Below are 137,736 nucleotides of genomic sequence, written 5' to 3' on the forward strand. Positions count from 1 at the left end.
CGATCAACTTGATGACAGAAATTTCAGCAAATCAGGTGTTTCTGGGTGTATGCTTGTAAAGAAATCATTTCACCTTAATAAAACATGTAACACCCTGATGATCCAGCATACTTGGACTAACACAAGGAAATTTTCATTTTATCCTGTAGAAAATCTCCTCTTTTTTGTAAACCACTGCCTTGCAAACATAGAATATTGCTTTCTTTGTTATTCTCCTGAGACATGTGGGGATTATTGGTCCACAGGAACAGGCAAGCATATGCTTCTTTATCCATGTGAGTGAAAGAATCTCGATGGTTGATTGGCAAAAGGTCCATACAGTCATTGGTGAATAACAACTTACATCTTCAACATAAATCCATTTTCCAGCTGAAGTCAGATATAGGAACCTCAGCTATATTATATTCCTGCTGTCACTCCCATCCAACCCCCGCCCCCTTTTATAACTTCAAAACAATTTTTTTCTGATGTAATGATCCAACTTCAAAAAGTCATTTTTACCTTGCTTATAAAGCAAATGACAAAGCTTATTCTTATTTAGAAATATATGCCTAAAGAGTTTATTTAAAAGTCAAAAGAATTTAACTCATGCTAAAATATCCACATTATTATTATTATTATTATTATTACTACTACTACTATAGTAATTTGGACCTTAATAATGTCGTATAATACTCTGATCTAGGAAATACATATATTTTTCATATCTTTGTAAACAGCCACAATGAATATTTTTCAGTCATTTATGTTGCAAACACATATGTAGCGAATAACAGTTTTTTCTTTTTAAATAAAATGCCTCCTGTTTCCTTCATAACTTGGACTTGCATCCTGAGAAAGTGTGGAATATCTTGGTCAGCCATTTCAGAAGGCCATTATGATGCTTTCTCATGGGCATTTTGTTCAGATTGCTCCTCTTCTTCAGAGCTACTTTCTACATCACTTCTCTCATCTTTAGATACCTAGCCATAAAGAAAATCACATTTTAGATTTCAACCAAAAGGCTTTCATGAATGTTTTTCTGGTGATTTAGACATGAGTGCTTTAAAATAAGCAATTTATCACTTATCACTTATCGATATTCTGAAGTACCTTCATAGATCTTTATGTACTGTTTTTATACTTTTGCGGTAGACCTTGAATGCATCAAGGAAAAGTGGCAGTGGCACATTGCCACCATGAGCAGGTAAGTAGCAAACAAATCAAATAGGAATGCTCTGTTGCAGGGTTAAAAATAAATAAGGAGAATGGAAATAGGACTGATGGAATTGCTCTGTAGGGAGCTGGCAGGGATCTGTGGGCTTAACAGCCTCCTGTGTTATGATAAGCAACCATAGAGATACCATAGGACCAATGAGCAAGGAGCTAAAAGGCATTGACACATTCAAGAGCTTTGTACAGGAAGGATGAGGTTAGAGCTGGAGAGAATCTGCCCAGGCTTTGAAAATTAAAAATATATATGGATGCTGGAAATCAGAAAAACAGAAAATGATTACAACACTGCACTGGTTCTTGGAGATAAGAAATATGGAGGAGATTATTTAAACATATTAAGATCTTAAGGGCGCTTGATCAGGTAAATGTTGAGATGCTTTCAAAGTTCAAAGTAAATTTATTATCAAAGTACATATGTCGCTCCGAAGATGAAATAATTGGTTACTTGGGGAAAGAAATAAATATATATATCCTAAAGTTATTATGAACTCCATGGAACATGTGGGGATCTTCCGATATCCAGGCACTCTTTCCTTCTTTCTTCCTTTCTTTCTTTCTTTTTTATATAGGGATGTTAGGGGGGAGGGGTTAAGGGGAGGGGGGGTAGGGTATATATATTTTTTTCATGTATTTTCTTTTATTTCTGTAATTATTTGAAAACTCAATAAAAAAAGTTTATTAAAAAAAGTACATATGTCACCATTTTCTTTTTTATTTTCTTGTGGGCATTCATCATAAATAAAAAGAAACACAATAGAATCAGTGTAAAACCGCACACCACAGAGTCGGTCAAACAATCAATGTGCAAGTACAAAGAGAAAAGAAAATAATAATAAAAAATAAATAAGCAATAAATAACAAGAAAATGAGTTGTAGAGTCCTTAAAAGTGAATCCACACTGTAGGTTGTGGAATCAGTTAAGTGTTGGGTGAGTGAAGTTATCCCCTCTGGTTCAAGAGCCCAATGGGTGAGGGGTAATAACTGTTCCTGAGCCTGGTGGTGTGAGACTTGAAGCTCCTGCATCTCCTTCCCAATGGCAGCAATGAGAAGAAAGCATGGCCAGGGTGGTGGGTGCCCTTGATAATGGATACTGCCTTCCTGTAACAGCACTCTGCAGGTGTGATCAATGATGGGAAGGGCTTCATCGGTGATGGACTGGGCCGTATCCACTCGTTATTGTAGTTTTCTTTTCCATTCAAGAGCATTAATACTCCCACACCAGGTCGTAATGCAACCAGTTAGTTGTATTCATGAGTCACAAACAAGGGAACATAGCTACAAAATAAGGGCTAGTCATTTAATAGTGAAGAATTAGAAATTTATTCTCTTGGAGGTGATGAACCATAGACCATACAATACAGAAACAGGCACTTCGGCCTCTCTAGTCTATGTCAAACTGCTTTTCTGCCTGGTCCCATCAACCTGCACCTAGACCATAGCCCTCCATAACCTCTTTTCTCAATATACATATCTAAATTTCTTATATGTTGAAATTGAACCTGCATCTGCCAGTTCCTCTAGCAGCTCGTTCCACACTCACACCGTCCTCTGAGAGAAGAGGTTCTCCTTAAATATTTCACCTTTCATCCTTAACCTATGACCGCTAGTTCTAGTTTCTCCCAACCTTCGTGGAAAAAGGCTGCTTGCATTAACCCTGTCTATACCCTTCATAGTTTTGTATACCTCTATTAAGTTTCTCCATATTCTCCTATGCTTGAATCTCTGGAATTCTCTAACCCAGAGGTAGGTGGAAGCCAGGTCATTAGGTATATTTAAGATGGAGATAGTTAAGTATTTGAAAGATTGGTGAAGTCAGAGATATAATGAAATGGCACAGAGATTTAGGCCAGCATGGATCAGCTATGATCACATTGAATAGCAAGGCAGACTTGAGGGGCCTGATGGCCTTGCCTGCCTTTATTTTCCTGTGTTCCTGTCTTCTTATGGCAACATCTATGGAAAGGGACATTCCATTCCAAGGTCACCACATCAAAACCATTCTGATGCAAGCTTCCGGACGTCTCAGAGCAGACTCGATAGGTCAAATGGTTTCACACTGCTCCTATGTCTTATGGTAATATTAACTGCTTTACATTGCATAGATGATGCCTGATCTGCTGAATGCCTCCAGAAATTTGGTTTTATCTAAAGATTCTGAATTAAGATAGATTGTCTGTTAATTAGGAAGCTGAGGACTCGTTACCTTCAACTTCCTGTGGACAGTTATGATGGAGAAAGATGAATCACAATGTCAAATGACATTGGATCTGAAACTGGAATGAAGGACTTCACTAATAATGTGTTAAGAATCTCAACTATATTGTCCTCTGAAATGATTGAGAACTACTGGCAGAACAATGGGTTTGCGATGACCCTCCAACAGCTCCAAAGATGAGGTTGAAGCACTGGCCAGGAAGAGCAAAGGGTATCATTTTTAAATCCAGAGAGAAGAATAAATACAAAGTCTTCCCCAATGCAGATACACCTTTCCATTATCAGTGGATGTGTTTACTCTGCTTTACAAATGTATAATGACAACTCAGTGTAATGAAGTTCATGTCTGATTTTTCATTTTCACACCTGTCCATAAAGGTAATCCATTAAAAATTATAAACTCATCAGTATCCAGCCAAGATAAGTTACCTTTCCTTTATGAAATGCTTTAAGCACCATACGGATGATTAGGTATGACCAGTAGATGTGCATAATCAGCAGTGTGATAAGAAGAAGATTTATAAAGCCCCAGATTTTAAATGGTCCAATGATCTCCCAGCTTTCAAAAAATACAGATCTGATGCTCCTGTAAAACAAAACACACCTTTAATTTTGAAACAGTTCAGATATGCAGGAAAAATTAAGTCAAAATTAGACAATGGGTGGATTTTGATTCTTAGTAATCTCCCTGAAAAGATCTTTTGTTCATTTCATAAATTTATTGAAATGTGTGAAATGACAATCAGACACATTCTGTAAAGCTAGGGAAATCTACCCTTCCAGGTTACTGCACATGCAGTGACAACAATTTATGCCAATTATTTGCTTCTCCCTATTAGTTAATTGAAATGAGCATAGGTAAAATGCCATTTCCTATCAAAATGAGAGTCCCATCCCTGAATGAGGCACAGTGACAATTTAAAAATAGAACAGGGGGCACAGCCTCAGAATACAAGGTCATCCCTTTAGAACAGTAGCCAGAGAGTGGTGATTATGTGGAATTCATTGCCAAAGACAGCTGTGGACACCAAGTCATTGGATATATTTAAAGCGGTTTGAGAAATGGCAGAGCAGACTCGATGGGCAGAATGACCTAATTCTGCTCCTGTGTCTTAAAGTATTACATAAAGTTATTTAAAATAACTTTAATGCATGCTATATTTTTGCTACAATTAAGGCTGTAGCAGAAATCATTGGGCTTTTGAGATAAAGGGGTATTTTCAATTCCTAAAGAATGCTTATGCTCTTAAAGTGGAAGGACAGATTCTCATCATTCCCTTTTCACCTCAGTTGCTGACAACATGGAAAAAAGGGTCACAGGCATTCTTGCAACAGTTGTTCAGAGGCATGTAACCTAAGGAATGACATACAGAGCTAATATGATACATGAGCTGTTTTTCAGGGATGAGATCTTGTGAATTTCATTATGAACAAGATATGTATATTACAAGCTATCTCTAAATTTGTGGAAAATTTTGAAATTCACTTATTTTTCTCATTGAGAATAATTTATGTCATTCCATTTGCGAGCAATTTGAGGTGGCTATTTAGATCAATGTGGGAACTACAGACTCTTCCACTGACAGATAGGTAATAGCCAAGAGGACCAGTGAATGGGGAGCTTGCGAGGTGGTCCACTCCTGCCATTCATACAGAGCTTCTGGGTGCTCTTAATGTAAGGCATCTAAATTGTCATATCATCTTGAATGCTCTTTCTTCACTTTGAGCAGTTGTAGCTCAGAAGCATCCAGGAATCAGTGGAGACATTACACTTTTTCAGGGTAACCATGTTCTCTTTCCTCCTGGTTATCTCTTCTCATGACAGAGCTTAGAATGGAATAACTGTCCATTTCATCTCAGTGGATGGTAGAACTCCTAAACTTCTTTCTCTTTATCATTTTGGGGGAAAAGGCACCATTGAGCACTCTTCCTCCTACTTCTGACTGATATGTAATCCTCTGTGGCTGGCTTAGTTATTAAAGGAGATAATTATCTCTTATAATCATCTTTAATGAAACTTTAATCATGATCTAAAACAGCTATGTGAAGAAACATGTTCCAGTACGAGTCACACATTTTTATTATGCTATTCCCAACCTAATTTACTTGGATTAACCTGACAAATAATATCTGAATTGTAATATGATTAAAAAGAGGACATGCCCAAATTATTTATGAACTTCAACTTCACTGAAACAAATTTTGCAAACTATTCAAAATATTTTTTTCAATTTCAGGTAGCATTCAAATATTTTATTTCAAAAAATTTATTCATAAGGTTTGCAGAAATGTGCTTCAGTAATTGTCATGTTCACAAAGTGCAAAAGAGACCATCTTAGTCAACCACTATAATAACTTTGGCTCTAATATTAGTCTGCAGACGCTACTGAATTTATCTTAACCTGTGTCTTTGACATTGCTCTTTCAAGCATTATTTATTACAAGTGCAATGAGAGAAACATCTTTTGAATTAATCCATCTTACTTTCAAGTTCAAAAACTGAATGTTTAAAGTAAATATTTTACATTATGAACATCTCAAATTTAATCCAATTTCATGCAATGAAGATCTGTTACAATAGAAATATATCCTGTTCAAATACAATAAATTGCCCTTGTTCGCATGTACCAGGTTCAATTGTACAAAATTTCAGAAGCTGCATGACTGTTAGAATGACACTTTTCACATATGATAAATTTCTATCTCATTGCCTTATGTGGTATTTTATGCCAGTTCTGCATCTGTTTGGTCTGTAGAACTGGCATAGAACTTGGGCTATAGAAAATGACTGTCCCAACTTTTCATTGAGTATGTGCTGAAGTAGCTAATTTCAGCCTTAGCTAGTGTGGGAAAAAGAAAGCACTTTGCTTTGAGCTTTGATCACTGAAAACTCAAAGTGTGCCTATACTGAGTGAGGTAATGATTAGGCCCAGTTTGCCGTCATGGTCAAATAACCTAACAATATTCCAACTCACACATGAAGGCTGAACAGTAGCAAGAGTCTATGAAACCATATGGAAAGCATGTTTGACAGAGGAAGCTGAGAATGAAAATTACATTGTCAGGAAAAAATGACATCCTGTATAAATTAATGATCTTACTTCCCTACAATTAATATAAATACAGCTGTGAAAAGGTAAGAAGATATTACTCACGTGATTGGATATATTACCAGACGGGTCACAATGAAGACAACAGCAAACATCAAGAAGAAGATGTTGCAGAGTTTTTGCCATTTAGCATAGTTTGCCATTTTAGCAAGCTAGATTTAAAGAAAAAATATAATTGGTATCATGAACCTATCAACAAATTTGAAAGAAACAGGTCCATATCCATGTGCAAAAGCATACAATTAGTAAGAATTAGTTATCCTTGGAATAAATCATTCAAATCATAATCTGAGATGAATGGTTCTGATTGCCATATTACAGGAAGTATATAATTGCATTGGAGACAAGTTTCACAAGTATACTGCTTTAGAAGGAGAGACTGAATAGGTTTGATTTGATTTCCAAAGGGTAGATAAGGGACTGCTGGAGATAAACAAAATTATGAAGAGAATAGATATAATAAGAAACTTCTCTCCACAGCAAAGATATCTACAATTAGAGGGCATTAATTTAGGGTGAGCAATAACAGGCTTAGAAAAGAACCAAGTTAGAACTTTTTGGTTGGAATCTGAATGTACTGCCTGAGTTGATGGCGGACGCACATATTCTCACAATATTTAAAACATAACCAGACAAGGCTTTAACTACAAAAGCATGCAAGAGTATGGACTAAGTGCAGGTGAATGGTTGAAGAACAGATGACTACTTAGTCGGTATACACTTGGTGGACTGAAGGGCCCATATACATGCTCTATGATGCTCTATGCATGGTCTTTCAGTAACCAGGTGCCTTTGGAGATTTTGGACAGATGACATTCCTCGTGTACTTAAACCCAGGGTGCAATTAAGATTCTGGTGGAGCGGCTTTCAATTTTGTCCATTTATGGTGACAGAACTCAACACTACAGCCTGCTTTTACTTTAGGTGTTTGTGAGGCAGCTAATTTATTTCATTATGTTAAATAACTGTCTTATGGAGGAACAAGCAAGAGAAAGATGATAGAGCTTAGGAAGTAAGTTCTAAAGCTCAGGTATTTGGCTGTTTACAGTGTTGTAATTGAATTCAAGGACAATCAACAAGCCAGCTTTTGAAACTGCTATAAAACTGACTGCCATTTGGTAAAGTTTGTATTGAAAATTAATTAGCATTACTACTTTATCTCAAGTAGGATACTGTTTTCCCCATTGACAATATGTTCAGATTCAGCATTCAATCAAAGCCAAAGATCGAAGTGTCCTGAAGGTAAATTGGCCAAAACTATCTAACAATTAATTTCATCCTTTTTTTAAAGATCCTTTCAAAGTGTTGGATAAGGAAGTATCCATTGGTCAAGAAACTAGCTGGTTTGCCTGGAATAAAGCGACTCTCACACAAGGCTAATTAATTAGAAAAAATATCAGATAAAACAATAGATCAAAATAAAAGAAATTTATCAGGCATTGAAGAATAAAATACTTAAATACATCCTATAATGAAAAATCTACCAAAGACACAAGTTAAGATCAAGACTGAAATTCACCAAGAAAAATACAATTGGTACATAGAAGGATAATAGAAAAAAATAAGTTTAGAACTATGAGGAAAATTAGAAAATCTAACAGAATATGAAAAGATGGACAATCCACAAAAATACCAAGTGCTTTTATGAACTGATAAATAAACAATGTGAAAGAAGAACAGACCCTTCTTAGAGATGAAAGGGTCCTAATCAATTTGTGTCATGGAATGTCATAAATATTTAACAAGCATTTTGTCCTGCTCCTTAGCTTTTGCAACTCCTTTTGAAAAAGGAAAACCAATTGGAAGTTCAAATATCTGAGAAAAGGTAGAAACTATAAATGGACATAAATATGTAAGCAATCCAAGCTTAATCAAAATGCCTTTAAAATATTGAGGAAGACTGAGGAATATGGCAGCAGAATCAGCTAAACATTTTTCACTAGTCTTTAGAAAATGGAAATCAAAATTTTTGGACAGCAGCAAATAATACATCTACGTACACAAAAAATGATAGAGGCCAGACAGAAAATTATAAAAGTTACGCTAACTACAGGTGTGTGTGGTAACCTTCAAGGGCAGATCTTGACTTCCTACAGAAGTGCAAAACGATTTATAGCACGTTCATGGCCTATTTATATCCTTCACAGTTCTCATGACTTCAATAGAGAACCAATTATGTAATCTGGTTTGCAATCACCCTATCTATGTTATAGCATCTGCTGGAGGAACTCAGTGGGTTCAGCAACATATGATGTAGAATCACAGCCCATTGCCCCACAACAGATGCTGCTCAACCAGTTGAATTCTTCCAGCAATTTTTGGCTTCAAATTACAGCATCTGCTGACTCTTGTTTCTCCACCCTACTGTAGCTTTGCTTGAAGACTGGATTAATACTACTGTTCATAATATAAGATGAAAGTGATGAAGATTTATATGACCATCTGGGGAAAGTCAAGAATGGGGACACAGCAAGTGTCCAATGTATTAATTTTGCCCCAACAAGAATCTAAAGCATCAGCTCTGTGATCTCTGCTGCTCCATGACCCCACACTCACCAAGCTTCACTACCACAGCCACGTGTCTTTTCTGGATATTTGTCTCTACTGCCATGTTGTCCCACTCGGCTTCCAGCTCCATTTCCAGCAAGGATCCAAGGAATTTTCCTATCAATTTCCAAAAACTTCAGCCCTTTATTTTTGTCTATTAAATCCCAGCTTCTGATTCCCACTCATCCCCCTCACCCCATCAGTCTATCACCCCTCCCTCACCTGAATCCAACTGCCAGTTCGTGCTCCATGCCTCCCTTCCACCTTTTCATACTGGCTATCTCCCTTCTATCTTCTATCTTTCAGTTCAGGTGAAGGGTCTCGACCTGAAATGTCAATTGTCCATTCCCCTCCATAGATGCTGCCTGACCCACTGAGTTCCTCCAGCACTATGTGTGCAACTACAGTCACCAATGGTCTGTAAAAACAAAACTTTTATAAGATACCTCAGCTGAATCATAAACACAAGAGATTTTGCATATCCTAGAAACCCAGGGCAACACATACAAAATGCTGGTGCGAACAGCAAAATATTGGGAAAAAAAATCCTGTAGGATTTAGTATGATGCCTATAAAATAGCCAAACATTAGTAATGGATATTATACAAACATATTTTATTTTCCTTCTTTCAATTATTTAATGATTGTATACAAAGTCCACTGTTACAGGAGAGTTTGGCCCACTGGGCCTATTCTGCCCCATGCTTTTCTATCATTTAACTTGACCTGCAACATGTCCCATTCGCAAGGTGTCCCTTATTAGCTGGCAACCATAGAGGGTAAATAGAAAAGCCTATAATAGGTTAAATGAAAGGACTGAACATAAATACTTTTTTCTCCACAACTTCTTTTAGAATATATTTTGCTTCACTACAGCTGGCTTTCTGACAGGATTGTTACTGTTTAACAAAGTTGGTTAGATAAGAATCTGAAAAGAGATGGACAACAGAGAGAAGGGTTAGGGTATCCATTTAAATATGAAATAAAGAAACATGTGCAGGAGTCGATGACCTTCTATAACACTATATCTATTCTTTTAAGTATCTTAAAAAGGATGTATCATCTTCAGTTTGGTTGAATGATAACAACACCGAGAACAAGTTAGAGTAATTTAACAATTCAGATGGATGCAGTGTGTCTGCTATTTTAAACAATGGTTTTGAAGAACTGCTTTCATCACTCTTTTAAACTGTAAGTGATATATATATAAAAGTGGATGTAATGTACACCCCTGTGGGAGTATCTGTAGTGCATTAATGGAAAAGAGCCTGAGGGGAAATGATATTAACTGAATACAAAATCTGGCTAATTGATGCCCATTCTTACACTTACCTCTAGAAAAATATCAGCAGCATCATGCAAGAGGAGGATAATTGTTCCTACACGTGTCATATTAGCAATGTAGGCAATTGTCAGCAGCAGAATGGTGACATGATGATGGATGCACATAACAACAAAATCCTAAAAAGAAGCAAGAGAAAGTTACCCAAGATCATTTGGACCTTCGATCACTTTGTGAAGATCTTGAGCTTGATACCATTTCTACAGCTCTTGGTTCAGATTGATATGAGCCACAAAATGAAAGTTGAATTGCAGCATGTATGTTGCCTGTCCAGTGAGGTACTGAAGGAATGCAGGATCCACTGAAAATTTCCTTAAAATTCCACTAAAATTTTAAACAGTTAAAGCAAACCTATTCACCCTACTGATACTATTCAATTAACTACACTATCTGATCCACAGTATACAATATATCAAGCAAATAGTGATAAAGGGTGCAGCAACACTGTAGTTAAATTGTTGAATTAATAATTCAGAGGCTTGAACTAATGTTCCCAAGTCTCAGCAGTAGCAGAATTTAAGCTCAATTAAATCTGCCATAAAAAGTAATGTCACCACAGTAACCCTGACTCTACTGAGCCTACCTTGTTCAAAAATTTCCTCTTAGGAAAGAAATATGCCTTCCTTAACTGTTCTGTACTATCCGTGATCTTGACCCACCGTGATGTGGTTTGCTCTTAACCCACTGAAATGTATAATGACAATTAATTATGCATTCATTCATTGGATGTGAGCAAGAAATTAGAACTATAGGGTATCTATGTAAACAGAGGCTGTTAAAAAGGAGATGGAAGAAAAAACATCAAGATTAAAATACAGAATTGGTTTTTAAAATTCCAAAGATTTTATGATATTCCATTGATAGTTGATTCACATTTTATAAAACTTCTTTTTTCAAATTATATCCTTTCTTACAACATATCCTTTCTTTCCATCTCACCCAACCCCAATATCAGCACCTCCATCTTGCCACTTACCCACTGCCAACTCCAACACCTCCTGCAGGCAATGATGTGGTAGGGGATGCTCAATTTAGTCAATTTGGAACCAGTTTAGTGAAGCCTCTATTTTTTACAATTGGCCCATAGAATCTTAAAGTCTTGAGATCTTGCTATTCAGTCCACATAAGCCCTACAAATAACTTGAAGCATTTTTTCCTTTGAATGTTTACAAAAGGCATACATTTATGTGGGGCAGATGCAATTTACATCCCAAGGCACTGAAAGAGAAAATATCTATATTCTTGGAAGATTGCGAAACTGAGGATTATGTGGAACTGACATAGAACAGGAGCCATGATCATATTGAATGGTGGGACACATTTAAGAAGTTGGATGGCCTACTTCTGCTCCTATGTACTTGTGTTCTTATGCCAGCTCCAGATGGAATGTTGTCATTGTCAGCCTATCACATGTACAGAGGAACTTTATACTTGCAAGCTACATGTACGCTTTGCTATGAAAATCTTGTGTATGTCATTTGATTTTTCAGCAAAAAGAATGCTTTATTATCCAGTGATGACTTTTACTTCACATATTTATTCTTTTGTTCAATTCTATAGTGTCTACTTTTTTGTTCCCTGAAAAGGAAAGCATGGTAAACCAATGAAGCATGGCTCTGCTTTCGATCCAAAATAACATAAACAACTTTCATTACTAGTAAAGGCAGGACATTTAGAGTGATAACAACCATAATAAGAATCAGAGTCAGGCAAGTACTTGGAATCAAAATAAATCCCCTGAGTAAAATACATGAAGCAACAGACAATGTTTTTTTAAAATAAATGTCAGAAGCAATAGTGACCCTATATCCATCATCATAATTAAGATTTGAGGGTGGGAAATGAAGAATTACAAGAAATGCATTTCACTTGCAAGTGAAATAGCCATATTGAATGGGCAGGTTATATTATAACTCACTAAAAGAAAGGACTAAATTATACTCCATCACATTAGTGTTCATTATTTATTTATATTCACAGTTTTGATATAATTGTTATACACTCTCAAAACCAACTGGATAGGATACACCATTAAATTTCAGTCTGGTAGATGAATAAATATTGCATTATATTCCAAAGGCACAGACTCGTGTTTCATCTACTACGTGTTTTCCCTACTAAAATATACTAACTGCTTTAGATATTAACTGTTTAATGAGTGACTCAATGATCTTGATACCAAGCTTGCCCCAAACTCAGTCAACAAAAAGTTGCCTTACATGATCTGGACTAAGCATCCTATTGAGTAACTCTGCTGATAAGTACTGGAAAAACCCAGCCCAAGACACTAGAAATGAAAGCTATTTGAATAATACACACTTATAATATCATCAGAGATACCAAAATAATGTGAGTCTTACCTTTCTTTTAACATCAAAAAACTGTGAAAATATCAGAGACCCATAAAAAGCGAATTCCATCATGAAATGTATATAGACTTCAAATGAAAGTTCCTTTGAACAAAAAGATACAGAATTTAACTTTGCTTTTATAAGGAATGCTAATACTTACTTAAAATGGGGACTTAAAAAGACAAGAAAAATACCACATATCCTTTCTAACTGTGTAGAAAGTCACACCAATTGATAGTATTAGACACTATATAAGCAGTGACCTTGCATTCCACTCTGCTTTTGAAATATTGCTCCATTGACTTCAATGAAACTAAATTTTGTAAGTAGTATAGAATATGAAGGCACGACCTCATAACCTACCAGAAATAAGACAGAATTAAAACCAGGGTTTCTGACCATAGTAAAAGGTTAATCACCCAAATGTTAAGCAAACAGTCGGTCAATAATCGGCTAGCATCCTATTCCGTTTTTATTTAGTTACAAGTTAAATTAATATATTTTGGCAGAAAAAAAAGTTCCTTATCTGCAAAGGTTCAGAGATGACTGGAAGGATGTTTTCTTTTTTTCTAATTTTATCCTCAAATGGACTGCCCCATCTTTCTTTCTTTCTTTTTTTGTTTTAGGTTAGTTTAGCGGGGTTTTTTTTTCTCTTTAAAATTTCCAATCTTTGTTTTCTTTACGATTTGTCAAGAGGAGTTGTAGTTTCTTGTTTATATACAACAGCTTAACATTATATTTAATTGACCTTGACAGTATATTGTTTTTTGTTGTTTCTACATTTTTTGTATTATGTGTTTGCTAAAACTTCTCTGATTTGTATTTTTTTCTTTGTTGGAAAATTAATTTAAAAAAGATTGAAAATGAAACATGAATATATTTCAAAATTAGACCAAATCTTTTTTTTTCCATTTTGTATCACTTTTTAAAATATAGCATTTTTTTCATTTACTGAATGCAACATTAGCATTAAATACAAATTCCATGGCATGCATGTCATTTGTTCCATAGTAAACAAAGTTCTCTATGCTAAAGTTCCACAATATGCACTGTCCTACAATGTTTAGTGGTTGGAATGAATACCTTCAAGCCATAAATTGTGGAATTAAGTAATACAATTTGGAGGATTCAAGCCTAAAATTAAAATGAGGACTTCAGAGCAATTCTGACAAAGTGTTAATCCATGTTTTATCTATCTTTGCAAGTAACATGCCAATTCAAAAAATATAGGATGCCTGGGCCAGTATTCATGCTTCAACTAACACTAACAAACAGATTACATGGTTTACCTTAACTATGCTTACTGGAATTTTGTGTCTAAATTAGCTCTTGGTTTGATTTTATAACAACTGACAACACTGCAAAATGATTTTATTTTGCATGTGAAGTATTTTGGGGTGTACTAATTACATGATTGTTTTTTAAAAATTTAAACTCAGGCAAATATACTTTTTTCAATACATGTCCTCCCAGAGGTTATGACAGTCTGACTTACCTACAGCCCTTGGGAGACCGATGGGATGGATTTGTTAGCTGCTGTGAGGCTGCAGATGTCTTTTGCCACCTTGGAACCTGCTTCACAGCTGCATTTCTGACTTGTGAACTGTCCAGTTACAAACAGTTCACTTGAATGGTACCATACCATTAACTGGGGATAATTTGTATACATGCCAACTCTTTTTGCCATATAAGAATGGTTCTGTGTTGTTACCTTGCACTCACCATAATGTAAGAAATGATCCAAGATTGCTTCCTGTTGCTACATCAGTTGGACACAACCATTTTGAAAAAAGCACAAGATCATTTTGTTCTTTCTACATCTGATCAAAGTAAACAAAGCTGGATATATGGAGTTTTCACCAATTCCATGTCCAGTGTGCATGTGCATTATCCAATACTTATGCCAATATGCATATTTATTCAACATTATACTTTTGGACAACAACATCAAACCCTATCTTCTATTTGCCTAAGTTTTTGTCACATTTCATGTTTTACATAAATAATCTGGTACTGCAAACTCTAAAGATGTCCTGCAGAAATAAAATGTAACAAACATTCATCTTAAAAGGCAATTTATAGATTTGTATACACAGTTGGGTGGGGTTCGAACAAGACAACTCAGTAGCAGCCCACTTGCTGCATACTTGAAGTGAAAGAATGTGGCTTGACTTGAAAAAAAAATATTGGAAGGTTGGAGCTGGTAAGATTTGCTAGAAGGGTACTCATCACAATAAATTCAAAAATTATTGAGTTCCTACAGTTGCAAATCATTTACGCAAGGAAATACATAGAGGATGAGAATACTCATTTAGGAAACAAGTGCCACGTAAAACTAAAATAACAGGCTTAAGTGTATCAGAGGGACAATCAACAAATTATCACTAAATATGGAAAAGTTATTTTGACAATACACTATACAGGTACAAGCCCTCTCCGAGTTATGAATGCTGAACTTATGAACATCCATACGTAAGCATAAGCTCCCATGAATATTTGTTAATTCAAATGAGAATCAGAGGGATCATCTAACAAGGTCATTTGGGTAGAACTCAGAAACAAAAAGGGGATGGTCACCTTAGAAGGGCTATATTATACATCCCAAAATAGTCAGTGGGAATTTGAGCAGCAGGTGTGTCAAGAAATTGCACATAGTTTTGAGAATAGTAGGGTAGTGCTAGAAGGAGATTTCAATTTTCCTAGTATTGACAGGGCCACCCAAAGTGCAATGGAGCTGGATGGAGTGGAATATATGCAATGCATTCAAGACAGTGCCCTCATGCAATATACAGAGGAACCAACTTGGGAAGCAGCAATACTAGACCCCCTCTGAGGTAGCAAGACAGACCAAGTAACAGAAATGGCGGCAGAGGAGAACTTTAGGTTTAGTGACCCCAAATCAATTATTTTAAAAATTGTTATGGAAAAAGAGAGAACAGGTCCACAGGTCATAGTCCTGAAGTAACATATGGGAAAGGAATTTTTAGCAGTGGGAGGTTTTTAAAGGGGTCATGTCAGGAGTCCAGATGTAGCATGTTCTTGTTAGGGTGAAGGGCAGACATACCAAGATAAGTGAACCCTGGCTGATGAGAGATATCGAGGTTCCAGTCAGGAAAAAGAAAGAGCACTCATTGCTTTTAGGGAGCTGAGTATGAATGAATCCCTCGCTGATTATAACAAGTTTAAAAGCAGGCTTGAGAGGACAAAAAAAGGGTATGGATGGATTTGGCAGGCAGAGTTAAAGATAAGCCCAGGAGTACATTCACAGTAAAAGAGTGACTAGGGAGAGATTTCATCCTCTTAAAGACCATCATGGTCATCTACGTATGGAACTAAAGCAAATGGGCAAGGTTTTTAATATCTATTTCTCCTCTGTGTTTGCTGAGAACAATATAATGAATACCGAAGAAATTAGTGTAAAAAGCAGTGAGGTCTTGGGAAATATGACTATTACAAGGAAGGAGGTACTTACAGTCTTGAAGTGCATTAAGGTGAGCAAATCCACAGGGGCAAGTGCAGCCCTGAACCTTATGTAAAGCCAGGGAATAAATTGTAGAGGCCCTTATAGAGATATTTGCATCATCGTTAGCACCTGGTAATTTCCAGAAGATTGGAGGGTGGCTAATCTTGTCCTATTGTTCAAGGGTAGCAAGGACGGGCCAGGTAACTACAGGCTGGAGAGCCTGACTTCAGTTGTAGAGAAGTTACAGTAAGGAATTCTGAGGGACAAGATTTACCATCACTGGATAATCACAATGATGATAGATCTTGTCCCTCAGAACCCCTGATCAGGAATATTCAGCCTGGTTTTGTGCATGGGATGTCATGTCTGATTAATCTTTTGGAGTTTCTTAAAGAGGTAACTAAGGGGATAGATGAAGGTAGACAGTGAATGTTGTCTATATGGACTTTAGTAATGTCTTTGGCTAGGTTCCATGTGGCAGGCTGATCTGGAAGATTAGGTCACATGGGATTCAGGGGGAAATAGTGAGGTGGATTCAGAATTGACTTGATGATAAGAGGCAAAGAGTGATGGTTGATGGTCAATTCTATGATTAGTGGGGTGCCTCAGGGGTCAGTGTGGGACTTCTTTTATTCATTATTTATATAAATGATTTGGATGTGAAAATACATGGCAGGATTAGCAAATTTGTTGATGATTATAAATTATGGGTCTTGATCGTGAAGCAGGTTACAACAAATTATAAAAGGTTCTGGATCATTTAGGGAGATGGGCTGAGAAATCGTAGATGGATTTCAAAAACACAAAAAATTCTGCAGGTGCTGGAAATCCAAAGCAACACATACAAAATGCTGTGGAAACTCAGCAGGTCAGGCAACATCTGTGAAAATGAATAAATAGTCGAAGTTTCGAGCCAAGTTCCTTCTTCAGCACTGGAAAGGAAGGGGGAAGTTGCCAGAATAAAAAGGTGGGGGGAGGGGAAGGAGGATGGCTTGAAGGTGATAGGTGAAGCCAGGTGGGTAGGAAAGGTAAAGAGATGGAGAGGAAGTAATCTGATAGGAGAGGAGAGTGGACCATAGGAGAAAGAGAAGTAGGAGGGGACCCAGGCAGAGGTGATAGGCAAGCGAGGAGAGGTAAAAGGCCAGAATGGGGAATAGAAGAAGAGAGGAAATGGAAGGAATTTTTTTTACTGGAAGGAGAAATCGATATTCATCCCATCAGGTTGGAGGCTACCCAGATGGAATATAAGGTGATGCTCCTCTACCCTTAGAGTGGCCTCATCATGGCACAAAAGGAGCCCATAGACCGACAAGTCAGAATGGAAATGGGAATGGGAACTAAAATGTTGGGCCACCGGAAAGTTCTGCTTTTGGCGGATGGAGTGGAGGTGCTCAATGAAGCAATCCCCTAATGTACAGCAGGTCTCACCACTGTAGAGGAGGTCGCATCAGAATAGACACAATAGACAACCCCAGCAGTTTCATAAATGAAGTGTTGCTTCACCTAGAAGAACTGTTTGGGGCCCTGAATGGAGGTGAGGGAGGTGATTGGGCAGGTGTAGCACTTCGGCTGCTTGCAGGGATAAGTACCGGGAATGAGATTCATGGGGAGGGACGAATAGACAAAGGAATTACAAAGGGAGTGATCCCTGCAGAAAGCGGAAAGAGAGGGAAGGTAAAGATATGTTTGGTGGTAGGATCCCTTTGAAGATTACAGAAGTTGTGGAGAATGATGTGTTGGATGCAGAGGCTCATGGGACCTGGGCTCTGCTACTTTAATACACTCTTGGGCCTGAGCCCAGCACTTAAATCGATTAAACCTTCTTCACTCTCTGGCCCAGACCCTGTTGCCTTGACTCTGCCTCTTGGGCCTGAGCCCAGCACTTAAATCGATTAAACCTTCTTCACTCTCTGGCCCAGACCCTGTTGCCTTGACTCTGCCCTGCCTCAGTTCTGCTGCATTGAATTGTCTCCAAGTCCACTCCAGCATTGGCTCATTCCCCTCTCTGAGACCGAGGGCCCACCACTTCAATTCAGCCCGTATGTGCCACACTGCAACCATCTTACACCTTCGAGACTTCAGGTCCCACTGCAAAATTGCCATGTCGTACAAGCAGTTCAAAAGCTCAACTCCAAAAGGAAAATTGCAGACTATTGATCACGGTGACCGTTTACCAGAAAAAGTGTGATTAATAAAGTAGTTAGTAGATTTGTTTGCTACCAGCAAGTAGGTGCTGTGCTTCACCAGGGCCATCTTAAACCAGAAGTGGGCATCAATCAGTTTCAGTCTGTGGAGGCTTATTCACAGACACACACTGCTCATTACTATGCTGTAGTGGTATGGTTACCACATCAAGTGATTTGTGTATTTTCCAAACTGTTGACAAAATCATCTTGTAAGCGTCTGTAAAAACAGAACCCAGGGATGACCAGTAAATGGAAAAAAACAATTCCAATCTGTTTGGGTTGAGCTGGAAATGATTATTTATTAAACTTTAATGAACGTGCAGAGTTGACTACTATGATTAATAAAATACAATTTGCACATTGGACTAAAGCTGGATTTAAGCTACAATAAGTAAAACCAGATCACAAATATGATAACAGCTCCAACTATTTGTTTTAGAAACCAGCTCAATAGGGCAACAACTCTCCTCAATTCTACAGCTCTTGTCTAAGTGGAATTTGCAGCTCTGAATCATCCTTTCCAGGTGCAAGAGAATGGTGAATTTCCTCATTAATTCTTTTAATAGGAGCTTATTTTTATCATGTATCATAGGGTGCAGAAGGCTTTCTTTTACTCATAAGTTAATTATTACATAACAAAACAATTCTTACATGAAAGGGATAGTTGTACCAGCATTCTCTGCTATCCCACAGCCAGGGACTCTAAAAAAAGTACATAATAAATACAAATTAAAATTCCATCGCATTTTAAAGGGCAAAGTACTTCTGCTTAAACTAATCTTTTTCTAAATGTATCTGTGAAATCAGACAGGAATAAGGTGGATCAAAAAGAGCAAATCCAGGTACTAACTTTAAAACTAATCACAAGACCAGTGATTAAAGTGAACAAAGAAACTGAGCTGCACTTTATACATTGACTAAGACCATATGGAGATTTTAAAATCCTATTAATGCACTATCAAGACATAAATCACTGCGACAAAATAATCCTTCAGACTGCCAGTGAGCTGCTTCCTTCCTGCATGTCATGACCAGTGTTTGTACTGGAGTTGCAGATTGCAGAGTGATTATAAATTAACCAATCTGTAAATTTGTGTAATTGCTCTCAGCAGATAATAGTTGAGCTTTCAAAATCAAAGATTCTAGGGGAATTTATCTACAGTTTACTGAACCACGTAGCCCATAAAATTCCAAAGTTGATCCCTGTTCTGTATTGAGTTGGCAGATAGATGGTAAATAGAAAACAGCAAGGCTACTACCTAGCTTCAACCTGTTATACTGTGATAGGCAAGGAAGAAAAAAATCCAGGGTTCCTAATGACTTCCAACAACTGCTGATGAATATGAAGTATGAATGAAACATGATCATATTCTGAGATGGTACCCCTGGCCATAAAACAGCTTGCTTTCAATCACTAGTGAGGTTTTGCCTTCAATAATGATCACTTAAGTCAGATATCAAATCACACGAACAAGAATCCAGCAAAGAATAAACATTTTCAAGATAGGAAAAGTCAAGAGCAAAGAAAAACCATCAGTGACAAATTTAAAATTACAGAATGTAATTACATCACACTGAATTGTCTATTTCCACAAAATTACAATCCACTGCCCCTACATGTTCCAACATAAATATTAGGAACCAAAGTAATGCTTGCTTACCTTTGACAGGTAGTAAAAACTGAACGTGAAGGCCCATAGGTAGAAACTGAACTTCCACCTACAAGCAGAAAATTAAAGCTTTACTGACACTAAAACATTTGTAATTAGAGAAATATTTTCCTTTAGATGCCTCCTTTTGTGCTTATGTATAAATTGAACTGCTCTTCATTGCTTATCATATGCTGTTGGGCAATTGCATCCCATTAAATGGTTTTTCTAAAATAAAAATTTGAAACTGTGTTTCATTCCACAGTTTCTCAGCAATTTTCAGTCTTAGTGAGGCCTGCTTCTGGTTCAAAGTGGTCAGATGCTGGGCTGGTAGACCAGAAAGAATGAGGGCTGGTGGTCCTCCTAGGTCAGCAAGTCATCAACAGGTTCCAGGATCAAAGTTCTGTGTGGGCAGGAGGCATAAGGGCTAATGACCCGCTAGGTGTGCAAATTGGCAAGACTGGAGTTCAACCCCTAATGTTCATGGTCCGGTCATCAGTGAGCCCAGAGTTCGATACCTAGTGTTTGGGATCTTCATTTGTCAACATTAGTGAGTCCGAGGGTCAATACTGCAGATCAAAGTCCAATGGTTGATTGATAGTCTGGAAGTCTGTGGAAACCTAGATCTACAGATCTCCATGAGTCTGCTGGGGAAGATGAAGACGAATGTCTGTGAATCCACGAGTCCGCTGGAGGCCAAAGATAGCCTGTCCAGGGGTTAGAGGACTGTGGTTGGTTTTGTTGCTTGGTGTGTTCTGTGTTGTTCTGCCTAGCGCTGTCGGCATTCTATGCTGACACCAGAATGTGTGGTGACATTTACGGGCTTCCCCCAGTACATTATTAAGTTGTGTTAGTTGTTCATGCATACGATGCGTTTCACTGTATGTTTTGTCATTCATGTGATAAATAAATGAATCTGAAAATTCAAAGTAAATGTATTCTCAAAGTATGTGCTGTATATGTTACCAAAAGATTCATTTTCTTGTAGGCATTTACAGGAAAAAAAAGTCAAAGTTTATGGTGCATGCCAAATCTATGCAGACCTCTAAGAAAGTAGAGGTGTTGTCGTGCCTTCTTTGTGATGACACTTATAGATTAGTCTCAGGACATATCATTTGATATGTTAATGTTAACAAATCTTAAGCTACTGACTGTCTCGGTCTTGGTTCCCCTAATGAGGACTGGCTCATGGACACATAACTGAAGGCTTTATCATATCTCCTGCCTCCAACAACTCCATCCCTCAGTTATTCATCAGCCACCATCTCCTCATGTGAAACAGCTATCTTTAGGACTATTCATGCCCATTTCATTATCCTTGATTGTCAAACAAACATTTCCCTAATAAGTCCTGGTGAAGGATCTCAACCCAAAACATCAGCTATCCATTTCCTTCCATTGATGCTGTCTGACTCGCCAAGTTCCTCCAGACTTTTGTTCGTTGCTCCAGAGTTCCAGAATCTGTAGTTTATTTTTTTTTCATCAAACCATAAGACCATAAGATATAGGAGCAGAATTGGACCATTTGGACCACAAGTCTGCTCCATTTCCAGTTTCCTATATTTAATATCACCACTTCTAAACAAAAAAAAAACACCCATGATAATTTAAAAACCACCATTTTTAGCACTTCTCTGGGAAATAAAGACTATAAGACACAAGAGCTGAATTAGGCCATTCATCCAATTGAATCTGCTCCGCTATTCAATCATAGCTAATTTATACTCCCTCTGAATCTCGTTACTTGCCTTCTCCCCGTAACCTTTGTGATGACATTACTAATCAAGAACCCATCAACTTCTGCTTTAAATATACCCAATAGCTTGGCCTTCTACTTCTATCTGTGGCAATGAATTCCACACATGAGGGAGACTTTGTTGAACCCATCGGCACTGAATCTGTGTCCACTGCAAAAATAACATGAGGAGATGGTGGCTGATGAATAACAGAGGGATGGAGCAGTTGGAGGCAGGAGATATGATAAAGCATTCAGTTATGTGTCCCTGAGCCAGTCCACATTAGGGGAACCAAGACCGAGACAGTCAGTAGCTTAAAATTTGTTAACATTAACATATCAGACGATATGTCCTGAGACTAATCTATAAGTGTCATCACAAAGAAGGCAAAACAACACCTCTACTTTCTTAGAAGTTTGCGTAGATTTGGCATGCACCATAAACTTTGACCTTTTTTCCTGTAAATGCCTACAAGAAAATGATTCTCCTAAATAAATTCATCCTTATCTTTGTTCTAAAGGGACATCCTTGTATTCTGAAGTTGTGTCTTCTGGCCCTAGACACTCCCATGAAGGGAAACATCCTCTCCACATCCAATCTATTCATGCCTTTCAATGTTTGGTAGCTTTCAATAAGAGTCCCCCCTCCTCATTCATCTACAAACGTAAAATCCAGTAAGTACAGGCCCAGAGCCATCAAATGCTCCTCATACCTTAACCCTTCCATTCCCAGAATAATTCCTGTAAACCTCCTCTGAACCCTCTCCAATGCAGCACATCATTTCTTAATACGGGCTCAAAAACTGCTCGCAATACTTCAAGTGTCATCTGATCAATGTCTTACAAAGCCTCAGTTTGTTTTCAGCTGAGCCTCAGGCAAGTCTCAGCTTGTTTGCTTCAGGATGCTTGCTGTCATGTCCTGAAGATACCAGTGCAATACTGGGAGAGTTGACAGCCTCAATCTTAGTGGCAGTTAAGCTGCCTACAACTGAGAAAGTAATTCTAGTGAATTGCCTGGTTGGCTCTTGATTAAAGTCAGTACAGACTCAACAGGCAAAAGAGCCCCTTTCCATGCCATAACCATTCAGGTTCTGTGATCTTTAGTCAGCTGAGAAGATCATCGGGGTCTCTCTTTCCGCCATTATGGACATTTACACTACACGCTGTATCTGCAAAGTAAACAGCATTATGAAGGACCCCACGCACCCCTCATACAAACTCTTCTCCCTCCTGCTGTCTGGGGAAAAGCACCGAAGCATTCGGGCTCTCACAACCAGACTATGTAACAGTTTCTTCCCCCAAGCTATCAGACTCCTCAATACCCAGGGCCTGGACTGACACCTTACTGCCTTATTGTCTTGTTTATTATTTATTGTAATGCCTGCACTATTTTGTGCACTTTATGCAGTCCTGGGTAGGTCCATAGTCTAGTGTAGTTTTTTTCTGTGTTGTTTTTTTATGTAGTTCAGTCTAGTTTTTGTATTGTATCATGTAACACCATGGTCCTGAAAATGTGTTGTCTCATTTTTACTATGTACTGTACCAGCAGTTATGGTCAAAATGACAATAAAAGTGACTTGACTTGACTTGACTTGAACATTATTAAAACTTATTAGCTGTCATTATCTTAATGCTATTTGCATTAGCTTACTTTACACAAACCAGGAACTACATTTTTTATATTGGATTACTTCAGGGAAACCTCATTGGTTGGAGTGTCTTTGAAAGGAACTCTATATATTTCTTTATATACTAATGTACATAATTACATCCAATTTCAGCAATATTTTCACATTTAAGAATGAAAATTTTAATTTTCCATTCTTAAAGCCTTTTACAAAAGATTACCTTTTTTAAAATGTTATAGATTTATCTTACTAATTATCTCATTTACTTCCAGACCCAAAATTTTACTTTCAAGTTCACCTTCTTAAGCACTGGTAAACTGATGTAAGAAATACTAAGATCACTTGTGACTATTGCATGGAAAATTTTAATTTTAATTTTTAATTTAGAGATACAGTACCATAACAGGCCCTTCTGGCCCAACAAGCCTGTACTACTCAATGGTACCCATATGACCAATTAAGCTTCTAACCCGTACATCTTTGGAATGTGGGAGGAAGCTGGAGCACCTGAAGGAAACACATGCAGTCATGGGGAGAATGTACAAACTCCTTACAGACAGCGTCAGGAAAACCTCCTCAATTTCCTTACAGAACTCTTCTCTCAGTTCTTGGCCCAGACTTCATGTCTCAGATCAAGAAATGCAGAGAGCAATATATTGAATCTACACCACACTCTAGCAATGTAAATTGCACATTTCCACCAATGCGTCTTAATTTGAGAAGCAATCTACACCAATGAATACCATGCACTACATAAATACTACTCATCAAAGGCACCAGGTGTAGTACAGATTCTTTGCTCTTGGAAAGCAAAGGAAATCAGCATTAGAATCATGAGTATTTCCAGAGGAGTGCTGATAGGGAGACTTTGGTAGCCGCTCTCACTTGCTTTGGCTGGAGTACAAAATGAAGAAACAAAACAACTCATGTTACTTTTGGAAAAAATGAAGGAAAAATCAGTTACATGCTCTCGCAGAACTTCGTTAAGAGACTTGGCTTGTCCTGGTATCGCCGTAGCTTGAACCATTGTATCACTTCCTTTGTATCCCAATCTAGCTGTTTTGCCAAACGAGTCAGATGGTTTTTACCAGGTTCCTATAAGATGATTAAAATTAACAGATAAAATCAGAAAATATCAGATAATTTATCTGGATTACAAATTCCCAGAAGGCATTGTTGTAAGTGTTTGATACATGTAATTTGAAGTGTAGAAACTTTGGAAATATTTTGACATGGGGTGGGGAGAAGGGAGAATGAAGGGAAAATAAACAACATGTTACTTGTCCTTTATAGTTCACCATACAATATATACTGATTAGTTTCAACACTAATACCCAAATTTTTTCCATTTTCACTCTGCCCAAGCACAATGTTTGCAGAAACATTGAAATGTGTTTGTGACATCCAGCCTTAATGGTTTCCTAAAGAAATTTAAATGTCTACTGTACTCTTTTCCATAGATGCTGCCTGACCTGCTGAGTTCTTCCAGTGCTCCGTGTGTGTTGCTTTGGATTTCCAGCATCTGCAGACTTTCTTGTGTTTGTGTTTTAACTTCCCTGTCTGGTTTTCTATCCTCTGAAATCTAAAGGATTATGCTTTTCAAATTTTAGCCACATCATATCCTCACCAAACACTCTGTCCTTGTTGACCAACGCTTGCTTCCCAAGACCTCACATATACAATTCTTACACCAAACTACAAGGGGTGATTGATGTTTGTGGCCAAAGGTGGAAGGAGATGAGTTATTAACTTCAAACTTTCTGCATAATCACACAAAGAGTTGAACTGCATGTGCATGTAACGAGAGCTGTATAACTCATCTCCTTCTACCTTAGGCCACAAACATATCAATCACCCATACTGTGGACACTCTCTGGAGGTCCAAGATCCGTATGCTCCACGACCCCTGGACTAATTGTGTAAATGTAGGAGGGGACTATGTTGAAAAATAAATGTGCTAGGTTTTCTAAAATTGACTCCTTCTACCTTAGGCCACAAACTTATCAATCACCCCTCGTACGTTCTTAACTGGGAAAGGAGACTTGCTGAACAGCTTCTAACTAGCATTAGTCATGTGCACTTGCGTGGTCGTTAGACACTACAGAACAGAGTGAACGGTTTTTAAGTAGCGTCAATTGCATGTATTTGTGTTCAAAAAGCAGTGATTTTTGTCACTGATAGTTAATGAGAAAGAAGCAGTAAGACAATCAGAACTTTTGCTCGCTGAGGTTTCAAGCAAAGGAACTGCAGAGAATTTGAAGGTATGAATAACCATCTTGCTTGTTACAATGAAAATGAAGATTTTGAAGATGCAATTGGTGAAAGCATTGTAAAGGCAGACCATTATCTACACTAGGTGTCTGCACTGATTTTGTTCATTTACAGTCAATCAAAAGAACACAGCAGTGTACCATTGATATCACTGTATGAAGGCAGTCCATTACTTTCACTAAGTGTCTGCTGATGTTACAGTCAATCAAAAGAATATGGTAGCGTACACTGAATAAATTCCTCTGTTGACAATTATTAGGACACAATATTTTATAGCACTGTAGAAGTATTGGTAATGTTTTAAGTTGTTCTGTATTTCAGTTAAATACATAATTTATTACTCAGTTAAATGGTAGTTTCTCTTTTTTTATACCTTTTTAACTATTTTCATTAAACTTCAACTATTTGGAGCAGCTGCTTAACTGGGCTAAGATGTACTGGTCCTGATGTGTCCCAATTAATCAGAATCCACTGTACTGTAAATTCATTATAAGCATTGTAATTTAGATTAGATCATATAATCTTACCGTGGTTATATCTCTAAACACCTTTTCGAGAACAATGTTTTGCTGAGCCTTCTGGATAGGCCTACACTCCACTCCAAGGGATTTAGCAAATGGTGCTGCAATAAACCTAAAATATTAAGAATTTAAAAATTGAGCATACACCAATAAAAAAGTAAAACTCCATACTACCACTATACAGATGCAATATGATAAAAATTACCTCATAAGTGTACAGTTCCAATCTAATAGAACTGCATTTAAACCTTCCAAATATGGCCATAGCAACTGCCACTGTCAATCAATAAATGCATCAGATACAGCTACACTTACGGAACATACATCAACCTATTCAACGAAAACAGCTTTGCACACTTTAAACTTCTCAGTAATGTTGTACTATATTCATGTTTGACAATTATATAAATAGTGTCCCCATAAATTCATGATTTATTTTGCTTCCATTGTATACATTGTAAATTTATTACAGACATCATTATGAGCACATTAAATTTAAAGACCATGACCAGAAAAGAATAACACTGTTATTGCTGTCATGGATTAGAGGGCATGTGCTATGAGAATAGGTTAGGCAAACTCAGGCTGTTTTCTCTGGAGCAGTGGAGACTGAGGAGAGACCTGGTAGAAGTTTATAAGATTATGAGAGGCATGGAGAGAGCAGACAGCTGGTATCTTTCTCCCAGGATTGAAACGTCTAATACTAGAGGGTATGCATTTAGTGTGAAAGATTGTGTGTGTTCAAAGGAGATATGTGGGGCAAGTTTTCATTTTCCCCTACATAGAGAGTGGTGGGTGCTTCTGGGGGTGGTGGTGAGACAAATATGATAGATGTGTTTAAAAAGCTCTGAAGAGGCACATGATAGGCAGAGAATTGAAGAATATTGACATTGTGTAGATTGTGTAGGCAGAAGGGATTAGTTTAGTTAGCTGTTTAATTACTAGTTTAATTATTTCAACACAACATCATAGGCCAAAGTGTCTGTTTTTATGCTGTATTGTTCTTTAATCTATGTTTTATGTAACATAATATTGAAATAACAAGCATGGGTAACACAATGGCGGCACAATGGTGAAGTGGTTAGCCCAAAGCTTTACAATACAAACGACCTGGGCTCATTTCCACCACCTCCCCCCCCACCGCCGTCTGTGAAGAATTTATACATTCTCCCCATGACCACGTGGGTTTCCTCCCGGTGCTCTGGTTTCCTCCCACAGTCCAAAAATGTACCAGTTAGTAGTTTAATTGGTCATTATAAATTGTCCCATGATTAGGCTGGGATTAAATCGAGGGTTGCTAGGCAGCACAGCTTGAAGGGCCGGAAGGGCCTATTCTGTACTGTATCTCAACAAATAAATCACAAGATTAAATTCTAATATTTGTGAAGAAACATTTTTCAAAAACAGGCAAAGACAACTAGGTCAAAGGGTTTTAATCTGCTATTGAAGGACTTGATGTAATAGCATGATGTAATTCCTTTAAACTTCTTAGACAGATCTGAGGTGTGGATTTATGGAATTCATTGCCACATAAAGCTGTGCAGGCCCAATCATTGAGGGTGTTTAAGGAGAAGATTGATAGGTATCTAATTAGTCAGGGTATCAAGGGATATGGGGAAAAGTCAGAAATTCAAACTAGATGGGAGAATGGTTTAGCTCATGGTGGAGTGGCAGAGCAGACTCGATGAGCCAAATAGCCTACTTCTCCTCCTTTGTCTTGTGATCTTGTGTGAGGTACAGAGCAAGCGTTTTCCAAGCTCCTTCATTTAGATAAGGGCAAGTGTGACAAAAGATAAAGAGATTAGGAAAGTTAAAAAGAACAGAATTGAAAAAAAACCTGTGAAACTAAATTTTTTTAAAAATGAGAGGTCCTCCCTGTAGTCCTTCCTCATAATTATTGCTCAAACAACGTTGTTATAACTCATTACCTTTTTGTGCAAGCTTGTTTTGCACAAATTGGCTGCCTCGTTGAATACATTAATTATAGTGACTTCCAATAAAGAAACACTAAAACACATTGCCATGTTAAAACATTGTGAAAGTTCAAAGTAAATGTATTATCAACGTACATATATATTACCATATACTATCTTGGGATTCATTTTCTTGCAGGCATTTACAAGAAAAAAATACTGTATAAATAAAAAAAATAAATACAAGCTGCTCTTCACAAGGAAGAAGTCAGAGCCATTGAGAGGTTACAGGTGTGACATCTTAAGAATCTATGCGTGGGTATGAAAAGAATCTGGGAAATCAAGAAATCTCACTTGATCAGAGAAGATTAAGAAGAAACATGAAAAAACATTATTTGAAACTGTATATCATTTTGATAACCTCGGAGTTCATAAGGAGAAAAGTATCTTCACTTGATGAGCTAATAACAAGACAGAATAAATTTTCTTAACCAAGATAAATGTTCATTCATACACAATGTGTTAAGTAATGTTAACATATATTTATAAACTAATAGCGCCACTCAGGAGGTCCCGTGGGGTGTTACACCAACAATAGTTAAGGGGAAGCCACTAACTAGAGAGATTAAGTTTAACATTACAGAAACTAACAAAAATGCTAGTAACTGCCAGAACTGGTAATCACTCTACTGTCAGCAGCTACATTTGTCTTTAGCTTATCATTCCAGCTTTGACTCGGCAGTCAGTTCTCTTATGAAATAACTCATTTCTCTCTCTTCCTTTAAGATTCTCCTTAAAACTTAATTCTATCACATAGTTTTCAGTCAAATTCTGTAAGATAATGCTCCCATAAATCACCTTTCGAGATTTAATCAAACTAAAAGGCACTGCATGATTGCATGTTGTTGCTGGCAACCTTTTAAAAGGCAAGAAAAACTTAAATGTGTATACACTTGCCTTTCTCTTTCAAAGATGGACCAGACGGAGCACGCTGTGTGCTCTGAAATCTGCTTAATCTTAGATCACTTGAATCACTAAAAATTAAATGATTTTACTGGAAAATAGGAGGATGTACAAATTAGAATTGTTATCATAGTTCCCGCTAAACTACTTGGGTTTTAAATTTTCAGGACTCTGTTTTCAAATATTTTCCAGAGTCTTTCTCTATCTTGATTGTGGAGATTATTGTGCAGAAATTTATGCTGATCAAGACAAATTTATTGAAAAATATTAAATGCTTAGCTTCTTAACACTTTAAAGTAAATTTGAAATTATTTTCCATGTCTTTGCCCACCATATCTTTGTAGCTGTTCATTAGTGTCCTTACTGATTTTATATAATGCTCTCTGTCATGTGGAACCAAATGTATGGGGATATGCAAACCCCAATGTACAGGCAAATTTGATGTAACCAGGCGTGCACTTTGACATTAATCAGTGTGGCTCTCCATGTTCAAGCAAATTTACACAGGAATTGGATGGCAGAGGAAGGCCTTCAAAGTTGGATTTCCAATTATCATTAAGGGATTGCTGCTGATGCATTATTTGCCAATTCAGGTGCAAATTTGGTACAAGGGATAAATGCAAAAAGCAAAGACCACAGCTTAGAAATTGAGTTTAAAAAACACACACACAAGACACAGAGGCTGGGCTTAGTGCCTTTCTGACTAACCTCCACATACCTGAGCCAATATCTTAATTGTCTTCACATCTGCACCCACATTTATATTGCGTTATAATCTGAGTAATGCTGGCTGCTAGTGCTTCAAGACACAAGCAGGAACACAATTTCTCATGTCTCCTCCAAGGAATATAAATCAGTCTGGTGCAAGAGATTATCAACATTCAAGCACAACAGTTTCTCTGATGATCTTTTAATAATCTTTTGACTAATAATTATTTCCTTCAGTTCCACATTCTTTCCTAGATGTTTAGTTCTACAATACATCTAGCAGATTTTGTGCATCTTCTTCCAATGAACACAGATGCAAAATAATTATCTAATACTTCAGCTATTTCATTTTTTTGCCCATCACTGTTTCTAGGGGTCTCACACTTGTCATCCCTATTTATCTTTGATATACTTATAAAACCTCCTGCTGTCTGCTTTTATCTCTTTTTTTGCCATGCCATGCTGCTCTCATATTCTGCCTTGCCTTTTAAAATCAATTTCTTGGTCTTCCTTTGCTGACTTTTAAAATGCACTTAATCCTCAGGCCTAGTGCTTTTTCTGGCAATAGTATAAAGCTCTTCCTTGGATTTAATGCTATTTTTAAATTATCAGATCAGCCAGGATGAATTGTTTTTCCTTTTGGCTTTTTAGTGCCTTGATAAAGGAATTTTCTTTGCAACTTCTGCAATATTTCTTTAAAAGTTAACCATTGCATGTCCACATTCAATCTCCCAGTGAATTCTCCCAGTCATCTGTAGTCAATGCTCTTTTTACAGTTTATTTTTATCTTTGAAGCTTAAAATCCTAGTTCCCTTGTTTCACATTCAGTTAAAATCCATTCTTTCCCAAAAGCCCGTGGCAAGAAGATTACCAAATCACCCTTTCTCAATGCACAAAGCAAGATACAAATAGTTTTTTTCCTTTGTTGATTTAATCACATATACTTTTTATGAATACATTGTGCACTTTATTACAACAAAGTTGATTAATTCTCTCTATATGTCGATTGGAATCTCTCATTGTATTACCCTGTTATATACATTTCTAATTTCTTGACATGGCACGTCTAATATTACAAGTATTAGGCATGAATATTTGAATGAAAATTTGAATATTTTCCCTGTACTTCGACTCTCTTTACTTATTGACTTTGATTTTTACTGGCCACTTATTTCACTCACTGCTTCATTAATTCTGCTGCTCTCCTTCCCAAATTCCCTTTGAGGTTTCTCCCACCAAGCTAACTTAAAACTTCCCATCTGCACTGACAAACACCCATGCAAATATATTGCATGCTTTTTCCATCTACACCATGAATTCATACAACAGATATTTAATCCCATTGATGTTCTTCAGCAGGATTTTCTCTGCTCTGAATACAGTTCTTGTATGGGCATGGTAACATTTTGACGAGTGGGGTGGTGCAGAGATTGAAGTAAGTAGCATGCTGTGGAATGGAGTAAAGGACACTTAACACAAATCTTCAGTCTCAGTTCATAAGTTATTTGAAGTGCTCCCTTCCAGCAGAGTCTGGCTGTTTCCTTGTCTTTCATAAACTCTCCTCTATTCTTGGCTACTAGTGGAGATTGTCTTTGTGCCATGGATGATCCCAACAGATGCAAAGTCCACAAGTGATTATCAACTAGCTGTTGGCTGCCTATGCTTTTTCAACCTACTGTTTCTTGCTCTTGCTGAAATTCAATATTCAGATGCTAGTAGATCTGTTTTTCTCCTGGCTGAGAAATGATATTATAAATCGCAGAACATTTGGTGTTTATGATTAATTAGCTCTTGGATCTCTGGTCATGCTCATCAAACCAATCTCAATATTTTATGTTAAAGAAGCCAAAAGATTCTTCACAAGAAATAATTATAGCAGACAAGGGACCATTGAGAGTCTGTTGCATATGCTGGTTAGAAATTATCAGGTTGTGTGGGAGATGCTAACCAAGTAGAACTTTGGAGGGTTTCAGTACTTGACATTTATTTTCCTGTGGCAACACTGCTGTTGCCACTGTCATTGAGAGCCACTTTTTTGGAGATGACATATCAGATTCGGAGTGGTCCATTCAACAACCACTGGTACCTCTTAGGACACACATGATGCAGGCAGCCCTATGGTTCCTCCCTTAAGACAATGATATAATCTAACACATGCTAATGTGGTACAAGGAGGCTTTGCTTTTCATTTGAAACAGGCTGTAAACAAGAATATGTTCTAAATACCTTGATGACAGGAGAACTCCACAGGAGTTACCTTTTACTTCTTCCTTGTCAATTATAGTGCTCTGCAGCTTTGTGTCCGTTTTGACTCCAGCATTATTATTGCTAAGGTGGATAATTTACCCTCCTTTTGGGATTCTGGCCAGTGACTGCTCAGCTGCAATAGAGGTCCTCCTTCACCTCATTTGTTCTGGCTTTAGAATAAGCTGAAGAGTCATGGCACAATTACTGGGATGTCAAGCTTAATCTTGATGGCCCAACCTATGCCATGAAGACAGTATTGCCCTTCTGTTTTGCCAATCCTGAGAAACACATAATCACGATTAACTTTTTAAAAAAATAAGCCTTCCCCTGCTCATAAGGTCTCACATTTGACTTCCAGACTAAAGTTCAAAGTAAATTTATTATCAAAGTACATACATGTCACCTGATACTACCGAGGTTCATTTTCTTGTCAGTAAGTACAAGAAACACAATAGAATCAATGGAAAATCTACAATGAAAGTAGAGCAAAAGTCATATCTGCCCTACTTGGGGTTATCTACGAGAGTCCTAAAGTTCCAGTTCTCAAAATTCACACTGCAGAGTTGAGGCTGCGTGTGTGTGCATTCTTTTAATGTGCGATATCCGTTGCTTATCAGCTACTGTACTGCATATCTTGTCAGAGTAACATATTGGTCCTTTAGCAATTTGGTCCAGGCTTACTGCATTGACTTAACATACTACACAAGTGGCCACATACATACACACATATACATACCAACTCTCCTACCCCTAATCTTTCTGCACTTGTAATTACCTTCCCCTCTCCAAACTAATTTTAATTAACAAAACTCTTTCCCTCTTGCGATCACTGACAGCTCTCTCTCTCTCTCTCTCTCTCTCTCTCTCTGCTCTCCTTGCCCCTAATTAACCTTCCTTCACTTCTCCATTCAACTGACATTCTTCACTTCCCTAATTATTCTATCCTAGCGCTCCCCCTTCCCTTTCTCCAGTACCCGCTACCCTAAGTTTTCAGCCACTAACCATAATCGCCTCGCGACGCCTATCGGTAGCACGTTGCCGCGACGCGTATTTGTTAAGTTGGGAGTTCCGAGCTGGACTGACACCCGTCTCCCTTTACAAATTTATGAGAGCTCTATGGGGCGCTGACATGAAATTACAAAATAACATGCTTTTCAAAAAATCCTTCATTAGAACTTGTCCATAGACCAAAAATCTTAGCAGCAAAAGAAAAATCCACGTACGCAAGGCTACATTGCCCTGTCTACTCGTGGATGCATTTCCCTCTCCCTTTACCTCTCAAAGAGAAGCCGTAACACGTAGATAGCCCAAATCCAGGGCAAAATAAAGTACAGATCCTTGAGCCGGGGGTAGACTGGGTTCTGCGAGTTTTCTAACTGTGCCCTGCTGACGTTCTGTGGAAGCCAGAAGCCCTCGTCCCAGACTGAAATAGAAAGCCACAGCGGCAGCCAAGCGCTGCCTTCCATCGTCGGAGCTGCCAAACGCACACACTCACACAGCAAGTCTACACGAACGTGACCTCTGCTGTTCTGTAACATCGATTGGTTAAACATATTCGAAAACAAATTCCTGCCTCGAGTTCCACAATCCAGCGCACCATTTTGTATCAGAACATTTCGGATAAATTAAAGAAAGACGGGTGTACGATAGCAGATTAGACAGCTATCTATGAGGTTAGATAATATTTCCGTAATCAAACAGGTAAGAAGAGTTAAACAGTGGCTAAAATAAAACGTTCGTCAAAGGGTTTTACTCTTGGCGTTTAATATTAAAATCCAATAGTTTATTGATTCAAAATATTGTATTTTAATAAGGCTTAACGGGGAGGTTAAAGAAATAGACAGTAGGGCGGTTCCAATTTAACACAAAAACTTCAACAGCCGTGTACAGATTCTCACACAAAGATGATTCACTCACTCTGCCTCATAAGTTTCCAGCGCTTCGTTGTTTTTGAATCATGGTGTATGTGTGTGTATAATTATAAAGCGTCATTTTAGCCAAACTTTATTTTAAAACTGAATCTCTAAACTTGTATTATAAATACCATTTTTTCCTCAACCTCTTACTTAGCACAGTTTATGGAATATCTTTCCATCTGATTAATTTTTGAAAACAAAAAATAATTAAACCCATTTGTCAGCTCTTTGACATTCTTCATTTGAAAGGTGCTAAACCAACCTATACTATCAGTAGAATGTTGAAAACCAGTTAAATCAAATGTTGCAGGGCTTGTGGGCTACTAAAAATCGTTTTTTCTTTGATGTTGGTTAAAGACAAAAGTTGCCAGACAAAATAGTTTAAGATGAACTGGAGTTTCTGAGCACTACTGTTGCAACAGTTTCATTATATCGGAAAAAAATCTTCAAAAGAAATAAACTCTTAAAAGGTACCTTTTAACATTCACTTAAGATTAATTTTCTCTTGTATGCCCAAATGTTGTATTAAATAACAATCTTTTTGAAAATAACAATCTATTTGAAGATTTTAAAGTATGTGGATCTTTCTTGTTTAAAATGCTTTTAATTAAGCATTTCTGCCACTGGGCTTTGAGAGTTTTCAGTTTTGAGATAAAGAACAGAATGAAAATAGTAGTGTATCTTATTTAATTCAAATTCATTTTACTAGTTCTAACTGAGCAGTTTATTACAGAGTATACTGAACATTGATTTACTTTTGTGAGTCATAGCGTTTATTAACCTGCAGCTTTTGCTTTGTTTGCACACACATGGGTGAGGTTCAATTTTCAGTATCCAGAGCAAGGCCTTGTAAATTAGTCAATATCAGAGCAGGCAATATCCATGGACAAATGACAGGAACACGAGAAAATAAAGTAGATCACCTGGCCCTTAAAGCCTGTCCTGACATTCATTATGATCATGGCTGATCCACCCCAGGCTTTGTGCCAGAGCCTTCAATCCCCCAATCTTTCAATAATGTATCTGTTTCCTCATCAAATACTAATGAGCTAGTGTCCATAATCTCTAGGACAGAGAATTCTAAAGATTCACCACTCTCTGCAAGAAGATGATTAATCAGTTGATGAGATAGTCAGATAAATGGCAGATGGAAATTAATACTGAAAAATGTGAGTATTATTTGTTTTAGAAATACTGATAAGGCTACAAACAACTCTGGAGAAACTCAATATGTAAAGTAGCATCTAAAGTAGATGTCTTGGGTCAAGACCCTTCATCTGGACTCTGGACTAGTAAAGATAGGATTCAAACAATGGGCTGAATCCTAGATATAGAGAGGAACAGAGAGATCTGCATGCACAAGGATCACCAAAGGTGGTTAAGAAAACATATAGAAAAATTCTTCATTAATCAGGGAATAGAATGCAGGAGAGGGTATACCTACTTATTACATCAGTTATGCCACAACTGGAGTACTATGTACAGTTCTAACCACCACACTATAAGAAGTATGTGATTTCACTGGAGAAAGTTGCCTGGAGTGAAGCATTTTGGCTTATGCAAAGCCTGGAGAGATCAGTTTGGTGGACAAGAAAGATAGGAGATGGAGGCATAATCTGATAGAGGTTTGCAAAACTATGAGTGGTGTACTTCATGACAAATATTTCCTCAGCTGCACTGTTTATAGCCAGAGGGCATAAATTTAAGGTACGGGGTATGACATTGAAGGCTACAGACTGAATGTTGGAAATTGTGATTAGTATAAGACCATAATATATTGGAGCAGAATACATAGGTACTTGATGGCCAGCAATTACACAGTGCACTGAAGGCCCTGTTTCTATACTGTATTTCTAAGTAATTTCTGAGGTAGGGACATATTCGGCACAAATTTGTGGGCCGAAGGGCCTGTATTGCGCTATAGGTTTTCTATGTTTTCTATGTATGACTCTTTGACTCTAATAAAAAAAGGTTACAAACTTCAGACAAATACTACCCAGACCTATGTGAAATCATCCAGTTTTGCTCATCTTTAGGTATGTTCTGTGTCTATGATCCTTGCCCTTTCTTTCCCTGCTCTATTGGCCCAACACCCCAACTCCTGACTACTGATCTGAAACCCTTAACCTTATTACCAAGGTTTACCATCCAAATGCCAAGACAACTTCATTACTAATATTTTTTACACCTCCAATTCTATCCCAATGATCTTGGACTACCTCACTCTAGAATTATTGTATTTATTGTATTTTTACATGCAATCCACTGATGGAGCAGGTGAAATCTTGAATATGTAAGGCTTCTTTAGTAGCTTTCAACTTTACTGACTATTCCATTGATGGGTTCTTGAATGGAATGTCACTTGGCCAAGTGTGAGTCAATTACACCTTTATAGACACCAACTGGCCTCCAGGTGCCTGTTGCATGCATATGCAGTGTTATATAGTATATTCAGAAGGAACGAATCACAATGTATTAGGAAGCAAATTCAACAGATTTCCAGTACAGCATGTTTCTCATCACATGAACAGTGCTGGAAATAATTTGTGGATCTTATTTTTTAAAACGTATCTGTTCTGATTTCCTCAATCAGAATTACTAGATGTTATAAAACCAATAAAAAAACTTAATCACATCCTGAAATACAGTCAAGGTCACAATTGACTCAACCATGACATTCTCATGAGTCAGAGGTTTGTGGGTTCCAGTCCCACTCCACTAGATAATATAGGTTAACATTCTAGTGTAGTACCAATTGATTGATTTTTCAGTTGGTGCATTATCAAGACTACTTTGTTTTACATGAGAAGTGTTAAAAGTTCTGTTTGCCATTTTGGATGGATGTAAAAGATGCAAAGCAACTACTTCAACTGAACTTAGGGAAATTCTCTCTAATACCCTGACCCGGTACCTTTCAAATATGACCAAAATAGATTGTCTTTTCAGTGCAATTTGGGATGTACAAATTGGTTGCTTTTGTTTACATGACAATAGAGAATATATTTTAGATACACTGATTTTTTAAAGTGTTAGACTTCCAAAAAAAGTGCAAGCAAATGTTTCTTAATGTCTCATCTAGGGTGATGGCAGGTAGCACAACATTAGGCTCTAAATCCCTGAGCACATGAAAGAAAAACAAAACTGACATGGTTTCCATGCCTAAATACTATCTAGGGACCTCTGGTTGCGTAACAAGAAGATTAGCTCATTGCTATTGCTTTCCTGCAATCATAGAGCCTTGTGACAGGAAAAGATTTGGGAGGGATGTGTGGCAATTGCATCATAAACCTTAAAAAAAAACTTATTTTATCCTGACACCAACACTACTCCCTCTGGAGGCTGTGTGAAGAAAAAGCTACAAAGATGATTCCTAACATTCAGATCCCAGATACAAGTAAATATTTAACAATAGATCTAGAATATCTTATAATATAGAGGTGGAGAATTTCATAATAATATGTAAAGGTAAAAACAGAAGATTAATTTTAAATTAAGAGGAGATGGTTGTTGTTGAAAACATCTGAATAGACCTTGCCAGGTTCCCTATAAGCACCAACACTACAAAAATCTACATTACCATCACCTTTTTTTATCATCTCCAAGGTCTTATTTGTCATGCTGCCTTCCAAGATTCAGTACTAGATAAGCACAAGTTTTGTTACGTTAAATGTTGGAAGTGAAAAACCATTATCTTCATTCCATGATGTTCCCAGGAAGAGGAACAACAACACTCCTCTTCCTGGGATTGGACTGTTCACAACCTGTTTGAATATGATCTGAGTTCATGACCCCACATCTTCTTCATCCCCATATCTGTCTACTGCCTCTTGCTGTAACATGGATTGTTTTGCCTCAAGGATAGGGAAAGAACATAGTCTGTGTTCTAGGAGTCAGTCATGCTCATCAGATTAATTTCTTCATGTTTTATCAGTGATTAGGAATGGAGGGGTGTAACTGTGAAAGAGACAAAAAAAAGGGATTCACCAGATAATCCTGAGAGACTCAGCCCTTGCCCTTGTCTAATAAGTACGAGGTTCCCACTCCCTGTTTGGATGAGGTTAAGAACTGCAGGAAAGATGTGCAAGCTGCCCACGGCACCATGACAGAGAGAGCCTTTCAAATGGGGAGGAGGTTTAAGAAAACATTAACATAGTAATTACAGGGGATAGCATAATTAGGAGAACTAATTATTAGTTCTAATTAGAACTAATTAGGAGAAATAATTAGGAGAACTAAAAGGCAGAGAGTTCTGGAGACTATGTTGCCCATGCACTATCAGGGTTAAGGAACACACATAAAATGCTGGAGGAATTCAGCAGGTCAGGCAGCATGTATGCAAGTAAATGAACAGTCAAAAATTTTGGGCTGAGACCCTTCATCAGGACTAGAAAGGAAGGGGCTGGAAGCAAGAGTAAAAAGGTGGAAGGAGGGGGAAGAGCACAAATGATACGCAAGTCCAGGTGGTGAGCAAGTGGGATGAAAGGGAATGATGTGAGAAGGTAGGATGCGATAGGTAGAAGAGGTAAAGGGCTAAAGAAGAAGGAATCTGATAAGAGATCACGGAACATAGGGAAGGAGGTGGGGAATAAGAAGGAGATGATGAGCAGGTCATGAGGGCAGGGAGGGAAAGAGAAGGGGTGAGATGTCCAGTACCTATACACTTCCATCACTCATCAGGAAGCCCTTAAGGCTCTCCATCTCTTTCATGACAACAGACCTAACTAGTTGCCCTCTACCATCATCATTCTCTGCCTCCCAGAACTGGTACTTACCCTCAACAATTTCTCTTTCAGCTCCTCCCACTTTATCCAAACTAAAAGTGCAGTCATGGGCAAATGCATGGTTTCCAGCAATGTCTGCCTTTTTGTCAGCTAAAAGTACAATCTAAGCAGTCCAGGTTCCAAGCCTACACTAGTAACACTCCCTAATTCTTTCTCCACTGTGTTGAAGACTGTATTGGTGCTGCTTCCTGCACCCATGCTGAGCAGGTCAATTTCATCAACTTTGTTCTCTACTTTCACCCTATCCTCAAATCTACTTGATCTTACTCAGCTGCAATGTTGACTGTTCATTTCCCTGATTTGATTCTGCCTGCACTGCTGAGTTCCTCCAGCATTTTGTGTGTGCTGCTCAAGATTTCCAGCATCTGCAGAATATCTTGTGTCAGGGATAAGGAACATGCCTTCTGGGCTGAAGAAGAACTGAGTGGGAAAGAGAATGTCCAGTTGCCATGGTCTAAGTAGGTGCTAACAATAGGTAGGATCTTGAAGGAGGTTCTGATGAGGGATTATAAACAATTGAGACAAAATTGAAAAGCAGAACCACATACAAATTGTCAAAGGGTAAGTAAGATGAGAGAAGTAAGCCCATGGTACAAAGAATGGTGTGAGAGAAATGAGTTCGGTTTCATGGACACTGGCATCAATATTGCTGAAGGAGAGAGCTGTTTCTTTGGGGTGGGACTAATCTGAACAGTGCCCTGGTGAATTGTTCAAAGAAAAGGCTTTAAAATAACTATACGGGTCTAGTGGTGAGAAGTTCAATAAATCAAGCAGAAATTAAACATTGGGATCCCTGGAGAACAAGACTGGGAATTAATTACAGAAAACAAAGAAGTACATGCTTTGCAACAGTCTTCACAGTAGAGGACACTACAGATATCCCAAATATTCAGTTCTGGTCGCCTCACTACAGGAAGGATGTGGAAAACATAGAAAGGGTGCAGAGTAGATTTACAAGGATGTTGCCTGGATTGGGGAGCGTGCCTTATGAGAATAGGTTGAGTGAACTCGGCCTTTCTTCCTTAGAGCAACAGAGGATGAGAGGTGACCTGCTGGAGGTGTATAAGATGATGAAAGGTATTGATTGTGTGGATAATCGGAGGTTTTTTCCCAGGGCTGAAATGGCTAACACGAGAGGGCACAGTTTTAAGGTGCTTAGAAGTACGTACAGACGAGATGACAGGAGTAACTTTTTTACGCAGAGAGTGGTGAGTGAATGGAATGAGCTGCCGGTAACGGTGGTGGAGGCAGATACGATAGGGTCATTTAAGAGACTCCTGGACAGGTACATGGAGCTCAGAAAAGTAGAGGGCTATGGGTAACCCTAGGTAATTTCTAAGGTAAGGACATGTTCGGCACAGCTTTGTGGGTCGAAGGGCCTGTATTGTGCTGTAGGTTTTCTATGTTTCTATGTGTTATGTTTTTGTTTCAAATTAAAGAACTTGTAACAATCCCTAACATGAAAGAACAATTTGTAGGAAAACTAATGATCATTAGATCCCAGTGACCTTCATTTAAGGCTATTAAAGGAAGCATTTGCAGAGATAATGGAGCCAATGCTGAATTTTTTCCAAAGCTCATTGAGATCCAGGAACATCCTATCAGATTGGGAAATTGCAAATATGTCTTCAATGTTCATGGAGGAAATAAAATGTGGACAATTATAAGCTTGTTAACAACCTCTGTTATGGCAAAATGTGGGGGTCTATAATCAAGGAAGAAGTAGGTTAGTAATTTAGAAAGCTTAATGTAATGACATCATTGGCAACATCATTTCATGAAAGATTTGACAAATTTGTTTAAGCTTTTCTTGGATGTAAAAAGTAGAGTTAATAGAAGGAAATGGAAGGGTTAACATATAAGGAGCATTTGATGGCTCTGGGACAGTAGTTACTGGAGTTTGAAAGAATGAAAAGGAGGGGACATGGAGGGGATGGTTCCTATAGTGGGGGAGTCTAGGACAAGAGGGCACAGCTTCAGAATAGAAGGACATTCCTTTAGAACAGAGATAACGAGGAATTAATTGCCACAGACAACTGTGGAGGGCAAGTTATTGGGTATATTTACAGCGCAGGTTGATAGGTTCTTGATTAGTAAAGATGCCAAAGGTTACAGGGGAAGGCAGGAGAATAGGGTTGAAAGGGATAATAAATCAGCCATAATGGAATGAAGGAACATACTCGATGGGCCAAATGGCCTAATTCTGCTCCTTGGCTTATGGTCTTACAGTCTAACCTGTACATGGAGTTTATTTGGATATGCAGAAATCTTTTGGACGAAGTACCAGCCACATAAAAGGCTGGCACACAAGATAAGAGCTCATGGTATTGTAGTGGGGGGGGGGGGAATCAATTATTAACATTGAGGATTGGCTATCACATAGCTAACAGAATCAGAATAAATTGGTCTCTTTCAGGCTTAAAGGAAGTTACTTGTAGAGTCCCTCAAGCATCAGTTATTGACCCTCACTGGTCTCTGGAAGAGGGAGTAGAGTGTAAGTTATCCAAGTTTACCAATGACACAAAAATAGGTTGGAGGGCATGCTGCAATATGGAAATTTGGACTCTGCTACAGATATGGATAGCTTGAGCAAGTGGACAAAAATTTGACAAATGTAATTTAATATGGGAAAATACAAAGTCACTCACATTTTGTAGGAGGAATTTTACCTACATAAAGGAAGACTGTAGATGAATAATGGAATCTAGGTATTTTATATGTACAAATTATAAAAGGTTAGTAGGTAGGTGCAGCAAGTAACGAGGAATGTGAATGGCATATTGGCCTTCACTGCAAGAGGCTTAGAGTTTAGAAATAGGGAAATATTCTTATAGTTCTACTGAGTACCAGTGGGGCCACTCCTAGAATGGAGTACGCAGATCTGTATTCTTTGCATAAGATATACTGGAGGTAGTACAAAAAAAGAGAATCACTGGGCTAATTCCTAAAATGAGAGGGTTGACCTATCAGCAGTGACTAAAGAGATTAAATCTATATTCTTTGGAGTTCAGAAGAATGAGGGATGATCTTATTAAAGTATATAAGATCCTGAGAGAGTAGAGTAGGGTAAATGTCAAGATGTTTCCACTAGTGGAGAATCTCTAATCTGGGCATATAGCTACAAGAGTGGGTCATGGCCATCTAGATATAAGGCGTGTACTGCAGACATTCTCTCTTCTTCCCCCTCCTCCCATCAGTTAGAAGAAACAAAAGCCTTTGTGGTGAACTACATATTCCTGTTTGGACAACCCCCCCCCCCCCCCCCCCTGCTGACTGCTCCTGTGGCTCCTCCCACAGACCCTGGTATAAAGGCGATTGGAGCCTGAGCCCAGCCTCAGTCTGCAGGATGCAGTATGGTGGTCAATTGCTGCTTGTTCTTTCTTCCAACCAATAAAAGCCTATATCTCGCCTCACGTCTCGGAGAGTTATTGATGGTGCATCAGCCTTAAAGCGTATACCACTAGTCTCAAGAACAGTTTCTATCCTACTGTCATAAAATTATTGAATGGTCCTCTCAAAGAATAAGATAGACTCTTGACCTCAAAATCTATCTTGTTATGGCCTTGCACCTTACTGCACTTTCTCTGGAACTGGAACACTATTCTGCATTCTGTTATTATTTTCTCTTGTATTATCTGAATGCACTGATGTGATGAAATAGTCTGTACGAACAGCATGCAAAACAAAGTTGTTCAACATACATCAGTACACGTGACATTAATCAACCAATTATTCAGAATTGGAATTTTGTCACTGACATATATTGTGAATTTGTTGTTTTGTGGCAGCAGTACAGAGCAAGTCATAAAAATTATTACAAATTCCAAAAGGAAATAAGTAAGAGAAACAAGAAAGTGTTCCTGAGGCTTATGGAGGTTAGATCAACAAACTTTTGAAAGATCTGGGTAATTGCAAATTTACACAGAAGAGGAAATGAAGCCTGGAGTAGATCACCTATGATCTGATTGAGGCAGGCTTGAGGGGCCAATTGATCTTCTTCTGGTGCTATTTTGTTCTGTTCTTCTTCAGCTTATCAGGTACTTAAAATATCATCTGTGTTTCTGCATTTGTAGTTTTAACCATTCCAAAAGTCTCCAAGCTGACTCTATTGTTATCTTTAGCTTACTGAAAAATCTGGTACCCCTATCCTTACAGCAGTAAGTTCTGCTCACCCGTCATCTATACTCTCGATGGCCTACATTGGCTCCTAGCCCAGCAATATATTAATAATACAATCTTCCAAAGTACTGGACCTCTTCCAATTCTAGGCACTTGCATCTCTAGTTTCGTTCATTCAACCATCGTTGAGGCGTAAGTTTCCAGAATCTGTCCACATTTCGCACACATTTCCTCTCACATCTACTTCTTTGACCAAGGTTTTCATTGGCTTGTCACCTAGAGCGCGTCAATGCCAAATTTTATTTGTAACACCAAATGTGCCACATAAATGCAGTTTGTTCCGGGAATCACCCAAGGAGTAATCAAATTGAGGCTCTGGGACAGCAAATAAAGATAATAGTTTTGACATGAAGATCATTCTATAGAAAAGTGGTACACTCACCTAGACTTAACCTGACAACCAGCCGGTTGCTGCTAACTGACGTTTTTATGACGTCGTGTGTGCTCGGTTTCAGACGGAAGTTGACGCCAAATGGCGGTCGGTCGGCGTGGCTCTGGAAGAAGCTGCGAATGGTGACGGAGAAGGATGGACGACGTGTCCTTGTCGGATTCGGAAAGGGTGGCCGGGGAGCGATGGGCTCCGGTGGGGGCCGTGGCGAACCCCGAGGAGGAGGAGGAGGAGAGCAGCGTGGCCGGAGTGGGCCTGGCGGGCGGCGCGGCGGTTGCGGTGATGGCGGAGAAGATGCAGCGGCTGGAAGGTGAGCAGGAGCTGCTGAACTCGTCGCTGCTCGCACTCACCTCGCACTTCGCCCAGGTGCAGTTCCGCCTCAAGCAGATCGTTAACGCGCAGAGCGATGAGAAGGAACGGCTGTTGAAGGAGCTGGAGGACTTCGCCTTCAAGGGCTGCCCGCAGCCCTTCGTAACCCGGACACTGGATGGACAACAGCTGGACAGTGCGGTAAGGACTTCCCTGCGACCTCTACTTCATGTCAGAGTCCTTGTTTGAAACCGTGGCCCAACGTGCATGAATCGTTTTTTAACGTTAATACCCAACTTCTAGAAAGCGAATTGTGTTTTTAATCGTAAAAATTGTTTAATTTATGCGTTCCTTGGGAATGTTGTATTTCTGATGCGATGTGCTTTAGGTGTTACTGTAAGCTTTACATTGCACCTTTACACGCATACGTACACTTTTGCTGATGACAAACTCGACTTTGATTTTGAGAAGTTTAAACCCATAACTTGGCGACAAACTTTATCCCATGATATGGGACACTGGCCTCAATCAATGAAAATTGGGTAATACCTACTCATTTTAAAACAAGCTAGGTACATGAGGTGCATTATTCATCCGAGGAATCCATTTTCTGTATTCTCTGCACATTCCTTTTGACTTACTGTTATAAAGCCCCACCTGTGTCTTTTGTTAAACAGCTGTTTGACGGTTCCCACGCCCACGTATAACTGCATGTTCTGAATTGCAAGATTACTGCAGCAAAAAAAATGCTGCTCATTTTTTAATCACCTATATTGAAAGGAGCTTTTGATTTTACAATTGAGATTTTAGCTAGTGTATCAGTTACAACAGAGCTTTGAATGGCTAAACTGTTAAATTTCACCTGACATAGCATATGGGTTGCATCTGCCAGAATGCTCCAGTGTAAAACTTTGTAGTTTATGTAATATGACCTCTTACTTCACCTTGCATTGTATGAAGCTGGGCAAGTAGATATTTAGTCTTGTTTTGTGTTATAATTTCCTCTGTTTTATTTAATAGATATTGTGGCATAGTTATTTGTGGCACTTAGCCAGATGTATATCACTATTCACAATTCAGTAACTTGGAATTATCACTATAATTTGTGACTATTTATGGTTTGGTAGACTCTAAATCCATTTATGAAATCGGCATTCAAGATCAAAAGCATACTTGTGTTTATATTTTACTGTTATTTTTCTCCATTCCTCAACAAGGAGCTTGTCAAGTGACTGCTAACAAAGTTATGAAGACTGAAAGTTTTGTACTGTGAAACTCATTACCTGTGGTTAATAGCTATTGTGAATGAGCCTGATACAATCCTGAATGTTTCACATATAACACCGGGCCTTAAATGTAGATGTATCCCAGCACTAACAAAGATCGCTATTAACAATTTCTACAAATACTAATTACTAATAACCCAACTGACAAAATTGTAGAAGGCAAAGTTTATCATTTTGATTTGTAATTGGTCATTAAGTTTTTAAAAATTACAATTGTAGTATGGCTTAATAAATACAGCCTGAACTTTGTTCCAATTTATTAAAAGTGATCAAGCTGACCTGTAATTTGAAGCAAGTGATTGTAACATATCAAATTAATCTAATCTTCATTTAACCATCCAAAGTAAGTGTGTTTTGTAAGCTTGCACACGTTTTTTTATAATCAATAAAAAATTGTGAATGTGATCATTTGTGTGCAGCAACATGGAAAATTAATGCAAAAATTACATAACTGAGGTTTAACTTGCAGGTATTGGATGATGGCTCAAATCATAAAAATGTATAGTTTGTATCTCATCATTGTGTGCTTTGAAACTAAAGCTATAAGCATAATTCATTATCCTTGTTTAATGACTCTTCAATCCATATCTGATATTATTTCTCAACATTTCCCTTTAATGCATTTTTGTTACCCCCAGTCCTTTATTACATTCAATCATTTAGAGATTTGTTTTCAGAATAGATGTCTATTTAATTAAAATAAATTGTGAAAGTTTTTATGAGGATGCAAAAATTATATAATATATTCTCTCAAAATGGAAGGTGAAACAGAGCAAGATTGGTTATTGTTTTGAGTTATGTGCTGCAGGTGAATGACTGGACCTGATGCCAAGGCAGTAAGTATGAGCATCATAGAGGAATTGAACACGGAAACAGGACCTTTTGCCCAACTCATCAATGCAGACTGAGATGCCCATCTAAGCAATTTGCCTTTATATTTAAGCAGAGTTAGGAAATATAGTACTACCTCAGAATGCATTGTAAATATTCAATAGTTTGTCATTCTGTTGCCTGCATTTGACCCATGTCCCTCTGAATCTTCTCTGTTGATGTGCCTTTGCAAATGTCCTATAAACATTGTTATTGTACCTGCCTCAAATAGTTCCTCTGACTGATCATTCTATACAAGATGCTTGAGAAGATGGTGGCACACTTGGATGCAGCAGCTTCTACAGGGCCAACCGAAGGTGGTATTGTCTTTTAATGTATTTTTTACAATCACAAGACCCTGCTGGACATTAAGAACTTGAAGTACCGCAGGTCTACCCCATCAATGAGTTTATTTTATTTAGTGCGGTACAGTGCAGAATAGGCCCTTTGAGCCATGCCGCCCAGCAATCCCCTGATTTAACCGTAGCCTAATCACAGAACAATTTACAATGACCAATTAATCTACCAACCAGAATGTCTTTGAACTGTGAGAGGAAACCAAACTAAAGAGTAAACCCATGCAGTCACAGGGAAAACATACAAACTCCTTACAAACGGTGGCAGAAATTGAACCCAGGTTGCTGATGTTGTAAAGCATTGTGAGTTTCACATTAGCAGCAAAACTGAAGATGCTGGACTTGGTGTGGATCATCCTGCTGCCTACATCGGAGTGGGTGCGTGAGGAGTGTGCAGTCTAATAACGAATGATCATCTTAGTTACTTTTCTTGTGATTGTAAGGCCCTGTGGACATTGTTAATGTGAAATGCTGCAAGTCTGATTCATTAGTTTATTGGTGAACAGCAGGGAATCTACATGGCCTCGGTTGTAGCAAAAACTGGGCCTCAAGCTGCGATGTCGCTTGTTTGCAGCTGCCAGGAAAGGAGCATCGGAGTCAGTGCTGCTCTCCAGTATTTGCTCGGCAGAAGACAAGACAAGGTGTATTGTGTTCAACTGCTGACTTCTCCAACTTTCATGGACTTGGGGACTTGGACTGCCTTATCATATAAATGTATTCTGCTGCTATCTTATGTGCCTTGTTTTGTGTAGGACTTTTGGTACTGTGTTTCTTACACCTTGGCCCTAAGTAATGCTGTTTCATTTGGCTGTTATCATGGGTATTCATGTATGGTTGAATAACAATTAAAGGAACTATATTGTCACCAAATTACAGGAAGGATATTGATAAGGTTGAAAGAGTGCAGAGAAGGTTTACAAGGATGCTGCCGGGACTTGAGAAACTGAGTTACAGAGAAAGGTTGAATAGGTTAGGATTTTATTCCCTGGAGTGCAGAAGAATGAGGGGAGATTTGATAGAGGTATATAAAATTATGATGGGTATAGATAGAGTAAACGCAAGCAGGCTTTTTCCACTGAGGCTAGGGGAGAAACAAACCAGAGGACATGGGTTAAGGGTGAAGGGGGGGAAAATTTAAAGGGAACATTGGGGGGGGGGCTTCTTCACACAGAGAGTGGTGGGAATGTGGAATGAGCTGCCAGATGAAGTGGTAAATGTAGGCTCACTTTTAACATTTAAGAAAAACTTAGACAGGTACGTGGATGAGAGGGGTATGGAAGGATATGCTCCAGGTGCAGGTCAGTGGGACTAGGCAGAAAAATGGTTTGCCACAGCCAAGAAGGGCCAAAAGGCCTGTTTCTGTGCTGTAATGTTCTATGGTTTTATATATACACCACCTTCTGGTTAAGCCCACAGATATTTTTAAATCTGTCCCCTTCACCTTAATTTTATGCTGGCTAGTTCTTGATTCTATTTTGGTGGGTAAAAGACTGTGTGCATTCATTCCAGTCTCCCTCCCCAATCTCCTGTGCTGCAAGGAATTAAGTAATAGCCTGCCCAACCACCTGATTTGTTGCAGCAATGGAAGAAGGAAATTCCTCACACTCTCCAGTCATGTGAACTTTGTAGTTCAATGAAGCATTGAGAGTTGTACAAGAATAATGGAATGCTGTAGTATCCTTAAAAATACTGTTGTCAAAACCCAAAAGATTAAAAGCCGATTGAAAGCTTCCATGCAAATTAACAAATTGCAGTCTATGAAGCAGAAGACGTTCTATACAATCATTTCTAGTTGGTAGTTTCAGATATTAGCTCTCCCACCAACACTTCATGTAGACTACTCTTCATTTACATGCACAATTTATGCCTTATTTGCCTTGAACTATCGTTCCTTTTTGACAATTAAAGAAAGAAGCTGGATGTGAACCCTCTGTCCTGTTATCCTATCCTACCACAGCCTTTCCTTGCTCCCGTTGCCTGTCACACACTCTATCTTGCGTTCTCTCCTTCAAACACATCTCGCAGGCTATTAGTGCCTCTGTGCAGGTGATACTGTCTGAACTTGAAGCTAAGATAGTTGAAAATGTTGTCCCGTAGCCCTAACCATTGTTATTGTGGGATGGGGGGGTATCCTCCTCGTTTGTTCATTCAACAAGTGTTCGTTCATATTGAGCCAGGCAGACAAAGCACAAGAATGCAAATGGATCATGTGCTGTGTGGTAAGAGAAAATAGCTTGCAAGTGGTTGCAGCCATCATTGAGATCCATTGATGTTCATGTGCCCATGTCTCTGGAAATCAGAGAGGACTGGTGACAGCAATTAGGACAAAGCTACATTCATAGGTAAAGGGGAAAGTAATCACAGACATGGAAAAGTGCCAGTGCAAAATTAGATGACAAAGACAGGAGTGCCAGTATGGAGGTGCGATAGAATCAACCGTTTTGGCACAAATCTACACCTGACCGATACCTAGAGAAGTACTAGGTGGTAGAGATCACCAGTTTGTTCACAGTGTGGTGCGAGTAAGAGATTTTTGTGCTGTTGTTCATTATTAATTTATTTTGCTGTTAATTTATAAATTTCAGCATTGTGCTTCTCTAAACTGTTTACCTAAAGACTGTATTAATCTTTTTTAAAGTTGTTTGAATATTCAGAATTGAAAGAATTAAGTACAACAAAACTATCATGAATCATTTATTTTAGCTAATAACCTTGCTATTACTTTGATAACTTTTAGTAACTTGCATATATTTGATTTTCTTTTCTTCTAGGATGTAGTTCTGTTTTGCAGGTTTCCTCCGCTATTCGAAGGTAGAGCGTTCCTATGAAATGGTTCGTAAGCCGGAATGTCATAAAGTGAAGAAGAAATTACCATTTATTTATATGGGAAAAATTTGTGAGCGTTCGCAGGCCCAAAAAAAACCTACTAAATCATGCCAAATAACACATGAAACCTAAAATAACAATAACATATAGTAAAAGCAGGAATGATCTGATAAATACACAGCCTATATAAAGTAGGAATATTTTTCTGCAATTATTGCGGCACTGTCCACCACAGCAAAAATATCACGCAAGCGTTCATGGCAGTACTCGCGGCAAAAACATTCGTGCAAGTGCTCTCGGCAGAAAGGCTCGGCACAAGCGGTCTCGGCAGCACTCGCAGCAAAAACACACGGCGCAAGCGCGCTCAGCAAAAGCACTCTTTCCAGTAACCTTTAAGCTATGAAGCTGCCAGATCATACCAAATAACACATGAAAATACACAGCCTATATAAAGCAGGTCACCTTCTACTATGTCTGTCTGCCTCGATGTAGCAGGTCTAGTTTCGTCATCTGCTGTGGCTGATGTGGAAGGCTTGAAAAACGACAGTATGCTTGACTGCTTAACCTCGCGCATTTTTATCTTACAGTTCTTTGTAAGCACTCAAACCATCCTGCAAATATGCCCTAAACCTATGTACCCTTTCAAAATTAAAGTCATACTTGTCTGCAATCATTGCAACATTGTCAATCGCAGCAAAAATCTCACAATTGCTTCACGTTCGTTTCCTGGACGACTTCACTTTCGGGCCATTCGCTACTGCGTTCGGCTTCAATTGTTATCCTTTCCTCTTCATCAGCTCTTCATCGGTCAGTTCTTGGTCATGGGATGCCAAAATCTCTTCAACATCATCTTCGTCAACTTCCACAAACCCTTAGCCAAACTCTCTATATCCTTACTTCGTTCACCACGATCGAAACACTTTATTATGTCTAGTTTTACACTAAGTGTAACACCCTTACTAGCTCTTTTAGGCTTTTCCGATACCTTAGAACTCACATTGCTAATGAATGCACAAAATAAATCGACATAAAGCACAGATGCTCACAGGCGCGTGTTTGAGCAATGCCGGCTAGAATGCAGTTCCGGGGGAGGAGCTTGGCTGCTCGGGGCACGCGCTTCCTTTTTTCGTAACAGTGAAAACACCTTCTGTTAGCGAAAACAGGTAACTAATGTAGGACTTTTGTAACAGCGAGGTGTCGTAAACCGAATGTTCAAAAAATGGGGGACACCTGTATTTGTAGTTATCACTCGGCCTTTTCCAACCTCATTTAATCTATTTTGCTTTTCCGCCTTTGAGCTTGTTTTTCAAGCATTGTCAGTGAAAAAATACTTAAAATTGTTTCCTTGCTATCTATTATGCATTTGTTTTTTGAATGTATGAATGGTCAGACTATAAGATGCGTATTTTTAAGGACATTTTAAATAAAAACGGAAAATGAGAAATATATTTTTTTTGTTGCCTTTCCTTCAGAGTGAAAGGGAAAAACTTGAAAGGCTCGAGGCCCAAAGACAGAAGCAGAAGGAACTGATTATACAACTAAAAACACAGTTGGATGACTTGGAGACATTTGCTTATCAAGAGGGCAACTATGAGTCTCTCCCACAGTCGATTGTTCTAGAGCGCCAGCGGGTGAGGCTTGTAGCTATGTACTATAAATTATCAAGGTGTACTTTGGATATGACCTCATTTCATGTGTGATCAATTTCATTTAGAAGTATACTTGACCAATATTCCGAGCGTCCTCAAATATTTAGACATGAAGTCACCTTGGCTCCAACACAGCTAATGAACAAAATTAAAAGGAAACGTTAACACTGAATTTGGTGGGGGGGGGGAAGCAGTTTATCATTCACACCTTTCAATGAGTCAACAGAGTCATCGCCCTAGAATGTTATTGAGGAGTATGCTAATTGAAATCTTTTGTAAACTTTAGCAAGGATATTTAGGGAAATGGAATCGAAGGAAAAATTAACCATAAACCAACTGAAGTTGGGAGCATACTGAGAAGAGTTTTTTTTTTCCTTTGCTTTTTAATATTTATGGAATCTGGGTATTGCAAGCGACCAACATTCATGGTCTATCTTCAGTTGCTCTTATTGTAGTTGTAGGATGCTGTCTTTTTGAACCATTTAGTGTTGGTACAACTGAGGTATACTAGGCCTCGGAGAGGATGATTAGGAGTTATCCATGTTGTTCAAGGCCTGGTGTCCCAAATAGCCAGGCCAGCCCTACCTAATGAACTGGGAAAAAAACCATAGATGTTGTCTGTGCAAAATGCTTCAGATTCATTGACAGGGCAAACAAACAAATGTAAGTGTTCTTCTAGTCGATACCCTCAAGTGGAGGTTCTAGTTCCCTCTAATCAACTACATTGGACTGCTATGTTTTATATCTGTCCAACACCAGGCTGGTGCAGTGTGCCTTTTTCTCTGAGCTTTGTCTTGGGAAGAGAAACTAGCTAGACGGAGAAAGACTCAAGGATGTACTCAAAATAACCTTGAAGAAATGCAGCCTACTCACTGTATTCTTGGGGTTCCCTGCCTATATCCACTCAGTGGAGAAGCAGCATTCAGATGTTATTGCTATTCTAGTCCATGCATCGTAACACATGGAACCGCCATATTAATAACAGAGGAAGTAGCACCACTACGCACAATACCCACATGATTGCCCTGTCAGGCACCTCTGCCTCATCTGACATTCCCATATTATCCTTTACAAGGCACAAATCTGGAAAGGAAGCAAATCTTCCTTGATCCCAAAGTATTGTCAAAGAGGGATTCTACAACACATTACAATTGTGGTTACAATCAAGGAAGTACTTTTAATGTAGGGGGAATGCTGTCAGCCTGTTTGTGCAGAATGAATTCTCTGTAACAGTAATGAAATACATGGCTAAATTATCTATTTAATAAGTGTTTGAGGGTTAAATTTTCTCAGAGCACCATATAAACTCCAGTTCTTTCAGTAATGTATGGGATCTTTTATATTTTTCTGAAAGACAACTGTGGCATTGTTCTAATGCCTCAATGGATGATATTTGATATGAGCACTCCCTTATACTACAGGAAGAGCTGCTGAAATTTTGCACTCATACTTGTACAGAAGTTAAACTTGCAGGGACAGATGTCCAAGGGGTAATTGTACGTGGAGCCTATAAGTCGTTATGGAAGAGAGCTTGCATTGTTTTGTCTTTTTATTTTTAGGTGATCATAGATGAATTGATTAAGAAGCTAGATGTGAACCTAAGTGAAGACTTTAGCAACTTGTCGCCAGATGAACTCCGACATCGTGTTGATGCAGCAATTGCTCAAATAGTGAATCCAGCAAGAGTGAAAGAACAGCTGGTGGACCAGCTTAAAACACAGATTAATGACCTCGAAATGTTCATCAATTTTCTCCATGGTGTGTATGGCTATTGACCCACGCTCCTTGATCTTAAAATTGTTTGGGTTGAAGTGTGAGTTATGTATACTTCAAAAGTTCAAAAAATTCTGTATCATTGTGCTCATGTGAGATAGAGCAAATAGTTTCGCTTTGCTTGAACAGGAACAAAAATGGTTGAATATCTATGAATTGTCCTGGATTTGTGTGCCATAAATAGTTCACAAGGAGTTTTGTTTCTAATGGCAAATCAATATGAGCCCTCAAATATTGATTTGCTCTGTTGAAATCTTAAATTAGAATTGAAGTCAATTAAACTGGAATTCAAATCTTAGGTTTTATTTTCACCCCAAGTAAAAGAAATGAATGTAAGCTCTGAAAGCATTACAAAAGTTCACTTCATTCACTGCCTAACAATTTTATCAATTTATCATGGTCTTTACGCATGTTTACCACACAGGTGAAGTTGGCAGTCCCCCACAAATTGAGATCGGGAGGTGTACATGTCCTGTGCACGGAGTAAGTGGTTCCAAAGCGTCAACTGCAAAATTATCAAGTGGAAGCCATCACGGTGAGGTCCAGCTTCTCTAAAGCACTGTCTCTGTTCTGGATTTATAGGCTCATGTGATAGTCTAGACAAACTCCTCTCCTATAACAAACTACTATTATACCATCAAGTTTTACCACTTGGTGGGAGATTACTTGAGTATACAGTATACTTGAGGAAAGTTATCCTGATATAATCAAGACTGATTCAAGGTATCGATTATTGGCTTTTGTATTGTGAAGAAAAGTCAGCACAATTAATTCATGATTTGAGTTTATTTTCACTGTTTTCAAAATACTTTTGTGTCCAAAAGCAATTTTAGCTGACTCTGTAATAATGCTGTGTTGTTTTTCCTTCTCCAATGTTTTTGTAGGTTGAAACAATTGTTTCTTGTTTAACCTGACTTTTGAAATATAATGTTAAAATTTTTTGAAAATTCAATGCAAATTTTTACATTTGTAGAAAAGAAACGAGAAAATTCAAGTAGCTCAACAGTGAACATAATCCTTTATTCCAACAACCATTTCTGATTATTTTATTTAAGAAGCAATTAATTTTGAGACACAATCATTAGATGCGAGTAGGATTGCATTCAGTATATCATCCAGGAACTACTTTTATTGTTGTTGTTTTTTTTTGAAAGGTTGACTTTTCTGTTTTGCAGTGGATCCAGAAACGGCAAGAAAAATGAAGGCAACTGGGCTAAGTCTCATGCGCAGAGTCCTGGCAGTGCTGCAGATATTTGCAGTTAGTCAGTTTGGGTGTGCGACTGGTCAGATCCCGCGTGGATTGTGGCAACCTGATGAGGCTAACAAGGACTACAGTCCACTGCTTCTGAAACTAGAAGGAGCTGTGGATAAAGTAAAGCAGCTAGCATTAAGCTATCAGTCGGAAGAACATGTGATTAGCTGCCGTGATCTCAGTCTTAATAGGAAAAATGAGCTAACAACTGCTGTTCGAAAAGAGCTGGCAATATCTCTCAGGGACCTGATGAGCCATGGTTTGTATGCTTCTTCTCAAGGAATGAGTTTGGTTTTAGCACCAATTGCTTGTCTTTTACCCTCATTCACAGCAGCCCCGCAAACCATACATCCGTGGCAACTTTTTGTGAAATACTACAACACTAGAAATGGCAGAGCCTTTGTAGAGTCTCCTGCTCGTAAGCTGTCTCAATCTTTTGCCTTGCCAGTGTCTGGAAGTGGTGTTGTGACTCCTAAACAAAGTTTACTCTCTGCGGTTCACACTGTGCTTACTGAGCATGGCCCTTACAAGCGCAGTGCAGATTCAGAATTTAAGGCTTTAATATGCATGGCATTGAATGAGCAGCGTTTGGTTTCCTGGATAAATCTAATCTGTAAATCCGGAACACTTATCCAGAGTCACTACCAGCCATGGAGCTACATGGCTTCAACTGGTTTTGAGAGTACACTCAATATTCTTAGTCGTCTTAGCAACCTGCACTTTGATCTGCCGTTTGACTCTGCTGTTCGACAATTAAAAAACATCAAAGATGCTTTTTAGTGTTTCTTGATCGGTATATTTTATTCAAAACGTTCTATTTTCTCCTACTTAAAATTAATTTAAATGTTACTTACAAATTAAACTATGCTACTCCTTTATGAATTTAAAGTTTTAGTTGAATGGTTGAGGCATGTTTAGAATTGATTGGATCATTCTCTCCCCCAGTGATCAGTTACAGTTCTATTTTAATTCTTATTTAAGTGGTGACTAGTATCCTTTTATGAAACTCCAGAATTAAAAATTTATAAGAATATTGCAGATGGTTCACTGAATTATAGGATGTACTTCCATATAATGTCATCAGCAAAGTATAATAGGATAATTACAAGAAATGTGACATTTGGTTGAAGTGCATATATTATCACACAGATTAAATTGGTCTTCTGGACAAGTTACGATTGTTTTTGGAAAGCATGATCGTGAATTTTGTACAAAAATAAGCTTGCAGCTGGGTGAAGGGTGAATGTCTTTTTCACATATCTTTGTCATTTTTTAAGAGGAATGTCTGCTAATAAAAGCTGAGACATTGCTACAAACTGGTTAAGTAAAAGAACAGCAAGCCGTATATTATATTTATTGAGGCCTCTAATGACAGAAAATCTTGTTCTAAAGCAAGAAATTTTGTGGGAGAGCCTTTGTCAAGTTTAATGGCAAAGGTACAGTATTTTCTCCATTCTTGATCTATTGGTTAATTTTTAAGTTTAATCATCTCCTAGTCTGCACATCAGGCTTCTGCCTAGAAGTAGCCGAGCTTTAGGTCTGTTGTCTGTACTTAGTGGTGTTCTGCAGGGATCTGCAGTGGGATCTCTGCTGTTTGTGATGTATATAAATGACTTGGATGAAAATGTAGATGGGTGGGTTAGTAAATTTGTAGATGATACCAAGATTAGTGGAGTTGTGGATAGTGTAAAAGACTGGCATAGAATACAGCACAATATAGATCAGTTGCAGATATGGGCAGTGAAATGGCAGATGGAGTTTAACTCGGATAAATGTGAGGTGTTGCACCTTGGTAGGGCAAATGCAGGGACACAGTACACTGTTAAGGGCAAGGTCCTTAACAGTGTTGCTGAGCAGAGAGATCTTGGGGTGCAAGCTCTGAAAGTGATTGCACAGGTTGATAAGGTGGTGAATAAGGCCAATGGAATGCTTGCATTTTATTATTCAAGGCATTGAGTTCAACAGTCAGGAGATTTATGCTGCAACTTTATTGAAACTTAGTTGGGGCACATATGGAGTATTCCAAACAGTTCTGATTGTCCCATTATAGGAAGGATGTTGAGGGTTTGGAGAGGGTGTGGAAGAGGTTTACTAGGATGCTGCCTGGTTTAGGGAGCATGTGCTATCATGAGAGGCTGGACAAACTTGGGTTGTTTTCTTTGAAGCACCTGAGGGGAGGTCTGATAGAGGTTTACGAGATTATGAAAGGCATAGAGTATCTTTTTCTGAGGGTGGAAATGTCTAAAATCAGAGGGCATGAAATGAAGATGAGAGGGGATGTAAGGGGTAAGGTTTTTTTTTACGTAGAGTGGTGGATGCTTGGAATGCACTGCCTGGTATGGTTGTCGAGGCAAATACATTAAGGACTTTAAGAGACGTTTAGATGGGCACATGAATGTGTGGAAGATGAAGTGATATGGACAGTGTAAAGGTAGGGGGGAATTAGTTTTTCAGGGGGTTTGGTTTACTTTTTAAGCTAGTTTGACACAACATTATGGCTGAAGACCCTATTCCTGTTCTGTACTGTTGTATGTAAAAGATTTTTTGACACTGTTCTGACATTGCTCCAATGTATCTTCCTTTTTATATATATATATATATAAGAAAGTTACAAAGAACCTGCCCTTAAGCCTAATGTTTTAGCTTGTTACATGGGAAATTGCTGTTTAAACCCACACCTACCATTGTCTCGTGTGTTCCTAGTGAGCATCCTGTACTTTTTGTCTTGCATATTAATTTTGTACTGTCTGGATATTGTGTATGACCCATGACGTAATTGACTACTGTAAGTGTCCTGTGTTTGATATGGAGTGTGACATTTTCTTTAATTTCTAGTGTATTAATTGTTCTTGCTACCAAGAATATCTATTATTACCTGATCATTATATCAGGTAGCTAAGTAAATATAAATATCTAAGATATCTTAAATTTAAATCATTTATTTGATAATATATATTAAGATGTAATATATTCAATCATGATGATGGCCTAGGAGGTCTGAGAAATCATGGAAATCCATTTTCATTGACTGGCTTTGCATTTTTTGCTGAGGTGTTATTAATGTAATATACTTTTTTTCTGGTCAACACTATTCTGATATGTAGCATTTGAAGGTAACATGTTGGATGAAATATATTGACATCTGAGTTATTTTTTGTCCAGTAATCCCATTTTCTCTAAACTATTTTAGAAGTTATGTATGTCATATTAATTTTATGTACTTAATCACTTCATTGTGAAAATGGAATCACTGGATAATGTGGTCAATTGAAAATGGGACCATTGCACTGTTTAACCTATAATCTGTGGCAAATTCTCCAAATTAGGTTTGGAGAAAGGTCTAGTCACTTGAGTGCAAATTTTCAAAGTCCTCAGTTATGCTAAAAAAAATGGATCAGGAGTGTTTCATTATTTTGAAACATTTGAAATACGCACTACACCAGAGAACAAGAATGGAAAAAAATCCTTGTAACATAACAATGCCCAGACAATATTTCTCATCAATCTTCATTTTGAAATGGGAGCAAACCTCAACTAAACAGAAAATTGTTGGTTTTTTACCTCATAAAACAGGAAGGTGTATAATCCATATGTATAATCTGCATTGTAGAAAGTTGATAATTTGATCAATGTATCAGTTTGATTTTTATTTTGCTAAAGGTTTAAGCAAAGAAAAAGCTGAAACTTTTTTTTCAAGAATCAAACCAAATTTGATACCTTTTGATAGCCATTGTTAGTTTGATCAGAATTCCCTTTGGCATTTGTAAAGGTGAAACTTACTAATTTAGAATTTATTATACTATCTTGTCTAGTTCAAATCTTTGGGTAATTAGATTTTTTAAAAATCATTCCCCAAAGTCTCTATATCTCATAGTTACAAAGGAGTATTTGTAACTTCTGCTAGATTCTGTTGAATTTCATTAGTTCATGAATGTACTTGCCCTGGGGTTAAATGAAGCATTTTCACAAAAATATCAATGTTGTATGTTTTGCATTATTTTCCACTAAAGTCTGTTGGAGACTTCACCCAGCTATTTGAAATCTTCACGCTTGAATATTGGCTTCCTCTTTAAACGGTTTAAACAAATTTGTAAAGTGTTGTATTAAATCTGGAGTCAAATTTGACTTTATCCATTAGTTATGGGGCGGGGGGGGGGGGGTGTAGGTTGCACCTAGATGGTTAAGACGTTGGGTTGCTTGAGATGAGAGTTTGTTCACTTCTATTGAAGTACCCTTGGGTGGGTGTTCCCACCATGACATTTTTGCATTTCCCATTGAAATGTGTTTATTGGCTTTTGTTATTTGTGGTCATTTCAAAACAATATCCTGCAGTTACTGCCGGTTGTGTTGGATATACTTTCTGTCTCTTGGTTAGTGAAGTGTATCAGAGACATTTGACAAGAGTATGTGCTGACTTTGCCTGTGGTGTTTCTGCATACCTTCCCTGCCACCCCCAACCCAACCTCTGACAGTAGAACTGTACACTTACAATATTGATGTTCTTGGTATGGACAACTAATAGAATAGTTAATCCTGATATAGCTTCTACTAGAAGTGACTCCAGATTGTCATTCAGGTCTGCATTACCATTATGGAATAGGTTTTTTTTTTGTTGTTGTTTGAGCTGCTTATTCTGCAGGTAACGGGATACTATATTTACGTCCTGAGACAAGTCAGTTTTAATTGGCTGTCAAAGGCAGGCGGATTCAAGTCACCTGTGTTACATGTACATTTTAATCTGTGGTTGCTTTGTTTGATTTATGGATGCTTTGGAGTGGTGTTGGCTCTCATCCTGGTTTGTATTGTATTTTTGCTGCTATTCTGAGTCCTGACACTCAGTTATAAACTTGTACTTAAGGGATGTTACTGAGCGACTGCTGTCTTTTTACTGAGAAATAACAAACCTGTTCAGATCATTGATAAGATCCTTGATGTTCATGCCAATGTTTCCCACCAGCAATCACCTCCGAAAGCACATGAACCAATTAAGCTTCGCAATTGATGTTACTAATTTACCACACTTCAGTTCATGTTGAAGGGTCCTTGGGAAGTCATATTTGATGATGCACAATGCCAGGTTTATTTCCAAAGATGAATGGAATCTTGAGGATTATCCAGCTCAGTAATGAAACACTATCAGATTCTGAAATTCTTCAAACTGATCTGCTTAATTTCAAACGCTCCTGCATTAAATCCTCAGCAGTTTATTTTTTGGTCTAATGTTTAACAATTTAAGTTGCAGCTATAGTTGTAATTGGTAGATTGTGTGGAACAAAATAACAAATTGCAGTAAATACACAGCAGATCAGTTAGCATTTGTATAGATGAGAATACATAAAGTAAAAGTGTGAGCAGAGCCATTCAAGTCTGCCCTGGCATTTACTTTAGACAATGATTGCTTCTGTGGATCATCACCACACACCCTGACCCACTTCAGGTTGATGACTCAGAGCTTTGGATCAGTGCTGCCAGAATTGAGTATTACCAGTGTTTTATTTTCATTGAACTTTCCAAAATCTGTGTTTTGGTTTGGTCTGAAACTGAACATTATACCAAACTTTGTTACTTTTCAAAACCCCAAAATGAATAAAGTCTTGTAATTGGTAAACAAGTTCAAAGTAAATTTATTTGTACATATTTGTCACCATGTACTACCCTAAGATTCATTTTCTTGTTGGGCATTCACGGTTGATATAATGGATTCACTGGGAAAACTCTGCACAACATAGACGGGCAAACAACCAATGTGCAGAAGACAAACTGTACAAATAGAAAGAGGGAAAAACAAAATAATTACTAAATAAAGAAGCAATAAGTATTGAGAACATGAGCCCATTGGATGTGAAACCAGTTCAGAGTTGAGGTGAGTGAAGTTGCTCCCCTCTGGTTTGAGAACCTGATGGTGGGGATCCTTCATGGATTCTGCTTTCCTGCAACAGTGCTTGTAGATGTGCTCAATGGTGGGGAAGGCTTTATTGGTGATGGACTGGGCTGTATCTACTTTTTGTAGGATTTTCCATTCAAGGACATTGGTGTTTCCATACCAGGCTGTAATGCAGCCAGTTAATATACTCTCCACAATACGTTTTAGATGATATGCTGAATCTTCACAGACTTCTAAGAAAGTAGAGATTCTACTTTTATTGGTATGAGAGAGGAAATCAGAAAAGGTTGAGTGTATGGTTGGGTCACTCAGCCATACTCAGTGTCGTGTTACAATATGTAATTTTAGATCTGTAAATCAGATAGGAGGAAGGTTATCTTCATAACTTACTAGGTTTTTAAAAAAATGCTAGTTTTTATTGAAAGCTGTAAAGATAATAATTACCAGCTCGAATATTGTGCTACTGGTTTTAGTAAATTATTTTGACTGCACTACATGTATCAAGAAAATGCCTTTACTCGCCAAAGGATATCGACAGTTACATTAAAATGAGCAGCATTTTCTTACTTAAATGTAACTGCAGTCAATACACACATTTAAAGGCCTTTGTTCATCCATGAAAAAAAGCTTAGATCTTGAAAATAATTTTTGTGAAATCACCAAAATAAATTGATAAACAAGGTGAATGAAGACCAATTGACTATGCTATATCATTTGAATAAATGTGATTTCTTTGCTGAAATCTTTATTTGTCATGTCTAGGTTATAAATTTCAGGATGATGGTGAAAGCTGTGGAATGTAATTGTATATAAAGCTAATGTGTATATTTTGGAGTTGTAAAATTATGCAGTAGCATAAATAGCATGCATTATAGTTCTGGCACATTCTAAGTATCGAAGATTAAGAAATAAAATTCTGAATATTCCAATATTTGCAGTCATAGTTTGTATTACTATAGTCATAATGTTTAATCTTTTTCTATTTCAAAAGAACCTACTCACCAGTTTGCTCTGGTTGAATTCAGATCTTCTGAAATAAAATTTCATAACACTTAATTTCATTTGCAATGTCAGGTGGAAAACTGACATTTAGTATTCCACACTTAAAATGAAACAGGTTTTCAACCCAAAACGTCAACTGTCCATGCTGCCTGAGTTCCTACAACACTTGATGTTGCTCCACACTTGCAATGCCTTGCAAACCACTTCCAAAAATGTTTTGTCAAAATTTACTGTAGAATTGTCTTACAAATGGCGATGTTCACTGTAGGCTCCCTTCAATAAAAGGTCTCACATTCCATCTGGTTCCTGATAGCACAAATAGATTCTTGTCTAGTTACATTTTAATTATAATTATGTTAGTGATGTTTTACTGCTCCAGAATTTCCAAATAGGTTTTTAAACCATACTTCTCTGAAGAGGTACAGGAGCCTGAAGACCCACACTCAACATTTTAAGAACAATTTCTTCCCCTCTACCATCCGTTTTCTGAACAGTCCATGAACACTACTTCATTATTCATAGTTTCTACTATTTATATCTGTAACTTAGTCATTTTATGTCTTGTACTGTACTGTTGCACTTAAGGGCAGTCCAAAACCACAGAAAAGAAAAACAAATCCATCAATAAACCCAATGAGGAACTGAGCAGTGATTTTACTTTTTCCCTCTCAGGTGTTAAGTATTTTGATCGTATTGCTACTTAGGTGAACAGCTGATTTCCCAGCACGTCATTGAAAATAAACCTGATTCTGATTCTAATTCCTATCAACAAATCTGTATTTGTTTTTCACACTTTCTCTTAAGTCCATCTGTTATTCACCTAAGTGGTGGTACCTACTTCAATCAATGTCATCACTTTTTTAAAATCTCCATCTTTCTGCTGAGAAGATCTTGGACTGTAGACATTTTTCCTCCACTCTGATATTTTGAGTTCATGTAAATCTGTACCCCTTAGTTATTGACTTGGATTCCAACAATGGTAACTACAAATGACGATTATAGCAGTTTTAGGTTTTCCCTTCATTGTTTCTATAGAAAACTTAATTTTCTTTTGTGTAGTCATGATCCCTACATGTGTTTTTACTCTTGTTCACTATCATGAAGGAAATTCCTGTACATTCACATACAGGATTGTTCAGTGGCCCTGGAGCCTTTTGAAAGCTATGTACAGTATTTTCTAATCAAAATGTAAATTCTATATGGTTAACATCTAATTGCTGATGGATATTTTCATTGCTGGTCAAAAGAGTCTGCTTTTTTTCAAGTAGGTTCTGGGTGTTATGTTTTAACTGGTTAAAATCAGAGCTTGCAAAGAAAAATAAAGAGCTAAATATATTGCTTAATTAAATACTTCAATTAAAGCAAGATGAAAGAGATCAATTGGGCAAATTGTCATTTGCCTTGGCTAACGCCTTGAGAACTACAGTGCCTTTGTTAATGAAATGATTTCTGAAAGTAAAACAAAAAGTTGACTAGTCAATTAATTTGCCACTTGGATCTATTGGAAACTGGGATAATAAGTGACTCATCCTCCTGCATACATTTGCAGAATAGAAAGAGATAATCTCACTGTACAGCATAGTTCTGATGAAGAGTCTCAACCTAAAACATCAACTCTTTTCCATAGATGCTGCCTGGCCTGCTGAGTTCGCACAGCATTTTGGATTTCCAGCATCTGCAGATTTTCTCTGGTTTGTTTTAAACAAAGATTTTGACCAGTTTTGCACTGCCCCAAGGCTAAGCTTTGTGCTCAGTTGTCATTCCTTTTAGTTAACCCATAATCTGATTTTATTTAATGTCCACTGTAATAAATTAAGTGTTGCACAAGTTTATTTTGAGTCGAACACAGTGTTCTCTGCTAGGAATAATCTGGGCACAGTTTTACATATTTGCTCATGTTTACAGCCATATCAATATGCGATCGCCTATGTAAGAATTTAATTCCTATGCAAGCATTGCCATCTGCTGACTACTGCGGGTGTTGACATAATCCAGTTCACGAAGAAGTGCAGTTACAGAGTCACGAAATGTTACTGAAAATGCTGAGAAAACGCAACAGATTAGGCATCGCCAGCGGAGAGGTAAACACTTGATGTTTACATCATCTGAGAAAAAGAAACAAGTTAATCTAAGTAGAAGAGAGGGTGGGGAGGTATGTATTTCCTTAAAATAATCGTGCAGTTGAAATTAAATCTATAATAGTGGCTGGCAAAAATAGCTAGTTTTCGTACAAACAGAACAAAAGAGTGAATTCTTTAAAGTCGAATTTTTTTTTGTTGAGTCAACATTCTCAGACAGAAGATGAGGAGTTGACCCTTGAGTTTGTGCTGGGCCTCATAACACTGCATGAGGCCACAGATAGACAGATTGCAGTGGGGTGGTGAATTAAAGTGGCAGGTAATCAGAAACTCATGGTTACTGACTGAATGTGCTCTGCCAGCTAATACAGAATATGGTAAACTAGAATGGGGATAAAAATACAAGTGAATTCCTCTTTTGCCTGGAAAGATATTTGACTTCCTCAGTGGTTGAGAATGGTGAAAGAAAAAGTGTTGCACAGAAAAATACTATACAATACATTGTACGTTGGGATGGAGGGACCGATAAGTCACAAAGGAAGAATGTGCCTAATGGTGGAAACTTATTGGGGTTGGCAAAAATAGCAAAGAATGACCTGGTGAATATGGAGACTGGGGTGGAAGGTAGGGAGCAGGAGAATTCTCCATGCAGAAAATCAGTTGTCTACTGTGATAGAGGGAAAGCACGGTGAGAAAGGGAGACATTTGCAGTATGTAGGCTCTCACTTCAACCTGAAGCATTGACTCTGCTTTTCTCTCTCCACAGATGTGGCTTGAGCTGTCATTATTTCCAATATTTTCTGTTTATATTTCGGAGCTCCTAGGTACTTGGAGGTCTTGTGGCTGAAGAGTCTTAGACCATTGAGCACATCTGCAAGGTGCGCTGCCACAAGAAAGCAGCATCCATCATCATAGACCCCACCATCCACACCATGCCCTCTTCTCACTACTGCTATTGAGAAGGAGATGCAGCAGCCTTAAGTCCCACACCACCAGGTTCAGGAACAGTCATTACCCTTCAACCATTAGTTTCCTGAATCAGAGTGGATAATTTCACTCAGCTCAACACTAAACTGATTTCTCAACCTACAAACTAACTTTCAAAGACTCTACAGCTCATGTTCTCAATAATCTTATTTCCAGTACTGTGCATTTTGCACTACTGTATTTGTCAACGTGGAGTGGAAAGGGAACTTGTAAATCTGTCGGGAGTAAAGGATGATGGGAATGGTGAGGGTGGATCACCACAGGAGGGGTGCAGGGCTGGTGGCAGAGGAGTGTCGGGGGTGGGGGGGGGGTGAGTATGCAGATACACCCAGCCCTGAGACATTAGGCAAGGTCACTTGATTCCAAACAATTGGTTTATTGATCATTACAGAATGTCTCTGTGGTGCTTCCTGCTCCCCCTCCTCTCCCTTTCCTTTTTCCCAACCATGATTCCCTCATCCTGCCTCCTTCCCACGCTCAGTCCACAATGGGGACCCGTATCTGAAGCAGGTTTATCATCACTTACTTTTTTTTTGTGTCAGCAGTACAGTGCAGTACAAAAAATTACTACTGTACTGTGCAAAAAGCCTTGGGCTGGCTCGCTCTCTCTCTCTCTCTCTCTCTCTCTCTCTCTCTCTCTCACAAACACACACACACACCTTAGACTTTTGCACTGTATGTATTTACTTTTCTATGTGCATAGTTTGTCTTTTGGATATTAATTGTTTGTCAGTCTTGTGTGTAGTTTTTCACTGATTCTAATGTATTTCTTTGCTTTACTGTGAACTATTACAAGAAAATGAATCTCAAGGTAGTATACAGTGACATATATGCACGTTGCTAATAAATTTATCTTGATCTTTAAACCTTATGAGCCTAGTGAAGCCTGTGTTGATATTATTCTAAGTAGAAAAGATGTTCCCTAGTTATGTGTGTAATTGCTGAGCCAGTTAATAATGTCCTCAGTGGAAATGTGTGAGTCCTATATCAAGACCAATACTGGTCTTGGACATTAAAATGATTTACCCATTGGGTGCCAGATGGGTTATTGCAAAGTCCCCAAATGTGAAAACTGATCACACATGAGCCTTGCATTACCTACAACCAATTCACATGGCCAATGTCATCCTGTAGCATTCACAACAAGAAATGTGTTTGCTGGAGATATTATCCTCCAATTTCCCATTCACTGGAGTCACTGGTTTATCAATTTCATCTAGGACAGGAGTTGACATGAGCAATATGCAGCAGGAACACTCAAAAAGTTCTGAGTTGATACCTCGGGTAAGGTCCATGAGCTAGCCCACATTAGGGGATCAGAAGCGGTCTGTAACTTTAAACTCCTTGGTGTGCCAGATACGGCTTACGAAGGGCTATCTCAAGACCAAAAGAACAACTGTGATTGAAGTTAGAGGCAGAATTGGATGCACGTCAACTCTGGCAGGGTTTGCAGGCCATTACTTCCTACAAAGCAAAACCTAACATGATGAATGGCTGTGATACTTCACTCCCAGATGAGCTCAATGCATATGAAGTTTTAATTTAGAGACATGGAAGGTGGGATTGATCTTCAGGATCTTGGGGATCTGCAAGGTATAACACACCGGAAGGGTCCAATGAACTTAGGTGCCAACTTCCAAGACTCCATTCAGAGAGGTAAATCATGAGTGGACAGCCAGACCTGTTGCCCAGGATGCAAAGTGGGTCCCTGTCTTCTCTTTGGGTCCACCTTGGTTTCTGCTTTCTGGTTAGAGTCCAGCAAAATCTCTCTTGCCCTCATCCACTTTTTGCTTGCAGTGTTAGTTGAGATCTTCAGCTGCAGGGACCCCAACCTCAGCCTCTTGTTCTGGAAAGAGAGGTGGAGGATAACCAAAATGGCACTCGAGCAGTGACATCCTGTGTGCAGAATGCTGTAAGATGTTGTGGATGACCTCTGCCCACATCAAAAGGTCACACCACTCATTAGGGCTGTCTGAAGCCAGGCATCTTGGGGTACATTCTAAATCTTGGTTGGCCCACTCCGTCTGGCCGTTGGACTGCAGGTGAAACCCAGAGGAAAAGCTTGCTGTTGCTCCAGTCAGCTTACAGAATGCCCTCCAGAAATCGGATGTGAATTGTGGAGCATGATCCGAGACAATGTCCATCGGGAATCTGTGAATCTTGAAGACCTGGTCAAGGACAATCTCAGCTGTCTCCGCTGTGGATGGTAGCTTTTCCAAGGCAATGAACTTGTAGGCTTTTGGAAACCAATTGACAACTACCATGATGACCAACTTCCCTCTTGGATGGCTGGAGATGGTGTGCACAGGATCTTTCCAGAACAGGTAGGGGCAGAGCAGCCCTTGAGATCTGGTACAGGGCTCCTAGTTCTTGGCACAAACCTTACTTGCCTACACGTACTGTTGAACCTCTTTAATCATTCTGGGCCACCAATGCCTCCTCCTGATAAACTCAAGGGTCTTGGCAATCCCCAGGTGTGTGGTCATTTTCAATGAATGTCCCTGTTGGAGTACCTGAAACCGGATGGAACTTGGGATGAACAGCTGACCCAGAGAACCGTTCTTAGGAATCTCTCTTGCACTTGGACCTTGTGAGTAAGTGCATCGATTCCCCAATGAATTGGCTGGCACTTCCACCTTGGTTTGGGCAAAATGATTATAGGCTGCTTCTCGCGTTCTGGTTCATAATCTGACCTGACAAGGCATCTAGTTTCTGGTTCTTCATACCAGGTCAATAGGTCGGATGAATTCAAAGCGGTTAAAGAACAAAGCCCACCTGGCCTACCTGGAATTCAGCTTCTTGCATCCAGACTTTAAGCCAGATTCTTGTGGTCAGTCTAAACAATAAAAGGGTTCTAGGCCCCCTCCAGTCAGTGATGCCATTCATCCAAAGCTAACCTAGCCACGAGAAGCTCCCGATTCCTGATGTCATAGTTCACCTCTACTGGGGATAGCTGCCTGGAAAAGAATGCACACAGGTGCAATTTACTGTCCTAAGGTGATTGTTGGGAAAAGACAGCACCCACACTGATATGTGAGGAGCCCACCTCCACAATGAAGGGAAGGTCCGGGTTAGAGCAAACCAAGATTGGAGCTGTTGTGATCCACTGTTTAAGCTCTGCAAAAGCAGCCTCCACTTCAATCAGCCAGACTAAAGGTCCTGAGTATTTCTTAGTTAGCGCCGTTAGCTGAGCTGAAGTTCCTGATGAACTTCTGGTAAAAGTTTGCAAACCCCAGAAATTGTTTGATACTGGAGAGTTGTGGCCAGTCTTTGACTCCCTGTGTCTTAGTAGGGTCTATCTTGAGATTGTCATTGGAGATGACAAAACCCAAAAATGAAATGGTCGAAACGTGGAACTCAGACTTCTCCAACTTGACATAAAGTCCATGCTCTAGAAGCCTCTTTAAAATGTCCTTGCCATGCTCCTCCATAGACTTCCAGGAGATTAGGATATCATCCAATTAGACGAAGGCTTGCTTATGAAGAGTATCCCAGAGCGCGTAATTTATAAAGGTTCAGAAAACATCTGGAACAAGGCCGAAGGACGTGACCAGGTATTCGTAGTGCCCTGTCGGTGTACTGAATGCAGTCTTTCCTAACACGGACCAGATTGTACGCACTGTACAAGTCTAGCTTTGTGAATACTCTTGCTCCTTGGAGTATCTCAAAGGCCATATTCTTGAGTGGAGGGGGCTAACAATTCTTGGTCATTATGTGGTGTAACCCCCTATAATCAATGTATGACTGCAGACACCCATCTTCCTTTTGTATGAAGAAGAAGCCTGTACCAGCTGGTGAGATGGAGGGCCGATTGAAACCCATGGCAAGAGTTTCCTTTATGTACTCTTCCATTGAGCTTATCTCTGGGCCTGAGAGTGCGTACAATTGACCCGTGAGGGACAAGGCCTACAGCACAGTCGTAGGGTTGGTGCGGTGGAAGGGCTGAGGCCTTTCCCTTGCTGAAGACCTCCTCGAGGTAGATTGAAGGGATTTCGACCAGTTTGGGAGTTCCTATCTCCTTTGGTCCTTCCTTTGAGGATGACTCCTGAGGCATCTTAGGTGGCAGGGGTGATTCGACAGACCTCAGAGTCCCCCTTGGCTCACAAAAGCTCATTCATAGAAACAGTGGCAAAATCAGTCCAAATTCCCATCTGTATCCTCAGGTGATGGCGGTGAGGCATTACAGATGGTCCTTGCCTCGCCAGGAATAGGCTTCAAGGATCTGTGTATAGGAGTCTTTCCTTTCCTCAACCTGGTGGTTGGATTCCTTAGGGTTAGCTATGTTTTCCAGACTGCTCAGGCATCTCCCTGGTCTTCTCCTGAACTAGAGATTCCCTCTCTCTAGATCCTGTACTGTCCCGACTAGACTGTGTCAGAGCACACACAGTCCCATTGGCCGGGACGGGCTTGTCTGACAGGACTAGGTCTCCAGAAGGCCTCAGGTTCCCTCACACTGAAGGCCACCTCCTTGTCGATCATTGGTCTCGGGAGAGTCTGGGGACCAGGACACCACACCGCAAACAAACTTTCTTACTATGACCAGACCAAGCAATGATTCTTCCCTCCCTCCAGTCCACAGATGGGCTATGCTAGGACAGCCAAGAGTACCCTAGGATCAGGGGGATGAGTCAATAATGTCTTCCACATGATCCCCTATCCTCGTCTACAACACCACCGTCTGTTGCTGGATCTGCCTGGAACCTAACGGCTAGCCGTCCAAGATGGTTGTGGGCATGGAATGGCTCAACTCTCACAGTGATATATCAAACTGACAGGCTGTTCCTAAATCCAGAAAATTACCCACTGCCCCAGAGTCCACAAAAGCCTTCACCTGTCTCAGGTTCCTCCCCCAAGTAAACTCCACCTTCAGTACAAAACCAGAATCCATGGGATTGGGAATAGTGGCTCCTACCATCACAGTCCTGACACTGGATCATCTTAGCAGTTCTCCAGGTGGCTGCAGCTTTGGACATTCGGCCCGCAGGTGGCCTGTTTTCCCGCAGTAAAAACAGCAACCTTGACTCTCTCATTGACAGAGAGTCTAGTGCCACCTATCAGCATGGATTCGACTGGATCTTGAGCAGGCAACAGTTATGGTCGGAGTTGGGGAGTGGATGCTTAGGGACCAGGCTCTGTCTGCTCTCTTAGATCTCTCTTAGCCAGACAATTATCGAGATGGATGGACTGGTCAATTGGAAACTCTAAGTCCTCTGCTGGCTCTCCCAATGCAAGGGCATCCTTAAGTTCATCTTGGAGTCTGTGGCTAAGGCTTCCCTGTTCCAACCACTCTGCTGAGCCAAGGTATGAAATTTGATTGTGTCGATTCAAGTCAAGTCAAGTCACTTTTATTGTCATTTCAACCATTACTGCTGGTGCAGTACACAGTAAAAAGGAGACAACATTTTTCAGGACGATGGTGCTACATGAAACAGTACAAAAACTACACTGAACTACGTGAAAACAACACAGAAAAAAACCACACTAGATTACAGACCTACCCAGGACTGTATAAAGTGCACAAAACAGTGCAGGTATTACAATAAATAATAAGCAAGACAATAGGCACAGTAGAGGGCAGTAAGGTGTCAGTCCAGTCTCTGGCTATTGAGGAATCTGATAGCTTGGGGGAAGAAACTGTTACATAGTCTGGTCGTGAGAGCCCAAATGCTTCGGTGCCTTCTCCCAGATGGGAGGAGGGAGAAGAGTTTGTATGAGGGATGAGTGGGGTCCTTCATAATGCTGTTTCCTTTGCAGATACAGTGTGTGGTGTAAATGTCTGTAATAGTGGGAAGAGAGACCCTGATGATCTTCTCAGCTGACATCACTATCCACTGCAGGGTCTTGCGATCCAAGATGGTGCAATTTCCAAACCAGGCAGTGATGTAACTGCTCAGGATGCTCTCAATAGAATGTATGAATGTGATGAGTATGGGGGGGGGGGGGGGGGGTAGGAGATGGACTTTCCTCAGCCTTTGCAGAAAGTAGAGACGCTGCTGGGCTTTCTTTGCTATGGAGCTGGTGTTGAGGGACCAGGTGAGATTCTCTGCCAGGTGAACACCAAGAAATTTGGTGCTCTTAATGATCTCTACCAAGGAGCCATTGATGTTCAGTGGAGAGTGGTCGCTCCGTGCCCTCCTGAAGTCAACAACCATTTCTTTTGTTCACATTCAGAGACAGGTTGTTGGCTCTGCACCAGTCCGTTAGCCGCTGCACCTCCTCTCTGTATGCTGACTCGTCGTTCTTGCTGATGAGACCCACCACGGTCGTGTCATCAGTGAACTTGATGATGTGGTTCGAGCTGTGTGTTGCTGCACAGTCGTGGGTCAGCAGAGTGAACAGCAGTGGACTGAGCACACAGCCCTGGGGAATCCCCGTGCTCAGTGTGATGGTGTTGGAGATGCTGCTCCCGATCCAGACTGTCTGAGGTCTCCCAGTCAGGAAGTCTAGGATCCAGATGCAGAGGGAGGTGTTCAGGCCCAGTAGGCTCAGCTTTCCAATCAGTTTCCGAGGAATGATTGTGTTGAATGCAGAAGTGAAATCTATGAACAGCTTCCAAACGTATGTGTCTTTTTTGTCCAGGTGGGTTAGGGCCAGGTGGAGAGTGATGGCAATGGCATGGTCTGTTGAGTGGTTGGGACGGTACGCAAACTGCAGGGGGTCCAATGAAGGGGGCAGCAGGGTCTTGATATGCCTCATGACGAGCCTCTTGAAACACTTCATGATAATGGATGTGAGTGCAATGGGACGGTGGTCATTTAGGCAGGACACTGAAGACTTCTTCGGCATGGAGACGATGGTGGCGGCCTTGAAGCACGTTGGAATGGTGGCGCTGCTCAGGGAAATGTTGAAGATGTCAGTGAGAACATCTGCTAGCTGGTCTGTACATCCTCTGAGCACTCTGCCAGGAATATTGTCTGGTCCAGCAGCCGTCCGTGGGTTGACCCTGCACAGGGTTCTTCCCACATCGGCCACAGTGAGACACACCACCTGGTCATTTGTAGGTGGAGTGGACTTCCTCGCCGCCACATCACTTTCCGCCTCAAAACGGGCGTAGAAGTTGTTCAGCACATCTGGGAGAGAGGCATGACCCACACAGTCAGGTGATGTTGTCCTGTTGTTGATGATATCCTGGATGCCCTTCCACATGCGCTGCGTGTCGCCGCTGGGCGTGTGCATGCTTTGCCCCTCTGATGGCCCGGGACAGTTTGCTGTTGTTAGGGCTACCTTGTCGCCTGCTCTGAAGGCGGAGTCACAGGTCCTTGGCAGCGCACTCACCTCCACTGTCATCCATGGCTTCTGGTTTTTTTTTAAATCAAAATATACTTTATTCAAAAATAAAATTATATACAATAAACCATTCAAAGACTTTCAATCCTTTACAACTGTTTCCATTACAGTCTTTACATTTTCACACTTTTCGCCACCCATGTGGCACTCTGTTATTCCATATTTACATTCCCTTTTTGAGGGGTGTACACCCCACCCCCCAACCCCTCAACTCCCACGGGAGGAGAACCCTAGGCTGTGGTCCTTCCCCACCAGACCCTTGTCGTGGCTGCACCGAGTTTGAGTGCGTCCCTCAGCACGTACTCCTGCAGCTGAGAATGTGCCAGTCAGCAGCATTCCCCCACAGACATCCCCATGTGCTGGTAGACCATCAAGTTTTGGGCTGACCAAAGAGCGTCTTTGACCGAGTTGATGATCTGCCAGCAGCACCGGATGTTGGTCTCGGTGTGCGTCCCCGGGAGCAGCCCGTAGATCAGAGAGTCCTCTGTTACACAGCTGCTGGGGATGAACCCCAACACTGTCCCTTCCATCCTCCTCCACACCTTCTCCGCGAACCCACTGTATGCAAAGAGGTGGGTCACTGACTCCTCCTCACTGCAGTCCTCCCATGGGCAGAGGGTGTGGAGAGGACGTTCCGGGCGTACAGGAGGGATCGGACTGGGAGGGCCCCTCTCACCAACAGCCAGGCGAGGTCTTGGTGCCTGTTGGTGAGGTCTGGCGATGAGGCATTTTGCCAGATGAACTGGACGGTCTGCTCAGGGCACCACCCCACTGTGTCCATCACATCCTTCTCCCACAGTGCTTGCAGGACCTTACGTGCTGACCACTGCCTGATGGCTCTGTGGTCAAATGCGTTGACCTGAAAGAACTTCTCTACGAAGGACAGGTATGGTGGCAACGACCAGCTGACAGGGGTGTTGCGCGGGAATGGGGCCAGACCCATCCTTCGTAGCCAGGGCGACAGGTAGAACCTGGGCACGTAGTGGTACTTGGTGCCCATGTACCTGGGATCCACATACAACCTGATGCACCCACACACAAAGCTGGCCATCAGGGTGAGGGCGACTTGTGCATGGTGGTCCGTCTGACCTGCTCCATCTTAGATCTCCAGACGAATCTGAAGACGGCTCGGGTGATTTCCGAGCTGAAGGAGCGGGGGACTGGCCACACCTGTGCCAAAAACAGCAGCCCTGAGAGCACCTCACACCTGATGACCAGGTTCTTGCCCGCTATCGATAGGGAGCGCCCTCCCCACTGTCCCAGTTTCTGTTTCACCTTGGCAGTCCACTCCTGCCAGTTCCTGTTGCCCGCCTCGGCCCCTCCGAACCAGATCCCCAATACCCTCATGTGATCAGCCCTGATGGTGAAGGGGTCGCTGGATAGCTCAGGCCAGTTGCTGAAGAGCATCACTTCGCTCTTCGTGCGGTTGACCCTGGCCCCCAACGCCTGCTTGAACTGCTCACAGATGCTGATCAGCCTGTGAACTGACCTTGGATCAGAGCAGAAGACGGTGACGTCGTCCATGTACAGGGAGGTTTTGACTTGGGTCCCTCCACTGCCTGGCAGTGTCACCCCTCTTATGCCCTCATCCCTCCTGATGGCTTCGACAAAGGGCTCAATGCAGCACACAAACGAGACAGGGGAGAGAGGGCAGCCCAGCCTGACTCCAGACCCGATGGGGAAGCTGTCTGTTTCCCACCCGTTGACCTGGACTGTGCTACAGATGTCTGTGTAGAGCAGTTTGATCCGATTCCGGATTCCCTCCCCAAATCCCATTTTGGAGAGTACATCCGCCATGTACATGTGCGATATCCTGTTGATGGCTTCTCGTTAGCGCATGTACTGATGGTCTTGGACACAGTGACGTTGTCGATGCACTTGCTGATGTAGCTGGTCACTGATGCTGTGTACTCCTCTAAGTTGGTAGAGTCGCCATCGGTTGCGGCCTCCCTGAACATGTGCCAGTCAGTGTGCTCAAAGCAGTCTTGAAGAGCAGAGATGGCTCCTGCTGGCCAGGTTTTCACCTGCCTCTGAACTGGTCTGGAGCGCCTGACGAGCGTTCTGTATGCTGGGATTAGCATAACACAGATGTGGTCTGAGTATCTGAGGCGGGGGTGGGGCTCCGCCCGGTACGTGTCGGGGATGTTTGTATAAACAAGGTCCAGCGCGTTCTCCCTTCTCGTTGCAAAGTCCACGTTCTGATGAAATCTGGAGAGCACTGACTTGAGGTTTGTGTGGTTAAAATCTCCAGCGACAATAAACAGTCCATAAGGACGTGCATTCTGCAGTTCGCTAATAGCCTTGTACAGTTCACAGAGCGCCTTCTTAGCATTAGTGCTGGGGGGAATGTAGACACTGACTATAAGAACAGTGGTGAATTCCTGAGGTAAATAAAATAGTCTGCATCTAACAGCCACAAACTCCACTAGCGATGAACAGTATCTGGAAACCAGCACAGAGTTCTTGCATCATTCCGTGTTGATGTAAACACACAAGCCACCACCGCGAGTCTTACAGGAGAGAGCTGCGTCCCTGTCTGCTCGAAACAAGGCGAGCCCGTCCAGCTGAACGGCAGCATCCGGAGTTCTGTCGCTGAGCCATGTTTCCGTGAAAACATATGCCCAGCAGACTCTATGCTCCCACCGAGTGTTTTGTTCGAGTGTGTTGGATATTGGAGAGCAGAATGGATGGGAATGCCGGCAGGCTAGGGTTTGCTTTTATCCTGGCACAGACTCCTGCCCGCTCGCCTCGCTTCCGCTTCCTCGCAAACCGCTTACAACGTCCCCACTTCCAGCCACCAGCATCAGGCGACTCCAAGGACTGTAGGCCCTATCCCCTCAGCAAGCCGAGGTCGCACAATTTAACCAGCAGATCTTCATGAAGGGTTGTTTTTGGGCGATCTCTGTATTGTAGTCGTATCTGGTGATGGTAGATAGTCGCTCTGTTATCCATGCGCCCTAATCAAAAATTGTGCCTCAAAATTAAATTTAAAAATTGAATTAAAGTAACACCAGGTCCAAAAGGCTGCTGCTGTGGTGCCACACCGCCTGTAGTCAGCCACTGACCGACTACTTGAAAAGGATAGGTTGGACCCAAAAACTGAGGTATCCAAAGCAAGGTTCAAGACACGGTATCAAACTGGATCAGAGTACAAAACCAACACTGGATGATATCACTAGTAGGCTTACAATTGAACACCAAACCCCAGTTCAGGTGTTCTTTAAATACTTGATTCTTGACACCCAAAACATGATTACCAATTAGCAGGACTGTCCTGAACCCTTAAAGGGGCTATGCCAGCTATCCCTACTCCAGGGAGTTAGACCATCGAAATCCAAGAAGCTGGCATGGTTGGGAGTGTCTCATAACAATGGTGATGAACTACTTTGACAGGTTGGTCATGGCTAGAATGAACTCCTGTCTCAGCAAGGACCTGGAGCCACTGCAATTTGCCTATTGCCATAATAGGTCTACAGCAAATGTTTAATTCACTGGTTCTTCATGCAGCCTTGGATCACCTGGACAATAGCAATATTCACACCAGGCTGCTGTTTATTGACTGCAGCTCAGAGTTTAATGCAATCATTCCTACAGTTCTGATCGGAAACCTCCAAAACTTTGGCCTCTGCAGCATCCTCTGCAACTGGATCCTCGACTTCCTCACCAGAAGACCACAATCTGTGTGGATCAGAAATAACCTCCACTTCGTTGACAATCAATGCTGGTCTGCTTCAGGGATATGTGCTTAGCCCACTGCTCTAATGTCTCTATGCCTGTGACTGTGTGGATAGGCTCAGATCAAATACCATCTATATATTTGCTGATGATACAACCATTGTTGGCAGAATTCCAGATGGTGACGAGAGGGCGTACAGGAGCGAGATTGATCAGCTAGTTGGGTTTTGTCACAGCAACAACTTTACGCTCAACATCAGTAAGATGTGGACTTTAGGAAGGGGAAGTTGAGGGAGCACACACCAGTCCTCATAGATGGATCAGCAGTGGAAAGGGTGAGCAGTTTCAAGTTTCTGGGTGTCAACATCTCTGAGGATTTATCCTGGACCCAACATATCGATGCGGCTACAAAGAAGGCACGATGGCAGCTATATTTCATTTGGAGTTTGAGGAGCTTTGGTTTATCAACTAAAACACTTGCAAATTTCTACAGTTGTATACTGTAGAGAGCTCTAACTGACTGCATCTCTGTCTGGTATGGGGTGGTGGTGGGGGCGGGGGGTCCCTGCACAGGATTGAAATAAGCTGCAGAAAGTTGTAAACTCAGTCAGCTCCATCACGAGCACTAACCTCCGCAGCAACCAGGACATCTTCAAGAAGTGATGACTCAAAAAGGTGGTTTCATCATTAATGACCCCCATCACTCAGGACATGTCCCTCTGCTCAATGCTGCCATCAGGTCGGAAGTACAGGAGCCTGAAGGCGCACACTCAACGATTCAGAAACAGCTTCTTCCCCTCTGCCATCTGATTTCAGAATGGACGTTGAACCCATGAACGCTACCTCACTATGTTATTTCTCTCTTATTGAACTCAGTTTTTATTATGTATTTCATTGTTCTGCTGCCACATAAAACAAATTTCACGACTGATGATATTAAACCTGATTCTGATTCAGAGGATCTGTTCTGGGACCTGCAAAAAGTGCCATCACAAAGAAGGCACAACAGAGCAACACACACAAAACGCTGGAGGAACTCAGCAGGTCAGGCAGCATCTGTGAAAATGAATAAACAGTCGAGGTTTTGGGCTAAAGCCCTTCTTCAGAACCAGAAAAGAAGGGGGAAGACATAAGAATAAGAAGGTGGGGGAAGAGGAAAGAGGATCGCTGGAAGGTGATGGGTGAAGCCAGGTAGGTGGGAAAGGTCAAGGGATGGAGGAGAAAGAATCTGATAGGAGCGGAGAGTGAACAATACAAGAATGGAAAGGAGGAGGCCCAGGGGGAAGTAACAGACTGATGAGAAGAAGTGAAAGATCAGAGTGGGGAATGGGGGTGGGGGGAATTCATTTACCAGAAAGAGAAATCGATGTTCATGCCATCCAGTTGGAGGGTACCCAGACAGAATATAAGGGTGGCCTCATCTTTGCACAAGAGGAGGCCATGGAGTGACACATTGGAACAGAGCATCTTCTTTCTTAGAAGTTAGTGTAGATTTGGCATGTCATCTCAAATTTTGATAAACTTCTATAGATGCACAGTGGAGAGTATCCTAACTGGTTGCATCTCAGCCTGGTATGGAAACACCAATGCCCAGGAATGGAAAAGCTGACAAAAGGGGTGGATACGGCCCAGTCCATCACAGGCAAAGTCCTCCCCACCACAAGGAGTGATGCCAAAAGAAAGCAGCATCCATCATCAAGGACACCCACCATCCTTGCTCTCTTCTCATTGGGCAGGTGGTACAGAAGCCTTAGGTCCCAGTTCACCAGGTTCAGTAACAGTTATTATCCTTCAACCATCTGAACCAGCGTGGATAACCTCACTCACCTCAACACTGAATTGATCACTGCACACAACCTATGGACTCACTTTCACGGACTCTCCAACTCCTGTTCTCAATGTTATATATTTATCCATTTGCACACTTTGTTTTCTTTTGCACATTGGCTGATTTATGTCTGTATTTATGTGTAACTTTTCATAAATTCTATTGCACTTGTTTGTTTTCCTGTTAATGTCTGCAAGAAAATTAATTTTAAGGTCGCATCCATCATGAAGGATCCTCACCATCCAGGACATGCCCTTTCCTAGTTACTCCCATCAGGGAGGAGGTACAGCAGCCGAAACACCCATGCTCAACGCTTTAGCAACGGCTTTTCACCCTCCATCATCAGCTTTCTAAATGATAAACACAAAATGCTCAAAGAACTCGGTAAATCAGGCAGCAGAACTACTGCCTGATTTGCTGAGTTTCCCCAGCATTTTGTGAGCAACCATTGAGCACATCTACATGGAATGCTGTCATAGGAAAACAGCATTCATCATCAGAGATCCTCACCATCTGGGCCATGCTCTTTTCTGGCTGCTGCCATCAGGTAGAAGGTACAAGAACCTCAGGACTCGCACCACCAGGTTCAAGAATAGTTACTGCCCCTCAACCATCAGGCTCTTGAACAAAAAGGGAATAACTACACTGACTTGCCCATTCATTGAAATGTTCCCACAATGATCTCACTTTAAGGACTTTCATACTCTGGTTATTTATTGCTATTTATTTATATTTACATTTGCAGTTTGTTGTTCTTTGGTTGATCTTTCATTGATCTCATAGATTTGCTGAGTATGCCTGCAGAGAAATGAATCTCAGGTTTATATGTGATTACATAAATGTGGTCTGAAAATAAAATGTACTTTGAACTTTGAATGTTGTTCAAGATTTCCAACTTCTACAGAATATCTTGTGTTTACAGTATTTCTGAATTGGAATCAGAATCAGGTTTATTATCACCAGCATGTGGCGTGAAACTTGTTAACTTAGCAGCAGCAGTTCAATGCAATACATAATATAGAGAAAGAAGACAAAATAATAATAAATAAGTAAATCAATTACAGTATACATATATTGATTAGTTTAAAAATCCATGAATGGTCCATGAGCCCATACATTGCTGTTTCTTTTTCACATCATTTACTTATTTTTGTAACTTTCAGTGAAGTTTATGTCTTGCACTGTGCTTCCGCAAAACAACAGATTTCGCATGTCACTGATAATAAACCTGATTTGGTGTACAAATTGCTACATTGTTGGGAAAAAATATAAACTGCAGATGTTGGAAATCGGAAACAAAATCATGAAGTGCTGATTATGATTATGAAACACTCAAGGGAGAGAAACGGGCTAAACATTTCAGATGGCGAACCCTTTACCACATTGTACATCCTGCTGGATAGGTTGTTGTTGCAGCTTTGCAGCAAAGGAAGTGACGTCGCCGGGGAGAGGTGTCAAAGTTCAGCGAGAACAACCTACCTTCCTCTACTGTGGGCGACGGCCATCGAGCAACACCGCTGGTAATGTCTTCCTTCACTATCCATTGCCATCCTTCGCCCTTGGGTCTCATAGCTTCCTTATCGCCTCACGCCGAGAAACAGACGATCTCTCTCCTGGTGTTCAGCTACTTATTTGACGACTTGATGTCCGTTTTATCAGTGTATTTTAATGGTTGATGGGGGGGGGGGGGTGATGAGTAGCCTTCCCGGGCAGGCAGCACCGAGACTCTCTGAGGCCCCACGTCCCGCCGGCTCCTGCAGCGGGTGCAGCCGCTCTACAGATGGGCTAGGCTTTGCATTAAATCCACAGGCATGCTGAAGCCGGGCCGTGGGCTGTTAGGCTTCACGCTCACGTACTGAGGCGGCAACCCGTGGGGGCCAGGCTGGGCAATAACCGTAGGCCCCCGCTGCGGGAGCAGGCGGAACATGGGGCTTCAGAGAGTCTCGATGCCGCCAGACTGGGAAGGTTCCTCATATGTATCTGGTGTTAAATGAGTTGCCTTCCAGACGAGTTTCTTTTCACATTCTATGTCGTGGGTTTTGAAACATAATCGTTTATGCGGAAACCGAGAATCAGCACGATCCTACAGATAAAAATTGGGACCACCTTTTGTGAAGGCCTTTCTTAAGTCTGGCTTTCAACGTGTCCCAGGCACTTTGAATCCGTGGAGGTTTGTGTGCCCATAAACAGCAATTTAAGAACTGAATGAATGATTTAGTCATTTAGATTTGAGGAATTATTGTTGGCCAGATCCCAGGGATGAACACTCTCAGCCTATCAGCACTGCCTTTGGTCTTTGAACTAGTCCGATGGGATCTTGCTAATTTTTCAACCTTGTCAGAAACAGCACCTTGCAGCATTTTCCTCTACTGTATTAGGTTCGTGCTAGGATTTGTGCCTTACGACTGAAAAGAGCATATACTGCCTGTATATCAGAGTTACTTGTTTTTGATGTGCTGTTTTTATGATGCAATCAACCTTTGTTTCTTGCAGAAATGGGGAAATTTATGAAACCCGGGAAGGTGGTTCTGGTGCTGGCTGGTCGCTATGCTGGACGCAAAGGTGTTATTGTAAAGGTACAATTCCTATAATTGTAGTTCTGGGTGGATTTTCATGATTCAGTCGTTTAAAAAAAGGTTGGCCTGTAAATAGTGTGTTTACATTTCATTTTTAAGGAAAATTTGCTACTGTCTATAAAACTTAAAATAATTCTCAATGCATTAATGTATTTCAAAAACAGCTGTACTTGAAGGTGGAAATTTGTGTAGTAAGGTGTCACTGAATACTTCATGGGGATTTAGTTAATGGTTCATTCTTGCTGTTAAACAAAATCCTTCCGGTGTTAAGAATGCTAATAAATTGATATTGGCCATATAGTCCAGCTTCTGCTGTATGTTGGTCTGGTTTTGAAGTCAATAGTATTGACATGACAGGCAGAAATGGACTACTTGCATGTGGCACTTGAAACTTCATGGCGTCAGGTATGATGGAAGCATTGGGATAAGTGGAAGTGGTGATGGGCAACAGGTAATGCAAGAGAAGATCTGCAGATGCTGAAATTCAAAGTAATACACACAAATTGTTGGAGAAACTCAGCATTTTGTGTGTACTACAGATTCCCTTCTGTGATCTCTGCTACCCTTGGGTTGTGGGGGTGGAATAATGATACTGATTTCTCAATCTTCCAGTAATTGCACTTGCCCCCATTCCCATTTCTTGCTCTCACCTCTTTATGGTGCTCCTCTCCCTCCACCTTCCTACTCTGACTTCTCATCTCCTTTTTTCTGGTCCTGATGAAGGCTCTCGGCCCAAAATGTTGACTGTTTATTCATTTCCATAGATGCTGCCTGGCTTGCTGAACCTCTGTTGACCTTTTATCTTGGTGGCCAACAGAAAAATATGGGTTGTTAGTCCAAAAAAACTGCTGATACTGGGCGTTTAGAGCAAAGAAACAAATTACTGGAAATATTCAGCAGGTCAGCCTGCCCCTTGGTGTACTCTATTAATTGAAATGCTCTGTTCTGTACTCTGTTCATGATTCCAGGGACAAATAATGCAGTATACTGCCTAACCACCAGTGGTAGCTAGATTTTGAATAGGAATTGTCTTATTTGCAAAGGGCAGTAAATTTAAATGTGCTTTTCTTGTAGAACATTGATGATGGGACTTCTGACAGGCCTTACAGTCATGCCCTTGTTGCTGGTATTGATCGTTACCCTCGAAAAGTGACTGCCAAGATGGGTAAGAAAAAGGTGGCCAAGAGGTCCAAAATCAAGTCCTTTGTGAAAGTCTACAACTACAATCATCTGATGCCAACCAGGTGAGTATTGGAACATATTCTGTGTCTTCATATGATTTCCTTTTCTCCTCTGTAGTAATGTGTTCTGAAATACCTTTCAGAAAGATTACTCCCTGGTGGAAAGACTAATTTAGATGTAAGAGGATCAGATTCCAAGGTTGCCTACCATCTGAAATAGCATCAAAAGCCCTTCAAAACTACTGCAGAAGTTCATGGATACTGTAGGATGAGGGTAGGGTGTGGGGTTTTATCGTAATCTGGCTCTTCTGAAATGACTCGATGTTATCCTGCAAGTGTAGTTAGTTTGTCTTTACACAGTGAGTTAATTAGAGGTTTCAGGGTGGAGAGGAAGACTGAAAAGGTCGGTTGTTCCTCATGATAGAATGTTTGCATGTGTGGCAAACTGAATGGAAACATAGTATACTGGTGGTTTGTTTTGCTTGCTTTTATCAAACCCACTGTACCCCTTGATTAGCTGAAATATGTAGTGATGCCCCTGTATGAGGAAGTTATTGAATTTGAACATTTGTGCATGTCCAATTGATAAAGAGGAAAAAGCTCTCAACCACTCTTCATGTGCCTGGTAATTTATTCAAATAGTGGTGTTGAGAACATGGATGTGTGCCATTGCTAGATAGGCCACATCCACTCCACCTTTTACAAAGCAGGAGAATTTACTATCTACTGTGTTCCTCCACATTTCCAGCAACTTCACTCTTGTACCTCCACAGTATAGCTAATTTTGTGTACATTTATTATGAATGAGTTTTCAAATAGTTCTGAAGCCTGAAGTTCTAAAACAGTTACAGATTTTATTGTGGAGTAGATAGCCTTGTGTAATCTGCTGAAGTTTGCATCTTTTTTCATTATTTGATCCTTGTATAAATAGGCTTCTTTGACAACCATGACTGTGGGGGGAAAATTTGGCCAGAACATCTAATTGTGTAAATTTCTTTATATTTATTATTAATTACATTTTTTGAGTTAAGGTTACATTTCATATAAAATGAAGCTTAAAAACCAGCTTAGTTTTTTTATTTTGGTCTTCTGGTTGAATTTGTGTTGCTATTTTGAAGTTTTTTTAGTATCAAAATGTAGTCCCAGCTGACATTTCCTGTCCCTGCCACTGCTACCAATCTAGGATCAGATGGAGCTTTATGGACGTTAAGGAAGCTTAGGGCTTCTGTTATTAAAGAATCAAGTGCATATATGGATCAGTCTATTTCAAGTTCCCCATAGTCACTGGTAATTATGGATTTTTTTTGTTTTATTTGCAGATACTCCGTTGACATTCCCCTGGATAAGACCATTGTGAACAAGGATGTTTTCAGGGATCCTGCTTTGAAAAGAAAAGCCAGACGGGAAGCCAAAGTAAAATTTGAGGAAAGGTATGGAAAAATGTGAGATTGAGATGAAGAATTGTGTACCTGAGTATTAGTCATTTGTGCTACTATCGCTGCTTGCATGAAGTTTTTCTTGCAGCCAACTTTCATTTTGGGGAGGAAAAATTGTCCTTTACCATGAAAATAGCTGTGGAGGGAACGTACTCATTGATCTTGCAAATAATGATGTGTTTAAAAGCGGGGCTGTCCACATTTAAACTGGTGAGACCCATGAGAAATCTAATTTGATTAAATCCATATGAATGATCAAGTTGTGCCCCAAAATGTATAGACTAATGCTGTGCATATTTAACAAGTTCCTAGTCTCTAGATTGGTATGTTCCATCACATCTTTTACCCTTTGGTGGGAGGATCAGTAATATATATCTAAAGTAAATACTTTTTAAATCCAAGCCTTTGCGATTTAACTTATTTAGTGCAATATTCATTGTTGGGGAAATATAAGCACAATAGCTTTTTACCAAAGAGTAATTTTAGTTAAGATTACTGCCTAGCATTCATCTGAAGAGAAAACTTCCAATATATGAGGAATCATCAGTTGGTAATATTACAGGCAGTGTATTATGTGCTAATTGATTGTCTTATATTTGTGGCAATAATTGTAGAGTACTTGTATTTTGAGGAAATAATGTTTTTTTTTATTTTGTGCAGGTACAAGACAGGAAAAAACAAATGGTTCTTCCAGAAGCTCCGGTTCTAAGTTGTATATCAGATAAAATAAATTTCATTTAAATTGTATTTAATATCAGTGTCATTCATTGCCTGAGTACTGGAAATTTGTTGATCTGGCATTTTCAATAATTTCTGTATTGGGACAGCCATGTAGAAAGGGGATGTCCCATTTCTCTGCATTTAACCCAGAAACGATAGCCTTAAGTTGATTTTTAGCAAAACTGTTTGACATACTTGGGTTAAGAAGTAAAGGTTAAAATAATGTAGAATCCTATAAATTGTGGCAGGTTTAATGGTGTGGTGGGGGAAGATGGATTATGGTGGAAGAAAATAGCAGATTAGAGAAACCAAATGCTAATTTTGTAGTAGTCAATTGATTCTACTTGGGATACAGTTAGTGTGCTCAATGAATGAGCAAATATTTTAATTCTGTCAGCCTTCTACAGTGTGATCATCTACATAAACTGGTTCATGGGGTGTGCAAGCAAGGGAGAATGACATGATTTTTTAAAAATTAGTTTTAGAAATACAGCATGGTAACAGGGCCTTCTAGCTACACCCATGTGACCAATTAACCTACTGAACCATATGTCTTTGGAATGTAGATGAAACCAGAGTACTGTGAGAAACACCTCATGGCCAAAAGGAGAATGTACAAACTCCTTACAGTGCCATACATATATTTGTACCCTTTTGGAAAGCAGAAAATTATTTCTGGGATGATACAACTATAACTCCAAGCTGGTAGATTTAAATGTCAAAGTTTGCATTCTAAGTTATTCCCAACTTGGGGGTGGATATTGGGTGTACTGTACATTCAAAACCTAATAGCTTGCTTGTAAGGTTTCCAAAACGGTTTGGAATATAGAATACAGGAACAGGTTCTTCAACCAATGATGTGCAGAGTTACTCAAGCTAGCAATGATTAATTAAACTATCTGCCTGCATGTACAGCACCTACAGCTTGAGATTCATCATCCTGCAGGCACCCATGAAATAAAAGCCAGAGAGTAAAAGTCCACGAAAAAACACTTGCAACAAAGGCTGATGAGCATCCAATGTGCAAGAGGACAAATCGTGTGTATGTTAAAAGACGTAAATAATACATAGAACATAAATTGCAAAGTTACTGAGAGTCTGCACACTCAGTTTAGCACTGAGGTGAGTGAAGTGTATACCTGCGTATTAATGTGCATATCTGAGTCACAACCGCAGCAGCACATTCCACACACTCACCATTTGCCATATATACTTTGAATAACGCATGCCTTCTGGTATTGGGACATTTTGACTGTGCAGGAGGGCAACTGTTGCCTACTATACCTTTGATAAACGTATACCCATGATTCTTTAAAGTCACATAACACTTGCACTCCTTCCAACTTGCAACAAGCTTTAGCTTACTTCCTCTTCTGGCTGTTTAATTCAATCTGAAGTCTTAAATGTAATTTTAAATAATGTTCCATGTCATTGAACAAGTTCAGTAGGATTACCTCATTAATATTTTGGAGTTTACTTAGATTGATAGAATTGTACATTCATAGTGTATTTTAGAAGGAAAATTACACCTCTGAATCTTCATTCACCTGCTTGTGTTGAACAGAGTGAAAGCTGGTTATTCCCATGAGAGTAATTTGCGTATGTCAGAGGTACCAGGGACCGGAGCTGCCTCTTCATGTACATCAGTATTTCTAAAAGCTAAAGTAAAATTCATATATTAAGCTTCTATTGTTATCAGTTGACAATGATTACTGTGAATGTTAAGATCCTGTGGATAATCAAGGCCATAAAACGAACCCTATCTCCTTCATTTCTGTTACATTTCAGAGCTTTGGCTTTCTCAATGCACCCTGGGTTATGGTGATTTTAGTCTTTTTGGAAATGGAATAAATTCTCTTACTGTACAGCACCAGCACAGCCAAAACAATTATTGTAGATAATGTAGATACTTATCCAGCAGGCATATAGTTCAACTGCAATTTAGTAATTTAGTATTTGGACCCAGAATTCTCTTAAGACCCATTAGAAACTGCCTTATTTCCCATTTTAAGTTTGAATGGTGGCTTCAGTTTTAGAATCTGAGATAATTTATATATGGGTAAATATTTGGTTTTAAACAAGTGTTGCTGAAATAATTTCCTGGTTTGCTTATTGCATAAATTTGAACAAGTACACACAAAAGTACAAACTTAATTTGTTAATCTCACTGCCTAGTTTATCAAAACAACATAGAACATAACAGAATAGTACAGCACATTACAGGCCCTTTGGCCCACAATGTTGTGCAGACCCTCAAACCCTGCCTCCCATATAACCCCCCCACCTTAAATTCCTCCATATACCTGTCTAGCAGTCTCTTAAACTTCACTAGTGTAGCTGCCTCCACCACTGACTCAGGCAATGCATTCCACTCACCAACCACTCTCTGAGTGGAAAAACCTTCCTCGTAATATCCCCTTTGAACTTCCCTCCCCTTACCTTAAAGCCATGTCCTCTTGTACTGAGCAGTGGTGCCCTGGGGAAGAGGCGCTGGCTATCCACTCGGTTTGGAAACATCAGAAAAAGGTCATTCAACCCATTAAGTTTATACTGGCTCCCAGTAAACCTATCAATCAAATTCCTCTATATTTCATATTCAAGCATGAGAAAATCTGCAGATGCTGGAAATCTGAGCAATACACACAAAATACTGGGGAAACTCAGCAGGCCAGGCAGCATCTATGGAAAAGAGTAAATAGTTGACATTTCAGGCCAAGACCTTTCATCAGGACTGGGGAAAAGGACGAGAAGTCAGAATAAGAAGGTAGGGGGAGGGGAGGAAGGAGTATAAGGTGGTAGATGATTGGTGAAACAAAGAGCCGGTAAATTGATTGGTGAAAGAGATAAAGGGTTGGAGAAGGGTGAATCTGATGTGAGAGGGCAGAAGGTTATGGAAGAAAGGGAGGAGCACCAGAGGGTGGTGATAGGCAGGTAAGGAGACAAGGTGAAAGAATGGAACAGGAATGGGGAATTGTGAAGGAGGAAGTTTGAGAAATCGATGTTCGTGCCATCAGGTTGGAGGCTACCCAGACAGAATATAAGGTGTAGCTCCTCCAACCTGAGTGTGGCCTCATCACGACAGTAGAGGAGGTCATGGACTGACATGTTAGAATATCCCATAGTCTATTAGCGTCCCAGTGATTTACCATCTACACTACAGTAGCCAATTAATCTAACAAGCAGCATGTATCTGAGGGAAAATGGAGTGCCCAGATGGTCACCATGCAGCTATAGAAAGAACATATAAGTACTATACACACCACATCTGATGTCAGAATTGAACTGTGAACCTGTAGCTGAAAGACCACTGTACTACCTGCAGTACCACTCTGCTTTCTTGGACCAGGGCCTGAAATAAGTAGCTAGAGCTTCTACTAATTGATAGATATTCCCAAATACGCTCTGTGGTGACTTACCCCCTGTACTTCAATAAGTGGCAACTGAGTGTATATTCATGGATTCTGCTGCTGGAGCCCATCCACTTCAAGGTTCAACGTGTTGTGCATTCAGAGATGTTCTCTGCACACCATGGTTGTAATGTGGTGTTACCTGAGTCTCCTTCTTGTCAGTTTTAACCAGTCTGGCCATTCTCCTCTGATCTCTCTCATTAACAAGGCATTTGCACCCCCAGAACTGCCACTCACTGGGTGCTTTTTGTTTCTCGCACCATTCTATGTAAACTCTAGAGACTGCTGAATGTGAAAATCTCAGATCAGCAGTATCTGAGATACTCAAACCACCCCATCTGGCACCAACAATCATTCCACAGCAAGTCACCTAGATCACATTTCTTCTCCATTCTGATGTTTGGTCTGAACAACAACCAAAGCCCTTGACCATGTCTGCATGCTTTTATGCGTTGAGTTGTTGCCACATGATTGCCTGGGTAAATACTTGCATTAACAAGCAGCTATATCTAATAAAGTGGTTACTGGGTGTAAATCCCCAGCTGTGTTCAAAGTTCAAAGTAAATCTATTATCAAAGTATGTAAATATTACCATATACTACCTTGAGTTTCATTTTCTTGCAGGCATTTATAGGAAAAATACATACAAAACTGTACAAAAATGTACAGAAGTACATAAACAAGATCTGTCAAACAACCAATGTACAAAAGAAGACAAACTGCAAATATATATGCAGTGGAAATATATGTGTGAACTTGGCTGAAATGTGCCTGTTGACAGGTGTAGAAGCATAGTCAATACTTCCAAGATTCAAAAAATATTCAGTTTATACTGATCAATCAAAACTGTCCTGAATGCCATGAAATTTTAGTATATGAAATTATATTAAATGATTTAATTTCACAGATTAAACAAAAATTCCCAGCCAGGAGGATAGAGTCTGGTTTGATGGGCACTTGCTCCTCATTTTGATGAGGGGGATTGGGTGCATCTGAGTAACGAAGCATAGGGAGACCTGGTGGGAAATGGCGCCTGAGTAGTTCTTCCGCTCCTAGTGTGCCTAAACTATAGAATTTACGTAAATATCCCAGTAGAAGTAGGCCCTTCAGTGGCTTTATAATCATTTGGTTTCCGGAATGATTCATTACCAATAGAAAGTAATATTGGTAAACAATGAAAAAATTGCCAGTAATATCTCAGCTCAGAAGCTTGGCAGATACCAGGAAATTCATTCTATACCAATCCCCATACACAGGTTTAGGACAAAATCTACAACAGTCGGCAGAGTAAGGCTTGAACAATTTTGACCAAAACCAGTGACGCAAGGCAGTGAAGAGGAGTTGGAACTGGAACCCCAAACCGCTGCGCAGCGCGCCCGCCTTTCGCGATACGTTCGCAGACACAGTCGCAACATCCGAGTGTTGTTGGTTAGTTTCACTTTCCTGAACTTACGTGGAGTTTGCCTGCTGCTCTCATTTACTACAGGTTGCTTTCAGCGTAAGTTCTCGAGTTTTCCATCCACTTTAATTCACGAAGTGTCGATCAGGTTGTACCATTGCCGATTTCCTTTAGAGCTATACTGGGTCGGAACGCCAGATCCAGGCGGAAAGACCAATACTGGGGCGAATGGAACAGAACTCCAGTTCACAACTTGTCATTGAAAAAGAAAGTGAAGGTTTTTAATTTCACATGCCGGGGATCTTGTATACTGCAGCAATTTGGCAATTTTTATTTCGTGGGAAAGAATAACGAGCAGAGTATATGAAAAATCGAAAGTGAAAGTGTTGTCGCTCTTTAGAAAATAAGACGTAACTTGTTTTTCATGAATGTGTAAACAATCTTTCGTCGTGTTTTCCTTTGGTTACAGTGTTAAAATGTTAGCATGAACATAAAATAGCTATTAGAGTAATACAGCAGGGAAATAGGCCATTCGGCCCAACTAGTCCGAGCCGACCAGCGCAAATCTTTCCGTATGAATTCCAACGCCAAGCACTTGGTTCATAACCTAAATGATTCAAATGCTCATCTAGGTACGTTTTAAATGCTGTCGGCGACCTAGCATCATTTACTCGCTCCTGTAGGGTTTGAGGATCGCTGCATCCACTGTTGCATTAAGTAATGACTGAATTTTTAGACTGGTCAACCCTTTCCCACCCTACACCAGAGTCATGGGGTTATCGAGAGGGGCTGCATTGAAACGGGCATTTTGTCCCACTGAGTCCATGCTAACCATACTAGGATGGGATCGCGAGTTTAATGAATATAGTTAGCTAGTGACCAACCACGGCACTTTGGGTCAGAACGTTTAAAAGGACCATATCCCTTGAGTGAAGGAAGTTGCAAATATTTGACTCAAATCCTGAGAATGATCTTGCCTCCAGACTGAAAGTCAGTGAATTTCAGATCACCATCAAAAGAAAATAATTGTCGGGATTCGAGTTGATGATCACCGATTATATGACTAGCGTACAAAAAGTTTTTATTTTTTCATGCAATCACATACTGTAAAACTGAAATAATACACGATCTGACTATTTGGAGATCGCAATGGTTTGGCCTCAGGCTCACTTGGTGAAATTTGCTGTGCTCCAGTTAACCACACGGAGGCCTGCGCTCCCTTACCCCCCAGCAGGGCTTCAAGTTCTGTGCTTCTTCACTCACTGCAGCTCCAGTTCCTTCCCATCTACATATCCACATGTGTATCAGCATATTGATTACTTCCTTGTGAAATTTAACGCGAAACTTCACATCTTTGTGACAGGTTTACAATCTTGAAGCTTTGGAAATTACACCATGGAATTCCGTAAAAAAGAATGGGAGGTGAGTCCATTTTTGAACCCGTTTTATGAATTATATATGAATCAATTATATGAAATATAATTAAGTGGAGGTAATAATATATAATATTTACTTTATTGTTGCAAAACAATTGCTACTAGAGTGTACAATCATCACAGCGATATTTGATTCTGCTCTTCGCACTCCCTGGAGTACAAATCAATAGTAAATATAATAAAAATTTAAATTATAAATCATAATAAAAAATTAGAAAAGGGAAAGTAAGGTAGCACAAGACAGGTCCAGATATTTGGAAGGTACGGCCCAGATCCGGGTCAGGGTCCGTTCAGCAGTCTTATCACAGTTGGAAAGAAGCTGTTCCCAAATCTGGCCGTATGAATCTTCAAGCTCCTGGACCTTCTCCCGGAGGTAAGAGGGACAAAAAGTGTGTTGGCTGGGTGGGTCGTGTCCTTGATTTTCCTGGCAGCACTGCTCCGTCAGCGTGTGGTGTAAAGTGAGTCCAAGGATGGAAGATTGGTTTGTGTGATGTGCTGGGTTGTGCTCATGATCTTCTGCAGCTTCTTCCGGTCTTGGACAGGACAACTTCCATACCAGGTTGTGATGCACCCTAGAAGACTGCTTTCTACGGTGCACCTATAAAAATTAGTGAGGGTTTTAGGGGACAGGCCAAATTTCTTCAGCTCTCTCAGGAAGTAAAGGCGCTGATGGGCCTTCTTGGCAGTGGACTCTGCTTGGTTAGACCAAGTCAGGTCATTTGTGATATTCACCCCAAGGAACTTAAAGCTTTTGACCTGCTCCACCTGCACACCACCGATGTAGATGGGGTCGTGCGGTCCGCTACTCCTTCTGAAGTCACCAACCAATTCCTTCGTCTTGCTGACATTGAGGGATAGGTTATTGTCTTTGCACCATGCCACCAGGTTCTTAATTTCCTCTCTGTACTCAGACTCATCATAACCTGAGATACGGCCTACAATTGTGGTGTCATCAGCAAACTTATATATTGAGTTCAATGGAAACTTGGCTACACAATCATGGGTGTACAGTGAGTACAGCAGGGGGCTGAGTACACAGCCTTGTGGGCCACCAGTGCTCAGAGTGATTGTAGAGGAGAGCTTGTCCCCTATTTTTACAGCCTGGGTCCTGTCTGTGAGGAAGTTGAAGATCCAGCTGCAGATCTGAGTGCTAAGACCCAGGTTCCGGAGCTTAGGAATCAGTTTATTTGGAATGATGGTATTAAAAGCAGAGCTGTAGTCAATGAAAAGGAGCCTTACAGCCCTGCAAGCCTGCTCCATCATTCAATAACTTCATTCTGTACCTCAAGCCTGCTATCCTACCTGATCACTGTATATTTTGATTTGCATTTCCCTTAAAAATCTATCAATCTCAGCCTTGAATTTACTCAACTGCTGTGCATCAATGGTGGAGAATGCCAAAGGTTTATAATCTGCTGTGTAAGGAAATTCCGTATCATAGAATGAAGTGTCCAGACACTTACTATTGAATCTTGCCCATGGTTCTAAACTCCAGCACAAAGAAATGGCATCAGCTCTGCCAATCTCCCTCAGGACCCCAAATGAGTCATCTCACATTCTGCTAAACTCTGGGGAGTATAGAACATTATTACTCTCTCTGGCTTCAAAGGATAAATCCTTCTTCCCAGGAATCAACTGAGTGATTTCACAAATTACTGTCTCCAATGTTTAAATAGATCTCGTACTCTACTGAATGCAACCCTTTCCTGGAGCACAAATGCACGATGTCCTTTTTTTATTGGTGGAGTGTGCGTATGCATAAACCTTACTGGTGGACAGGTTAGTTGCTCACGCTTCAAGTTAGGATGACACAGTGCCTAGGAACTGGAGCAAAAACGCTCACTCAATTCACCCAAATGACCTTGTTCTTATTTGAAAATTCTGCCTTTTGCTCAGAGGTAACGTTTTACTTTATCTCCCTGATCAAATCTGGAATTTTAAAACTGTTTTATCAAATTCACTGGCAACTTTCAAACCACACGGAATACAAATCATATTTAAAGCACATAATGTAACTTTCCACTGTTGCTACTGTTGGTAATGGTATCATTCCATTGTCACCAAATCCTGGAAATAACTACTAAATAGTTTCATTGGGTATCTTCATTTGAGGTACTGCCACAGTTCATGCTGTTGGGGGGGGGGGGGGGTTTGTTGCCTTGCTGCTGGGGGGGGGGGCTTTGGGGTTCTAACATTTAAATGTCATTCATTCTTTGGGGCACTCCTGTGTTTTCAAAGCAAAAGAATTTCAGGATGTATATTGTATACAGCCCTCTGCCATTAAACGTACCCATTGAAACTTGGCTTGTCATTACCTTCTCAACAGTAATTAGAAATGCTCCACAAAAATACAAACAAAAAATTACAATGATCTTCCACAAACCACAAAGAATTGATATACTGGAGATTAAGATGATATTAGCTGAGATAGGAGTCTTGATTAAGACATCAGGAAAATTCTAACTTGTTTGGATAAAGTACTTTCTTTGTTAAAATTCCATGATTTTAACTAGGTATTTTGCTACATTTTATATTTTTGTTGTATTTAGATTAGTTGGAATACAACCTTAAAACAGAGAAGTCAGATAGGTTTGTCAGTGGCTTTGCGATTTCATCCAGTTAAACTTGGAAGCATTTAATTTAAAAAGCAATAAGTAACTTACAAAGAAGCAGTTTTTAAAATTTTCCTTGGCACAGAAGGAAATCACCTTTTGAATCTGGTTGTGGTTGGTTTTATATTGTGTGTTGGGATTTGTTACATTATTGCTGTGGACAGGGGCTTCATTGCCAATCACTGCAAAAGACAATTTGTTGGCAACGTAGCAACCATTGCCCCAGGATTTTGTAGAGACTTGTGAAATCATCAGCAAGTCTTGAAGTTACAAACATCTGAAGCAGAGCTGAGAATATTACTTATAACGATATCAAACTGTGTTTAGTAAGAGAATATGCTACAAGTATGGCCCTTATGCACATGTTGCTTACTTTTTACAGGGCTTGTTGGCTAATCCACGGAACCAGGCCGTGAATGGAGCCTCACAACTGCAAATACTGGAACATGAAATAGGAAGGCGCAAGGTCAGAATGTTGGGGTATTTTGTTAATTACCATGACTATGAATTCAGGGCACTGTAAATGTGTTTGAGAAAATTTCTTTTTTCCAATATTTCCAGTGAAATTACAAATGTACATTCCCAGATGCATAGAATAATTATTGTGAGTTTCAGAAAGTTACCGTGCAGTACAGTAAACATTTAGGAAGTCACATGGCATACTGTCCTTTACTGAAAGAACCTAGAAAAATATGAGCAATACACACAAAATGCTGAGGAGCTCAGCAGGCCAGGCAGCATCTATAGAAAAGAATACAGTCGACGTTTTGGGCTGAGACCCTTAATTAGAAACTGACGATCTTGGCCCGAAACGGCGACTGTTTATTCATTTCCGTAGATGGTGCCTGACCTCCTGAGTTCCTCCAGCATTGTGTGTGTGTTGCTCTGGATTTCCAGCATCTACAGAATCTCATGTGGTTTAGAAAATTATGAGTAAGGAGAGGAAAGATTAAGGACAAAGGAGTTCAGAGCTTAGAAGTATGAGTGGTGATTGCAGTGAAAGGGATAAAGTTCTTGAATGATCGCAGGATGGAAGCTGAGAGAGAGCTTCTCTTGATTGAAGAACCTAGAGCTCGTAGTTGTCACAGTCTCAGATTGAGGAATTGGCCAGACAGAACTGAGATGGGAAACTGTTATGAATCTCTGGAATTCTCTGTCCCAGAGGACTGCTCATTTGTTGAATATAAATGAGTGAAAAGTGGAGAGACTACAAAGTCTGACAAAGTCAAGCAAGAAGGAGACAGCGACGCATTAAATGATCTTATCAAATGGCAGGAGTGGTACAGTAGACTGCTCCTGTTCTCCTTCCACTCTGACATTACACAATATGAGAAGCAGCTTTCTTGCCACTTACAGACTCTGAAAGAGTTGATCAAAGTAGCAAGGAAGGAGATGAAAGAGTTTAAGATCTATTTTTATTATGCTGAAACTCAATGAAAATTATCTCGGAGAGTCAGGTTGTCAGAAAAAGTCTTCCACAACAGTTGTATGTATTAGATATGATATTGTGACAGATGAAAAAACATGATTAGAAGAATGACATTTCCTTGCCACCTTTCCTAAATCCAGTGGATTCCAGTTAATTGTTAATCCAGTTAATAACAGTTAAGTTAACACATCTTTGGTCCAATTAAGTGGCTGCCCCAGTTAGCCAAAGATTCATGGAGATAATTGAAAAGGTATGAAAAAAAACTACCATTTAACTGAGTAGCAAATTATGTACTTAAATACAGAACAAATTAGAACATTACCAATGCCACTACAGCGCTATAAAACTGTGCACTAGTTCCTAATAGTTATTAGTGGATGAATTCATCCAGTGTACACTGCCATGCTCATTTGATAGACTGTAAATGAACAAAATTAGCACAAACACCTGGTGCAGACAATGAACAGCCTTCATACAATGCAGCCTCCAAATCTTCATTTTAATTGTAACAGTCAAGCTGATTGTCGATAACTTCAAATTCTTTGTAGTTCCTAACTTCTTGAAGTAGTGAAATCATTTCATTTCCACTCCCAGCTGTTTTTGACATCTCCAAGTCTGAATGTTTGAAACCGCAGTGAGCGAAGCAGTTCTGAATTGACTTGCTGCTTATTTCTAGCCAACTCTCAGTGACAAAAACCACTGCTTTTTGAACATAAATACAGGCAGCTGAGGCTATTGAAAAACTGCTTGCTCCAAACACGGTGTAGTGTCTCATGGCCACACAATGCCAGTTAGAAACTGTTTGGCAACAGTTCCCTGACCCAGTTAAGCACCATACTGTCCCAAATAAATGAAGCGATTTCTGGCTATTTTCTCAATTAGTTTTTGTTCTTTTACAGTCATCCCAAATAAGTGGCTGTCCCAATTAGCCAATAGCCCAATTAACCAGAATCCACTGTATTTGCAATTTTGCAATTCACTTAGACAGCAGAAGTGGTTCTTTATTTAAAAAAAAAACTATTTTATATTCTACCAGGGCTGTTATAATTCGTTGTTAAAGGACAAGGAAGACTTGTTAAGGGCAAAACTTGAAGTTGAAGACCTGACAGCAAAATGCAATGCCCAGATTCAAGCATACCAAAAAAACTCTGAGGCTGACAAATTCGGAACTACAATTCAGGACCTTAACATTCAGGTTGGCATTTCTATAGTCTGTATTTATTTTTATTTGTGACCAACTTAATAACACTTAATATGAAGCAATGGTTTTTCCATTTTATGCATGGTGCTTGTAAATCCGGTATTTGAACAAGGCGGTTTAATAATCAGGACAAGTGGAAATTGTGGATTAAACAGCAAGAAGATTCTGTTAGAGTTCTTTAGATTCCATTCTTGTTCTCCTGTTTACATCTCCCCAGATACCTGTCTACCTTTGCTTCCAACAGGTCATACCCAGACTTTCATCTTTGATCTCTATGCTTTTGGAGGAACCATCTTATTTTTGCTTTATATTAAATTAGGTTAATACTTCATCAGGATGACTGCAGAGACATGGTACAGTATGAGTGTGCTAGCTCTGTGTACCTATTACTGTTCAGGCTGCTGATCCTGTCTTACACTGTAAGTAGATTAATAACTGACCAATGTAGGATTGTTGTGACTGGCTTTATTTGAGAGGCTTAGTTTTTAACAAATGTATGGAATAGTGTTTGATTTGGGGGAAGTGGTTGCAATGAACTGTAGATTTAATAGCAGTGATCTAAACTGTGCAATGGTTTGGAGAAATGAAGAAGAGTTGTCTACACACAAAGCACTGATTTTAAGGAAGGCTTGACAGGTGAGTGGTTTACTTTCTTGGCCTCTTATTTTCATTTATTTGTATTGTATTTATGTTAAATACTTCTAACATTGGCAGGAAGTCAACATGTACTTAAAAGAGAAATTAAATGGTGACCCAGTTTCCCTCCGGGTGTTCCAGTTTCATCCCACATTCCAAAGATGTATGGGTTAGTAGGTTAATTGGTCACGTGGGTGTAATTGGGCGGCGTGGACTCATCGGGCCAGAAGGGCCTGTTACCGTGCTGTGTCTCAAAATAAGCAAACAAGCAAATAAAATGATGAATGAATGAATAAACAACTAACAGTCTCAGCCTGATCTTACAAGGGGAGCACCTTCATTGAAGCTGTTTCTCAGATTAGGACTGAGATTTTCTGGAATTTCTTTCTGGTCACTTCTGCTTGTTACTTGTGGCAGAATGAAAATGCTCAATTGTCATAAGTTAGAGGAACGGATGGGTATGTGTGGTGCCCTCTGCCATAGGCAGCTCCAGAATATGCTTCATCAAAGAAGGAACCCTGTAGTCTGAACTTGCTAAAACTACCTCATAGGATTCAGTACTTTTATTGATCTATGTTTGCTCTTTGGCAGGAGAAATTGAAGGAAGTGGAGAAAAAAATTGAGAATGTTATCGAGGAGCAGAATACAGTAAAGGAGAAGTTAACAGACCTCAATGAGCAGAAAGCAATGTTGGAGAGGCAGAGTAAGGTAATGGAGTTCTGTTAGTTGACCAAAAATGATAGAGTAAAGTTGTCTCTGCGCAATGGTCAGGATCGACTAATCACATAAGACGACTATCTTGGTGATGACCTGCACTGGCAGGTGCCCATGAATTGTGACCTGGGATCATGGTGGGTTAGTGGTATGAGCAAAAATAAGAAGCAACAATATGAAGGTCAGAGGAAACCAATGGCATGTGCAGGATGTCTGGAGTTACGTTGAAATAGTTTGGAGAGAAGAAATTCTTCCAGGAGATTCTCTCTCAATGATTTCTAGTAATCTGCGTGCATACATTGATATAATTGTGAATACTGTTCCCTCTAAGCTGTATGGGTACTCAGCCACGTGGTAACCGAAATGTTCCCGTGCACATAGTCTTTGTTGCCACGCAAGTGGAATTGGAACTAGAGAATATTTACGAAATGTGATTTTCTTTCTATTTCATTATACCCTTCAATTAATTAATTAAATCAAAAGTATATGATTTTTCCATTTTCATTCAAAATTTTCATGGTATGCATATTACAAAAACATTTAAAGAGCTGCACAGTTTTCAGGCCTGTAAACATTTCCTGCTCAGAGCAATGGTTAGTCTGTGCAGTTGTAAAAAATATTAGAGGGAACATTGCTTGCAGATAATACTTTGCGCAGATGTCTCATTAAGAATGATTTGGCCAATCACAGCCTCTAATATTGGGCTGTATGCCTTAATAATCTCCTGTCAATGTATTAATGAAAAGATACTTTTACATAAGTGCTACACTCTTGTTTTCCATGTCAATCACGTTCACATTTGGGCTTTCTATAGGTTTCTTCATGTATGCCTGAGAAAAAATGGGTTTTTGCTGGCCAAGAAACAGAGAAGAATAAACAGGAAGTAAAATTTGATGTCAAGCCAAAGATACAATATCCAATCAAAGGGGGATGTGCCCTGATCACTTTTGATGATGTCAAAGGTAGGATACTTCTCCTCATCAGTAAGTTTAGGGAAATGGGATGAATTATAACAATCACTACCAGTGCCGATTCAGTCACGATTCTGATGAGCAAGATTAAAGAGTTAAACACTGAATGTGGAGTTAGCTCCTTGTTTCCAGTAGGGAGAAGACTGTTTACATTCTGCTGGTAACTGTCCCAGAGAAACATTGTAGATGCATTGCTAAATCAAATACAAAAGATCTTGATGCTGCCTCAGAGCCTTTACTCAACGGTTTTACTTTATGATGTAGACATTTCTGGCAAGGCCAAAATTTGTTGCCCATTCCCTGTTGCCCTTGACAAGTTGGTGCTGAACTGCCATCTTAAACGGCTACAATCCTTCTGATGAAGGTAGGAAAGGAGTAGAAGCGTGTATGTTAATGATGAACGAGCGATCGGCAGTATGCTTCCAAGTCAGGATTCTGTTCGACTTGGAGAAGGATTGTCAGTGGATGGTGTTCCCTCGCAGCAGCTCCTTTGTCTGTCCTGGTGGTAGAGGTCACATGTTTTCATTCTGGGTGAGTAATGAGCCAAATAACAAGAGTGCATCTTGTCAATAAGCTACTGTTTTGGGTAGTGCGAATGGTACTTATTAAGCAGGCTGCTTGCCCCTGGATGGGGTCAAGCTTTCTAGGTGTTGAATGAGATGCAGCTGTCTGAGAAGTGGTAAGTATCACATTGCGCTCCTGAAAGACTCTGAGATGTCAGGAGGTGAGTTATTTACCACAGCCTTCCTCTCGCAGTTACAATATTTGCACGTTGAGTTTCTGATGTAACATTAGCTTAAAGATTAGCTTTATTTGTCCCACGTACATTGAAACATCCAGTGAAGTGTGTTGTTTGCATCAAAGCAAGTTAGCGAGGAAGCCCGCAGTGAGTGATGACTGCCCCCAGAAAACTGTGTTGGAGGATTTGGTGATGGTAAAGCTTATGAATATTGAGGATAGGTAGTGATCCTGAATTCTATTAACCAATATGACAGAATGAGTCGATAGTTCAGTAGAGCTTCTTATTCACCATCTGGCACACCGAGTGACAATTGCATGCTTTCCAAACCCTCGCCAGGGCTCCCATTCCAACACTCCTTTTGAAGATACTAGTCCCCCAATCCCGCACTCTCTTTAAACTTACCAATAGGATGGAGTATGGCTGTGTAACCTCTGACAGAAAGCAAATTTGAAATGTGTCGGAGTATAGATAAAATAACATCTGACAGACCAGATGATTTGCAGGCCCAGCACTGACAAAGTCCTGAAAATGGCAAATTAATAAGGTTATACTATATTGATTAGAAATTCAGTCGCAATAAACACAGCTTTCTGTAGTAGCTGTTTGAGATTTTTTTTGTTGAAGTCGATGTTACTGTAACTCTGAAATAGATTAAATGCACAGACTATGTTGCACGTTTACTACAAGTGACCATGAAACACTTTCTACCCATTGTGGTTTTCATTGTATTACCTGGAAGTACCTATAACTATAACCAGAAGCATCAAACTTACATCTTATGAGTCTTTAAATTTTTTTAAAAAATTGTTATTACAGTTGCTAGCAGGATATTGGAGATGGGATGTCACAAGATTGAACTTGGAGAGTGTTCAATTAATATAGAAGCTCATCCAGTGAAGCTGCCGACAGTGGAAGAAATTGAAGTAAGTCTGATTGTTGCCTGCAGATCATCCTCCTAGTGAAACCAGAGCCGATTCTCACCAACAGAACCTTTCCCATTATTGGTCCTTGTCCCAATAATTTTGCCTTCTGTTTCCTGGTTATAAGTTGGGATCAGTATCATCTATCAGAGCCAGTTAAGTAGTTCATTTCCATGTATCTTGCTTGTGTGCATTGGCCATAAAGAAGGGCACAAGTGTAAGGCAGTGTCCTTTGCTACACTGCCATAATACTCTTCAATTTGTCTGCAGCTGCTTGAGTACAATGTTCTGTCCAGTGCTATGCCCTCATTTCATCCCATGGTTGACATGAAAGCACTTCAACAATGAATATTAAGGATTAGAAACACAGCTGCACTAAACATACCCTTGAAATTTGTTTCAATTAAAATCAGCAATGACTTTTTGCCCCCAACCTCCTGCAACTTCTTTCTAGTGTTAACTGTTGGTGCCCCACTCCCTTTCCTTATTTAAAAGTTACATCTTATTGGCACCATCTAGTGGTGTGCGATCAGCTTTCATCAGTACACTGAAGGCTCCTGGGTCTGTCAGCTATAATGAGCCCTCAGCTGTCATTCAGTTAGTAATTCCAAAAAGGGAGGGTTGTAGATCCCTCTCTGGACAGATGAATGGAAAATCTAGGCCGCCCTTCGCTGCGCCACGTTAGGATCTCTCCAGAGTCAGAGATATTGTTTTATGGATGAGGTGTTAAACTGAGGTCTCATCTACTCAAGATTCAGTGTTACTTTTCCAAAAGAGAGCCAATTAAGACCACAAAAAGAAATTATCCAGCTACTGTCATACTGTCATTTGAGGGAGTCAATACTTGAAAGATATATTTCATATGTCAGAGCTGTAGCCCACTTAGTTCCATCATGTATAGGGCTGATCATTTACAGCGCCTATTGCTTCCACAGAATCCTGAAGGAACCTAGCAGGTCAGGCAGCAGAAATAAGCCTAAAATATTGACCATTTATTTCCCTCCATAGCTGCTGCCTGACCTGCTGAGTTCCTCCAGGATTTTGCATGTGTGTTACACTGGAGATGCTGGCAGCAAAGTCTGCTGTTGACTGGGTTAGGCTGTTGATCAACATGTGGAGTAGATGCTGCATGTTCACTACAATGGGTTGGGCTCTGCCAAACAAAGGTTCAGTTGTTATATATTGATGCTATTATAATATATCCTGGGGCGATTCCAGATCCCAACCTGTCAGCCACTATAGAATGGATATTGTTGCGATCTCTTGTGAGTTTTATGTAGCCGGTTAATGACTCTGACCTGTGCTGAATCTACCACCTGTCTCCATGAAGTAAGAAACTCAATATCGAAGATTATGACAACACACACAAAATGCTGGTGGAACACAGCAGGCCAGGCAGCATCTATAGAGAGAAGCACTGTCGACGTTTCAGGCCGAGACCCTAAGGGACCCTCGGCCCGAAACGTCGACAGTGCTTCTCCCTATAGATGCTGCCTGGCCTGCTGTGTTCCACCAGCATTTTGTGTGTGTTGTTTGAATTTTCAGCATCTGCAGATTTCCTCGTGTTTGCTCATTGAAGATTATGAACTCTTCCTGCAGATTCAGACCAAAGTTTGCAAATACAGAGTGCTGATTTCAGAAGTCCCAAAGTTTCTTGTAACTGACCAGATGATGGACAAGTTAGAACTTCATTTCAGCAAACAAAAAAACAATGGAGGAGAAGTGGACAATATTGAGTTCTTGGAAGATTCTGGAAATGTGGTGATCACATTTGCTGATTGTGGAGGTAAGATATTAAAAGTAATGTTTTCTGAAAATCTATGCATATATCCTTGATATTATTAATCTTTTCTTTATGATTTCACAAATTTTTACTGATCTTCATGCTGAGGGATGACCTGGTTCTTGTTCTTCTTAAGCCCATCAACACAACTGGGGCACGGGCCATTGACAGCACCTCACCAGAGTCCTCTGTCTTGGGCCGAAGGTTGATGGGCCCTGTGGCTCCAGCTTTCAGTAAAAGACTTCATATGTCTTCCACATGAAGACCCTTTCTCCTTCAGGGATGAAGTCTTTGGAGCTTCTGTTGACATTTCTGTAGCTCTGCGTTTTTATGGGATGGGGTTGCTAGCTCCATGCCCAGTCCTCCTCCTTTCACAGCCGGGCCTGGAACCATCTGTGGCAGAGTTGGCAACCTGATAGAAATATACAGAATTATGAGAGGGATAGATAAGGTAGGTAGTCTTTTTCAGAGGGTGGGAATGTCAAATACAGAGGACATAGTTTTACGGTGAGGGGGAAAAGTTTAAAAGAGATATACAAGGCAAGTTTTTTACACAGAGGGTGGTACGTACCTGGAATGCATTGCCAGTGGAAGCTAATATGACAGCAGCGCTTATGAGACGTGAACAGCCAGAGAATGGAGGGATATAGACTGTGTGCAGGCAGATGGGATTAGTTGAAATTGCCAACATAGAAGCTGTGGTCTGAGAGGCATGTTCTTGTGCTGTGCTGTTTTAAAAATCCCACGAGTATCTTTGGCCAACATCATTTCCAGCTTTTCACCCTTTCAAGAATGTCTTCACTTTTTTAGAATCACATTTGCCTGCTGGTCTTGTGAGGAACTGTGACTGCATAGATCACTCCAAAAAGCAATTGTGAAGGTTTTATTTAAGCTCAGTTACGTTAGTTTACGTTATGTATTCCTCTAAACTACATTTGTAAAGTCCATTGGGATATCCTACTGTGCTAAAAATGCTATGTACTGTAAATAAACAGTCAACATTTCCCTTCAAGAACCTTCATCAGGACTGGAAAGAAAGGGAGAAGAAGCCAGAATAAGAAGGTGGGGAGGGGGGAAGGGGAAGGAGTACAAGTTAGAAGGTGATATGTGATGCCAGGTGAGGGGGTAGATGGGCAGGGGAGAGGGGGAGAATGAAATGAGAAGCTGGGAGCGATAGGTGGAAAGGGTAAAGGGCCAGGTAGGAGTTCCTGGTGCCCACCCATTTTAATTCTACTTCCCATTCCCATTCCAACATGTCTGTCCAAGGCCTCCTCTACTACCACAGTGAGGTCACTCTCAGGTTGGAGGAGCAACACCTCATATTCTGTCTGGGTAGCCTCTAACCTGAGGTCATGAACATTGATTTCTTTAACTTCCAGTAATTTCTCCCCACTCTAGCTTCTCTCTCTTTCCATTCTCCTTCTGGCTCTCCTCTTACCCCCTCTTTTCTCCTCACCTGCCCATCACCTCCCTCTGGTGCTCCTCCTCCTTCCTTTTCTCCCATAGCTCACTTTCCTCTCCTATCAGATTCCATCTTCTTCAGCCCTTTACCTTTTCCACCTAACACCTCGCAGCTTCTCACTTCACCCCCCTCTCCCCCTCACTTGACTATACCTATCACCTGCCATCTCGTACTCCTTCCGCTCTCCCCACCTTCTTATTCTGGCTTCTTCCCCCTTCCTTTCCAGCCCTGATGAAGGGTCTCAGCCCGAAACATTGACTGTTTATTTTTCTCCATAGACGCTACCTTACCTGCTGAGTTCCTCCAGTATTTGGTGCGTGCTACTATGATCCTGAATCTTGAGTTAATCTTGAGTCTTCTTGAGTTAAGAAGCTCAGCATTGAAATGCATGAATTCTTCCTGCAGAATCAGACTCACATATGCAGACACAGAGTGCAGGTCAGGAAAGTTGGGTGTTCTGGCCACAGGAAAAGATACACATCTGGTGATTTCCCCCCAACCCACCATCTTTTATTGTCATGTGCCTTGCTGCCAGATTACCCAGCAGCCTAACCTTTGGGTAATTTGCTGCCCTTGTAACCACTTACTGGTGGGAGTGGGGAGCAAGTTGGAAGGAACAAGTGAACGATATTGGAGATGTCAGCAAAGTAATTGCAATGACATGGAAATACTTGCAAGACATTGTCTGGATAACAAACTGTTTTATACATTTAATTTTTTCTCTAGTTGCTGAGAATTTGACAAATACAGAGTTTCATCGGGTGACATTTCGGGGATGTGACAAAACAGCCATTTTAAAGGTCTCTCCATTTATTAATGGAGAAATTGTGCACATAAAGGTATAGAATTTACTTCTTACTTTATCAGGGTGATTGTAAAGCAGGTAAAGTTATACCATATGGGAAAGCCGGAAGAAAATGCATGCATGATATATTTCTGATGGGTGTATTGAGTTTGTGGTTGTAAGTTTATATAGTAGAATTGACAGTATGGCAGGTGGAGGTGCTGATCAACTCTATGGCTGGAACAACTGATAGGAAGATCAAACACATTTTTACATTGCCAGCATTTGATACTTTCTTTTCTATCGCTTCACTATTGCTCTGGCTCACCTGGTGGCACTTACGTTTCTCTGTCAGGTTCCAGATTCAATTCCCACACCAGGAATTTGAGTTTGGAAATCGAGGCTAAACTCAATAATCTGATGAGGATTGCCTGCTCAGTGATAAGACCATAAAACAAAGAAACAGAATTAGGCCATTCAGCCCATCATGTCTGTTTCACCATTCCATCAAGGGTGATTTATTATCTCCCTCAACCCCTTCTTCTGCCTTATTCCCGTAACCTTTGATGCCCTGACTAATCAAGAACCTATCAGCCTCCACTTTAAATATACTCAATGACTTGGCCTCCACAGATTCACACCCCTCTAGCTAAAGAAATTTTCCCTCATCTCTGTTCTAAATGATTGTCCCTCTATTCTGAGGCTGTGCCCTTTGGTCCTAAACTCACCACTGTAGGAAACAACCTCTCCACATACACTCTGTCTGGACCTTTCAATATGTTTCAATGAGATACCCCCACATTCTTCTAAATTCCGATAAGTACAGGCCCAGAGCCGTCAAATAGTTCTCATACGTTAACCCTTTCATTTCTGGGATCATTCTTGTGAACCTCCTCTGGACCCACTCCAATGCCAGCACATCTTTTCGTAAATAAGAGGACCAAAACTGCTCACAATACTCCAACTGTTGTAATGCGATCTCATTGACTTCTGCACAAGATTTTAAAATGGGAAAATCCCAGGACATTATTTTGAAAAATAGGGAAATTATCCCTGATATCCTAATTCTATTTTATCATTCAATTTTTTGGTAAGGAATAATCATTTGGTTATAGGAGCTTGTTGCATGAAAATTTCATATTACCAATTTTATGCTTGAGATTACAATTTCAAAGTTAATTGTCTATAAAATGCCAGGATAACTGGAAAGGGATGCATAAAGTGTTAGAGAAATGTACATCATGTCTGAATACACATGTGCTATATTTTTCACCCTTTTCTTTCATCCTGCTCATTCATCAGCTATTAACATATGGAAGAAAGAGTGAATTAGTTGAAGCTGGGTCAGCAAGCCAGAAAGAAAATGGGCGACATAATCAGTACAAATGGGGCAATGTCGGCAATGCCACAGCACCATAAGCGATTCACGTTACTTTCCACCCACTACATTATCTACCTTTTTCTTTCTCTTCAAAATACTGCCTCACTAGCTTCAGCTTTGTGCTATACTGCCTGCTGTACTCTGGACAACTTACACATTGTGTTATTTTCTGTTCTACCCTCAGGTAAACGAAGTTATTTCTAAAAAGAGTGTGCTGCTTACTGGAATTCCGGATATACTGGATGAAGAGCATCTTAAAGACTTCTTGGAGATTCATTTTCAGAAACCGAGAAATGGAGGTGGGGAGGTGGATGCGATCACATATGTCCCTCGGGGGAAAAGTGCATTAGCTTGGTTTGAGACAGAATAATCATTAACATAATATACTCATTAACATAATATCTTAAGGTTATTATGAAAGGAATACAGGAATGTTAAATATTACCTCAGAATGGCTAACTTCTCATATTTGATTTTTAGATAATGTTAGTGTCCATATTACCCAACTGGACAATAATGTGTCTGTCAAAGGAGTGTGCTGGGAACCAGCCATAGCATGAGCCTATCCCTCTCCCAGCCTGGCCAATACTTATAAATCATGTTAAAGATGAATGTGCACATGTCTGATATGTGCACTTGGTTAAGGTGTGTTTTCAAAATGTTTCAAAGTTAAATTCATGCTGGCGGGTAGTTTGATATTAAGCTGGGGAAAAGGACTTGCAGTTCCCTCCATCTGAAGAACATAAGACTCACAGTAGTTGTGAGGCAAAGTTATTTTCTCCAGAACTATCGCTACAGGCACCATAAAGCCATTAGGAATGTGTTCTGCCTTTCCCTGTTGGTATAATGTGGCTAACCTCAAGAATTATGTGATGTGTGGACTGTTGACATAATTATGACCGAACTGTTTTGTAATGTTGGGAACTTTTTACTCTCAGTGAACAAAACGAGATGGCAGAGAGTCTAAATTGGAACAAAATGCCCATTGCGATGCCCAGAACAAGTATATAAGTATCCCTCAGTGATTTTGCTTTGATACCCTCATTGTTGGCTGCCTTTGTATTTGTAGACCATGTTGCAATAAAAGATAGGACTAATCATTACAGTCCAATTATGGGACTGGAGTCTCGGGTAGACCTAATTCTGGTGAATGCCGTAAAATTAACTGTAAACTCCAAAATCTCCCTCAGCTCTGCAAGCCCCGCTTCTTTGTTATTTCTGAAGTTAATCTCACCACCATTCATGGTTAAGGTCCTAAGCTGTGGAATTCTCCTCCTCACTTCCTCTGCCTCTCCCCTTTTAGGACACTTCCATCTGAAAAAGATTCATAGGTACCCAGCTCGAAGGACTTGACTACCATTGGGCCATTAATGTTAATATTCCAGGTTATATCTTAAGATATAAATACATTTGTAGTTTTCATTTTGCAGATAAAAATTATCTTTTGGTGACTTTATGCTGTGTCCGTTTATGTTGCTGAAGGTGTTACAGAGCTTTGTGGTCAGGACGGCTGTTGGAACTCAGAAAGTCAGGCAGCATCTATGGAGAGGATTAGCAGTCAACATTTCAGGCCAAGATCCTTCATCGGAACTGGAAAGGACGGGGGCAAAACCAGAATAAGAAGAATGGGGTGGAGGGAAGGAGGAAGGAGTAAAATCCAGCAGGTGATAGGTGAGGGGGAAGGTGGTTGGGTGAGGGGGAGAATGAAGTAAGAAGCTGGGAGCTGATAGGAGGAAGAGGTAAAGGGCTGAAAAAGAAAGAATCTGATAGGAGAGGATGAAGAACGGGGAATGAGAAGGGGAGCCAGAGGGAGGTGATGGGCAGCTGAGCAGAAGAAATGGGAAGAGAGGGTAACCAGAATGGTGAATGGAAAAAAGAGAGTGGGGGGAAGGGGAGAGGAGTAATCCCCAGAAGATAGAGAAATCAGTGTTCATTGCCATTAGGTTGGAGTCTACCCTAATGGAATATGATATAAATTTGTAGAGTGCTCAATAGTTCCATTTGATATCAGAGGATGTATACAGTATACAACCTGAAATTTTTACTCTCTGCAGACATCCACAAAAACAGAAAAAAACCCAAAGAATGAATGACAAAAAGAAGTTAGAACCCCAAAGCCCTCTCCCCCCCCTCACATGCACAAACAGCAGCAAAGCATCTACCCTCCCCCCTTTAGCACAGCCCGCAGAGAGAGACCATGATCTGCAGAACAACAAAAACTGTTGTTCACCCGACGATTTGACATGTTACAGGCTCTCTCTCTCTCTCTCTCACCAACAAGAGACAGCTGTCGGCACAGCAAGGGCAGAGCAACAAAACATTCGCTTAGCGACATCTTAACTGTTGCCAATGACCTTAGAAATGGTGGGTGTAACGTTCCCATTCTGGGAAAAATCAATTTCAACTTCATAATGTCAAAAACCATCACTTAATGTTATTGAATTTCTAAGTACCTATATAAATCTCTCTGAAAAAAGCTTTTGGTCATCGATTTTAATAACTTCTCATGTTATTTGATGTCTGATTCTCTTTGCATTTAAACTCTTGTGAAGTGCCTTCGGACCTTCTTCTGCAGACCTCATACAAATAAAAGTTGTTTATTTTGAACAGAGGTTTGAGATTTTCTATTAATAACATCCTTATACATCTATGTTGAATTAACAGTCATTGGCTGCTTATGTCTTTTAAAAATGCATTTTCTATTTTCTATAGAAGATTCTATATAGTATTTTCTATAGAATTATACATACATACAGTTACATATGCAAATATAGGTGACCATTTTAAGGTTTATAATTAATATATTCTTTTAAAATGACTAAATAGTGAACAACCTATTTTTAATGTTTGTTAGACCATAAGACATAGGAGCTGAATTATGTCATTTGGCCCGTATAGTCTGCTCCACTATTCCATCATGCCTGATTTATTATCCCTCTCAACCCGATTCTCCTGCCTTCTCCCGTATCCTTTGAGGCTCTGACAAGTCAGGAACCTATCAACTTCCGCTTTAAATGTACTCAATGACTTGGCCTTCGTGGCTGTCTGTGCAATGAATTCCATAGATTCACTGCACCCTGGCTACAGAAATTTCCTCCTCATCTCCATTCTAAATGGATATCCCTCAATTCTGAGTCTGTGCCCTCTGGTCATTATCTTCCCCGCTACAGGAAATATCCTCACCACATCCACTATATCTAGATAGGTCTCAATGACACCCCCCCCACATTCTTCTAAAATCCAGTGTGTACAGGCCCAGAGCCGTCAAATGATCCCTCTACGTAACCGTGTCATTTCTGGAATCATTCTTGTGAACCTGCTCTGGACTCTTCCCAATGCCAGCACATTTTTTTCTTAGGTAAGGGCCCCAAAACTGCACAGGATACTCCAAGTGCAGTCTGATCAATGCCATATAAAGTCTCAGCATTTAATCCTTTTATATTTTAGCCTTCACGAAATGAGTGCGAACATTACGTTTGCCTTCCTCACCACCGACTCAACCTGTAAGTTAACTTTTAGGGAATCCTGCACAAGGACTCCCAAGTCCTCTTGCATCTCTGATTTTGGAATTTCCTCCCCTTCTAGAAAATAGCCTCCACCTTTATTCCTTCTACCACGCATGACCATACGCTTTCAGAATCAGAATCAGAATCAGGTTTAATATCACCAGCATATGTCATGAGATTTGTTGTTATGCAGTAGCAGTATATTGCAATACACAATAATAAAAATTTATAAATTATATTAAGTACATATTAAAAATTTAAATAAATAGTGAAAAGAGAGGGAGAAAATACTAAGGAAGTGTTCATTGTCCATTCAGAAACATGGCAGAGGGGAAGAAGCTGTTCCTAAAATGTTGAGTGTGTCTTCAGGTTCCTGTACCTTCTCCTTTATGGTAGAAATGAGAAGAGGGCATGCCCTGGGTGATGGGGATCCTTAATGATGGATGACACCTTTTTGAGGCATCACCTTTCCCTACACTGTATTTCATCTGCTACTTCTTTTCCCATTCTCACAATCTAAGTCCTTCTTCAGACTCTGTTTCCTCAACACTACCTGCTCCTCCGCCTATCTTTGTATCATCCACAAACTTGACGACAAAGCCACAAATTCCATCATCCAAATTGTTTACATACTGTTTAAAGTGAAAAGAAATGGTCCCTCGTCACCGGGAGCCAACCAGAATCAGCCCCCTTTATTCCCACTCTGCCTCCTGCCAGTCAGCCAATCTTCTATCCATGCTAGTATCTTTCCTGCAAGACCATGGGTTCATGTTAAACAGCCTCATGTGCAGCACCTTGTCAAAGGCCTACTGAAAATTCAAGTAAACAATATCCACTGATTCTCCTTTGTCCATCCTGCCTGTTATTTGCCCAAGTAACTCCAACAGATTTGGCAGGCAGGATTTTCCCTTAAGGAATCCATGCTGACTTCAGCCTACTTTATCATGTGCCTCCAAGTACCCAAAACCTCATCCTTAATAATCAACTCCAACATCTTCCCAACCATTGAAGTTGGGCTAACTAGCCTATAACTTCCTTTCTTCTGCCTCTCTCCTTTCTTAAAGGGTGGAGACATTTGCAATTGCCTGGATTGGGGAGCATGCCTTATGAGAATAAGTTGAGTGAACTCGGCCTTTTCTTCTTGGAGCAAAGGAGGATGAGAGGTGACCTGATAGAGCTGTGTAAGATGATGAGAGATATTGATCGCGTGGATAGTCAGAGGCTTTTTCCCAAGGCTGAAATGGTTGCCACAAGAGGACACAGGTTTAAGGTGCTGGGGAGTAGGTACGGAGGAGACGTCAGGGGTAAGTTTTTGACTCAGAGTGGTGAGTACGTGGAATGGGCTGCCGGCAACAGTGGTGGAGGCAGATACGATAGGGTCTTTTAAGAGACTTTTGGATAGGTACATGGAGCTTTGAAAAATAGAGGGCTATGGGTAACCCTAGGTAATTTCTAAGGTAAGGACTGTTTAGCACAACTTTGTGGGCCGAAGGGCCTGTATTGTGCTGTAGGTTTTCTGTGTTTCTATGTTTCTAATTTACCAGTCCTTTGGAACTATTCCAGAATCTAGTGATTCTTGAAAGGTCGTTACTAATACCTCCAGTCTCTTCAGCCACCTCTTTCAGAACCCTGGGGTGTAGTCCATCTGGTCCAGGTGACTTATCGACCTTCAGACCTTCCCAAAATCCTTCTTAGCAATGGCAGCTACGCTCACTTCTGCCCCCTGACTTTCTTGAATTTCCGGCATACTGCTGGTGTCTTACACAGAGATGACTGATGCAAAATATTTATTGAGTTCATCCGTGATTTCTTTGTCCCCCATTACTACCTCTCCAGTATCATTTTCCAGCAGTCCAATATCCACTCTCACCTCTTTTACTCTTCATATATCTGAAAAAACTTTTGGCATTATCATTTATATTATTTGCTAGCTTATCTTCATATTTCATCTTTTCTCTCCTTATGGCTATTTTAGGTGTCTTCTGTTGGTTTTTAAAAGCTCCCCAATCCTCTACCCTCCCACTAATTTTTGCTATATTACTCTTCTTTTTATGCAGTATTTGACTTCCCTTGTCAGCCACAATTGTCTCATCCTCCCTTTAGAATATTTCTTCATCTTTGGGATGTATCTACCCTACACTTTCCAAATTAGTCCCAAAAACTGCAGCAATTGCTGTTTTGCCATCAACCCTGCTAGTGTCCCTGTCCAGTCAACTTTGGCAAGCTCGTCTCTCACACTTCGATAATGCCTTTTACTCCACTGTAATACTGATGCATCTGACTTTTATCTTCTTTCTCTCAAACTGTAGGTGAATTCAATCATATTATGATCACCCTCTCCTAAGGGTTCCTTTACCTTAAGCTCACCAATAAAATCTGGGTCATTGAACAACACACAGTCCAGAATTGCCTTTCCCCTATTAGGCTCAACCACAAGCTGTTCTAAAAAGCCATCTCATAGGCATTCTACGAATTCCCTCTTTTGGGAGTCAGCATCAACCTGATTCTCCCAATCTATCTCCATAGCTAGCTTGGCTTTGCACTTATTACTTGTCTTTTCTATCTCCTATATCCTACATCCTAGCTACTGTTTGGGGGCCCGTACATAACTCCTATCAGGGTCTTTTTACCCTTGCAGTTTCTTAACTCCACCCACAAGGATTCTACATCTGACGCTATGTCACCTCTTTCTAAGCATTTGATTTCATTTTTATACAAACAGAGTTACCCCACTCTCTCTGCCTACCAACCTGTCTTTTTCATATGTGTATCCTTGGATATTAAGCTACCAACTATGATCTTCTTTCAGCCAGGTTGATGCCCTCAAAATCATACCTCCCAATTTCTAACTGCGCTACAAGATAACCTACCTTATTCTGTATACTGCATGCATTCAAATATAACACCTTCAGTTCTGTATTCATCACCCTTTTTGATTTTGCCCCTATGTTGCTAAATTATTTGAATTATTTGAATATTGCTATGTTGAATTAGCTAAGATAGACTGGCAAATGATACTTAAAGGGTTGGCGGTGGATATGCAATGGCAAGCATTTAAAGATCGCATGGATGAACTACAACAAGTGTTCATCCCAGTTTGGCAAAAGAATAAACCAGGGAAGGTAGTGCACCTGTGGCTGACAAGGGAAATTAGGGATAGTATCAATTCCAAGGAAGAAACATACAAATTAGCCAGAAAAAGCGGCACACCTGAGGACTGGGAGAAATTCAGAGTCCAGCAGAGGAGGATAAAGGGCTTAATTAGGAAAGGGAAAAAAGATTATGAGAGAAAGCTGGCAGGGAACATAAAAACTGACTGTAAAAGCTTTTATAGGTATGTGAAAAGAAAAAGATTGGTTAAGACAAATGTAGGTCCCTTACAGTCAGAAACAGGTAAATTGATCATGGGGAACAAGGACATGGCAGACCAATTAAATAACTACTTTGGTTCTGTCTTCACTAAGGAGGACATAAATAATCTTCCGGAAATAGTAGGGGACCGAGGGTCTAGTGAGATGGAGGAACTGAGGGAAATACATGTAAGTAAGGAAGTGGTGTTAGGTAAATTGAAGGGATTAAAGGCAGATAAATCCCCAGGGCCAGATGGTCTGCATCCCAGAGTGCTTAAGAAAGTAGCCCAAGAAATAGTGGATGCATTAGTGATAATTTTTCATAACTCCTTAGATTCTGGATTAGTTCCTGAGGATTGGAGGGTGGCTAATGTAACCCCACTTTAAAAAAGGAGGGAGAGAGAAACCGGGGAATTATAGACTGGTTAGCCTGCCATCGGTGGTGGGGAAAATGCTAGAGTCAGTTATCAAAGATGTGATAACAGCACATTTGGAAAGAGGAGAAATCATCGGACAAAGTCAGCATGGATTTATGAAAGGAAAATCATGTCTGACGAATCTTATAGAATTTTTTGAAGATGTAACTAGTAGAGTGGATAGGGGAGAACCAGTGGATGTGGTATATTTGGATTTTCAAAAGGCTTTTGACAAAGTTCCACACAGGAGATTAGTGTGCAAACTTAAAGCACATGGTATTGGGGGTATGGTATTGATGTGGATAGAGAATTGGTTGGCAAACAGGAAGCAAAGAGTGGGAATAAATGGGACCTTTTCAGATTGGCAGGCAGTGACTAGTGGGGTACCGCAAGGCTCAGTGCTGGGACCCCAGTTGTTTACAATATATATTAATGATTTAGACGAGGGAATTAAATGCAGCATCTCCAAGTTTGCGGATGACACGAAGCTGGGTGGCGGTGTTAGCTGTGAGGAGGATGCTAAGAGGATGCAGGGTGACTTGGATAGGTTAGGTGAGTGGGCAAATTCCTGGCAGATGCAATTTAATGTGGATAAATGTAAGGTTATCCACTTTGGTTGCAAGAACAGGAAAACGGATTATTATCTGAACGGTGGCCGATTAGGAAAAGCGGAGATGCAATGAGACCTGGGTGTCATTGTACACCAGTCATTGAAGGTGGGCATGCAGTGAAAAAGACAAATGTTACGTTGACATTCATAGCAAAAGGATTCGAGTACAGGAGCAGGGAGGTTCTACTGCAGTTGTACAAGGCCTTGGTGAGACCGCACCTAGAGTATTGCATGCAGTTTTGGTCCCCTAATCTGAGGAAAGACATTCTTGCCATAGAGGGAGTACAAAGAAGGTTCACCAGATTGATTCCTGGGATGGCAGGACTTTCATATGAAGAAAGACTGGATCGATTAGGCTTATACTCGCTGGAATTTAGAAGATTGAGGGGGGATCTTATTGAAACGTATAAAATTCTAAAGGGATTGGACAGGCTAGATGCAGGAAGATTGCTTCCGATGTTGGGGAGTCCAGAACGAGGGGTCACAGTTTAAGGATAAAAGGGAAGCCTTTTAGGACCGAGATGAGGAAAAACTTCTTCACACAGAATCTGTGTGAATTCTCTGCCACAGGAAACTATTGAAGCCAGTTCATGGGCTATATTTAAGAGGAAGTTAGATATGGCCCTTGTGGCTAAAGGGATCAGGGGGTATGGAAAGAAAGCAGGTACAGGGTTCTGAGCTGGATGATCAGCCATGATCATACTGAATGACGGTGCAGGCTCGAAGGGCCGAAGGGCCTATTCCTGCACCTATTTTCTATGTTTCTATGCACTTCATCTCATCCCACTGACTGCAATTCTGCCCTATTATCTGCCTGTCCTCCTCACAGTCTCACTACACATGGCATCTGGTTGTATATCAACTGCCCCATCCTCAGCCCTATTACTCCAGTTCCCCTAACTATTGATTTTCCTATCACTATCACTCTGCCTGACTTTACCCTTCCCAGCTGAGCCTCAGGGCTGGCCACTGTGCCACGGCCCTGGCTGCTGCTGCTTTGCCCTGATTGGCCATTCCTCCCCCAGCAGTATCCAAAAGAGTAGATATGTTGCTAAGGGAAACGGCCACTGGGAAACCCCCCACTGACTGCTTACTCCCCTTACTTCTCTTGGTGGTCACCCATCTACTACCTGAAGCCTGCACTCTGGGTGTGACCACCTCAATAAAAGTCTCATCTGTGAGGTTTTCAGCCTCCCGGATGATCCTGAGCACATCCAAACCCAGCTTCAGTTCCTTGACCTTGGCAACCAGGAGCTAAAGTTGGGTGCACTTCCTGCAGATGTAGTCATCAGGCAGACCATTAGGTATGTTTTAGAGGAGGAACATTCCACTACCTTAACTACCATCTTGCCTACTTTTGTCATACCTCTATCTTCTCAAGGTTAAGTTCTAACCTGTGCCTGTTCTCACTGAAGCCATTTGAGCCAAAGACTGACCACTCTAACATTGAGCCACGCCAACAATGGCCACCCCGCTTACACCTTGCTTCTTTTTATTGGCTCCTGCCAAGTACCTAAGAGATCGTTATGATTGCAGTTCACTGAAAAGTTCTGAAAAGCCCCAAGCCTTGCACTGCCTCACCAGCAAATGACTGCTTGCGATGGTTGCAGGCCATGGTTTGAGAACAGCACACACAAACATGATGCATTGTAGGCAGAGGAAGTTTGGTTATGGAGAGGACGTAATGAGGCTGAAAAGAGATATAGGTAGGTTAAGTAAGTGGACAAAGAAGTAGAAAATGGAGAATGATATGGGAAATATGAAATTGCCCATTTTGTCATGGAAAAAAATTAAATAGAGGCCTGTGATAAATGGTGAAACAGAGCTCAAAGATGCAGAGATTCCTGGGTGTCCGAAAGCATAGTTCACAAAAGGCTAGTTTACAGGTACAGCAGGCAGTTAAGAGAACTAACAGAATATTGTATTTTGTTGCAGGAAGAATTGAACAAAAAGTAGAGATGTCGTTGCTTAGACCACATCATGAGTATAGTGTATAATACTGGTATCCTTATTTAAGAAAGGATGCTAATAAATTGGAAGCTGTTCAGAGAGGCTAATCCATGGAATGGATGCATTATATCTGAGAAGGAGTTGGACAGACTAAGCTTATATCTGTTGCTTTACAAGACTGAGAGGGAACAATTGAATGAACCATCCTATCAAGGAGACAGAATGGTAAACACAGGATGCCTGACATCACTTACATATATTGGAGTATAAAGTTGCATTGTTTGCTGTGTAACCAAAACTATGTAGTCAGCTTTGTGTTTTGCTATTTGCTATGTATGTATTCAATTTAGTAGGAGAATGAAATCTCTGTATTGTCTCTGTACTATTGAACACATCAGTGACTTAAGAATGTAGCCAAATAAGAAGATAATGGTGTGTTAATGAGAGGCTAGCTAAGAGATAACTGTGGCCAGGGATGAGGTAACACGTGGCCCAAAAAGTAGAACATGATTAAGTTAATGGGTAGAAACAATAGTGGGAAGTTGAGAGCTGATGTACTGGTGATACGCAACTGTAGACCGATTGGATATGCTAATGCAACTAAACCAGGAGATTGCTATAAAAAATGCTATGTACAAGGATCGGTGGGCAATCAGCGACTAGCTCACTGACTGTCTCAGCTTTGATTTGCAAATTTAATTTTAACACTTCTTGAAGAATCTTCTGCATCTCCTGGTCATTTGTGGGGCACAAGAAACCACATCTTACACAGAGAAAGAAGACAAAGAGTCCGCGCACAGAAGCCCCAATAAACTCAAGCATTTATTCCCAAATCTCGGGTTAAACTATAATTTTCTGCGCCAAGACCTCAAAGTATTCTCTCCCTGTTACCCTGGGCCGCTGAGCCAAAAACCTCGTACCTGAGACAGGAAAAAAAACTCAGAAGCCCTTACAATCTACTCCCACACTGTCGTTTTGCTCTTGTTCATCCTGTAAGTGTTGTAGGCTGTAACAATACATCTTCGGTGCTTCTTTCTCCACTAAGCTTGCTTCAGTAATTGCTCGGTCAGTAATTGCCACGAGCATCAGAAATTGTTTGGTTGCAGCACGCACTACAAGAGACTTGAGACAAGGAAGAAAACAACACAGCACAAACGCACAGCTAAACGATACAATACTGACAGTTATTGCCATCTTTGTCAGCCATGCTCCCCATCCTCTGAGTCTACTTTCTAACCAGTCAAATAACTGATGTCCGAACCCTGCATTCTGTTTAACTTCCTTTATTAGACTTTTCAACTAATACGTTGCCCTAGTAAACGATCCTTCTGGACTAATGCTATTTGGTATAAAAGTACAGCACTTCTCTCTAAACATCACACAAACTTCTCCTTTTTCTGCCAGTCCAATGCTTGTCTATTCTGCCACACCATTTTGCTAGTTGCATCTAACTATTCTCCCAAGGCCTCCAGTGCATCATTGGTGTAGTTGATGAATCTTTGCTGATTGTAATATATATAATTTATCCATTCAACATTCTTAATAGTTCCTATCAAGGGTAGAAATGTTTCGAAGCCTGCAGCAATCTCATTTCTCGCCTTAAATTCGTTAGGTATACCTCTCGGCTGTCCTATACTATCTATCCAGATCGTCGAGTCGGGTTCATATTTTCTCCTTTTCCACAATAGTGTCTGCTGTTCAGAGATATCAGTGTTGAAGTGTACTTCAGGGGATACTATAACTTCTTGAAGTAGCATAACACGTGCCCAATTGAGGGGAAGCGTGGATCTCAGACCTCATTCCTCACCACACAGCCACCAGGTGTCCGCTAAGGGGATGGTCTGTGCGTCCAATGCACCTTCAGGTGGAGGGGAACCTACTGTGTGTCTTTCGCCTGGGGTTACATCCCACATCTGGGTGCAGCTACCTCTGAAATGACCCACTGGACGAGCACCTGTCCGCAGAAAACATTCATAGCTCAACTGATACTGCATTATAAGCTGTTCCAGTGTAGGTGTCTGGCTCCTTTTGTTTACAGCCCATGGTCTGTTGTTGTTGCAGTCAGAGGCAAGCTTGCGTTGATCAAACTGCGGGGAAGCCTGATATAACATACACCAATATGGGCACATTGGTGCGTTTCTCATACAGCTTTGATAGCAGGGATCTGTTATAACACAAAGCTTCAGGAAGCAAGCCTTAATCGAACCTGGACACTGTCGTTCACATTGCTCCCTATGCTCTCTTCGCCACCGCGTGCAGGTGGAAGAGTTATAAGGCATGGGAACTAGATGCTGAGTGGGGCTTTCCCTTGAGCACAGGTAACAATTCTGCCTCTTTATCATTCCTGCCGTGTAAGTTGCCCATTGATACCACTGATTAGTACGTGTCTTTAACCATCGCGAGGAGGTAAGTGTCGTGCTCCTCTTACTTCTTTTCTGTAGGTTACCAGTCCCATTCCATATTTGTCCTACTAATGGTTCCCAAGTCTGCACTGTGGGTGCTTTGTCCCCAGGGGCACGGCTGGTCGTTCCCAGCTCATCCCCATTATCTGAAGAAGCCCTACTATCCACCACCACATCCTGAGGGTCTTCAGGCCCGTCCTCAGAATCAAAAATTTCCCTTACTAATTGATCAAACTCCTGAGGTGCAGTGTCAGCTTCTTGTTCCCCCTGTCTGTTTCCCGCTAACTGCTCTTCCGCATCACTTACCTCGGACACTTCACCTGATTGCCCTTGCAGGACTGCCCTCGTGCAGTGGTTCAGATGGTACCAGGTGGAGCGTCCTTCTACCTGAACTGCGGTGGGTGATGTCTTGGTCACCGTAAAGGGTCCTAAGTCTTTAGACTGATATCTCTTGTTTACCAACAACGTTACGTGGGGCGCAGTCTCCGGTATCCTGTACCATTTTTCTAAAAAGGTGTTCCACTTAACTTGTAAAGCTGCCCCTTGCTTTCCAATTATCACAGCCTCCCCTTCCAGGTGCTGTTGGGTACATGCCTCCAGGTGCCATCTCTCCTCTAACTCCCTGTTCCGAGTCTCGTCAAAAATCACTGTACAATGTAGCTCAGATTTGGGCATTACAGCCCTGGGTAATATAGCCTGCACGCCCTTTTTCCATTTTTCCCAGGTTTCCTGAATCTGATCTGCGATGTCTCCTATCCAAAAGACATTAGCCTTCTTGTCTTCTCGCACTATCAATTGAGCCCCTGCTCTTTCCACATTCAGCCCATTTCTGGTGCATTCTAATTTTAATTCCAGTTTCAATAAGGCATCTCTGCCTAACAAATTAATCGGAGTTCCTTTAGATACTAGCACCAGCAAAACAATTTCTTTATTTCCCATTCTCAACTGCACTGGAGCCATGCACTGTGTCAACTGGGTTTTCCCCGAGAACCCTACCATCTTAATAAACTTTCCTGACATGGGAAGGTGAAGGGCATACTGTGGCTGTACACAAGTGTACGTGGCTCCAATATCTATCATCATTGGTGTCAGTTGCCCTTCTAACATAACCTGAACAATGGGTTCCTCGTCTGCCTCCCTTGTTATCATTGGGTAATGTCCCTTCCCACTCGAGTTCTCGGGGCACCCCTAATACCTCGCATAGGGGTTCACAGGTCCGCTTGGGCCTGTCGGGGCTGGTCCTTGGCTAAACTTTAGTTCCCTTCTTATCGGTTCCTGCTGGTGTGTGACAGGCCATGGTGTAAACGGACAATCTCTTCTCATGTGACCTGGCTGATTACATCCCCAGCACAATCTCTCTACCTCTCTTTCCCCCTGTTTCCTCACTGGTCCCCTCTGCCCATAGCTTCTCTGTCCCCCCCCTTGGGACTTCCAGTCCTGTCTGGGCTGTTTGAATTTAGTCTGTTCCTGATAGGGCATTTGTGGGAATGTTCCTCCAAAGACGTTGATTATTGGCATGGGATTTTCCAGCCCTTGTCTTACAGTATGATTGGTTCCCCCATATAGCAGTTCCCCCATCCAGTTCGATGGCTGTACTCGGACCGGTGGTTGCTGGCAGCATCCTTTTGCTTTTCTCTTTTTCCTTCTTTTTGAGTTCTTCGAGCTGCATTTGTATTAACTTTCTTTGCACCTCTTCCTGCTGCTCAGCCAACCTTCATTTGTCTTTCCGGTATTTCTCAACCGCATGGACTACGTGGTCTCTAAATTCTTGTGGGGTCTTTGACGTTAGCCCAACCACTTCCTCCAGTTTGGATTTTACTTGTGGAGGCATTGCATCCAAAATGCTATGTCAGAACAGTGTGGTGATAAATAAGCTATTCTCCACCTCTTGCTCAGTCTCCAGTCTCCACCTTTTTAACTGGTTTTCTACGTAGGCTGCTGGGTTTTCAGTGTCTCCCAGTGGATCCCCCTTTAAGGCTTTGGGGTCCACTTTGGGTGGATAAAGCTTCCTGAGGGCCTGCCGTACCCTCTGCCTCACTCTGTCAAACCCGTCTCCATCAGTCCTTGGGTCGTTCGAGTTTACTATGCCAGCCATTTCCATTAGTTCATTAAATTTGGAAGTTCCCATCAACCTTATCAACAGTGCCTTCAAATCTCCCATAGCCAATAATCGTCCCGCCGTTTCTTCTTCAAAGGCTCTAATCCATTTCCCTGCTCCTTCATGTAGATTGGGCAGAGTGTTTTTCAGCCCTTCTAGGTCCTGGGATCCCCAAGGGATATACTGCACTTGTCCTGATCCTTTAACTAACAACAGCATCATTCTCCCTCCTTCTTCCCACCTGCCCTGGCTCTCCTCCTCACCTGACTCCCCATCTGTCTCAGGGTATGTCTTTACTGCCTCCCACGCAAATTTCTCCGGGGTCCTCTTCTTCCCTCGGTCTCCCTGTGGAGTTCTTCCTTTCTGTCCTGATTGAATACTTGGTTGGCCCCTGGAGTATTTTTCGCATCTCCTCTGGCAATCCTCTCTCAGTAACTTATCTAGCTCTCTCTCTACCTCCGCAAGTCGCTTCCCTACTGCCATCTTCTGCTCTTCTAGGCTTCTGCCTCCTACCTCTTCCCCACAAATTCTCGCATCCTCTCTCTCTCCACTTAACTCTTGCTCCTCCAATGAGTCACCTTCTCTTTCTTCCTGTCCGTGTCTGTACACCTGTGGCAGGGACTCCTCATGATCCTTACTCGTGCTTGATTCCCTTCTCTCTTGTGTTTCTCCAAGATTCTCGTCTCCTATCTTTTTTCCACTTCCTCTTGAATGCCTCATCTCTTCCTGCCCTGATGAGCCACTTTCTTTTCTAGTCTGTTGATTTCTATGGTATAACCGATACTCCTCATACTCCTTTTCCTCTCTCAAGTATTTCATCCGTTCAATCTCTTCTTTCATTTCTCTCTTTGCCTGTTCTACCTTTATCCTTTCTTCCTGTTTATCCTTCCATATCACTGCTTTTTCCTTCTCGTATTGTCTTTTTTCCTCCTCATTATCCCAAACTTGTACTTCTCCCTGCATGTTTACTGTTCCCGTCAGCAGGGGGCACTGCTTAGGGGTTCCTTCCTCATTATAGGGAGGGGGCTTTACTGTTTCTTTCACATCCGGGTACGGAGCTGAAGCCAGCTTCTCACTGTACCTTCCTCTCTCTCTAACAGGCTGTTTCTCCATCACCTTAGTGTCTTCCTCGCTTGTAATCAATATTCTACCTGTCCTCCTCAGCCTTTCTCCCTCCGTTCTGAAGAGTTTTAGCACTTCCATTTCTCGTTCTCTTTTTTGCTTTCTTTTCTTAGATTTATCTTTCGGTTTGTAATTTTTAATTAGTCCCTCCATTTCCTTGCACAAGCTTACATCAAACGTTCCTTCTCTTGGCCACTTTGTGACCAGGTTATTGGTTCTTCTTTCCCATTTTTCTGAAGTTTTTGTGATCTCATATTTATTTACTGGGATTTTTTTGCACAGAATCTCTAACTGCCGTTCCTTTACCTGTCATGTTGTTCTCTCTTTTTAAGGTATTTCAGAGATTCACAGTTCATTTACTGGATAATATTATTTACTCTAATTCTATGCCTAGTCTATCATCTATCTACCTGTGCTTTAAACTATATATTGGACTGTCCTTGTTTCCTATTCTGTTCTGCCCATACAGACCCCTACTTAGAGCGGTATCCACAGAACTTTCTCTTTAACTTTCTCATTAACACACCATTATCTTCTTATTTGGCTACATTCTTAAGTCACTGATGTGTTCAATAGTACATAGACAATACAGAGATTTCATTCTCCTACTAAATTGGATACATACATAGCAAATAGCAAACACGAAGCTGACTACATAGTTTTGGTTACACAGCAAACAATGCAACTTTATACTCCAGTACATATCACTGGAGGTCCTTTCATTACTTTACAAATACTAGACCTAGATCAGATAAATGTTACAAGGATGTTGCCAGGACTTGAGGACCTGAGTTATAGGGGAAGGTTGAGCAGTTAGGACTTTATTCTCTAGAGCGTACGAGAATGAGGGGAGACTTGATGGAGGTATATAAAATTATGAGGGATATAGACAGAGTCAATGCAAGCAGGCTTTTTCCACTGAAGTTGGGTGAGACTAGAACTAGAGGTCATGGGTTAGGGTAAAAGGTGAAATGTTTAAGGGGAACATGAAGGGGAACTTCTTCACTCAGAGGGTGATGAGTGTGTGGAACGCGCTGCCAATGGAAGTGGAGGATGCAGGTAAAATTTCAACATTTAAGATAAATTTGGATCAGTACATGGTTGGGTAGTTTATGAAGGGCTATGGTCTGAGTGCAGGTCATTGGGCTAGGCTGAGCAATAGTCTGGCTTGGAAAGGATGGGCCAAATGGCCTGTTTCTGTGCTGTAGTGTTCTATGACTCTATGATGAGGTCAGCATTCGCAACATAATACTCAAGGTTCTGCACTCACCTCTAACCTTGAAGAAAGCCCCCCTCCAGCACCTGATCATCTCCGTGTTCCCCTTTCCCAACTTCAGATGGAGCTACACGTTATTCTGTGGGGATTCTCTGCTTCCAGCAGCAATGAGATCATCAAGCTGACTGAGGAGTCAATCAAAATGAAGAGTCCGCAGATTCTGGAGTGGCACGGTGGTGTATAATTCGAGTCAGAATCAAGTTTATCATCACTGGCGTATGTCATGAAATGTGTTGTTTTGTGGCAGCCATACACTGCAATACATAATGATATCAATGACATAGGAAAGTAAAGAGAGAATATTGGGAGTTAGGCTGAAAGCTGAAAAGCAGGGCCAACGGGGTAGCAATCTCTGGATTGCTGCCTGTGCCACGCACCAGTGAGAGCAAGGATAGGATGATTTGGCAGGTGAATGCGTGGCTGAGGAATTGGTGCGGGGGCAGGGGTTCAGATTCCTGGATCATTAGGAACTCTTCTGGAGAAGGTGTGGCCTGAACCTGAGGGTTCCAATATCTTTGCGGGCAGGTTGGCTAGAGATGTTTAAACTAATTTGGCAGAAGGATGGCAACTGAAGTGATAGGGCTGAGGATAGGGGTGTTGGCTTAGAAGCAGAGGCAGTGTGTCGTGAGACTGTTAGGAAGGATGATAGGGCAAAATTGCAGTCAGTGGGATAGGTTGTGGTGTAAAAGGGGGATAAAATTGAAAGTGGTGACAAATACAGGACTAAAGGTGTTATATCTGAATTCACATAGTGTGAACAGCTTTAAGTTCCTCGGCATACACATCACCGAGGATCTCACATGGTCTGTACATACTGGCTGTGTGGTGAAAAAGGCACAACAGCACCTCTTACAGTTGAAGAAGTTTGGTATGGCCCCCCAACTCCTAAGAACTTTCTACAGGGGCACAATTACGAGCATCCTGAATGGCTGCATCACCGCCTGGTATGGGAACTGTACTTCCCTCAATCGCAGGACTCTGCAGAGAGTGGTGCGGACAGCCCAGTGCATCTGTAGGTGTGAACTTCCCACTATTCAGGACATTTACAATGTCAGGTGTGTAAAAAGGGTCCGAAGGACCATTGGAGACCTGAGTCACCCCAACCACAAACTGTTCCAGCTGCTACCATCTGGGAAACGGTACTGCAGCATAAAAGCCAGAACCAGCAGACTCCGGGACAGCTTCTTCCACCAGGCCATCAGACTGCTTAATTCATGCTGATACAAATGTATTTCTATGTTATATTGAGTATCCTGTTGTACATACTGTTTATTATAAATTACTATAAATTGCACATTGCACAATTAGACAGAGACGTAGCATAAAGATTTTTACTCCTTTTACATGAAGGATTTAAGAAATAAAGTCAATTCAATTCAAATTCAATTCAATAAGGAAGATGATCTTAAAATAAGGTTAGAGATTGGCAGGTGTGACATTGTGGGTATCAGAGTCACGGCTGAAAAACGATTGTCCAAGGACACACAGTCTATTGACAGGACAGGCAGGTAGGCAGAGGAGGAGTGGCTCTGCTGGTAAAAAAATGAAATCAAATCCTTACAAAGAGGTGACACAGGATTGAAAGATGTAGAACCCTTGTGGGTGGAGTTAAGAAACTATAAGGGTAAGAAGAGATGGGAGGTATGTACAGGCCTCCAAACAGTAGCCAGGAAGTGGTCTTCAAATTACAGAGGGAGATAGAAAATGCAAGGCCAAAAGGCAATGTTATGTTCATCGTTGGGTATTTCAATATGCAGACAAATAGTGAAAATGAACTTGTTCCTTTATCCCAAGAGAGTAAATTTGTGGAATACCTCTAAGACGGCTTGTTAGAACAGCTTATGTTTGAGCCCGCTAGGGAATCATCTATCCTGGACTGAGTGTCGTGTAATGAATCAGGTATTATTAGGAAGATTAAGGTAAAGGAACCATAAGGTAACAGTGATCATAATATGATAGAATTCACCCTGAAATTTGAGATGAAGAAGCTAAAGTCAGATTATAGTGGAATAAAGAGAATTACGGAGCCATGAGAGAGGAGCTGACCAAAGTTGATTGGAAGGGGACACTAGCAGGGATGATGGCAGAGCTACAATGGCTGGAGTTTCTGAGGACAATTCGGAAGGCACAGGACAGATACATCCCAAAGATGAGGAAGTATTCTAAAGGCAGGATGATGCAAGTGTGCCTGACAAGGGAAGTCAAAGCCAACATAAAATCAAGAGAGCAAATATTAGTGGGAATTTAGAAAATTGGGAATTTTTAAAAAAGCCAACAGAAGGCAACTAAAAAAACTATAAGGGAGGAAAAGATGAAATATGGCTTGAAAAATGGTGCAAGGGGGAGGTATTCAAATGTCTGGGGCATTGGAACCAGTTCTGGGGGAGGTGGGACCGGTATAAACAGGATGGTCTGCACCTGGGCTGGACTGGAACCAATATCCTAGGGGGAGCGTTTGCTACTGCTGTTCAGGAGGCTTTAAACTAATGTGGCAGGGGGATGGGAACAAGTGCAGAGAGACAGAGGGGTGTAAAATGAGGGTAGAAGCAAAAAGTAGTAAGGTGAAAAGTAAAAGTGACAGGCAGGTAAATCCAGGGCAAAAAGCAAAAAGAGCCATTTTTCAACATAATTGTATAAGGGCTAAGAATGTTGTAAAAACAAGCCTGAAGGCTTTGTGTGTCAATGCGAGGAGCATTCGTAACAAGGTGGATGAATTGAATGTGCAGATAGTTATTAATGAACATGATATAGCTGGGATCACAGAGACATGGCTCCAGGGTGACCAAGGATGGGAGCTCAACATCCAGGGATATTCAATATTCAGGAGGGATAGACAGGAAAGGAAAGGAGGTGGGGTAGCATTGCTGGTTAGAGAGGAGATTAATGCAATAGAAAGGAAGGACATTAGCCTGGAGGATGTGGAATCGATATGGGTAGAGCTGCATAACACTAAGGGGCAGAAAACGCTGGTGGGAGTTGTGTACAGGCCACCTAACAGTAGTAGTGAGGTTGGGGATGGCATTAAACAGGAAATTAGAAATGCATGCAATAAAGGAACAATAGTTATAATGGGTGACTTCAAGCTACATATAGATTGGGTGAACCAAATTGGTAAGGGTGCTGAGGAAGAAGATTTCTTGGAATGTACGCGGGATGGTTTTCTGAAACAACATATCGAGGAACCAACTAGAGAGCAGGCCATTCTAGATTGGGTATTGAGCAATGAGGAAGGGTTAGTTAGCAATCTTGTTGTGCGAGGCCCCTTGGGTAAGAGTGACCATAATATGGTGGAATTCTTCATTAAGATGGAGAGTGGCATATTTATTCAGAAACAAAGGTTCTGAACTTAAAGAATGGTAACTTTGAAGGTATGAGATGTGAATTAGCTAAGATAGACTGGCAAATGATACTTAAAGGGTTGATGGTGGATATGCAATGGCAAACGTTTAAAGATCGCATGGATGAACTACAACAATTGTTCATCCCAGTTTGACAAAAGAATAAACCAGGGAAGGTAGTGCACCCGTGGCTGACAAGGGAAATTAGGGATAGTATCAAGTCCAAAGAAGAAACATATAAATTAGCAAAAAAAAGCGGCACACCTGAGGACTGGGAGAAATTCAGAGACCAGCAGAGGAGGACAAAGGGCTTAATTAGGAAAGGGAAAAAAGATATGAGAGAAAGCAGGCAGGGAACATAGAAACTGACTGTAAAAGCTTTTATAGATACGTGAAAAGAAAAAGATTGGTCAAGACAAATGTTGGCCCTTTACAGTCAGAAATAGGTGAATTGATCATAGGGAACAAAGACACAGCAGACCAATTGAATAACTACTTTGGTTCTGTCTTCACTAAGGAGGACATAAATAATCTTCTGGAAATAGTAAAGGACCGAGAGTCTAGTGAGATGGAGGAACTGAGGGAAATACATATTAGTAGGGAAGTGGTGTTAGGTAAATTGAAGGGATTAAAGGCAGATAAATCCCCAGGGCCAGATGGTCTGCATCCCAGAGTGCTTAAGGAAGTAGCCCAAGAAATAGTGGATGCATTAGTGATAATTTTTCAAAACTCCTTAGATTCTGGATTAGTTCCTGAGGATTGGAGGGTGGCTAATGTAACCCCACTTTTTAAAAAAGGAGTGAGAGAGAAACCTGGGAATTATAGACCGGTTAGTCTGACATCGGTGGTGGGGAAAATGCTAGAGTCGGTTATCAAAGATGTGATAACAGCACATTTGGAAAGAGGTGAAATCATCGGACAAAGTCAGCATGGATTTGTGAAAGGAAAATCATGTCTGACGAATCTTATAGAATTTTTTGAAGATGTAACTAGTAGAGTGGATAGGGGAGAGCCAGTGGATGTGGTATATTTAGATTTTCAAAAGGCTTTTGACAAGGTTCCACACAGGAGATTAGTGTGCAAACTTAAAGCACACAGTATTGGGGGTATGGTATTGATGTGGATAGAGAATTGGTTGGCAGACAGGAAGCAAAGAGTGGGAGTAAATGGGACCTTTTCAGAATGGCAGGCAGTGACTAGTGGGGTACCACAAGGCTCAGTGCTGGGACCCCAGTTGTTCACAATACATATTAATGATTTAGACGAGGGAATTAAATGCAGCATCTCCAAGTTTGCGGATGACACAAAGCTGGGTGGCGGTGTTAGCTGTGAGGAGGATGCTAAGAGGATGCAGGGTGACTTGGATAGGTTAGGTGAGTGGGCAAATTCATGGCAGATGCAATTTAATGTGGATAAATGTGAGGTTATCCACTTTGGTCGCAAGAACAGGAAAACAGATTATTATCTGAACGGTGGCCGATTAGGAAAAGTGGAGATGCAACGAGACCTGGGTGTCATTGTACACCAGTCATTGAAGGTGGGCATGCAGTGAAAAAGACAAATGTTACGTTGACATTCATAGCAAAAGGATTCGAGTACAGGAGCAGGGAGGTTCTACTGCAGTTGTACAAGGCCTTGGTGAGACCGCACCTAGAATATTGTGTGCAGTTTTGGTCCCCTAATCTGAGGAAAGACATTCTTGCCATAGAGGGAGTACAGAGAAGGTTCACCAGATTGATTCCTGGGATGGCAGGACTTTCATATGAAGAAAGACTGGATCGACTAGGCTTATACTCACTGGAATTTAGAAGATTGAGTGGGGATCTTATTGAAACATATAAAATTCTAATGGGATTGGACAGGCTAGATGCAGGAAGATTGTTCCCGATGTTGGGGAAGTCCAGAACGAGGGGTCACAGTTTAAGGATAAAGGGGAAGCCTTTTAGGACCGAGATGAGGAAAAACTTCTCCACACAGAGAGTGGTGAATCTGTGGAATTCTCTGCCACAGGAAACAGTTGAGGCCGGTTCTTTGGCTATATTTAAGAGGAAGTTAGATATGGCCCTTGTGGCTAAAGGGATCAGGGGGTATGGAGAGAAAGCAGGTACAGGGTTCTGAGTTGGATGATCAGCCATGATCTTACCGAATGGCGGTGCAGGCTCGAAGGGCCGAAGGGCCTACTCCTGCACCTATTTTCTATGTTTCTATGCTGGGGAGATCGTGTCCATGATGGTGCTGACTGAGTTTACAACTTCCTGCCGCTTTTTCCCATCCTGTGCAATGGCCTCTCTCATACTGTGCCTTCCTTACCACACAGCCAGTATGTACAGACCACATGAGGTCCTCAATGATGTGGATGCCGAGGAACTTACAGCTGTTCACCCTCTCAACTCCAGATCCATTGATGTCAATAGGGGTTAGCCTGTCTCCATTCCTGCTGTAGTCCACAACCAGCTCCTTTGTGTTTGTGACATTGAAGGAGAGGTTGTTTTCTTGACACCACTGTGATGACTTCTTCCCTGTAGGCCACTTAGTTATTGTTTGAGATTAGGCCTATCAGTGTAGTGTCGTCAGCAAATTTAATCAGGAGATTAGAGCTGTGGGTGGCGACATTGTCATGGGTATACAGGGAGTAAAGGAGGGGGCTCAGTACACAGCCCTGAGGGACTCCTGTGTTGGGAGTCAGAGGGGCAGAGGTGAGGGAGCTGACCCTTACTACCTGCCAGTGATCTGATAGGAAGTCCAGGATCCAGCTACACAAGGCAGGGTGAAGGCTGAAGTCTCTGAGCTTCTTGTTGAGCCTGGAGGAAATTATAGTGTTGAATGCTGAACTGTAGTCCAAGAACACCATTTTCACATAAGCATCCTTCTTCTCCAGATGTGTAAGGACAGTGTGTAGAGCAGTGACTATTGCGTCATCTGTCGATCGGTTGTGTTGGTAGGCAAATTGTAGGGGGTCCAGTGTGGGTGGTAACATGCTGCAGGTATAGTCCTTGACCAGCCTCTCAAAGCATTTGCTTATCATTGAGGTGTGTGCAACAGGACAGCAGTCATTCAGGCATGTTCCCTTGGTCTTTTTTGGTACAGGGATAATGGTGAAGCAGGAGGGCACTCTGCACTGAGAGAGGGAGAGATTAAAAATGCCTGTAAACACAGCTGCCAGTTGTGCTGCGTACATCCTGAGTACCCGCCCTGGGATGCCGTCCGGTCCTGCAGCCTTGTGACTGTCCACTCGTTGGAAACATCTACATACCTGAGCCTCAGAGATGACCAGGTTGCGGGTTGTAGGGATGGCTTTCCTCGGAGGCTCAGAGTTCGTGACATCGAACCGAGCGTAAAAGCGATTGAGCTCTTCTGGGAGAGAGGAGGCGATATTGGCAGCACCACTATGTTTGGCTTCGAAGTCTGCGACAGTATGCAACCTTCGCCACAAGTCACGTGTGCTGTTTGTTGTGAATCTTTACTCAATCTTGGCCCTGTATTGTTTCACAGCCTCAATAGCATTGCGCAGATCCTAGCTGCTTTTCTTGAGCTCCTGCTGATTGCCGGCAGTGTAAGCTCTGTGTCGTGTGGTAAGTGCTGTTCACACGGAACTATTGATCCGGGGTTTCTGGTTCGGGAAGGCCCTGAATGACTTCTGGGGGACAACATCATCGATGCACTTCCGGAGGAAGCACGTGGCTCCATCCATGAACTCGGAGACATCCTCATCATGGAAGACATCCCAGTCAACGTCATCGAAGCAGTCCTGCAGCATGGAGGTCGATTGGTCGGACCAACAGCGAACCGTTTTAACTATGGCTGCCTCTTGTTTCACCTTCTGCCTGTACGTTGGGCAAAGCAGGATCGAAGAGTGATCTGATTTTCCAAAAGATGGGGGAAGGAGAGCTTTGTAAGCATTGCAGAAGGGAGTGTAGCAGTGGTCAAGTATCTTATTATCTCCATGAGTGCTCACCTGGATGTGCTGACAAAACTAAAGAAAGACTTTCATCAGTGATGCTCAATTGAAGTCACCGGTGATGACAAAGGCACCCTCTGGGTATGCACTCTCCAGGGCTTACACCCCAGGGTTCTAAAAGAGGTAGTTGAAGAGATTGGGGAGGAATTAGTAATGATCTTTCAAGAATCAAGAGATCCTGGCATGGCTCTGGAGGAATGGAAAATTGCAAATGTCACTCAACTCTTCAAGAAGGGAGAGAGGTAGAAGAAAGAAAATTAACCAGTTAACCTGATCTCAGTGGTTGGGAAGATGCTGGAGTCAATTGTTAAGGATGTGGTTTCAGGGTACTTGGAGGCACCTGACAAAATAGCCCAAAATCAGCAGTTATTTGAAGAAATAACAAGCAAAGTTGAGAAAGGAGAATCAGTGGATGTTGTGTACTTGGATTTTCAGAAGGCCTTTGACAAAGTGATGCACTTGAAGTTCCTTAACAAGATAAGAGTCCATGGTATCTGGCATGGGTAGAGCACTGGCTGTTTGGTAGGAGGTAAAGAGTGAGAATAAAGGGAGTCTTTTCTAGTTGGCTGCTGGTGACTAGTGGCCACAAGTGGTGGCAGGGTTTGGTGTTGGGACTACCTCTTTTTACGTTGCATGTTCATGATTTGGATGATGAAATTGATGGCTTTGTGGCCAAGTTTGTGGATGATACAATGATAGGTGGGGGAGAAGGTGGGTGTTGAAGAAATAGAGAGGCTGCAGAAGGACTTAGACAGATTAGGAGAATGGGCAAAGAAGTGGCAGATGGAATACAGTGTTGGAACGTGTATGGCCATGCACTTTGGTAGAAGAGATTAAAGCATAGACTATTTTCTAAATGGGGACAAGTTTTAAAAGTCTGAGGTACAAAGGGATTTGGAAGTCCTTATGCAGGATTCCCTAAAGGTCAATTTACAGGTTGAATCAGTGATGAGGAAGCCAAGTGCAAAGCTAGCAGTCATTTCAAGAGGACTAGAATACAAAAGCAAGGATGTAATGCTGAGGCTGCATAAGGAACTGGTGAGGCCTCACTTGGAGTATTGTGAACAGTTTTTAGCCCCTTATTTAAGAAAGGATGTGCTGACATTGGAGAAGGTTCAGAGGAAGTTCATGAGAATGATTCTGGAAATGAAAGGGTTATCATATGAGCAGCGATTGATGGCTCTTGACCTGTTGTGGGGAGAGGGCAGGAGAATGGGGTTGAGATGGAAATAGATTAGCCATGATGAAATTCTGGGACAGATTCAATTGGCCAAGTGGCCTAATTTTGCTCTTATGTCTTACGGTCTAAAATGACTAAGTTACAATAAATTAAAAATATCTTAAAAAGTACAAAAGATGAATACAAGCATGGGTTCAATGACTATTCAGAAATCTGATGGTGGAGGGGAAGAAGCTGTTTCTAAAATGTTGAGTGTGTGCCTTCAGTGTCCAGTACCTCCTCTCTGATGGTAGCAATGGGTGGAGGGCATGTCCTGGATGGTGAACGCCCTTGATGATCAATGCCACTTTATGAGGCACCACCTCTTTAATCAAGTTAAGGTTATTGTCATTTAACTATCTGCATGTATGTAACATATAGTCACCACAGAATGTATATAGAAATGCGACAACATTTCTCTGAACCAGGGTGTAAAGCACATAACACACTCCAATAGCCAGTAGTCACCGGTACCCAACTAGAAAAGACTCCCTTTATTCTCACTCTTTACCTCCTACCAATCAGCCAGTGCTCTACCCATGCCAGATACCATGGACCCTTACCTTTTTAAGGAACCTCGTGCAGCACTTCGTCAAAGGCCTTCTGAAAATCCAAGTACACAACATCCACTGATTCTCCTTTCTCAACCCTGCTTGTTATTTCTTCAAAGAATTCCAACAGATTTGTCAGACATGATTTTCCCTTAAGGAAACTATGCTGATTTTGACCTGTTTTGGTAAGGATAAAATCTACAGATGAATCACACATAAATAACAAACTAAAGTGCATTAGTATTAAATATTCTAAGGTATGGAACAGATTAACCAGTGACACTTCGAATACAATGTGGCAGTGAGTTCAGAAGCCTGATGGCCTGAGGAGAGAAGCTGTTTCCTATCCTGACCGTTCTTGTCTTTATGCATCAGAGTCTCCTGCCTGAGGGTAGAAAGTCAAAGAGGACGCTGGATGGATGGGTGGGATCCTTAATAATACTAAGGGCCTTGTGTATGTAGCACTCCTGATAAATGTCTCTGATGGATGGTGGGGAGACCCCTATGATCCTCTCAGCTGTTCTCACAGTTGTCCTCCATGCTGTGGAGGGTTGTACCCATGATGGAGCTGGTTGAGTCTACAAATGTCTGCAGTCTCTTTTAATCAGGCACGTTGGCACCTCCATACCCCACTCTGATGTAAGAATGCTCCCCATGCTATATCAACAGTAACTTCCAAGAATCTTGCAAGTGACATACAAAATCTCCTCAAACTCTTAATGAAGTAGAGCCACTGGCATGTTTTCTTCGTGATTGTATCCTCTGAGACGTTGACGCCAGGAACTTGAAGCCTTTCCACCATTGACCCCTCAATGACTGGTGTGCATTCTCCTGACTAGCGCTTCCTGAAGTCCACAACCACTTCTTTGGTCTTTCTGACGTCTAGAGCAGCAGCTTCAGCAAAGCGGGTTCAATCCTGACCTCAGCCGCTGTCTTTGTTGAGTTTTTGTACATTGATTGCGTGGGTTTCCTCAGGGTGCTTTAGTTTCAAAGATGGGCAGGTTGGTTGGTTATCTAGCCCAAGTAAAAAGCCTCTGGTGTGCAGGTAAATGTCAGATTCAAACGGGGAGTTGATGGGAACGTGGGAGAATAAAACAGGATTAGAATCAGCATACAAGTATGCTTGATGGTCAATGCAGACTTGGAGAGGTCAAATGGGCAATTTCCATCCTATATAACTATACAGTTCAAACCAGGAAATTAGATGGACAATCTTTATCCATGATGAAGCAAAATCAAGGAGGGGAGAAGTTTAAAATATAAGCTGAAATATCAAACCTTTAACAAAAACTATTATTTTAAAATCCACCATATTTTGAAACTTTTGCTCAATTTTGCTTTTGTTATTTGTCCACAAATAACATATTTATTTTCTTCAGGCCAAAGCATTTGAAAAGTAGTAATTACGATTAACTGTGCCATTAAGAAGCCACTTAGCCTTATGAAACAGACTAATATTTTCAGAGTACTTTACAATGGCTGCAGCTCGCAAATTTTTTTCATCGCATCAGCTATTTTCAAGATTCTGGTTGGAGAATATGGCAACAGCGCCCCCATGTGGAAGAGTCAGTGATCACAGAGGACAACTTGTGAATGTCAGCGTTTAACACTGGGTGTTGCTATCTGTTAAAATTGTACAAGGCATTGGTAAGGCCAAATTTAGAATATTGTGTACAGTTCTGGTCACCGAATTATAGGAAAGATATCAATAAATTAGAGAGAGTGCAGAGACGATTTACTAGGATGTTACCTGGGTTTTAGCACTTAAGTTACAGAGAAAGGTTGAACAAGTTAGGTCTCTATTCATTGGAGCGTAGAAGGTTGAGGGGGGATTTGATCAAGGTATTTAAAATTTTGAGGGGGATAGATAGAGTTGATGTGAATAGGCTGTTTCCATTGAGAGTAGGGGAGATTCAAACGAGAAGACATGATTTGAGAGTTAGGGGGCAGACGTTTAAGGGAAACACGAGGGGGTATTTCTTTACTCAGAGAGTGATAGCTGTGTGAAATGAGCTTCCTGTAGAAGTAGTAGAGGCCAGTTCAGTTGTGTCATTTAAGGTAAAATTGGATAGGTATATGGACAGGAAAGGAGTGGAGGGTTATGGGCTGAGTGTGGGTAGGTGGGACTAAGTGAGATTAAGAGTTCGGCACGGACTAGGAGGGCTGAGATGGCCTGTTTCCATGCTGTGATTGTTATATGGTTTTAGTGTAAAAATCACAAACACTAATAGATTGGTCATCCATACTCCCTAGCCACCATTTCTGCAGAAGGGAGGAGTCAGTGTATCATGTATATGTGGACTATGAGAGGTTGCAGCCTCTATTTGTGTATCTGAAGGGGCTGCTCCTCCTGTTTTGGCTTCACTTCAGCCCCTATGCTTCTGCTCTTCGGTCATCCGCTGCAGAGGGTGTGCGGATCTGTTGGGGGATCTCTTGGCCAGAATGCTCCTGGGCCTGGCCAAGGTGGCCATTCCCTGCTCCAGGCAGCGGGTTGTTGAGATTTTTGGCTGAGCTTCTTGCCTGCTCCTCTTCCAGGGTTGCGTCTGTGCACAGGTGCCCCTGCAGATGTAACATGTGGTCTTTCCAGAACCTGTGGGTAGCCCAGTGGGTCAAGTGCATTCTGGACAGAGATGACTCTGTTATAATTTTATACCTAAGAAAGGATGTGCTGGTAATGGAGAGCTTCATGAGAATGATTATGGGAATGAAAGGGTTAACGTATGAGAGGCGTTTGAAGGCTCTGGGCCTGTACTCGCTGGAGTTTAGAAAAGTGTGGGGGGGGGTGGGGAATCTCATTGAAACCTATTGAATAGTGAATGTCCAAGATAGAGTGGATGTGGAGAGGAGGGGAGTCTAGGTCCAGAGGGCACACCTTTAGAGTAGGGTCCCTTTAAAACAGAGATAAGCAGGAATTTCTTTAGCCAGAGGGCAGTAAATCTGTGGAAATCATTGCCACAGATGGCTGTGGAGGCCAAGTCTTTGGGAATATTTAAAATGGAGGTTGATAGGTTCTCAGCCCCCTGCTGTACTCACTGTACACCCATAATTGTGTAGCCAAGTTTCCATCGAACTCGATATATAAGTTTGCTGATGACACCACAATTGTAGGCCGTATCTTGGGTAATGATGAGTCTGAGTACAGAGAGGAAATTAAGAACCTGGTGGCATGGTGCGAAGACAATAATCTATCCCTCAATGTCAGCAAGACGAAGGAATTGGTTGTTGACTTCAGAAGGAGTAGCGGACCGCACGACCCCATCTACATCAGTGGTGCGCAGGTGGAACAGGTCAAAAGCTTTAAGTTCCTTGGGATGAATATCACAAATGACCTGACTTGGTCTAACCAAGCAGAGTCCACTGCCAAGAAGACCCACCAGCGCCTTTACTTCCTGAGAAAGCTGAAGAAATTTGGCCTGTCCCCTAAAACCCTCACTAATTTTTATAGGTGCACCGTAGAAAGCAGTCTTCTAGGGTGCATCACAACCTGGTATGGAAGTTGTCCTGTGCAAGACCGGAAGAAGCTGCAGAAGATCGTGAACATAACCCAGCACGTCACACAAACCAATCTTCCATCCTTGGACTCACTTTACACCGCACACTGTCGGAGCAGTGCTGCCAGGATAATCAAGGACACGACCCACCCAGCCAACACACTTTTTGTCCTTCTTCTCTCCGGGAAAAGGTTCAGGAGCTTGAAGATTCATACGGCCAGGTTTGGGAACAGCTTCTTTCCAACTGTGATAAGATAGCTGAACGGATCCTGACCCGGTTTGGGCCGTACCTTCCAAATATCCAGACCTGACTTGCACTACCTTACTTCCCGTTTTCTATTTTCTAATTATGATTTATGATTTAAATTTTTATTATATTTACTATTGATTTGTGCCCCAGGGAGTGTGGAGCGCAGAATCAAATATCACCGTGATGATTGTACGCTCTAGTACCAATTGTTTGGTGACAATAAAGTAAAGTAAAGGTTCTTGATTAGTAAGACTGTCAAAGTTATGGGAGGAGGCAGGAAAAAAGGGTAGAGAGGGGTAAGAAACCAGCTATGATGGAATGGTGGAGCAGACTCGATGGGCAGAATGGCCTAATTCTGCTCCGATGTCTTATGGTCTAATGAAACTATAGATTGTAATCTATAGTGTGAATGGTAATGTACTGCAGTAAGAACATGATGCTATAATGGAAAAGGAGTTGAAAAACAGATTGGTCATTAGTGCATCTGCAAAATCTAAAATACTTTAGGTAGGTTTTCATTGGTGGGTAAAACATACAGACCTGGTCTCAGAAGAATGAAGAAAACACTACAAGGACACGTGTCTACCATCCCACCCACCGCCATAAGTACATTGTTTCCAGCTCCAGCATTCCATGCTGTCATTAACACTCTCTATAAAGGCACTGTTGTCAATCACCTCAGATACTCTGACAACACCTCCCAAATCAGTAACCAGCATCACCCAGGAAGACATGGGCAGCAGATGAGAATGGGTGTAAATTGGATGAAACATTTTAGTATTGGAGTGGAGGAGGGGGAATGGGAGGAAAGCAAGCATAGACTAGGGGCAATAGCATGGGGAACAAGGGAGGGGACATCAATGAGTGTGAAAGGAGTGAGGGGAGAGTGGGATTGGACAGAGTAGAGAAAGTCAGAGTCATATGGGCGGGACATATGGTGTAGGGAGTAAGGAGAGGCCAAATGAAAAATTCTGTTATGAAAAGTGATCGAAAAGTGGGGTTATGCTGGATGAGATGTTGAGGGTTGCAAGGAGTCAGAGGAGAAGCAGTTAATGGGCAGGATTGCAGTTAAACTGACAATAAGTTATCCAAAGAATTGGTAAAACAACTTTGGAGGGTACTGAACAGCCTTGGGGAATGTGCTTATTAACCAGTCTGAGACCCTTTGGGATGAGGTGTGGGATTAAGGCTAGGGAGTAGGGTGCCCACCAGTTTAACCAGCCCAACCCTGACCTACAAGGACACAGTTCTGAAAGACTACAGGACAGTGTTTGAGTGGAGAGGAGTGGGGTTTGGATGAGGCAAAGGGCAGGCAGAGGGAATGGCAGCAATGGGTTTGAGCTTGTGGTGGGGATGGAGGTTGCAGTGTCCACCAACCCAGCCCAGTTCTGCCTTTGAACAGGCCCCATATTTTTTGATCACCTGCTGCAGTAACAGGTCATTCATTGGCTAACCAGTGCTGGCAGGAACTTTCCTGCTATACAGTACATCCTCTAGGACTCAACATCAGCCTAGCAAAATAAATATTTGGATTCCACATAATGTGGCAAGCGCTTGTGTAGTACCTCTGAAAAAGGGAGACGAATGTTACATTCACATGACATCACACTGTGCACATTCACATCAGTAACTTTATGGCAAATGTACAGTAAAGCGTGTTTTGCCCCCCCCCCCAACGCGCACACGCGCGCACACACACACACACACACACACACACACACACAGAGGCATTCTGGCAGGCATGACCAATCAATCACGTGCTGAAGATTGGTTGCAAGGCTTTACAAGTCAATGGCAGATTCAGAGTTCAAGTCAAGTCAAGACAAGTCACTTTTATTGTCATTTCAACCATAATCTGCTGGTACAGTACACAGTAAAAATGAAACAACGTTCCTCCAGGACCATGGTGGTACATGAAACAACACAAAACTACACTAGACTACCTGAAACAACACAAAACTACATTAGACTTCAGACCTACACGGGACTACATAAAGTGCACAAAATAGTGCAAGACAGTACAATAATTAATAAACAAGACAATAGGCACAGTAAAGAGAAAATTACAATAAAATAATAAATTAGGTAAATGTAAACAATGTTTTAGCAGGAATTGAGAAAGAAATGATCAAAAATTGCAAAGGGAGTAGAGTTGCGTTTAGGGCAGGGGTGGGCAAACTTTTTGACTTGTGGGCCACAGAGGGTTCTAAAATTTGACAGGGGGGCCGGACCAGGAGCAGATGGATGGAGTGTTTTGGTAATACACCTCATAAGAGAAAATAAAATATCATGGGATATGTAGAAAACATGTGCTTTAATTTCAATTGAAAATGAACAAATGCATTACAACAAAATATCTGTCTTTGAAGTCCCATGGTATTTAGCTATTTATTGAAATGACTTTTAAAACAATGAAAATTAAATGAATAAAATACAGCTTTTTTAATAGTAACAGTTATTATTTTAAAGCACTGAAAATTCTGTTATCCTTCAAGATATTATCATCATCACTCTCCTCCTGACTGTCTTTATTTCAAAAACGGTAGGAGATGCAGGTCTACTTGTCCTGCTCCTTCTTATTCAATTGTTCCCTGTGCCAAAACTCAACAACGACCAGCACAAGGACAGAATAGTGACAGCATGCCAGTATGCGGAGTGCGTTATTTGATCTGGCGCGCATTTTTTATTTTGAGAACGTATGTGCACCTGCGCACTACTCATGTCCATCACTTAACAGAAATGACACGTAACATGTAAGGCTTATTGAAAAAAATATTTTCAAATGCATTTTTTACATAACACAACAAAGAAACTTATTTTTAATTTCAGTGGGAACAGTGTTGTTGGTCTCCCTTTTTAGCCAGCGCATCAAAGTCTGGATTTAGTTTTGTTGTGGCGATTCTCAGGATGGATCTGAGGTGTTGGTCAGTTAACTTGGATCTGTGGCTGGCTTTGTTGATGTTCATGACGCTGAACGCCTGTTCACACAAATAGGTCGAGTCGAACAAAGAGTAAAGCGCAAATGTGGAGTAATACGCTGCACCTCAACAAAGGTCAATGTGTAGCGGTGTGCTACATGCAGCGCTAAAATTACAACACGGAATCGGTAACTGCAGTCGAAGAAAAAAAACTTTATTCGAAATCCCCAGCCTCCCTTTTAAGCCTCGCTCAACCTGCCCCCCGTGGCGCAGAGGCTCCAAAGCTCTGTGCTCGCAAATCCCCGCAGGCTATCTCTCTTAGCTGGAACGCTGGCTAATTGTGAGCCGGTTCGGATGTGCCAGGAAATGGGTCGCCACAAATGTATATAGAGTGCGTCATCTATTGGGAAAACGCCAGAATTGCGGGGAGAAAACGTTAACAAGGTTTATTAATATAATTTCATCAAGTTCTGCGGGCCGGATTAAAAAGCTTAACAGGCCGCATATGGCCCCCGGGCCGTAGTTTGCCTATGCCTGGTTTAGGGTGTGTGTGTGTGTGTGTGTGTGTGTGTGTGTGTGTGTGTGTGTGTGTGTGTGTGTGTGTGTGTGTGTGTGTGTGTGTGTGTGTGTGTGTGTGTGTGTGTGTGTGTGTGTGTGTAGGTTGGTGTCAGACTAGACTCTGGGAATTGAGGAGAAGAATTGGGGGAAGAAACTGTTACACGGTCTGGTCGTGACAGCCCGAATGCTTCAGTACCTCTTGCCTGATTGTAGGAGGGAGAAGAGTTTGTATGAGGGGTGTGTGAGGTCCTCAATATTATAATACCTTGCACATAGATTCTCAAAATTTTCAGCTAAACACATTTGCACGTTTATAAAGTAATATCTTTTTTCTCAACATAAAATGATATGCACATTAAATAAAATATTTTAACTCTTTTTAAAAAAATTATCTGAATGCTTATTTATAACTAAATTGAACAGATTTCAACATTGTGACACTTGTGTACCACCAGAGAGGAATAAAGCACACATCATAACAGTGACCACATTAGGCTCTGATCTCTTTACTCAGCCTGAGTCCAATTTCACTTTTTTGCTTGAAAAGGCAGTCACTCTACAGGATACTTATTCATCTATTTCACAGCCTAAGTTAAAATCATGCCGAGACTATTTACAGTTCTGGTGCCTCTTTCCAGCCTTATTCTGCTGAATAAATGTTAGACACAAATGCATTTGTCACCTTGTTGCAGATATTACTTAATTTGCTTGCGTACTTAGTGTTGGGGAGTGAATGTCAAATTTAATCAGGAGTTATATATACAGCAGCCCTTAAAACAAGCAAGGACTAGTCTTCAACAAACTTGTACATACGTAACTTGCAAGCAATCATCAGATAGAAGTTATTGTCTGCAAAAATTGCAGACTGGGAGATTACTTAAATCTTCCCTAAAGAGAAACTGTCCTCTTTGGAGAGTGAAGAAGCAAAGAACATAGAATAGAGATGATAGGTAAACAACCCAAAATGTGACAAGAAGAAAGCTTACTTTTAAACAGAAAATTGCTGGGGTCTCAAAAGATAAACATGAGAGATTCTGCAGATGCTGGAAATCCAAAGCAACACACACAAAATGCTGGAGGAACTCAGCAGGCCAGGCAGCATCTATTGAAAACGTCGACTGTACTCAGATTCCTGGCCTGCTGAGTTCCTCCAGCATTTTGTGTGTGTTGCTTGGATTTCCAGCATTTGCAGATTTTCTCATGCTGTGATTTGATCACTTAAGAGATGTGTTTTTGAAACTGAGATGAGAATCTTCCCTAAAGATACTTGTACAAAGATACTTTGTTAAAATGCAACATCAATCAATATTTTAAAACCCGACTTTCCGGTTTTGCACTCTTGCAAGCTATGCAGGGCAAAACAATAAATAATTTTATATTAGTCAACCCACATTTTGAGCTCTCAGCATGAGATCAGAGAAGGGATTAAATGCCCATCCTGTCACTTAGCACATAATTTCTGAAATATTTGTCCTGTCAATCAATATTTGCAGTGTTTGTACTGCATATCCAGGGAACTGTCCCTCAATACTATGATAAAACAT

General features: G+C 40.8%; 4 protein-coding genes across 9 annotated transcripts; 3 read left to right on the plus strand and 1 right to left on the minus strand.

Moving 5' to 3' along the window:
* Positions 1–544: 544 nt before the first annotated feature.
* On the minus strand, positions 545–33,631 carry LOC132384888 (ceramide synthase 6-like). Its single transcript, XM_059956509.1, has 10 exons — positions 33,339–33,631; positions 26,239–26,344; positions 24,405–24,535; positions 20,090–20,147; positions 19,080–19,130; positions 12,789–12,881; positions 10,419–10,547; positions 6,585–6,691; positions 3,859–4,015; positions 545–962 (listed from the first exon to the last, which is right to left on the minus strand). Exons 1-10 carry the CDS (start codon positions 33,614–33,616, stop codon positions 876–878), a joined length of 1,197 nt encoding a protein of 398 aa, XP_059812492.1. The 5' UTR covers positions 33,617–33,631; the 3' UTR covers positions 545–875.
* Positions 33,632–33,659: 28 nt separating this feature from the next.
* rundc1 (RUN domain containing 1) lies at positions 33,660–60,475 on the plus strand. 2 transcript variants are annotated; one of them, XM_059956507.1, is made up of 6 exons: positions 33,660–33,764; positions 43,395–43,837; positions 50,447–50,605; positions 52,183–52,381; positions 52,821–52,931; positions 53,572–60,475. In XM_059956507.1, exons 2-6 carry the CDS (start codon positions 43,466–43,468, stop codon positions 54,426–54,428), a joined length of 1,698 nt encoding a protein of 565 aa, XP_059812490.1. In that variant the 5' UTR covers positions 33,660–33,764; positions 43,395–43,465; the 3' UTR covers positions 54,429–60,475. The 2 variants fall into 2 exon arrangements, with proteins under 2 accessions (XP_059812490.1, XP_059812491.1); XM_059956508.1 differs by lacking the exon at positions 33,660–33,764 and having other exon boundaries at positions 43,350–43,837.
* A 17,419-nt stretch (positions 60,476–77,894) lies between these two features.
* Positions 77,895–82,329, plus strand: rpl27 (ribosomal protein L27). 2 transcript variants are annotated; one of them, XM_059956514.1, is made up of 5 exons: positions 77,895–78,034; positions 78,883–78,965; positions 80,040–80,209; positions 81,466–81,576; positions 82,243–82,329. In XM_059956514.1, the coding sequence occupies exons 2-5, from the start codon at positions 78,885–78,887 to the stop codon at positions 82,289–82,291; spliced, it is 411 nt and encodes a 136-aa protein (XP_059812497.1). In that variant the 5' UTR covers positions 77,895–78,034; positions 78,883–78,884; the 3' UTR covers positions 82,292–82,329. The 2 variants fall into 2 exon arrangements, with proteins under 2 accessions (XP_059812497.1, XP_059812498.1); XM_059956515.1 differs by having other exon boundaries at positions 78,883–78,951.
* Positions 82,330–86,956: 4,627 nt separating this feature from the next.
* On the plus strand, positions 86,957–105,786 carry ifi35 (interferon-induced protein 35). 4 transcript variants are annotated; one of them, XM_059956511.1, is made up of 10 exons: positions 86,957–87,137; positions 88,472–88,530; positions 91,539–91,622; positions 93,622–93,780; positions 95,014–95,130; positions 95,951–96,098; positions 97,666–97,772; positions 99,369–99,555; positions 101,741–101,853; positions 103,364–105,786. In XM_059956511.1, the coding sequence occupies exons 2-10, from the start codon at positions 88,504–88,506 to the stop codon at positions 103,547–103,549; spliced, it is 1,128 nt and encodes a 375-aa protein (XP_059812494.1). In that variant the 5' UTR covers positions 86,957–87,137; positions 88,472–88,503; the 3' UTR covers positions 103,550–105,786. The 4 variants fall into 4 exon arrangements, with proteins under 4 accessions (XP_059812494.1, XP_059812493.1, XP_059812496.1 ...); XM_059956510.1 differs by having other exon boundaries at positions 86,959–87,207; XM_059956513.1 differs by lacking the exon at positions 86,957–87,137 and adding an exon at positions 87,328–87,375.
* The last annotated feature ends 31,950 nt before the right edge of the window (positions 105,787–137,736 follow it).

This window comes from Hypanus sabinus, chromosome X1 (genome assembly GCF_030144855.1).
Source record: "Hypanus sabinus isolate sHypSab1 chromosome X1, sHypSab1.hap1, whole genome shotgun sequence".
In the NCBI taxonomy this organism is placed as follows: domain Eukaryota; kingdom Metazoa; phylum Chordata; class Chondrichthyes; order Myliobatiformes; family Dasyatidae; genus Hypanus; species Hypanus sabinus.

Excerpts from the sequence above, each read along its gene's own strand:
- LOC132384888 (XM_059956509.1), bottom strand. The coding sequence starts at position 33,616 with ATGTTTAACCAATCGATGTTACAGAACAGCAGAGGTCACGTTCGTGTA. Across the intron at positions 19,131-20,089 it reads GTTTTTACTACCTGTCAAAG|AGTCCCTGGCTGTGGGATAG; the intron begins GTAAGCAAGCAT and ends TACTTTTTTTAG. Across the intron at positions 10,548-12,788 it reads TTTTTGATGTTAAAAGAAAG|GATTTTGTTGTTATGTGCAT; the intron begins GTAAGACTCACA and ends GCTTCTTTTTAG.
- rundc1 (XM_059956507.1), top strand. The coding sequence starts at position 43,466 with ATGGACGACGTGTCCTTGTCGGATTCGGAAAGGGTGGCCGGGGAGCGA. Across the intron at positions 43,838-50,446 it reads GACAACAGCTGGACAGTGCG|AGTGAAAGGGAAAAACTTGA; the intron begins GTAAGGACTTCC and ends CCTTTCCTTCAG. Across the intron at positions 52,382-52,820 it reads GTTCATCAATTTTCTCCATG|GTGAAGTTGGCAGTCCCCCA; the intron begins GTGTGTATGGCT and ends TTTACCACACAG.
- rpl27 (XM_059956514.1), top strand. The coding sequence starts at position 78,885 with ATGGGGAAATTTATGAAACCCGGGAAGGTGGTTCTGGTGCTGGCTGGT. Across the intron at positions 80,210-81,465 it reads AATCATCTGATGCCAACCAG|ATACTCCGTTGACATTCCCC; the intron begins GTGAGTATTGGA and ends TTTTATTTGCAG. Across the intron at positions 81,577-82,242 it reads AAAGTAAAATTTGAGGAAAG|GTACAAGACAGGAAAAAACA; the intron begins GTATGGAAAAAT and ends TATTTTGTGCAG.
- ifi35 (XM_059956511.1), top strand. The coding sequence starts at position 88,504 with ATGGAATTCCGTAAAAAAGAATGGGAG. Across the intron at positions 96,099-97,665 it reads CACTTTTGATGATGTCAAAG|TTGCTAGCAGGATATTGGAG; the intron begins GTAGGATACTTC and ends TTGTTATTACAG. Across the intron at positions 97,773-99,368 it reads CGACAGTGGAAGAAATTGAA|ATTCAGACCAAAGTTTGCAA; the intron begins GTAAGTCTGATT and ends CTCTTCCTGCAG.